The sequence below is a fragment of the Cibotium barometz genome, chromosome 3 (genome assembly GCF_041138505.1).
Source record: "Cibotium barometz isolate CiBa-2024 chromosome 3, ASM4113850v1, whole genome shotgun sequence".
Taxonomy (NCBI): domain Eukaryota; kingdom Viridiplantae; phylum Streptophyta; class Polypodiopsida; order Cyatheales; family Cibotiaceae; genus Cibotium; species Cibotium barometz.
Genome location: NC_141048.1, coordinates 52,307,967 through 52,452,145, shown reverse-complemented (window position 1 = coordinate 52,452,145; position 144,179 = coordinate 52,307,967). Strand labels below are relative to the sequence as shown.

Below are 144,179 nucleotides of genomic sequence, written 5' to 3'. Positions count from 1 at the left end.
TTTTCAGCCTATGCAGGTTTTAAATGATGGCACAGATCAGCCTATATCTGATGCAGATGTGCATAATGCACTTGAGGATGAGAGACAAGAGATTGAGGGCTCTAGGAATATGCCTAGATGGCTGGTGCAGACTTTGCGTGACAGCAAGTTGGATGCCCCTTTGTCTAGTCGCACTCGTTCTGGCTCTCATGGTGCCTCTTATGCGTCAGATTGTTATGCATTGGCTGTTTCTAGTATGTGCGATGAAAGTGAGCCTGTTTCATTTGATGAGGCACAAAGTTCAGAAAATTGGATGGCTGCTATGCAAGCAGAATACGATGCTATTATGAAGAATGGTACATGGTCTTTATGTGACTTGCCCCCTGGCAAGAAGGCCATTGGCACTAAGTGGGTATACAAATTGAAGCGTAAGCCTGATGGCACAGTGGATCGCCATAAGGCTAGGCTTGTTGCAAAAGGTTATGCTCAAGAGAAGGGCATTGATTTTGATGAGACCTTTGCTCCCACATGTCGTATGACCACTGTTCGTAGCATCTGTGCATTAGCAGCTCATAATGGTTGGAATGTACATCAGCTGGACATAAAGACTGCGTTCTTAAATGGAGATTTGCATGAGGAGGTGTATGTATCGCAGCCTCGTGGTTTTGTTCAAAGAGGGCAGGAAAACAAAGTGTGCAGGTTAAAAAAGGCTTTATATGGTTTAAAGCAAGCTCCACGAGCTTGGTATGAAAAAATACATGCATATTTGACTGCACATGGGTTTCAGAATAGTCCAACAGAAAGCACTTTGTATGCTAAACGTGTGGATGGTGTACATCTAATCATTGCTCTCTATGTCGATGACATGCTGCTCACAGGACCAAATGAGAGTCATATTGCTGATTTTAAGGCTGATTTGAATGCCTCTTTTGAGATGTCAGATTTGGGGCATTTGCATCATTATTTGGGGATACAATTTAAGCAGTGTGATGGAGGTATTGCTTTGTGTCAGACAAAGTATATTGAAACATTGTTGCGGAGATTTGGCCTTGAAGACTGCAAGCCTATTGCTACTCCAATGGAGACAGGTTTGAAGTTGAGTCTTCATGATGCTGGAAATCACTTTGATGTCACACTCTATCAGACAGCTGTTGGTTGCCTCATTTATGTATGCATTACGAGGCCAGACATTCAGTTTGCAGTCTCACAGGTGAGCAGATTTATGCATAGCCCAGGCATTAAGCATTGGCAGGCAGTGAAGCGTATCTTTCGCTATTTGAGTGGTACTCGGCATCTTGGGTTGTTTTATCCCAAGGGGGGATCATTGCCGCCAGATTTACATGCTTTTTCAGATTCTGACTGGGCTGGTTGTTATGACACACGCGTGTCCACGAGTGGTTTTTGCTTCATGCTTGGAAGCTCATGCATATCATGGTTGAGCAAGAAGCAGCCTACTGTGGCCACTTCTAGTTGTGAAGCTGAGTACAGGGCAGCTTTCACAGCTACGGTTGAGTGTGTGTGGCTCAGACGCCTTATGGCTGATTTGGGTGTTGGGCAGCCATCTGCCACCACCATCTTCACTGACAGTCAGAGCGCATTGGCAGTTGCGCGGAACCCAGTGTTCCATGCTCGTACGAAGCACATTGAGGTGCACTACCATTATGTCAGGGAGAGACTCTCTGCAGGAGAGATCAGTTTGGCTTATGTGCCAACACAGGATAACCTTGCAGACCTTTTCACAAAGGCTCTGCCTCGTGAGAAGTTCGAAGCTTTTCGCAAAGCTTTGGGCTTACTCCCTTTTGTGGATTCGTCCACATAGCTAGACACTTCCCTATACATGAGTGCTAGCTCTTGTTCACCGCATCACTCCAGGGGGGATTTGTTACCATATTATAGTAGTGATGTGTGTGAACACACTTAGGACCGCCGGGGCACTTTTTCCCTCACTAGGAGGTTTTTTCCCCCGTGCATTGTATATACGCCCATTATCTTCTAGGGCTTGTAATCTTTCTTTTTGGCACTCATAATACACTACTGTGTTGTGCTCAAGCTTCCTCATCTTCTTGAAGTTGTGTGTGCATTCCTGCAACCCTAATTCCAACAGAATAGTGACTCTTTCAGGTTCAATGTCAAGGTCATCATCTTCCATGGATGATAGTGTAGTCATGTTGGTGGTTGATAATGTTTTTCCCATCCTCTATTTTGATTTGTTAATCTCGATTACATCCTCTTCTTGGGTGAGTCTTTTTACCCATGTCATCATCTTCCATGGATGATAGTATAACCATGTTGGTTGATAATGTTTTTCCCATCCTTTGTTTTGCATTGTTGATCATGGCCTCAACCTCTTCTTGGGCAAGACTTTTTACCTTGTCCTATTCTTTATTTTCCTCCTCCTTTTTATGTGTTTGTGTAAGCATTTCTTGAGTAAGGGGTTTGTAATAATTTTTTTAGTTTTCTCTCGGTTATGTATATACACCCATGGGTTTTAATACCATCAAGGGTCTCGTGTTTGAGTGACCCTTGTGAAGTAATCTTTGTGATCTAAAGGGTCCCAATCCCCCTAAGTTTTATCTTTTTTTGCTTATTACTCCTTGTTGCAACAAATAATAGTACTAGGTTACCCTCCTTAAGCTCTTTGTCCTTAATGTTTTGGTCAACCTTTCTAGATTGAGAAGCCTTTTAGCCATTGCATTCTCAGTCAATCTTTTGTTGATTGTGATTCTCAAGTTGGAAACTATGTATTAAATGGACATCACAATGTCAACCCTATAGGTTAATTGAAACGGGGTATAACTAGCCCATAATGCAACTGTAAGCTTGTGTTTCTAGTCACAATGTGAATCCCGTAGGTTAACCAAAATGGGGTATAACTAGACAATGCAACTATAAGCTTGTGTTCCCAATCTATTCTACTTGCCTAAATCTTTTTATTAGAGTGCCACATAAGACCTTGTTCATGCATTCAACCTAGCCATTGGCTTGTGGATAGTAGGGTGAAGAATTTGTGTGGACTATCATAAAGCCTTTCATGAGATGATTAATCACCTCATTGACAAAGTGTGACCCTTGTGGATAGTAGGGTGAAGACTTTATGTGCACTATCATAAAGCCTTTCATCATGAGGTGATCAATCATCTCATTGACAGAGTGTGACCCTTGGTCACTCACAATCTCCAAAGGGCATATAAATCTAGAAATGACGTGCTTGTATATAAATTTAGTACTGGTATGAGCATCAATCTTCTCTTAGTAGCCCTAGCTTCTACCGACTTTGTGAAGTATTACAAAAAATGCATGCTCTGAACTCTCCGTTGAAGACCATTGTATTACAAAAATGCATGCTCTGAACTCTCCGTTGAAGACCAGCTGGCCAACCAATGAGAACCAGTATCAAATTTTTGTTCCCAAAAACCTTTCCTTTTTGTCCATCACATATCTTCCTCGACATACGCATAGGTGTCCTAGCAACCGCGAGCCCATGCATCGCCTGGTCAGAACTCTCTAGGATCCTCCTTAGGTGTCCTAGCACTTCACTCAGGGACCGCTTCGTCGGTCCTTGCCCATCGTACCGGAAGCACACCATTTTAACTGTACCGAGGCTGGTCAAGACCTTGGCAAGCTTTGCCGCCCGCGACGGGCGACATCCCTTGACGACTCCCTGCCAGCTGTTCCAACGAACCTCCTCTTAGAAAAACATAAGCCAAATGCTTCCTCCAGCATTCTGGAGTAAAATAGTCCTTTGAATGAAAAATAGAGTTTCCAATGCAAGTGAGATTCGAGTTTGAGATCGGTTCCAAAGACCCTTTTTCCAATAATTTCCAGTTCCATAATGAGGATCCTTGATCTCTCATGAGGGTAATCTACCCATCATTTTATCCATTTATCCAACTAGATTCTTGGTGAGATTGGTCAGGGAAAAACTAGATTAGTTTTGGTAGTCTATTCTTTGGATTTAGTAACTAGAATTGGTCACTCACGAAGTTTTTGTCAGTTCGAGAGAAGGACAATTAGGTTTATTGTCTGACCTCATGTAGTCTAACTAAATTCATTCAGTTTAGTTCTACCAAGATTCCTTTCAACTAAACATCTAGTTTTTGGGTAAATATCCATTTCGTGATTTTACCAATTCAAATATCCAAGATATTCTTTTTCCCACATAAATTCTCAACCTTAATTCATTAGGTAGAATTATGATGGAAATTCATCTTTTGACATTAGAATTTAATTCAAATCCATCTTTTCTCAAATATCATAGAAATTCATCTTTTAACTAAAATATTAATACCTATTTTTTTGAATAAACTTGAAATTCTTCTTGTTCTCATTTCAATGAGTGCAATCCAATTATCATGGGGATTCCTCTTTTCCATAAATTAAATCTATTAAAATTCTTCATAAAAATAACCATTAATTCCTTTAAGCTAAAAATTCCACTTTTCTCATCTAAACATTTGAATTCCAATATAGTGGGAATTCCTCTTTTATCATTTAAACTTATCTATACAAAAAGATAAATTTAACTAAATTTTTTCTCTTAAAATTGAAATAAAAATCTCCATTAATTCTTTTGCACTAGGAATTACACTTTCTTCATTTAATTAATTGGATTCCAATACGGTGGGAATTCCTCTTTCATCATAAAAATTTATCTATACAAAAGATAAATTTAACTATATTTTCTCTTAAAAATTAAATAAAATCTTCATTAATTCCTTTGCACTAGGAATTATATTTTCCTTATTTAAATATTTGAACTTCAATATGGTGGGAATTCCTCTTTCATCATAAAAATTTATCTACACAAAAAGATAAATTTAACTAAAATCTTTCATAAAATATACATTATTTTAGCATTCTAATTTTTTTTCTCTAAATCATTGGAATACATGGATTTCCAATGTCATGGGGATTACTCTTTTAACATAAAAATAAATTACTAGAAATTTCTCTTTTTTCTAATTTACTAATTATGCATAAACATAAAAATCAATTTCTCCATGATTACAATGAGAATCATTCAATTAGTCTAGGATGATAACTCCTAGAATATGGTAGGAAGTCCTCTTTTCATATTATGAATGAAAATATTTTATGTGTTTATTTTACAGAAATTTTACCATAGCTCCGCTGCTATTACTGATAATTCTCAATTTAATTGAAAGAATAAAGTTTAATATCATTGATATGATTAGAAAAACCACTAATTGGATCATTATCCAATTATGGATTGATTCATAATTTCTCTATGACATAAAAGCATTAAAAAGTTATTATTTTGGACTCCAATTAGACAAGCATAGAAATAACTTTTGGATTAGAGAAATGTTTTATGAGAAGCTTCATTTGGATTGAGAATAGGTCATAGGAATGACCTTTCTTTGGGGGGGGAGAGAGAGAGAAATGCTTAAAAATCATTAAAATTAAGCATAAATAGAAATTTATGTGTTTCTTTATTACAGTTCATAAAAGAACTTCGATAGTAATCAAAAGCCATTCAAATTAAAGCTTCTCAAGCTTGAGAGGGGTTGAGAAGAGAAGCATTTGGAGTTTTAATAAGAAAAAGACAATAATCCACACTTTACCTTCTAATTTACTTGATTCTTTGATCATAGTAGAGGCCCGAACCAATCAATTGGTTTGGTATGTTGTAGGAGTCACCAAGGAAGATTGAAGAGAAAGAGAAGCTCCAATCTCTTCAATTTTGTAGAGGTTTTTAGAGGATAATAGAAATTAAGCTTAGTTTAGAGTAATACCAGCATAGTTTAGTTCACATATAATAATACAAAGGAATGAGGGTCTATTTATAGGAGAGGGAGGCCACTAACTGAGTCTAACTAAGTTCTAGAATTTTCCAGCTTCAGTTTGGCTGAATTTGGACAAGATTTGGACCAATTTGGCTCCCTTTTTTTATTTGGTTTGATCCAAGAGAGAGGAGAGATAAAAATATCCTATTATTTTTTAGTTTTAAACTCATCCAAGCATGTGAAGTAGGTGCCTCCTTGAAGGTCTCCCTTTTCCTTACACATGTGTCAAAAATGAATGATTGCTCTGAAATGTCTCATTTTTTTATTAATACTTCATAATTTTTAACTAATAAACCTAGTACTTGGTCAACTCTTCATCTTATGTGGGCATTTACTTATTTTTTGGTATTTTCTTTATTCTTTGGATTTATCTTGTCCCAACACTTGGATTAATCTTATTGGTCCATAGGAACCTTAATTGGACACCATAATCAAAAAAATTTCGAAAATCTGGACCCTTAGGCGCTAAGGTCTTCTGAATCAATTTTAATTAATTCCAATTGCACCTTGGAAAATCTATTTTGATTTTCTATTTCAAGAAAATATTTTTTTGATATTTGTAGAATTTATTTATCCAAAAATATCCCAATTTTTATTTACCACTCTCTATAAATTTTTATCTCACTAGGCAAAACAAGCCTCGAAATGGCGTGCGAGTCTTGCTCAGCTTGTTCGAGTTGAAGCGAAAGAGATGAGATGCTCAAAGGCGAATGCAGTCATGTCTTGTGACTGGGTGAGGTCGGGAATACCAGATAAATAGGGAACTTCCATCTATAAAAATAATTTATTTGATTAAAAATTCTTCATTAAAGAAGCTTACGGAATTAAAATACATTACGAAAAATGCTTTTTCTGAGTTTATTATTATCAATTTCTGATAAGAATTTGTTTATCCTTATTAGCTTTCAACAACCGCTCTGATACCAGCCGTGAGGTCCCCACCCGCCCGCTCCGGGGCTCTTGCCCTGGCGGCGGAAGCGACGTCGGCCTCCCGCGCGGGGCGGGGATCCTGCACACTCGGGGCCTCGTCCGCGGATGTCCAGGATGAGAGGCTAGCCCGAGGGGCGGTCCCTCCGAGACCGGGGCCCGGAAGACTCCCCTTGCCCCCGGAAGGCACGGGCGATTTCTCCAATTGGGAAAAATCTTCTAACTAGGAGATTACTCTAATGAGTCAAGTCTTGACTAAATTAAACTGATCTGACCAAACCTGAAGTCACATGGTCAAATCAAGAAGAGACTTGCACTTGGTCCATGGAATCACTGCTTTTTTCCTTATTTTCGAGGCACAGCCGATGATCTCTTCCCACAAAACAAGGTCTTCTCAGGATTTAAACTGATTAACGTAGCTAATCGTATCTAGTTGTTTCTCATAGGAATCCTCCATTCTAGCCATCCGGCCCATGAGTTAGCCAACCACCCGACCACTGAATTAGTGGGATTCCTTTATAAAGATTTGATTGGGTTTTTGCCCGGGTACCGAGGAAAAGAGTTTCTAGGCCCCCTAGCCAGCGATTCATGCAAAAATCAAATAGGGATACCACGTACACTTCCAATATGAAATTGCCATTTATAACAGATTCGACTAGCTTTAAGATAATCCTTGAATAAAATCATAATATTTCCGATCATAATTTTCCAAAATTCCAAGTCCATTGTATTACAAAAATGCATCCTCTGAACTCTCCGTTTGAAGACCAGCTGGCCAACCAACGAGATCCAGTATCAAATTTTTGTTCCCAAAAACCTTTCCTTTTTGTCCATCACATATCTTCCTCGACATATACCTAGGTGTCCTAGCAACTGAGAGCCCGTGCATCGCCTAGTCAGAACCCTCTAGGATCCTCCTTAGGTGTCCTAGCACTTCACTCAGGGACCGCTTCGTCGGTCCTTGCCCATCATACCGAAAGCACACCATTTTAACCGTACCGAGGCTGGTCAAGACCTTGGCAAGCTTTGTCGCCGCAGGCGACATCCCTTGACGACTCCCTGCCAGCTGTTCCAACGAATCTCCTCTTAGAAAAACATAAGCCAAATGCTTCCTCCAGCATTCTGGCGTAAAACAGTCCTTTGAATGAAAAATAGAGTTTCCAATGCAAGTGAGATTCGAGTTTGAGATCGGTTCCAAAGACCCTTTTTCTAATAATTCCCAGTTTCATAATGAGGATCCTTGATCTCTCATGAGGGTAATCTACCCATCATTTTATCCATTTATCCAACTAGATTCTTGGTGAGATTGGTCAGAAAAAAACTAGATTAGTTCAAGTAGGCTATTCTTTGGATTTAGTAACTGGAATTGGTCACTCACGAAGTTTTTGTCAGTTCGAGAGAAGGATAATTAGGTTTACTGTCTGACCTCACGTAGTCTAACTAAATTCATTCAGTTTAGTTCTACCAAGATTTCTTTCAACTAAACATCTAGTTTTTGGGTAAATATCCATTTCGTGATTTTACCAATTCAAATATCCAAGATATTCTTTTTCCCACATAAATTCTCAACCTTAATTCATTAGGATGGAAATTCATCTTTTGACATTATAATTTAATTCAAATCCATCTTTTCTCAAATATCATGGAAATTCATATTTAACTAAAATATCAATACTTTTTTTTTGAATAAACTTGAAATCCTTCTTTTTCTCGTTTCAATGAGTACAATCCAATTATCATGGGGATTCCTCTTTTCCATAAATTAAATCTATTAAAATCCTTCATAAAAACAACCATTAATTCCTTTAAGCTAAAAATTTCACTTTTCTCATCTAAACATTTGAATTCCAACATAGTGGGAATTCCTCTTTTATCATTTAAACTTATCTATACAAAAAGATAAATTTAACTAAATTTTTTCTCTTAAAATTGAAATAAAAATCTCCATTAATTTCTTTGCACTAGGAATTACACTTTCTTCATTTAATTAATTGGATTCCAATATGGTGGGAATTCCTCTTTCATCATAAAAATTTATCTATACAAAAGATAAATTTAACTATATTTTCTCTTAAAAATTAAATAAAAATCTTCATTAATTCCTTTGAACTAGGAATTATACTTTTCTTATTTAAATATTTGAATTTCAATATGGTGGGAATTCCTCTTTCATCATAAAAGTTTATTTATACAAAAAGATAAATTTAACTAAAATCTTTCATAAAATATACATTATTTTAGCATTCCATTTTTTTTTCCTAAATCATTGGAATACATGGATTTCCAATGTCATGGGGGTTACTCTTTTAACATAAAAATAAATTACTAGAAATTCTTCTTTTTTCTAATTTATTAACTATGCATAAACATAAAAATCAAATTTTCCATGATTACAATGAGAATCATTCAATTAGTCTAGGATGATAATTCCTAGAATATGGTAGGAAGTCCTCTTTTCATATTATGAATGAAAATGTTTTATGTGTTTATTTTACAGAAATTTTACCATAGCTCCGCTGCTATTACTGATAGTTCTCAATTTAATTGAAAGAATGAAGTTTAATATCATTGATATGATTAGAATAACCACTAATTACATCATTATGGATATGATTAGAATAACCACTAATTACATCATTATCCAATTATGGATTGATTCATAATTTCTCTATGAAATAAATATCATAAAAGCATTAAAAAGCTATTATTTTGGCCTCCAATTAGACAAGCATGGAAATTACTTTTGGATTAGAGAAATGCTTCATGAGAAGCTTCATTTGGATTGAGAATAGGTCATAGGAATGACCTTTCTTTGGGGGGAGCGAGAGAAATGCTTAAAAATCATTAAAATTAAGCATAAATAGAAATTTATGTGTTTCTTTATTACAATTCATAAAAGAACTTCAATAGTAATCAAAAGCCATTCAAATCAAAGCTTCTCAAGCTTGAGAGGGGTTGAGAAGAGAAGCATTTGGAGTTTTAATAAGAAAAAGACAATAATCCACACTTTACCTTTTAATTTACTTGATTCTTTGATCACAGTAGAGGCCCCCAACCAATCAATTGGTTTGGTATGTTGTAGGAGTCATCAAGGAAGATTGAAGAGAGAGAGAGAGAAGCTCCAATCTCTTCAATTTTGTAGAGGTTTTTAGAGAATAATAGAAATTAAGCTTAGTTTAGAGTAATACCGGCATAGTTTAGTTCACAGATAATAATACAAAGGAATGAGGGTCTTTTTATAGGAGAGGGAGGCCACTAACTGAGTTCAACTGAGTTCTAGAATTTTCCAACTTCAGTTTGGATGAATTTGGACAAGATTTTGACGAGTTTGGCTCCCTTTTTTGATTTGGTTTGATCCAGGAGAGAGAAGAGATAAAAATATCCTATTATTTTTGAGTTTTAAACTCATCCAAGCATGTGAAGTAGGCACCTCCTTGAAGGTCTCCCTTTTCCTTACACATGTGTCAAAAATGAATGATTACTCCAAAATATCTCATTTTTTTAATTTAATACTTCATAATTTTTAACTAATAAACCTAGTACTTGGTCAACTCTTCATCTTATGTGGGCATTTACTCATTTTTGGGTATTTTCTTTATTCTTTGGATTTATCTTGTCCCAACACTTGGATTAATCTTATTGGTCAACATCTACAATGTTCGTATATCAGGACCATCCCATACCCGCCTCTACCAAACTCTAAGGAAGCCATAGATTGTCTCCACATACCAATGCATGCACTAACGACCTTCTAGCTCCCCCAAGAACGTCAAAAATCAACACTCACCGATGGGTTGAGCTTATCAAGTCACCTTGGTAGCCTACGAGCTCATTCTCAAGCTTGTATTCTTCTCTTTTAACCTTCTGAGCTTGGTTTTCTAACTTGGCAAACTTCTCATTTGTAGTATGAAGTTGTTGTTGGGAATGGTTGGGCTTCTTGAAACTCCTCTTGGATAAACTCATCCTGGCACTTGAGTTCATGTTGTTTCCAAATTATGTGCCTCTTGGATGTCTCAGCCCAAAGGCAACTCATGCAAGGAGCTCACCAACTCTCACAAAGCATAGGACATGGATGCCCTCTGGCTAGAATACCAAGAACTAGAAGCACCCAAACAAGAATGTGATAGCCCTAACGAATGCAAAAGTGAAGTATGTGCCTCTTGAATATCTTAGCCAGAGGCGAGTCATGAGGATCTCACTGACTCTCACAAAGCACGGGACATGGATGCCCTCTAGCTAGAATACCAAGAACTAGAAGCACCCAAACAAGAATGTGACAGCCCTAATGAATACACATGAAAACAGCCAAATAAGAATGAGCCTGCCCTAGCAAAGTGGTGAAGAAAGCTAAAGTAGAATAAGCCCAAGTTGTCCATGTTGCTAACCAAGAACTAGAAGTAGCCAAACAAGAATGCAGTAGCCCTCGCACATGAAGCCCCATAAGGAACAACTCCTAGAAGAGGTCAAGAAAGCTAAAATAAAAGAAGCCCAAGCCATCCATGTTAAATAGTTTACAAAAGAGTGTGAAGACACACTCATGGTGGCAACAACAATCGAGAGGCAACAAAAGCCCTGATTAAATTACATGAGAAGTATAACCAAGTGGACGACACAAAATTTCAACGTGGAAATCATTGCCTTGGATAATTTCCCTTAGTAGGAGAGCGCAACTAAAAGAAGTTAATATACTTCAACTTACCTCAAAACCTTATAAACAAATAGTGGTCCCTCATGGATACCCTCACCCTCATATTGCACCCTTTCCCTGTACTTGCTTCAACACCCGGCCCAATCAATCCCACCTTTTCACCATCTCACCTGCATCAACACCTTGCAGGAAACAACAACCAACCCTCGCCAACCTCTTCTTCGATAATCCATTTCCTTCATAGACATTCCTTCTTGGACACCACCCTTCTGTACTCCATCAAATCTTAACCAATTGTGTCTAGCCTCTCATGTGGTACCACACTGTTTATCGAGGAGAACACCATTTCCTCAAACTCATGGCACCCCTTGACCTCAACTACCCCATAAATTAACATTTTCTTCACTCTGCCATGGTAGCCATCATAACCCTTGTTCCACTTTGAAGTTAACCCATTGCCTTTTGTCACACTCCCAACAACTAATGCAACCACACATACCTCAAGCAATCCTTTGACTATATCAAATAGTCAACCTACTGCCAACTTTGTCACCTTCCCAACAACTAATACAACCCATAAAGAATCCTTTGACTATATCTACACATACCTCAAGTAAGCCTCACAACTAGAATGAGATGAAGAGGATAACCAGAAGGCAAATAAGGCAAGGCCCAGCCTTCAATAGAAAAAGTTCCACAAGCTGATGAGGCACACAACCCATGAGCAATCCCAAAGTTGCCCACCAACCATGCCACCCTATCCAAACCAATACCCCACCCAAAACCGTCCTGTCAATCCTCATAATACATCATCTATGAGATTACCAACCTCCTCTACATTTTAATCCCACATTCTTGATCTTTTTCCTCAACTTAACCACCTCATCACTTGATGACCTCCCAATCATCAAACCATTTCGTGAGGGGCTCAACCTCAATAAGGCACCACTACCAAACACACAAGAAGAGGGTAGTAAAGATGATAAGAAGGACCTAGGGGTATCCTTACCCATTCATGAGGATAAACTCACTTTTCCACCCACCAATGTGTGGGACCTTGTCTTCCATGACATCCTTAACACACCCTTTAATGTGGCCGAAATCTAACTTGTGTGAATCAACACATGGACAACCTATTTTCCCATGATGGAAGAGATCATCCACTCATGAAACATGCGATGAGGTTTGAAATTTATTGATCCAAGGGACTACACAACCACAAATCTGAGTGGTGAGCCCCTATCTCCTAAATGATCACCAAATGATGAAGCCCTTTCTCCTAAATGATCACCAAATGTGGAGAGAGTACATGGTCATGCAGCAAGTGAAGTTTGCATTGACCCAAGGTTCATGCCAATCAAATGAATGTGATCTTGGTGCAAGTTCTTACACATGGAGGGAAAAGGACCCATCTACAACTTTCCTTACTTTTACTACCTCACACTACTCACCACCATAGAGATGTGGCTCTAAATGAAAAATTTTAATGATCTCTACCACATGTCATTACTTTTAGCTCACCTCATCCTCAAGGAGGTGCCCAAGGACCAATGGCAAGTAAATAATGTCTAGTCTTTGACCTTAATGAAGGCCCAAATTTTTGCTAGCAAATAGACCTCTATGCCATTGTCGAATACTTTCATGGTCCTACCTCCAATAGGCCCAAAGCATGAGGACAAATAGACCTCTATGCCATTGTCAAATACTTTCATGGTCCTATCTCCAATAGACCCAAAGCACGAGGACAAATAGAAAAAAGAGTAGTTTTCTTGTATGGCACATCTTTATAACAAAAATTATGTGTTTTTACTTGATTGAATGATCCAAGGATAGATAATCATGAGAACAGTGTAACCATATGGTCAAATTTTATTCTTAAAGGTCAAATTTTCCAAGATCTCTATTGAAAATTTACTTCAAAGTCTTAGAGCAATTGAACATAATTAGTAAACTAATTATAAAAATTCATTTTATGTGATTATGTAATAATTTTATATGAGAAAGTAATGCTAATCATGGTGAATCTATGAAGAAAATTTGGTTTAATTTAAGTAAAAAAAGATATATTTTCATCCATTTTATGTGAAAATAGCTCTACTTAAGTAGTTTCTTCCCTTCCAAGCCTTAACCCAAGTCTAACTAGGCTTGGTAACCTAGGTAAGGTAACGCACTAAACCTAGGTGGACACCCCTAAGGTGGCCATGCATGTGGCCACGTGTCTTGCATGTCACCTACACATGGCATGCATTCCACCTCAATGTGCCACCTCATCATTGATGACATGGCATGCCATCTCAATATGCCACCTCATCATTGATGACATGGCATCCCTATTTTAAAAATCTAGCCAAAGATATCATGTATATTTAATTAAAAAGATATATCTATTAATCCATAATCATCCAATTGAATAAGGAAAATCTTATTTTATGAATTAGAATATCCAATACAATGTAAGATACGAGAGTGTTATTTTCTACAAATGCACACTTTTATGCTCATTTCATTCAATCATAGCCCGATGTCTAGTCTTCATAACATTGTAAAAAGAATGGGCTCACAAAATCGTAGGAGTAATAAGTCTGATAGAAATAGGAAACCCCCCACTCATGAGGCTCAAAAAGTGGAGAGAAAGAGGATAGTTTGTGAGTGGAAAAGAGAGTGGAGAGCATGCCAATGAGCAGCCTCTAACATTGGTTGGCCACCACCACCCTCACCTCCTCTACACAAGTCTCCTTCACCTGTCCTTACTATTTCCCCCCTTGGTTTGGATGAAGCATGTGAGCCTCCCTTTCCTCCTCCTCCTCATCCTCCTAGTGAGAGTGTGAATGCAAAAGTTACCATAGGCAAGCTAGCCATACATCGTCATGTGTCTAAGCTAGCCATACATCGTCATGTGTCCAAGATCATTCGCAACTTTTTTCAAGATCTCACTCCCTTGTCACAATCTGTTGTTCCCACATATCTTATTGACCATCCTAACCTAGTCAAGTGTAGGGCTATTGCTGGGATTGGTGAGCATCAAGAGAGGAGAGTAGGAGATGAGGTTCATATGCATCCATCAAGAAGAGGAATACTTTGGATGCATTGGTTGCTCATTGCGCTATTGTAGTGGTCATATGTAGACCCCACATGGTTGGCAAGATGAGAGCTGTCTCTCGCATTCGTCCCATAGCATCAGCCACTCTTAGAGGTGGTAGCTCCTTGAGGATACAGAGTCTAGATGCAAATAATGATAGAATATTGTGGGCTTCTAGTGGTCGTGCTCCTAGGTGTAATCGTTTGATTAACAATTAGCACCAAGGCACTTTTAGAGAAATTTTGGGAGGAGAATTTTAGACCTTCACCGGTGTTCAAGAAAGCATTGTGAAAAAGAGTCTCAAAGGGTGTGTTCATCAAATTCATCAAACATGGGGCTTGCTTTCTTGAGGTGAGTCAAACTAAGTTATATACTCAGATTGTGGAGGCACACCCTCACCTCAACATTGGCCAAAGATCTTTTGAATGATGTAAGCCATGGTTTGTGCGCTACTTCCATTAACATGACACATGTTGATACCATGTGAAGTTTCAACTCTACTATGATGCATTTCGTTCCCTTAGTGGGAACAATGGGAGGTCTACTAGCCCATGCGATTTCATACACTCTCTTTTGTGTCCACACGAGCCAAATGCCTTATACCATCACCTTTCGTGTGTCAAGGGGATGTGCGGTGCATATGGGGAGTTGGCAGTGCTACCTATGCTTGAGGAGAATGTTAGTAATAGTGAGGTAGTGCATTAGCAGCAATATGAGTATGTAGTGCATCGCCAACTCGCTGGTGGGGGGCAATCTCGGAGATTGCAACTCGTGGAGAAACATACTCCACATGCATTGTTCACTACTTCTTTTAGAGAGCACATCTACCCTTGTATACGACACTCATCGTGCCACAAGTGGCAGGATCGTTAGTTTCATTCATGCTTGGAGTAGTTTCCCATTGGTGTGGTTATCTCAGTGGTGGGCTTTCTTGAGAACTATACATTCTCACCCTACCAAAAGATACAATCTCGGGGGGGTCACTATATGTAAATCCTCTATATCACGTGCGTTCAAGGCCTATTTAAAAAGTCCCTTATCTGTGAATTTTTTAGTGAATATAATGTATCCTTTCCTATTCAAATCTGTAAATTTTTTTTAAAATACAATAAATAAATCCCCTCTGTAAATATATTTCTGTAAGTTTTAAATATTTAAAATGTCCTTCTGTTGAACCCACGTGATACTTACATATTTATACGAGTGACCCCCCCAAGGATACAATATGAGTACTACTTTTCAGAGTAGGTATAATACCTTCCATTGCTTTGTGATGTAATAGGTTGCTTTTGACCATTGTATTAAGATAAAATTGTATTACACTTTAGGTGACTATTTTAGTGCATATTAGCTATCGCCATATAGAGATATATTTGGATGGAGTTGCCAACACCCTCGAGGCTCGTATCATTATTAAGGAGTATCATTTTTACATTAGTGATGAGATCGCTTGCATGATGTACATTTTGTACAGCATTGTTTCTCCCTTCATGGTGCATTTTATGATGGATTGTGGAGTCACATAGCATGAGTGATGGATTTGGTTTGCCGAGTGTGGTGGTGAGTTTAAGTCTTCAAGGCAATTCTATTAGCTATATAGGGGGCATTCAGAGACTGGTAGAGACAGGTCATTTGAAGCTTTTTAAGGCTGGCCATGCGAAGGGAGAGCATGACGGTGTTGGTGCGTGCATGAAGCACGCTTTATGGCATCACCAGCTTTAACACGATACAAAGAGGTTTAGAGATGCACAACAAGTGGTGGAGTGGTGTACATGGCACTTGAGTGTGGTAGCATGACCTCTTCTTATCCCTTACGTGATGCGAGAATGGTCAGGAGATAATTTTGGTGTGTGGATGGCAGCACTGTCGATCGCTCGGTGGCATTCGACTGCCAGACAATTTTAGGCACTTTGGGCTTCCACTCCATCTAGAGTACCTCTCGTAATGATCTCACTATCTTCACATGTTGGTTTGTATGCTTCTGTGAAGCATGCGGTGAGGGTGACTGGGGTGAGTGTGTCATGTGTGCATGGGTAGATTCTTGGAGTGAGTGAGTGATATGATAGATGCATGTTATACCTACGGCACATGATGGTAGTGCCATGTTTATAGTTGACTATGATGAACTTGCACATTTATTGACCATGGATAATGTCTTTGCTATCATTGCCCCTCCAATGGCAATGAGGAGCACGTGGACTACTATTTGTTGAGATGCTCTATGCCAAAGTGCACTCTCAACGAGGATACCATGTATGGTCATGGGGTTTAATTTGATGCACATAGTATGGTCATGGGGGCTACTATTTTTAGTAAGTTCACAAGCATGGGAGAAACATTCCGAGTTCCAGTAATACGAGGTTGATCGTGAGGCCTACATCTCTCATCTTGTGATTGCGATCAAGCTTCGTCTTCTTGATCGAGTTCAAAGCCACAAAAGCAGCACTCGACCTCTCTAGCAGCGTCATGTAGATGAGCATAAGAGCATATTAGATGTTTTGAGAGCTAGAGAGGGTGCTGATGATTAGTTTGATATCATCGATTTGTACTTTGCATTTTTATTAATATATTATTGGTGTCTCACTTTTTCTCATTGTAATTTTTATCTTTTGATGTCTATTTGTTGTATCTTTTAATGTCTATTTTTTTGGTGTTCGAATGTTGTCTGATGGTGACCAAACTTTGCAAGAGTGTATATGTGGCCCCTATCCTCGCTCTTGCAAAGTTTGGTCACCATTAGAGCACACTTGTTTGCAATGTGCATGCCAAAAGCCCAATTTTGATGGCCTTAGAGAGCCCCCTCGAAATTGGGCCTATGCACATTGCAACCAAATGTGGTTCGATGGTGACCAAACTTTGCAAAAGTGTATGTGTGGATCCCACCCTCTCTTGCAAAGTTTGGTCATCATCGAACCACATTTGGTTGCAATGTGCGTGCCAAAGGCCCAATTTTCGATGTCTTGTGAACTTAGAAAGCCCTTTCGAAATTAGGCCTTTGGAATGCACATTGCAACCAAAAGTGCTCCAATGGTGACTAAACTTTGTAAGAGTGTATATGTGAATCCTACCCTCACTCTTGAAAAGTTTGGTCACCATCGGACCACATTTGGTTACAATGTGCATGCCAAAGGTCCAATTTTGAGGAGACTCTCTAAGGCACAACACATTGAAAATTCGGCCTTTAGCATGCACATTGCAACCAAATTTGTTCCGATGGTGACCAATTGCCCTAGTATATATAGGACCCCACCCTCACTCTTACAAAGTTGGGTTACCATCGGAGCACACTTGGTTGCAATATGTGTGCCAAAGGCCCAATTTCGAGGGTAAAAATTGGGCCTTTGCATGCACATTGCAACCAAATGTGCTCTCTGATGGTGACCAAACTTTGCACGAGTGTATATGTGGACCCCACTCTTTGCAAAGAGTGTATATGTGGACCCCACCCTCATTCTGCAAAATGTGCTCCAATGGTGACCAAACTTTGCAAGAGTGTATATGTGGACCCCACTCTCACTCTTACAAAGTTTGGTCACCATCGGAGCACTTTTGGTTGGAATGTGCATGCCAAAGTCCCAATTTCAAGGGGGGTCTCTAAGGTTACAACATTGAAAATTGGGCCTTTGGCACGCACATTACAACCAAATGTGCTCCGATGGTGACCAAACTTTGCAAAAGTGTATATGTGGAACCCACCCTCACTCTTGCAAAGATAGGTGTGTTTGTGTGTGTGTGTGAGTGCATGTGTATTATATAGACGTATATACATGTCTGTGTATGAGTTTTATGTGTGAATGTTTGTGCGCATCGATGCCTTAGAGAGAGAGAGAGAGAGAGAGAGAGAGAGAGAAATGATACACTTCTATGTAACTAAAATGGGATGATGTATAAATATAAAAGAATAATACATGGGAAAAGTCATGAAACTATAATAAAATGGTGCTAGCCCAACTACTCTAGGCTTAGCCACCAAACAAGTCTCGAGAAGTGTCTATAACTCATTGTACAATAGTAGAATTTTGTTGTGCAACCTCCACCGTGGGTACACATGGTAGTACGCCTGTCCACACTACCTCGAGTCCTCTGTGCCTCTATCTCCCGTGATGCCCAAGTATGGCCTATCTCTCTAGCCAAAGAGTGAATTCACACTCCCACTCCACACACGTAAACTGCTCAACAGTTATGTCTGTGTGCCGATAAGTCTCAGTAGATGTGCCACTAAGTCCAGCACTGTCAATGCGCTCAAGTGTTGTGGGCCTACTCTCCTTTAGAACAACATGTAGCTGCTCGAACTCTATCTTAATTCAATCCAACTATGCTGGCTCCTCGAAGCTCTCTGGGAGTATCTCGATGCTTGACTCACGAGCAATGGCTAGCAAGTCCTCTTGCGTCATGTGAGAGACTTCCCCCTGTCTATGGATCAATCTTTGCTATCCCTGGAACGAAATTGTCAATATCAAAAACTCAATAGGTGGCTAGGTCGATATCATATCTACAGATTGGGCATCTAGCCCATCATACCATGGCTGGAGGGAGATACAAGAGATGTGGAAGAAGTGACCACGTCCTAGCGTGTATATGCACCGATTGCCATCGAGGGGTTGAAAACATACTAAGCACTCTCCCTCGAGTAGAATCTACGAGGCCTATACAACAAATGGTTAAGGATATAAGGCAAGATAATGGTCACTACAGACTCCGCGACTCTGGGCAATCTATCGAGACTGCTGGAAAAAGTGCTCTGCTCTATGCTCGGCTATGCGGCGCCTCATGACCTCCTCATATAGCCTCTACTTCTGCTCCCCCATCTGTGCTCTCATCTACTCCATATCTATCCTCATATACTTGACCTCTATAATCAGTCTCTGCACTGCCTCTAATGATGCTGGCTCCGTAGTAGAACATGCAAGTGTGTCTACACGAAAGAGAAAACATGAATAAGATACATAGAATATGTTATATGTACATTATGTGTGCTATGTTATAAACACATTATGTGTGCATATACTAGGAGGCTAACCCACATTAGGCTTGTGAGCATGGGAGCATGGGAACAAGCTCTAGTGGAGCATGGGTTAGGCCTAACCTTAAGGTTTAAGGTTAGGGTCAGGCATCCAAGGGTCACACATGAGAAATGGAAAGTCAAGAGTCACTTGAGGGCCCTCCTATATAATAGGGGCATGGGGCACACTCAAGGGGGCTTGGGGGCTTGGAGGCTAGGAAGCTTGAGGCTTATGCTATGGTCTCTTGTGTAGAGATCCATATCTACTCATCTACCATTTCACACTATAGCTACATGCTATTGGATTGGAGTTATACCTCTTGATGGTATGGGACATCAAGGTAGAGGTATGATGTATTTCATTATTATTCATGTGTGCATCCCTTGGGCTCGGGGATGGTTGGGTGGTTGAGTTTATGCCTGATTTATGCATGTTTATGCATAACAATTATCTAGAGAGATCTTAGGGTTTTAACAGTGGTATCAGAGCAATCTCTATTTAATTGTTGATTTTTTTAGTAAATTTTAATATTTACTAATGAAATGTTATTTTTTGTTGATTTGTGTTGATGAATTGCACGTGGATCATCGATTTGGTGATTGGAACGTGTGTAACTACAATTCAATGGACGAATCGACGTTGTGGGGAAATTCCGTGAGTTAATGCTATTTTCTCTATTTCTTATGGTTAAAATCGAGCATTAATGGAATTTTTTACAAAAACACCATAGAGTTTATGGTGGATATTTTTGTAGGATGGATTCCCTGAATTTCTAGAAATTTTAGAAAAATTTTTTCTAATTTTTTAGGAATTTTTTGAGCATTTTTATGATTAAAAATGTATTTTTATACATTTTTGCGGGTTTTTTCCGCGGGAATGCGATCAAATTTCTGTCAATTTGCTACTGAAATTCAGTAGGGGACAGCGTGTTGATGCATAAATTGCTCTCCCGTGGGCGTGGGGTCCTCTCCGCCTCTTAAATCTGATATTTCCTTCATTTTTCCGTGAAAGTTCTCTTAAAAAGGAAATTTTTAAATTAAACATTAATCATAATTAATGTTGATTATGATTAAGAGTTTAATTAAAAATCTTAAACAAAGATTAAGTTAATCTCTCTCTGATTAAGAGAGAGAGAGAGAGAGAAGAGATGGGAAGGATTCAATTGGTGAGGAAAGGAAGGAGAGAGGGCAGAAGAGAGAGTCTCTCTCTCTTTCATTCATCCACGCGCAGGCGACGGGAGGGGGGGCTGCGCTGCAGAGCCGGGTGAAAAAAATCGCCCCCCCTCCTAAAAAATCAAAACTATATAATAAGCCATAAAAAGCTTATTTTTATTTTTTTCATTTTTTAAAATTATGAGTTTTTTATTAAAAAAATAGCTTTTTTTCCAAAAAAAAGCTTGGAAAAAGCCTGGAAATTTCTGAAAATTACTGGATTTGAGTAAAAAAAAACTCTGAAAATTCTTGGAAATTTCTTAATGAAAATTTGTGGCTTTTCATCTTCCGGAAAACCTTTGGCTTTCCGTTTTCCCGAAACCTTTTGGCTTTCCGAATTCCGAAAAAACTTTTGACCTTCCGTATTCCGGAAACCTTTGACCTTTCACATTCCGATTTTTTTGTCTTTTCATTTTCCCAAAACTTTTGGCTTTCCGTATTTCGGGAAAACCGTTGGAATTCCGAAATTTTTTGACCGTTCGTATTCTAAATGCGTTCGGGGTAATTTAAAAATTTTAAAAATTTCTTGAAAATTAGTGGAAAATTAGACAAAGGTTATTTTAAATTTCGGAACAATGTGGGGTTGGTGTTTGGCATGTGATGTGTCCATTCGGGCGCCCATGACCATTCAAATTCCTTTAAAAATATATTTTTTGAACCAGAAAATTAGAAAAATCCATTAAAATTAAAAATTTTCATTGGATTTGAGAATTGTCGGGCGAAATTGGAAATTTCGTGAACGATGGGATTCTCAGGGAAAATTAGGAAATTTCTAGAAACTATTTTTAGAAATCCTAAAAATTGGTATTTTTTAAATATCAATGGTATTTTGGCAAATTTAATTGCTAAAATTTTTCTGGAAAAATATAGGTTTGGAATGCCATGAGATAGGTTTGGTGGAATTCAAAATTATTATATTTTGAGGCCCTATAAATTTGGAAAAATTAAAAAAAATCATGATAATTCTTTTTCTCGAGAATTTAATATTTTCGAGGGTTTTTTAATGTTGAAGTACGTTTTCTCGTGTTGACATTAGATAGATGCGGGTTATTCGCATATTTTTAATACGATTATATCTCGTATTAATGGATATTTATGTTTGGATTGATTCTAAACGATGTATTCATGATTTTTTACCATTGTTTAGCCATTCTTTTTGGACATGTTCCTTAATTTCTTTTGATGGCTATAATTTACGTTCAAAGTGTGTTTCACCTTTGACACTTTTCCATGATAATTTATTTTGCACTTATTTAAGTGTGGTTTGTGCTTAATTTCTTAAGCCTCTATCATGGGTTAGTTGATCGATTTGTTTTGGTGGATTTTATTGGTTTTCCAAGTTTTATATGGACTCATCAGGTGCTACCTAGATCACTTGTGTCTAGGGTTTTTTTTATTGAGTGTTACACACATGTGTTTCACTTTCTTACTTTGGAGTTTTATTTGAACAACACAATGTTCATATACTCCAGATTGATGAGTTGGCCACCAATTTTAATGCTTCTTTTGGCATGATTTATGTCCATTAGATGGTATGCATTGATTTTTATGATCAACTATGGTTTTCATGGATTCAAGGAGCTTCTATGCTTTTATCCATGGTTTTATAAGGATCTTTTGATCTTTTGAATAATTACATGTACTTTGAAGGTAGCATTTGCCTTCGTTTTTTGCACGTAATTTTGGAGTATATTTCTTGTACTCTTGTACATATTCCAACTCGGATACCTAGTTGCTTATGTATCTAGGTGAGTTATTTTTCTACCCTAACTTTATTGCGTTTTGGGTAGTTATCATTAGAAAGGCGCCAATAATTCAATTTCTTTTCTAATGATATACTCTCAGAAGGAGTTATTCCTTGATGTAGTCTCAAGTATATAGAGACACGTTTAGTATGTGAAAGTCTGGATAAGGCCATCTTATTCCTTTTACACAGGATTTTATTCATATTTTCCTAGACGGCATACTAGGGAGTTTCAAATTGTTAAGGTATGTATGGGTGGTATCATGGTGGTATGGGACGCTAGTGATCCCTCACATATATTATCTTATGGGGTTAATTTGGGCTCAAGATTGTTGCTTTGCTTACATCACTTAGCATGTTGACCTCAACATTCAAAGACAATCTTATTTTCTAAATTCACTAGAAGTTATAGTGTGGGCATTCTCTAGATAAACTTCTTTTATCTATAACCTACATGTTGTGATGAGGACAATCTCATCGGCATTTTCACTTGTTGAAATCTCTTTCTTTAGAGTTCAAACAAGTTTATCTTGTTGTGTTCGGATAAGGAAATTTGGATTCTTCCTTGCTGGCATTTCTTTCTCTAGTTCCGTACTTTAGGTGATTTACACAATCAACCTGATAGGTTTACGGATGGACATATGTGACTCATCGAGACGTTGATGACTCTCTATGTTGATATGGGTAACTCGAGACGTCGATTATTCCATATGCAGATGTGGGTATGTCGGGGCACCGATGAATCCCTGGTTTCTGCTGTTATAATGCCATGCTTTCCTACTTTATTCCGAAAGGTTTACAACGAAAAAGTTACTTTGAATGTGAATTGTTCTGATCATCCGCAGTAGTCTGATAGAGTGTATGAATCAGATTGTAGAGGATATGCTTCGTGCATGTCTCTAGAAAATCATCATATTGGGAAATATCTTCCAATGATGGAATTTGCCTATAACAGTTCTAAATTTACGGCTATTATTTTTTAGTCCGTGCATACTTATGTATGGGTATTAACCCAGGGCACCTATTGATGTCAGTCTTAAGAACATCGAGCTTGATGCATCGAGGGATTTCTTGCATGAAATGTAGGAAATGCTGACCGAAGCTCGGGATTCTATCAGGAGTGCTCATGATAGGGCACGGTTTTATGCTGATAGGAGACGCTTATCTCGGTCTTTTGAACCAGGAGCGTTGGTTTATTTTAATGTTTCTAAAGATTCTCAGACTTTGTCAATGGGAAAATGCTCGAATTTATCTCCTAGATATTGTGGTCCATTTTGAGTTATATATCGGATTGGCACGGTTGCGTATGAACTAAAACTACCTCCAATTGTTAGAGTTCATCCAGTCTTTCATATCGATAGATTGAAAGGGAAACTGGGAGGTGAGGATGACACAGTTACTCCTCAAGAACTCGTTGAAGTCGATGAATTATCCTATGTTCCACATGAACCTGATAAGGTACTTGAATTCAGGGAAAGGAAACTTTGTAGTTGACTAATCCCTGAGGTTAAAATTAGGTGGAAAGATAGGGAAATTGAGAATTCGACTTGGGAGTCGGTTGAGATTGTTCAACGCAGTTCTCCTTCTTTTCCTTGCAAGAGTGCAATGTTTTGAGAGAGGGGAAGTATGTTATATGTACATTATGTGTGCTATGTTATATACACATTATGTGTGCATATACTAGGAGGCTAACCCACATTAGGCTTGTGAGCATGGGAGCATGGGAACAAGCTCTAGTGGAGCATGGGTTAGGCCTAACCTTAAGGTTTAAGGTTAGGGTCAGGCATCCAAGGGTCACACATGAGAAATGGAAAGTCAAGAGTCACTTGAGGGCCCTCCTATATAATAGGGGCATGGGGCACACTCAAGGGGGCTTGGGGGCTTGGAGGCTAGGAAGCTTGAGGCTTATGCTACGGTCTCTTGTGTAGAGATCCATATCTACTCATCTACCATTTCACACTATAGCTACATGCTATTGGATTGGAGTTATACCTCTTGATGGTATGGGACATCAAGGTAGAGGTATGATGTATTTCATTATTATTCATGTGTGCATCCCTTGGGCTCGGGGCTGGTTGGGTGGTTGAGTTTATGCCTGATTTATGCATGTTTATGCATAACAATTATCTAGAGATATCTTAGGGTTTTAACAGAAAAACTACACGAGACATTAGCATATATGTAAGTAAACAAATCAAAAATAGGTCATTTTTCTATAGTTGCATATCACCACTAAGTATAGGACCTACTTGTAGCTTTACTCATTCAAAATAAGCACGATAGTGGCACACACGCTTGTGCATATTCAAACGGTCCACCATCTCAAATACTTAAATAGTCACTACTCTAGGGTAACCCACTCATCATCAAAACCCCCCATTGCTAAGCACAATGACTTCTCAACCTTAAGAATTTGAATGTCAATTTGCTTATGCTTCTTTTGGATTGAATCAAGTAAAAGTTCACTATGACAACAACACGTGGCATCCCACACTACTTTTTCATCCTAAGAACTAAAGGTGTATTTAATTAACTAAGAGTTCACTATGACAACAACACATGGCATCCCACATTACTTTTTCCTCTTGAGAACTAAAGCTGTATTGAAAATCATGTCCTTACTTGCGACAAGGATAGCTTGCAACCCTTTAAGGAGTCCATAGTCTCTTGAGAGCTTAACTTATCATATTTTTCTTCTTTGATGGATGAAGGTAACGAGAAGCTCTACTTCAACTCTTTGCAAGATTTTCAATAATTCCTTGTGATTTATTTAGTTTTTGCACTACCACTTTGGTAACAATATTATACCTCCTCCTTCCCCAATGTTTTATGGAGAATTCCTAAAATCGTGTATATATTGGTGGTTTTATTTGCTTAATTATTTCTTAGCTTGCTGATAGCTATGTTCTTTTAACATCCATCCCTACATGCACATGCGTAGGTATGCACTCTTGATACACCATTTAGTTGGCACATTAAAGAAAAACAACGTGATTATGCTAGTTTTTTGAAACCTAAATTCATCATACTTGCACTTAAATGTAGCACTTACACTACCTTGCTTTTAACTTGATGTGGCTAACATACACATACATACACATTCGACTATTTGCATTTAAAGGTTTGCTTTGCAACACGATGAATGGAGCACAATACTTAATGATGTTTCAACTTAACTTATATAAATTGCATTTTATTGAAGTGAAGTTGAGCTCATATATTCTTTTTATCTACTTTTCCATTTTTGTTAATGCAAGGGGAGGGTTTGAACTAGTGGTTTAAGGATATCCATAACCTTAAAGGTTTTTCCTAGTCTTTGTATATGTGGAGAAGCATAACAACAAAAGAATACATATGAATGGGATGGTATGAAGAAATTGTCTTCTTCTACTTTTGTTCAATCTCTGTACTTCTATGAATACCATCAAGAAAATGCAATTACAACTTTGCTTAACAACTCCATCCCTATAATTTCACACACACACACACACACACACATATAAGTATCAAAGTGTGTTTTTAGCTTTTCATGTGACCCTTTCTAGTTTAGGTGTAAGCTAACCCTTGTCCCCTTGATGGAAAATAGAAGTTGTTAATGAGCCACTCCCGAAAGAATTCAGTTTTAGTTCTAATGATTCGAAACTATTAAGCTTTCCCTTCATTTTCTCGACTTCTAAGAGATGTGCTCACATGAGATGAAGACCCCAAAGGGAGTGCCTCGCTTCCTCATAGGTGAGATCTCCAAAGAGCTATTTGGGCACTACATGGTATAACTAAATCTCCAGCGTTCCTCATCTTTCAAAATATTTACATGATTTAAGCTATTGCATTTGTGATGCAAATTAAGATACTCTTAATTACTAAGATTGTTTTGCCATTGAGCTATTGCATTTGTGATGTAAATTAAGATACTCTTAATTACTAAGACTATTTTGTCATTGAGCTATGTGAGTTCACGTTCACCATTTCAATTTGTTGTGGTTGAACACAGTACATCAAAGAAGCTTAGTTCATGCATGTACAGTTTCAATGCCCACATATTTGTTTTCATTCACTTGCATCAAAGCATCATAATAGAAGTGTGTTTATATTGCCCAATAGCTCAAACTTTTCAATGCCCACATATTTGTTTTCATTCACTTGCATCAAAGCATCATAATAGAAGTGTGTTTATATTGCCCAATAGCTCAAACTCGTAAATTAATTGTGATGACTACACGTTTTGAACAAAGAAAATGTTTTTTTTTTCCAATTAACGAAGGAGACTAGAACACCATCTTATGCTAATAAATTTGAAGGATTATGGCCTACCATAGCACTATATTTTTGATGGTCACTGCAAAATGTATAAGTTTTAACCCCACGACTTGTGGTGTCTTACCTCTTTCTAAGTGGAGGAGCAAACTAGGGGGGAAGAAATTGATAGCCAAAGATATTTAATTGACGATAATGGCAAGTGCTTGAGGAGACTACTTGTGATACTATTATGGGTATACATGACATGAAACTCAGGTGATGTGCTATAACAAAACATATGGCTACATGCTTTGCAAATTTCATGAATGTACATGTGCCCTCAAGTGCACGAATGTGAAGTGTAGTTCTACTTCATTAATGAGCAAGTAAGAAGCTCGTGGAAGTGCTATCTATTACATATATTTGGCTCCAAGTGATGTATGTATATATATATATATATATATATATATAGAGAGAGAGAGAGAGAGAGAGAGAGAGAGAGAGAGAGAGAGAGAGAGAGAGAGAGAGAGAGGGGGGGGGGGGGGGGAGCCTCTGTGGCTTATCAACACTTTCCCATGGTGTAGTTGGGGCATAGTTAATTGATCAATGGGTAGGTGAAACTATTAAAGTATGTAATTTTCTTCACATTTCTTCACTGTAACTCACCCCACCCCTCTCACCCCACCATAAGAGGTGAAACAATCCTCCTCTCAATTAAAAGACTACTTGGTGCATGCCTGGTTTTCGTTGCAAATCCTAATTGTGAGACACTTGAGATTTGAGAAGGCCAACTATATTAACACTAGCCTATATTTAACACTCTACTTTCACGACCTCATGGGAAAGAAACCCAATGGAGTGCTACGTCCTTTAGTGTATAATTTGGTTGGCCTTGAAATTAACGGCTAAGATTTTTTTATAGAGTTTAGTTCTATAATATCATTTGTAGATTTTTCAATAGACCTTTCAAAAAATTGGTTAGGAAGAAGGTTATTTTTTCCCCATTTACAATGACCCCTCTCTCTCTTTCTTGAATTTGGGTTTGTTTTCTCTCTCTAAAGGTTTTCGTCAGATTGTTCTCCCTCTTCCTGAAGACCAAAGTTTTATTATTTTCCTGCAACTCATCTTCAACCCGCGCTGTGGATCATCTCTCCATCTCTCTGCAAACATAGCTAGGGTTTGGCTCCTCGTCTCTACATCGCTTGTATACGAGCTGCGAGCTTGGACACTTATGGTGAAGAAAGCTAGGGCAAACTGTGCGCAACAGTCTACATTGGGGTAAACTAAGTAAACAGGGTGCCACAGAGTCCATTCTAAGGTAAATTAAGCTATCAGTCCATCAGACAGACCTTACCGAGGTTTCTTCCAATCTACCAATTTCTGCAGAGGTTGCAAACTGAAGAAGCAAAAATCTATCTGCACAGAGGAGTTTCTGAAGAAGATAATTCTTAGAGAGGGGACTGCGAGAAGAAGAAGAAAGCCCTTCCTGCACCTCCTGCTGAGACTTGCCCTCCGATTGATGCCAGGGGGCAGCGATGAGTTGCAGCTTCACCGGAACCTTGGACAAGTTTATGTTCGCAGTTAGTTATGAGCTGCAATTCTTCTGGTTGGTCCGCATGGTGCCTTTTTTCTGTCTGTTTTTCTGCTTTTTTTGATGTCCTTGGATGTTAATGATGTGATCAACATGGCGCCTTTCTTGCTTACAAAGCGTGAAATCGCAAGGGAGTTTTATGCCTTTTTCCCTATTGTGCTTTACTGTTCAGTCCACCTATTTGAGAATTCAGAGTTGTTACTGCTTCAATGGGCAAGGGGGGAGCCTCCTTGATTTCTGTGAGCCTCCTTGATTTCTTATAAGAGGGTTGCCTGTAGCACCAAGCTGTTCTGATGTTTTCCTCTAGTGTTGATGCCCAAAAGGAGGAAGGGGCCCTGGGACGCCTAGGAAAAGGGCATGCTGGTGTGCTGCAGGGAGCTGTAGGGGATACTGAACCATGACCCTCTTGGGGATGGAAAGCGGGCAAGGTGTTCCAGCCTTAGGGCAAGTTCTATTAGGTGAGGTGGGGGGGAGAAGCGAAGGTGGCGTGGGAAGGGCTGCCCATGGCAAGCCCGTTTGTACAGAAATCAGGGTTTGAATCCAAGGAAAGAGAGTTCTTGGCAAATCAAATTGGTGCGAAATTTGAGTTTCAAGGGAATTTCATGTCTGCCATTGCGAGAGTCATGCCGTTTAGGCCTTTTTTGAGCACTATCAAATTCAATATTGTTTTTGAACTCCCATCCTATAGTTCACCGCTATTGTTATCTCCTATTGGTCACACTGATCACTTTTCTATTGGGAAGAAGTGCCATTTCAAAGCCTGCCTGTATACAATAAGGAATGGTCCCTCTTGTTGTATATGAGCAAGCAGGGGCATGCCGAAACCAACCTCCTTTTAGGTTTAGGTAATGTGGATCAGGCAAGCCACCCGACTTTGGAGTGCAGACCTGCCAAACGTTTACACTCCTTCAAATTTTACGAGTTCCTTTCGGGACATGATCAGGTCTGTATCAAAATCTAGTAAGTTTTTGACATGATGAACCTTTTTAGAAGTTACCACTGAAAAAAAAAGACTTTGATTTGGACAGGAAGGGAGAAATTAGGGCTTGGGGAGGTGACGGGCAGCACACGAGCTGATACGAAAGAAAAAATTAGAATGGAGGAGGTGCAGGAAAAGTGAGAGAAGGACAAAAAGTGAAGTGGCAAGTAGTGTTTTTTGTTTTTTGTTTTTTTTTTTGGGGGGGGGGCGGGTGGGATAAAACTGTGCTCTGGTGGGTTGGGGCAGCTTGCACCTCTAGTGTACAGGTTACGAGCAGTGGGCAGGGTTAGGCAGCAGCGCAGGTAGGTTTAGGGCTACAGGCTGCATTTTAGGGTTAGGGGGGTGTGTGTGTGTGTGTGTGAGAGAGAGAGAGAGAGAGAGAGAGAGAGAGAGAGAGAGAGAGAAAGAGTTACATTAACGTCTACAAAAGGGCAAAATGACCTATGAGACCAAAAGATTACATCATGTCCACGGAATACATCATCATGGGTACTAAAATTAAAAGAAGGGAACAAGAGCTGAAATGCCAAAGCTGATCCCAATACAAAGAGCGTCAAGCTCTCACATTACCCTAAAATATCCCGCATAGGGCATTGCATCATGGTACCCAATGTAGTAAAGCTGAGCCGGCGGGAGAAAGTCTTGTGGTGGTGGCTCTGATTCTCCTGTGGGTGACGCGAGTGTGGGCGGAGGCCACGGGGTTGGGGACATCAGGCTCTGCATAGCTCGATGGCTCTGTCTAGTGTCACTCCTCTCGGTCAGGCTCTTGCATCAACCTGGAGGTCGAGTGTAGTGGGTGGATCTGCTCTCAGAGCTCTAGTCTGGAAGAAGTCAATGAGAGCTCTTTGTGTTGGTCCTTGGGCAGGTGCAGTTGGTTTAGGCCGCAATAAGGACTCCTTGTGTCTATGGAGCTCCAGAAGGAAGAGCCCCAGGCATCTCTGATTTGGGAAATCCATGATCTTGGAAAGTGGTCACTGGTCCAAATCTGTCTTGGAAGAGGCAGTGGAACCTCCCCCCTGATCTCATACAAAAGGTGAGATAGAGGCCTACTATATATGCCGATGCCTAGTATACTAAGTTGGCATATCCTGTCCTCTGGTGCAGTCGCCCCCGCCCCATATCTGGCTGTCTCCACTCTCAACCGATGGGATGAGGTGCAGATCTTTCCAATCACACATCACACCCCAAACGACATGTGTGTCCATGTAGGGCGGGCTAATGATGAAACCGTCCTCTGTCAAGTGAAGAAGATGATCTCTGTAGAAGGCCATCTTTGTCCCCAGGGGCTGAACGGGTGAACGCGAGGTCCTCTGAGTATCCAGCCTCATAATGCCCTTCCTGATGATCCTGCTCAGCTCTATGCGGCTGAGAGAAAAGGAGGGGGCATCTATGCTCTATTGAAACGGGGGTAGTGCCCCCATTTGCATGCCATGTATACCGAACCAATTGCTCACATGTGCATACCAGCATAGCAAACATGCGTGCCAAAAGTTTGGTTGGCTGCTTCTATAAGTGCTACTGAGCTGGTTGACTTTCTCTTGTGCTTGCCTATGGCTGGTCGGTTCTGCTCATAGATTCTCCCAGAGCTGGTCGACAGGTTCTGTTAATCTTTTTGGGGCTGGCTGAGTGCTCAGGAGGTTGACATAGAGCTGGTCGACACTCTCTCCTCCTTCTCTACAGGTGGGCTGAACTGTTTTCAGCATAATACCGGGGAAGATATCGAGGATTTCACTGGCTGAACAGATACAGGATTTGCCTGGCAACTACACTACTCACAGGTTGCTAAACGAATTGGCCATCTTTGTCTAGTGCCAGTTGTCTCGAGGACTCTAGGGCGAGCTGGGGGTATCTATCTGGTGGGAGCTCCCATGATCTATGCCAGTACGTCACTGTCTGGAATAGAGCCTCTGTCCACGATCGGTGTAGCTCCCATCTCTGCTTGCACAATCTCACGTGGCACTGATGGCTTACTCCTAATCCTATGCGAGATCATCATCACTAGGGGACTCTCCATCGGCTTCCACCCATCATATACCTCTTCCGTATTTGTCTCAGCTGGCTCCCCCCTCCGTCTCCTCCTGTGGTACAAATTGGGACCCTAGATGGGAGCTCCATACAATAGTGCAGGTGTGACTAGTGTTCCAGAGCTTCGTCCTCGGCTCATGAAGCTGTATGTGTGAGCACTGCCTCTCGTGTGAGCCCAGGGCTGCATAGCCACGCATCAATCTGGTTTCGGCCCCCTTCCACAGAGAACTGCGGTCTAGCAAAAGTGATCCCAAGATATACATAAGAGGTCACATGCTCCATGGGCTCCCCACTATATGTAAAGTGTGTTGCAGATCTACCTATCCACTGTGGGGAGGTATTAAAGATCATAACCTTGGTCTTCCCAAGGTTCAAAGTGAGGTCCTGGTCCTCGCAAAAGGCCCGTAATGCATCCAAATGCTTATGTAGCCCCTCTAGTGAGTCAGAGATAAGGACAATGGCGTCTACATATAGTAGGATAGGTATCAAGACTCTTGCCAATTGTGCTCCTGGTCCTCCCTGTTTGTTTATGGAGTCAGATATCTCATCAATGTACACAGCCACAGAATAAAGTAGGAGGCAGGGGGCAGCCTGTTTAACCTCGATAGTGATATGTATGACCTCTTGAGTCATTGCCTAGGGGCCTGTACTTGTGGCTAGTGATGATAGACTCGTAAAGTGTGAGGATCCCCCAAAGCATATCTGTTGGTACTCCCAAATCTTGAAGTCTCCTCATCAATTTGGCCAGTGGGATAGTGTCAAAAGCCTTGTGGAAATCCACAAAGCGACAGTATATCTGACGCCTGTGAACTCTCCCCTCAATGATTCCGCATAACGTGAAGATGTGATCAAGAGTGTCCCCTTTGGAAACTTGCCTGCCCTGGTGCTCTAAGTCTTTGCTGCTCAACCCATCTGCTGAGCTCATGTTGCAAGATTGATCCATAAATCTTGGTCAACGTGTGACCAATCATAATAGTCTTGTAGTCACCAGGGTCCATGGGGTCACCTGCCTTCAAAATGGGCACATTGGTATTAGAAGACCAACTGGCGTGGAAACCTGGGGAGCTACGTTTTTCCATTGAGGAGCTACGTTTTTCCACTGAGGAGCTGCGTTTTCTGTTGAGGACCTGCGTTTTCGACAGAGGTGCTGTGTTTTCAGCCTGAGATCTGCGTTTTCAGATCTCAGCCCCGTATTTTGGTTTAACCCAGGGGAGTCATTTCTTACCTCTCCTTTTGATTTCCCACCCTTCCCTGTGAGGATTCTGTTGCGTTATCGGAGATATGGCTTCTGGTCATAGTCATTCTTCTCACTCGGGGATTCTCTTTTCTTCTCCCCGATCCCAAGCCCCAAATTCACAGGGATCTTCTTCCCCGCTTCTTGTTTCTCTACCTTATTCCGAGATTGTTGCTTCTTTTCCTTCCATATTCCCCACCACCACCACTTCTCTTGTTTCTCCCCTCCCACAAACCCTCATCCCAACCCCTTCCCATGTGCCATCCTATTCACCCCCTCAAGTGAGTAATTCCATGAAGCTGATTGCTACCAACTACCATACTTGGTCGTTTTATACGCAATTGCTTCTTGAAGGAGCAGGTGTGTGGCCCTCTGTCACCACTCCTCACTTGGTGGATCTCGCGTTTCGTGGAGTTCTGGAATCTGGATGCACGGGCCCATCTCATCATCATCCATTGTATGACACCATCTATCCAGGCACAATTCATATCTTCCCGGAGTGATGCCAGTCAGATGTGGAATGAGATTCAGAGGAGGTTCGGGAGAGTATCTTCCGTGAAGATTTCTAAGTTGGAGGCGGATCTTGAGAAGATTACTGTGAGTCTCCCTGTGGAATGATTTTAGGTGTCCTAAGTATTTGGTTTGCAACAAGATTCCAGGCATCTGTCTAGAAGCATGTAGAAGGGGGCCAGCCCTTGGGGCTACCCCAGAGAGGGGATAGAATCCCTTGCATTGGGCATGGGGTAGGCCTTAGGCCACCCCAAGGGGCCAACAAGGCCCATGGCTTTGCTCACCAGCCAAGGATGGGTTGTGGCAGGGTGTCGGCCAGTCCATGGGGCTTGGCCAACCAGCCGACAGGCCCTGGAGGCCAGGCTAGCCAGGCAGCCAAGGCTTAGGGGTTGTCAAGCAGTCAGGCGCAGGCCTGGACAGCCAACAGCATGCGCAAAGGGCGAGCGAGCCATAGTGTGAAAGCCCATATATTAAAGAGGCTGACCCCTGTAAGAGCCAGCCAACTAGCATTTTAGGGGCATTTCAGAGCAGGCTGACCCTTCCTTGTAAGAGCCAGCCAACCAGCATTTTAGGGGGTATAAATAAGAACATCTGCTACTGGGTTATGCTGATCAGGGATGTACTTGATCATTCCTCCTATGTGGTGGAAGAGTTGACCCTGTCTAGTGTGCTGATCACTACACTGGGCACTTGGCATCGTCGGGAGCCACTTAAGTGCTTGGTGGTCTGTGGTAAGTGTGAAAATGTGTCCATAAGGAACATGTTTCAAATGTTTGAGAACTGACTGCTATTCTAGCTTGCCCTTGAAAGTCTTGGAAAGACAAGAGGGAAACTGGCTAGGAGGTTCTGCTAACTGTGGGATACTGTGTGGGAGATCATCCTTAAAAATGTCTGAATGAGAAAGGAGATCTGCCAACTGAGGGACTGAAGATGATGAGACAGTGGTTATTGATGAGATAGAAGCCGTCTGAGCATAAATCAATGCTCCTTCTGCTCCCTTGCACAAAGGTCGTAGGGCCTAGAGATGAGAAATCATAGGAATGCCAAGAATGCTCGTATCCCCCCGAATCATGGCAGGTTCAGGAAAACCTTTAGAGATAATAAAGGTGTCCTGCCCCCAATTGGGAATAGGCTCATACTGACGAAACCACTGGATTCCTAAGATCATGTCACACCCCAAAAGAAGAGAGACAATGAAATCTCGTTGGAATGGGCCTTTTGAACTTGAAAAGAAAACTGCTGTGCCTGTTGAGATATGTGGGTGCGGAGACCAGGTGTAAACCCGTCTACCTCCAAATGATAGGGCACTAAGGTACAGCTCATGTTGGTAGCCAACTGGGGAGAGATGGCATCCTCAGAATTGCCCATGTCAAAAAGGATTATGAACTGGCGGCCCTTGGCAGAGCCATAAGCTCGGATCAGGCTTTTTTGTGTCGTCGTTGCCTCACCCTCCTGCTTAGCATCAAGTACCACGGATGGCATGGGATGCATAAAAGGTAAGATCTGAACCGTATTGGTGGTAGCAGGCGGGTCTGGAGGAGCGGGGGATATTGCGGCAACTGTGGCAGAAGGCTCTTTGGAGGCTTTCTCCGCATGCCTTTTTGGACAATTCTTCTTACCATGCCCAATGGTATGACAGAAAAAACATCGGTTTTCTGTGACTGATACTATCTTTGCTCCTCTGGAGGAAGATAGCCTCCAGTGATGCCTGCATGAGCCTTTTCCTCTGGGGTTTTCTTAGGCTTGGATTCCTTATCCCCTGAACTAGAGCTGGGACTGTTGTCTGTCTTAGTGTCTTTAGAAGACGAATTATCCTTCTCTGTAGATGTAGAGATTAGGATTTGAATCCGATATCTGAAAACCAGTCTGAATGAAAAAGCTATCAATACGCTGGTACCATGCTCTGGGTGCTTGCTTGAGACCATATAAGGCCTTCCGTAAACGGTAGACCATATCCTCTGCGCCTGGAATAAGGAATCGTGGGGGTTGCTCAACATAGACCTCCTCTTGTAGAGTTCCGTTGAGGAAGGCAGACTTTATGTCCATCTGATAAATGTGCCAATGATGATGAGTTGCGAGAGCAATCACTGTCCTGATGGTGGTCATCTTGGCCGTAGGTGCAAAGGTTTCCTGAAAATGCACGCCAGACTTCTAGGCATAACCCTTGGCAACAAGACGAGCTTTGTGCTTATCCAATTTGCCATCTGAACGATACTTGGTCTTATAGACCCATCGGACTCCAATCACCTTCCGCCGTGTAGGCCGAGGGACCAACTCCCATGTCTGATTCCGCTCAATGGAATCCAACTTTGCCTCCATAGAATGCCTCCAAACCTCCTGTGATAGAGCGTGCTCAATGCTAGTCGGCTCACTATCCTGTAAAACTCGCGACATGAGTGCATAGTTCACACTCAAATTCCCCACATGTGTCTGACCCTGCTCCTGAAGTCTCTAGGATCTCCTCAAGCCATCTTGGCTGGTCTCCGGAAGCTCGGTAACTCCAAAATCCCGGCCTGTCTGAAAGAACCATCTAGGTACACGCCATGCCCTAGTAGGGCGGTCCTGAGTGACCTCTGCATCCTGATGCTCCTCATGGGCCAGCCCCCCCAGAGGAGGGTATAGGCGCTATCTCTGGTATGGGTGCGGGAGGAGGAATGCGTGGCAACATGGCTGGAATGGACGGAGACTGAGAAGCAAAAGGTTGAGCTGCCTCGTCAATGTCTCCGGACGGCAAAGAAGAAGTAGAAGAATCCCCCTCTAAGGGACTAGGGGTAGTCTCGACAAAGACCACATCTCGACTGATCTCCACCTTCCGAGTATTGGGGTCATAGAGCCTGTATCCTTTGGTTGTGGTGCTATATCCAACGAACACTAGGCGATTGGATTTGACGTTCAACTTCGTCCTGTTTGTCTTAGGCACATGTACAAAAGCATCAGATCCAAAAACTCGAAAATGAGAGATGGAAGGACGCGTACTATAATAAGCCTCATAAGGAGTCTTGCCACGAACAGCAACTGTAAGAGACCGATTGCGAATATGAACCGCAGTAGCAACCGCTTCGGCCCAAAGAGGCTTTGGAAGCCCCTTATGCTCCAGCATGGTCCTTGCCATCTCCACAATGGTCCGGTTCTTTCTCTCCACAACATTCTCTGACGGTGTCCCTGAATTGGCAAACTCCATCTGAATGCCATGGGTAGCACAGTAGTTCTTGAACTGATTTGAAGTGAACTCGCCACCAAGATCGGCTCTCAAAGTCTTGACAGAATGTCCAAACTGCATCTCCACCAATGTCCTCCAATCACAAAATTTGCCAAATGTCTCATCCTTGGTCTTCAAGAAATAGACCCATGTGTACCTGGTACAATCATCAACAAATAGCAGCATGTAATTGGCATTGCCCACCGACGGTGTGCGCATGGGGCCGCACAAATCCGAATGAACAAGCTCCAGCGGGGTAGTGGCTCTCCTGGTGGCCTTCTTTGGAAAGGCCTCTCGATGCTGCTTGCCCTTAAGGCAACTCTCACATACACCGGGCCGTGCCCCAACATTTGGCAACCCCTCTACCAGATTTTCACGAAATGCCTGGCGTAAAGCATCATAATGTAGATGTCCATAACGTGCATGCCACAAAACTCCTGTCTCGGCTACTGATTTGGCCATAAGAGCGGTGAGTTTGTATAGGCCACGTTCCTGCACTCCTTGCCATAGAGGTTGCCCTGTATCACGATCCTCAACAATGATGGAATGCTCATCAAAGATGATTCGGGTACCTAGCCTGGTAAGAGCACTCACAGACAAAAGGTTAAATCCCAAATCAGGAACATAAAGGACCTCAGCATCTGACCTGTGTCCTTTGCCATCTGGAACGAGAGGAATAGTGCCGGATCCTTGTACTCGAAGAGTGGACCTATCTCCAATAGTGACATTACCGGACTTGTCATGAAGGTTCTGAAGCCAATCGTGCCGATAGGTCATGTGGCTGGAAGCGCCGCTATCCACATACCAAGGTCGAGAATCAGAAGAGGCCAATGCAGTCTCGTTGGACTCCAACTCTCTAATCGAGAGGAATACCCCATCTTCCACGGTTGCGGCTGTAGAAGAACCTGTATCTTTGGCTTTGGTCTTCTCTCTCCACCATGTAAGTCTAAGGTTGGGGTGCTTTTTGAAGCATTGATCCATAGTATGCCCTGTCTTCTTGCAATGGGCACACTCCACCTCAGACTCGGTCTTCTCCTTGTTACACTTTTTCTCCTTTTTGGATGAATCCTGCTTCCCTTTCCCTTTGGATTGCCCCCTCTGAGCGGTAAACGCCCTGGAGCCTTTGCTGCTACCACCATCTCTTTGTAGGAACGGGGCCTCTTGCTCCAAGATCATAGGAACAAGATCCTCCCAGGTGATGTTCTGTCAAATCCCCACCGGATCTCCTCGTGATCGTTCCTGGTATGAGACTCGAAACCTGCAAACAAACGAATAAACCACAAGGGGGTGCAGGCTTGACTCACCTCCCAACCATGACAGCCGTGGGCAAGTCCACAGTCTTGGCTGTCCCCACCTAGCCACGAGCCGAGCTAACTAGGTTGACGTACCGACCAATCTCCTCCTCGCGACGTCCCATACCGCCACGAAGCTGCCCTCGCGGGCCTCGAGATTGCTGCCGGCCTCGGCTACGTAAAGCAGGTGCACGTCTGCACTAGATCCAGGCTCCAAGACCATAGAGCTCTCACAAACTCGCGAGACTCTCTATATCCCAATAACTAACCTTGGCCACCCTCCTATAGGCTCTTGGCCGGTCATCGGGCGTCCACACTTGGGCGCCCGCCCGTCCATACTTGGGTGCCCGCCCGTCAGTCTATCCCTAACTCAGCTCGTCAATCAGCCTGCCTAGCTCCAAGCTTCCCCAAACCTCGAAGCTAGTCTTGCGTGCGTGTAGCACACGGTAGATACACACTGTGCACATGACATACTCCCCTTCCTCTAAGAGCTCACTCCTGAGCTCACTAAAAAGCCAGGGTAATCTCTCTGAAGAGTAGTCAATGTCTCCCATGTAGCGTCCTCCTCAACACGATCCTTCCACTTGATCTTGTATTCCGTGATAAGCGTATTACGCAATCTTCTTTCACGAAATCCAAGAATCTTTTCAGGTTGGTGCGGAACAAGTGTCATGTCCTCGACATCTATGATTTCTTGATTGAGGAGTAACTAACTGATTTGTTCCACCCAGTACTTCCTTAAGTCTACTGACATGAAATACAGGGTGAACTTTCACATGAGAAGGCAAATCCAATTCATATGCAACTGAACCAATCCTTCGTGTAATACAAAATGGTCCACAGTATCTAGGGAATAATTTCGGAGATCAATCTGTCCGTAAAGTCTCGGAATCTTTCGGAACTCGCAAATACACCATCGTTCCTTTAGAGAACTCTCTGGGTGAACGATGTCTATTAGAATAAAATCTGTCTCGGTCTTGAGCACTTCTAATAGATTCCTTCGCAACTTGTAACATTTCTTGCATATCGTGCAAAAAATTACGTGCTGCATCATGCGCTGAAGTCCTGAGAATCCCACTGTAATAACAGGTGATCTAGGTTGAAAACCATACATAAGCATGAAAGGACTAAAACCTGTACTCGTATGCTTAGTACTGTTATATGCAAATTCTAACATAGGAAGATAATCCTCCCATGAACTCTGTCTTTTGGATACATATGCTCGAAGCATATCCTTCAAAATCTGATTCACTCTTTCAGTCTGGCCATCAGATTGAGGATGATTAGAGGAACTCAAATTCAAAGTTGTTTCCAACTTCTCAAAAACAAGTTTCCAAAAATCACTCGTAAACTTAGAGTCCCTATCATTGACTATGTCCTGCGGTAACCCGTACAGTGTAAACAATTGCTCGATAAATTGCCGTGCTAATTGCAATAGTCTTCCGGGTCGGTAAAAATCTAGCCATTTTTGTCAAGCGATCTACCACAACCCAAATAGAATCGTGGCCTTGATGTGTTCTTGGCAATCCGATAATAAAATCCATGGAAATACTTTCCCATTTATTACCTGGGATTTGCAAAGGATGCAACAACCCAGCCTGTCTAAGGCGTTCAGCTTTATTTGCCTAACAAATTTGACACTTGAGAACATAATCTTCTACATACCCTTTCATCTTTGGCCAATAAAAAGTGTGTTTCACTAACGATAGTGTCCTGTGTACCCCAGGGTGTCCAGCAGAAGGGACGTCGTGACACTCCTTAAGAATCCTGGACCTAATGTCTGGGATCTGTGGTACACAAATTTTGTCATTACGGAATAGTAAACCATTCCGAATCATCCACTGGCCTCCTGCAGCCTGAATGGTAGACTGCTCAGTCATTGAGTCTTGGTTAATCAATGAGCTCCCGTCCTGGATCTTCTGCCAAAATGGACCAAAATAACTATCGGTCCTGCAAAGCCCTCTCAATGACTGAAATAAGTCAGTAGAAATTTCGGTGAACGACAAAGAATTCAATTCGACTAAGCGCATCTACAACACTATTCATGGACCCTTTCCGATAACGGATCTCAAAATCAAAATCTTGCATTAACTCAGCCCAATGAGCTTTCCTTCCTCTCAAATCATCCGCATCACACACATACTTGATTGACTGATGATCAGTCAATACCACAAACTTGGAGCCATATAAATAATGTCTCCAAACCTTGAGAGCATGAATCACAGCATAAAGCTCCTTCTCAAGGGTTGGCCAACGAGATTGAGTGTCGTCTAGCTTTTTACTTTCAAAAGCAACCGGTCTACCATCTTGAAATAGAGCAGCCCCGATAGCATAGTCACTGGCATCAGTTTCAAGAACGTAAGGCCAACTAGGATCAGGTAATGCTAAGATAGGTGCTTGCTTGACTTTATCTTTCAAAATCCTGAAGGCCATATCCAAATCGTTATTCCAAGTGATAGGCTGATTTGACTTACGTCCACGACCTTTCAATAAGTCGGTCATCGGTAGTGTGAGCTGAGAGTACTCCCGCACAGATTTTCGAAGAAAAACTACAAAACCGAGAAAAGAACGAAGTTGTTTCACTGTTCGCGGTATAGGCCAGTTCAGAACCTCCTGAACTTGGTCATAGTCAATGCTCAATCCATCTCGAGTGATCTTGTGTCCCAAGTAAATGATGTCGGTCATAAAGAACTCACATTTACCTAACTTAGCATATAGTTGATTCTGTCTTAAAACAGATAAGACAATCGTGAGGTGTCTAAGATGATCCTCAAGAGTACGACTATATATCAAAATATCATCCAGGAATACCACCACAAATTTCCCCAAATGTTCACGAAAAAGATCGTTCATCATTTGCTGGAAAGTAGTTGGAGCGTTGGTTAACCCAAAAGGTAATACGAGAAACTCGTAATGGCCATACCTAGTCCGAAAGGTGGTTCTTTCGACATGCCTTTCATGAATACATATCTGGTGATAGCCAGTACGTAAATCTATCTTCGTGAAATATTTCGCTCCTACTAACCGGTCAATCAGGTTATCTGATCTAGGGAGAGGATAACGGTTCTCAATGGTCAGCTTGTTCAATCTCTTGTAATCTATACACATTCTCTAGGTATTGTCCTTCTTTCTCCTAAGCAACACAGGTGCACCCCAAGGTGATTTACTTGGACGGATCTGGCCCATCCTTAAATAATCTTCGAGTTGTTTAGCCAACTCATCTTCCTCGGCTTGGCTCATCCTGTAAGGTGGAATACTGACAGGATGAGCACCAGGGATCAAGTCAATACGATGATCTATTGTCCGTTCAGGTGGTAAACCCGATGGCAGTTCCTTAGGAAATACGTCTTGAAACGAATCAAGTATCTTCTGTAATTCTTTGCTTTCAAACACACTTAATTCATTTACATCCAAGGAAGGGATGAGAAAGGAAGAAAGTGGAATCAATACACAATGGAAAGCGGTATACAATGGAAAGCGGTATACAAAGAAGAATCTATTATACAATCACCTAAAATACTATACTTGGTGTTCCTATGCTGAAAAGAAAAAATATGACTAGACCAATCTATCTGGACTTGAAGAGACTTGAAGAGTCTTAAACCACTCAATCCCTAATAACAAGTCTACATTTTCTAGATGCATTACAAAGCATTCCAGAGTATCTTTGTAGTTCTGAATCTGGATTGGAAGCATCTCCACCTTTCGATCCCAAGCTTGTCTTCCCGCAGGTCATAGGTATGATCGCTGGGTGTCGTATCAAGACTCAATTTTTGCACAAGTTTGTAGTTAACAAAGTTGTGTGAGCTGCCAGGGTCTAAAAGAATGTGAATCTTATGGCCATTCACTTCTCCATAAACGCGGAGAAGATCATGCAAGCCAAATACTTTAGAATTGAACAGACAATCAGAACAAGTACTAGGGCGAGAAAGTACAGTAATTGACGTACCTGTCAAAGACAATTGGTTAGCTGCCTTTGGCTTGGGTCCTGCGTTTGTCTTGGCACCCTTTTGCTTTGGGCACTTATTACGCATGTGTCCTTTTTCTTCGCAGATAAACAATGTCCTTCCTTCTTGAGCTTTAAAACCCTAAAGAGTCGTTTCTTCTTCGCTGGTGTCGAACTGAAATTCTTCGAAGGTTGGTCGGAAGACTTTCCTTTTGTCGTGTTAGCCATAGGTGCGGAGAACTTTCTTTTATGCTTGTTCCCTTGCTCGGTAACGGGTTTCGACTTGGAAGAGACCAATTGTATCATCATAGATTCGAGCTGAATGAATGGCCTCGTCCAATGTTTTACATTGGTTATTTTTAACCTGTAAACGGTATGAATCTTTTAAACCAGCTACGAAGAACCCCAAAAGAGTAGTGGGATCCATCTTTGTAGCTTTCATCTGCAAGTCTTGAAACTTCTGGAGGTAGACCTCATAAGTGAAGTGCTGCGAGGTCATGGTCAAAGCTGAAAACCGGGCAACAACATCATAATCATCCTCTTTCTTGAGGAATTCTTTTTTGAAAACGTCTTCGAATTGTGCCCAAGTTGTTGGCTTAGGGTTGAGTTCCTTCCACCAAAGCAAAGCTTTGCCGGACAGGAAACCTGCTGCTAACTGGATCTTCTTTCCATCATCATATGGATGAAACTGAAAGTGAACTTGCCACTTATGTAGCCAAGTGTCCACGATCTCCTTGGTGCGCTGCTTTTGCTCGCTCCCGAACGGTTCCGGAGTAATGTTGGGGCCCAAAGCATAAGCCAAGGTATCCATACTCGATAGAGTAGAGAGGGTAGTGGTCAAGAGAGCGATGGGGTTTTGCAAAGCTTGCATCTGGGCTGCGATTTGTGCCTGACGTTCCGACGAAGAAGCTTCGAGAGCTACTTTGAACTCTTGGAAATCTGATTTTGACACATAATCGTCAAAAAGATCGGCATCGGTATCTTCCGTAGCCGGCAAGCCTTCGCGTTCAACAAGGGGCTCCAACTCTGATTCTTGGGTCGACATCGTGAAGAGGGCAAGTGGAGAGAAAATTCGATCTTTGCACAATGAAAGTGCAAGGGAACTTGAGAGCTCGAGAGCCTGAAAACTTGAGAGATGTGTGGCAAGAAGCCCACTTAAGGGGGTTTATAAAGGTTTCCCCAAAAGCTATCTTTAGCTTTTGCTTTTGTGTTTAAATATATATATATATATATATATATATTCTATTTTCTTTAAACAAAATAAAACACCTTTAAACCTTGGAGGGGGGGTTTTAAAACTTTTAAAAAAATTTAAACTAAAAAAAACGAAAGCCCAAAACAACGAGTGCTTTCCTTGTTTTTTTTTTCTCTTCCCTCCTGGATTTACGCCACTGGCGTACTGCGTTGCTGACGTCAACCTTCGGCTGCCTGCGCCAGTCTTCCTGTCGGCGCCACGCCAACCCGTCGTCGACTGCTGTCGTCACCTGCGCTTCTGCCGGTGCCTTCGCGCCAGCCTTGCGTAGGCCTAGCCACAAGGCCGCGTGGGCGCCTGTCTTGCTTGGCCTGGGCGCCTGTGCTAGGCTGCGTAGGCCCAGGTGCCCGCCAGCTTGCTGGCCGCCTGGCTAGATAGCCCTAGGCGCCTGCTCGCCTGTAGCTGCCAGTAGCCTAACTCTAACACCCGCCAGCGTGCCGACCTCTCACACGCATGCTCTCTCTCACGCGCGTTCAACCAAAAAGCATCGTGCTTTTCGTTTCTGTTTTCTCTCTGCAGTTCGTGCGACTGCACAAACATCATGCCTCTGCTTTGCAAAGCAAAACGACCCTACTTAGACCACCATCTCCATCAACATGGGTTTCTTTGATGAAAAAAAACACATACTGAATTTGAAAAACAACAGTATGCACAGAAAAAACAGCAAGCTTTTTTAACACATACCTTTCTTCGACCTCCTCTTCTCTACCTACCGACTTGCTCGTTCACGAGGCCTGCTCTGATACCACTGTCAAATCCCCACCGGATCTCCTCGTGATCGTTCTTGGTACGAGACTCGAAACCTGCAAACAAACGAATAAACAACAAGGGGGTGTAGGCCTGACTCACCTCCCAACCATGATAGCCGTGGGCAAGCCCACAATCTTGGCTGTCCCCACCGAGCCACGAGCTGAGCTAACTAGGTTGACGTACCGACCAATCTCCTCGCGACGTCCCATACCGCCACGAAGCTGCCCTTGGGGGCCTCGAGATTGTTGCCGGCCTCGGCTACGTAAAGCAGGTGCACGTCTGCACTGGATCCAGGCTCCAAGACCATAGAGCTCTCAAAAACTCGCGAGACTCTCTATATCCCAATAACTAACCTTGGCCACCCTTTTATAGGCTCTTGGCCGGTCATCGGGCGTCCACACTTGGGCGCCCGTCCGTCCATACTTGGGTGCCCGCCCGTTAGTCTATCCCTAACTCAGCTCGTCAATCAGCCTGCCTAGCTCCAAGCTTCCCCAAACCTCGAAGCTAGTCTTGCGTGCGTGTAGCACACGGTAGATACACACTGTGCATATGACATGTCCTTTGTCCGGTTGGAGGCAAGAAGTGAAGAGTACAGGTTGTCAAACTTGGGAGGCAACTGAGCAAGTAGCTTGATTGCCATATCCGTTGAGGCAATGTTCTTGCCACAAGATGCTATCTGACTCCGCAACAACTCCATTTGGTTGATGTGATCTCGCATGGAAGACGAATCAGTACATGTTATCTTCGCAAGTTGCACCTCCAAAGACATGCGCTTGGTAGAGGTCTTGACCTCATAGAGGTCCTCGAGCTTCTTCCATATCTGATAAGCCATGGTATAAGACTTGACATGGGTGAGAACTGCATCCTGGCAGTTTATGAAGATGAAGGATCTAGCTCGAGCATTGAATCAGTCCCATAAAGCCGCCTCCTGCAAGGTACGAGATGAAGCCATCTCTGCTGAGGTATCTGGCCGAAGTATAGGGGTGGTGACGAGCTTCCAAAGGTCATATGTCTTGAGAATAGACATGGCCTTGACCTTCCATAGGTCAAAATTGGTGCCATCCAGCTTTGAAGATTCGGGAATATTGGGAAGAATGGGTATATGCACTGAAGGTGCTTGAAGCAAGGGCTGTTCCACGATGTCATCAGCCATGAGCCCACAATAGAATGCTGTAAAGAGTACTTACTGCTTCAGAAAACGCAGCCAAGAAGAGGACTGCAGATCAGCCACAAAAACGCAGCTATATGGAGTGTTCTCTCTCTCAAGGGAGCACCAAACAGAAAACGCAATGCCTGGATGATGAGGGAAAGCAAAGAGGAGGAGGAAGATGAGGCTGAAGTGTAGAGGAAGGGCTGTCAGAAAGGGGAGGGTGGGAGGCTGTAAAACACAGCCAATATCTGCCGGCTGATCATCAAGGAAAAGAAGGGCCTCTGAAAGAGGAGGGAAGAGGGGCTGAAGCGCAACCCCTAGGGCTGTAGAGAGGAGGCGGAGCAGAAACGCAGCCACCTACTCAGTCCAACAGCCGGGAAGCAAAAAAAAATGCACCTCTCCAACCGGATGATGATGCCCGATGCCTGGAAAAACAGGCCGCCTTGATGAAACACCTTGATGAAACGTTATCTTCGTCGCGAAAGATTGCTGAATTCTAAACATTGAAGTTATTGATTCTATCCACTGAGCTTTCGCATGTTACATTGGTATTAGAGCCTTCTTCAAGTGTGAAGATTCAGCCAAAAAAACCCCAAAAAAAGAAAGAATTTTTTTTCCACCTTTGTGGTTGGTTTGTAGACTTTGGAGCCTGGAGGACCACCCCTTTCGGTGCGACTCCTGTCCCTAGAAGGACGGTTGGTTTTTAGCGTCCGGAAGCCTCCATAAAGTTTCCCACATGCAAAGTGGATGGTTTTATTGCGTTCTGGAAAGGAAGTGCATATTCCCACTATGGCGAGCTTCGACGAAGAGAGAGAACAAAGAACTTCGGAACAAGGAGCACCAGGCAGTCCTTCAAGGGCGGTAGACATGAGTGTGCACGACAATCGCAAACTAGAGCACCAAATTGGAAGAGCAGACGGCGCAGATCTTGGCCTTGGAAGAAAGAACCCGTTTTCCAACCCTTTCTTCTCAGTCTCCTCCTCTCTCTCCTTCTCTTTCCCACAGCAAAACGGTGTTGCTGAAAGACGTAATCGTACTCTTATGCGATGGCCAGATGCATGCTTAAAAGGTGGAGCGTGGGTACGGGTGGTGGGCTTTGATGTCGTAGTAGAGGAATTGTTGTGGGCAGTGGATTCTTATGTGGATGTGTACCATGAAGAAATCTGTTATTGCTCTCTGTGAGGTGTCCTGTTGGAGCCGGGGCTGTCTCTCGGCATGCTGCCTCGACACTACATCACTGTGTCGTCTGAGCTCCATCAAGTACATGCCCAAGCACCTCTGATCCTCAAATTATATCACTTGTGTGAGTGGTCTGAATCCCCCTCGGAAGAGGTGGTGGAATCTCCCCCGTATGTCATAGTAAGCCGGCCAATTGAACATATAATGGGACTCATCCTCTACTGCTCCTGTGATGCATACTGTGCATGTCCTCTATGCCAGTCTCTACACTGAGGCAGTGGGAGGATACCTTGAGCTGGCCGATCGTGACATGCATAGCATGTGACATGTGTATCTGTATGTATCCCGGCATCTCAAAGAATCCATCCTCGCAGAGTCTCAAGAAGTGATCTCTATAGAACTCACACTTCTTACCAATCTCTGACGGAGACACCCATGTTTGGTGTATGTGTAGCCCGAGTAGTGTTAGCACATTCATCCCTAGATTCTGCTCATCATTGGAGTCCCCTTTTTGGTCCTTTTTTCATGGCCCTTGGTTGTGGGCTGGCCACCCTATTTTTGTACATTTTTCTGGGATTTTTCCCATGTCGGGTACCTTTTTCCTAGTCAGCCAGCAGTCCCATGTCCAGTGGGCCAGGTTCTCATGTCCAGTCGGCCAGCCCCTCTTACCTATAAATAGGTGGGCTTGTCTCCCACTTTTCTCATAGTCTAGTCTTTCTTTTTGCTCCCTCACTTATGAGATTGTATCACTTCAGTATATTCAGCATAGTTGTTGCTTCATATCTCTCTCTCTCCTGCACACTCTGCTCAGCACACTCTAGTGCTCGTTTGCTTCCGCTCTATGCACTCATTCATGGTATCATCGCTCCCAGTTCAACGTTAATCTGCTGCCTTAGTCAGCGGTAACTTTCTGCCCTAGATCTGCCTCAGTTTTCAGCACCTTAACATCTGCGTTTTCTTCTGAGTTCTGCTACTGGTCGGCTGGCTTCTTCCAGCGCCTCTCCACTGCAGATTTAGGTCTTCCCTCAGTGGTTTGATCTCTGCGATTCCCTTCTTCAGTTGTCGGCTGCTCCTTTTCAGGGCTACAACATCTATCTTGCTGCGTTTGCTTCCCTACAGGTGGCTCTTGCAGTTTTTGGTGTTCTGAGTTGAGGATTGGTGGCTTCTGGTACCTGTGGTGGACACTCCTTCCGAGATTGTGCATTTTTCTGAGATTGAGCCCAAGCTCTTGTGATGGCTGCCCCAACTACACTTCATATGTTCTTTGAGTTTGCAAAGTTGGATGGCTTCAACTACACTTTGTGGAAGTAAGTTGAAATCAGCCTTACGTGGCGTGGATCTCTGGGATTGGCTTGTACCCCTCCCACCCTTGCTTCCGGTGGTGTGACACAAGCACAAATTGATATTTGGCAGGCAAATGATCGTCGTGTTTTCTCTTTTTTGATGTTGAATTGTCAGGATTCTATTCTCTCTCATGTGCGTACAGTAGATGTTGCACATGAAGTTTGGAAGGCATTTGCAGATCTTTACGAGATTAAGTCTTCGGGACGGATTTTGGCGTTGGAAAAGCAGCTTATGAACTTGTCAGTTTGTGCCGTTCCATCTTTATCGGCTTTCATCTCGAAGATGAAAGATCTCCGGGACGAGCTTGCTGTTTGTGGCAAGGATATCTCTACAGAGGATATGCCTATTCGGCTTCTCTCCAAGCTTCCAGAGAGGTTTGATGCTTATTTTCAGTCTCTTGTTTCTTCTCCTCGTCCTGTTCTAGTTACTTGGGAGGATGTTCTTCCCTCCATTATGCAGATTGAGTCTCGCTTTGAGGAGCGGACTTTCATCTCTGGTGGTTCTGATGGAGCCTTGGCTGCACGAGATAAAGGAAAGAATCAATAGAAGAAAGAGAAAGGGGGTTCTGACAAGAACTCCAAGGATAAAGACAAAGACAAAAGCAGATCTTCTAAAAACAAGGACCATGAGTGTCATTATTGTGGCAAAAAGGGTCATAAATCGCCCCAATGTCACAAGAAGAAGCTGGATGAAGAAGCAAATAACTCTTCCTCTATAGCGGTGTCTGAGACCAAGAAGGATGATGGTGTTCTTCTATTAGCAGCAGGTACTCATCGTGTACTTGCTCTTGTGACTTCTCAGTCGCCGTTGTGGATTGTGGATAGCGGTGCTACTGCTCACATGACACCCCGTCGAGATTGGCTCGAGGACTTCAGTGCCAGGACAGGCGAGATCACTTTGGGTGATTCTTCTTCCGTGCCAATACATGGACATGGCACCATTCCCATCTTCCGCTTCTCCGAGGACAAGAGGTACTTCTTTGACGTTATGTACATTTTAGATTTGGCATTTAACCTTTTGTTAGTGAGTGCTCTTACAGTTCAGGGTGCGGAGGTGATCTTCTCTCGTTATGAGATTACCATTCGTGATAAGGAGACTGGTAGCATCTTGGCTCCAGGAATCCAAGATAGTGGTTTGTACAAGTTGACCGCTTTACTTTCTTTTGGTTCTTCTTTAGCTCTTTGGCATGGTCGGTTTGGCCATTTGAGCTATCAGCTTCTAGAGCGAGCTTCGAAGGATGGGTTGGTTGAGGGTTTACCGACCATCAAGGCTCCATCTTTTGTTTGTTCCTCTTGTTTACAAGGGAAGCAACATCGAGCCACCTTTCCAAAGAAGGCAACACACAGATCTTCGACATCACTTGCTCTTGTTCATGTAGACTTATGTGGTCCTATGAGTACCGCGTCTTTGAGTAAGGTGTTGTACATGCTCGTGATGGTGGATGACTTCTCGAGATATACTTGGGTCTTCTTTTTGAAGTCCAAGGATGAGGCTTTTCAGCACTTTTGTGATTGGAGGGTTGAGGTGGAAAAAGAGACCGGTTTCTCGGTCAAGGCTCTCAGGACTGACAGAGGGGGTGAGTTTACATCCCAGGAGTTTCAGCAATATTGCAAGGCTCATGGCATTCGGAGATAGCTTACTACAGCATATACTCCATCACAGAATGGAGTGTAGAGAGGAAGAAATAGGACCATTATAGAGATGGCCCGTGCTATGCTTGAGCATTCTTCATTACCTCGACGTTTCTGGGCTGAGGCGGCTTCTACTGCTGGCTACATTCAAAACAGGTCTCCTACTGCTGCGCTTCCAGATAAAACTCCATATGAGGCTTTCCATGGTGAGAAGCCCTCTGTTGTTCATTTCTGGGTATTTGGTTGTTCGACGTATGTACATGTGCCTAAGGAGCACCGCTCCAAAGTTGGACTCGAAGTCTCATCGCATGACTTCTCTGGGATACAACACTGTCCAAGGCATATCGTCTATATGATCAGCAGGCCGGCAAAGTTGTTGTGAGCCGTGATGTGGTGTTCGACGAGACTCCTACATCTTCAGAGGGGGGTGGTGAGCTTCTTCCTCCTCCTCCTCCGCCTCCTGCTCCTCCTCCTCCTCCTCCTCCGCCTCCGCCTCTTGCTTCTCCTCCTCCTCCTCCTCCTCCTCCTCCCTCTGCTTCTGTTACACCTCCAATTGTGGATTCTCAATCAGATGATGATGACTTTGGCTCCTCCTCCAGCAGCGAGTTCAAGTAGATCTGTGCCTGGATGATATTTTCAGACAGTTTGTGATTCTGGGTTACGTGAGCTTTCTTCTGCTCCTCTGCCTGGTTCTCTCAGGTGATCTTCCAGAGTTTCGGGGAAACAAATTCATGAGGGCAACATGTTTGCTAACTATGCTCTTATGTCCTCTATTATTCATGGTCCTTCTAAGTTATGATCTCACTTCTGTGGACGAGGCTCTTTCACACGAGCCTTGGCATGTGCTATGCAGGCAGAGCTGGATGCTATTGAACGGAATGGCACTTGGATTTTGGTGCCTAGGCCACTACAGCGTAAGGTGATTGGTGTGCGCTGGATCTTCAAATCGAAGTTCCGAGCTGATGGCAGCTTGGACAAGCACAAGGCGAGGTTGGTTGCCAAGGTTATGAGATATAGGCGGTCGGCCTTTTCACAATCCTCCACGACCTTTTGGTAGGCACTTTTCACACCAATAACTTGGCTGCCTCTTGTGCTGTTTTCCAGGCTGTTGTCAGAATGCACAACGGTAATAAGAGACAATTGCGGTAGAGAGCAAAACGTAGAAGAGAGGGAGAGAGAAGCTGTATAAACTCTGCTCTATACACAAGATCCGGTACAAAAAAGTGTGGGGAACCATGTGTGGTATTTATACCACCCATCTTTGTTGGTCGGCCAAGAAAAAGACAGCCGACAGGCTGCTGGACATACCCACGACTTCAATCATGCAGTCGGCCAGCAAAAAAAGAGTCGGCCAGGTACACCCCAATTCGGCCAACAAACAACAGTCCCACGACAGTAAAAAATGGAAAAAATACATGGAAAAATGGGAGAAAATAAGAAAATACTTTGGGCAGGCACACCCACAACAAAGGCCCTCTGTGAGCTCTATGGTACAGACAGGCGATGACTGCTAACACCCCCTCTCAGCTTTTGGATGTGGAACCAACCCCAGTGAGCTGGAGTGCTACCGGAGCATAGCTTGAGGTAGAGACTTCGTGAAGAGGTCCGCTGCATTGTCCTCCGTTGAACAATAAACAATAAAGATGTCACCAGCTAAAATCTTCTCACAAACAAAGTGATATTGTATCTCTATGTGCTTGGTCCGAGCATGGAAGATTGGGTTCCGAGCAATACCTATACAGCTCTGGTTATTGCACTGGATGACCGGGGGTACCTTGTGTGGAAACCCAATCTCGCCAAGCAACCTCCACAGCCACACAACCTCGCAAGCAGCACCACAAGCAGCTTGGTACTCTGCCTCTGTAGACGACAAGGCAAAAGTTGGTTGCCTCTTGCTGCTCCATGAAATAACTCCTGAGCCAAGGATAAATCTGTAGGCTGATGTAGATCTCCTCGTGTTTGGATCTCCTCCCCAATTTGATTCACTCCAACCTTGGAGTTTGACTTCATCCGTCGTTCCCCCTCTAGTGTCATAAAGGAGTCCAAGATCCTTCGTACCCTGCAGATACCGCAAGATCCGCAATACTGCGTCCCAATGAGTCTTCAAAGTTATCTGCATGAATAAGCTCAACAGCCCCACGGGAAAGCTTAAGTCCAATCTGGTGTTCAACAACCAAATCAATGAACCAACGAGCTTCTGATAGAGAGAGGCATCAACCTGCTCACAAGGATCATTCACTGTAAGCTTGGTGTTCGGGTCCACGGGTGAAGTAATAGGCTTGTAGTTCTCCATCCCAAAGGCCTCAAGCAACTCATGAACATACCGTTGCTGAGAGACAAAGAACCCCCTTTGGGTCTGCCAAATCTCCAATCCCAAGAAGAAATGGAGTAAGCCTAAGTTGGTCATCTCAAACTCCTTTGACAAGGTAGCCTTCGTCACTGCTATGTGCTCCACATGACGGCTAGTGAGAATGAGATCATCCACATAAAGGATAGTCAACGTGATCAAACCGCGTTCCCGAAAGAGATACAAGTTATGATTTGCAACTGATCTTTGAAATCTTGTCCGTAGAAAGAAGGAATCAATCTTTTGATTCCAAGCCCTGGAAGCTTGCTTAGGATCGTACAAGGCCTTCCGCAACGTGTAAACCATCCTCTTTGATCTCGGAACCTCAAAGCTTGGAGGCTGCTCAACATACACCTCCTCTTGCAAGTCACCGTTGAGAAGAGACAAGGGCAAGAACGGTCTGAATCGTGGTCATCCTCGTTGTTGGTGCAAAGGTATCCTCATAGTTGATGCCAGGTGGCTGAGCATAATCCTTAGCTACAAGTCTGGCTTTGTGTTTGTCCACCGACCCATTAGACGTATACTTGGTCTTAAAGACCCACTTGACACCAATGACTGACCGTTTTGACGGCCTCAGAACCAATTCCCAAGTTTTATTCTTCTCTATGGCATCCAGTTCCACTTGCATGGCTTTTCTCCAAGTCTCCTGAGAGAGAGCTTCATTCACGGAAGTAGGCTCTTTGTCCTAAATGATACGAGACATCAAAGCATAGTTTACCTGTAAGAGCTCCGCGGAATGACTTTTGTCACGAACTCTGTGCGATCTTCGAGGTCCGTCCTCTGTGGTCCACTCGGAGGGAAACTCTATAACACCTGACTCCCAAAGAGTGTCTAACAACCACTTTGGTAATCAAACAGAACGTGGAGCCTCCTGCTGTTGTTGGGGCTCATCTCTAGCCTCGAGCTCAACCTCTAGAACTGACTGAGGCTGTCGAGCTGGAACAATAGACTAGGAATCATCCTCAGACTCATCTGGTTCACCAAGAAGTGGCGGATCATCAACAGTGGAAGTTGGAACATGCTCATCAAAGACAACATCTTTGCTGGTGACAACAATCTCGTTCCGCTCTGGGTCATACAACCTGTATCCTTTAGAAAGAGAGTTATATTCCACAAATACAAGCTTCTGGGACTTCGAGTCAAGCTTCCCCCTCTGCTTCTTTGGAATGTGAACATAGGCATCACTCCCAAACACACAGAAATGGGAGACATCTGGTTTCCTGCCAAAATAAGCCTCAAATGGAGTCATCTTTGGTACTGAAGTTGTTGGAGATCGGTTGAGGATATGGACAGTCGTAGCTACAACCTCTCCCCAAAGTGGACGAGGAAGATCACGATGCTCTAGCATCGTCCTCGCCATCTCCACCATAGTCCGGTTCTTTCGCTTAACCACTCCATTCTCTGAAGGCGAACCTGTATTGGCCAGCTCTCGCTTGATGACGTGTTCTGCACAAAACCGCACAAACGCATTAGAAGAGAACTCTCCTCTTTTGTTAGCCCGAAGAATCTTTATCTGCAATCCAGACTCCTTCTCCACCATAACATGCCACTCCTTGAACCAAGCAAAAGCTTAGTTCTTCTCGGAAAGGAAATAAACCCATGTAAATCTGCTACAATCATCAACAAGTAGCATAAAGTACAAAGAACCTGTCACCAGCCTGGACATTTCCCAGGGGTCTGGTGGACTTCAGGATGTTTAAATATTTGGAAAGTACAAGCTTTGGGAATGGGGGATTATCCTAGAATACAAAGGACCACACTCCTAAAATTTAGGAGAGTTGCTATTTTTGGCCCGACTCCGATGGAAATTCTGTTCGTGTCATTACATCTGGAATTGAGGAGATACCAAGAGTTGGCAAATTGGAGCCCTCTCTCTTCATTAATAGAGGCTCTCTTGCTGCACACTAGCCTCTACCACCGTTACAGGCTGCCCTAATGATGGCTACTCTCTTTCTCTCTCTCTTGAAGGGTGCCCATGAAGAATACTGGCTGTTGGGGACTGTTTTGGAGGCTTCCATCGCGAAGAAATACTGAAGGCAAGGGTACTTAATCATTTATTATGATTTCTAGCCATTGTACTTGTTGTACCAGCATTTGTACTTGCTGTACCAGTCCTTGTACTGGTTGTACCAGCTTCTGTACTTGTTGTACCACCCATTGTACTGGCTATACCAGCTTCTATACTTGTTGTACCAGCCACCGTACCGGCTGTACCAGCCACTGTACCTGCTGTACCAGCCCTTGTACTGGCTATACGAGCTTCTGTACTTGCTGTACCACCCATTGTACCGGCTGTACCAGCTTTTGTACTTGCTGTACCTGCTGTACCAGCCACCATACCAGCTGTACCAGCCACTGTACCGGCTGTACCAGCCATTGTACCTGCTGTACCAGCTGAATGGAGAGTTGTACTTGCTGTACCCTTTCTATTGCATGAAGACCCGTGGTTTTTGGGGAAGAATCAGTACCCACACAGAGGTATATGGATTATATTGTTGGCTCGGCATTTCTACAGCCTATGTTCCGGTTTGGTTGCCTCGTGTTGGGCTGTGTTATGGCATTTGTATATGGATAATCCGGCATCTCCCGTGGGGAGAGTAAGGCCCTCAAAGCTTGTACATGATATTTATTCTCCTTGGGTAATAAAATACTCCAAGGGAGGGGTCGGCCCATTCCGGCCTCTATGTGGTGTCACGTGTGCAAGCTCCATTTTCAGCAGTTGTGGATGTTTTGTCCAGCTTTTATGTTTTATGCAAAGTGATGATGGATATGTGTTAAGGCTGTGGCCATGTTTGAGTGTTTTGATATGCATTGATGGTATCAACAAGTGTGTCAAAGGTCCTAGTCCCCCGAGCACCCGCCGCGAGTTTCATTGGTATGAGAGCATAGGCTTTTTTGGAAGCGGAGGCTTCGTTCTATCAATAAGGAAGAGAAAAGATCTCGAGTGGGGACCACACTTAACATCATTGCTATTAAGCATGGCCAGCCACTTCAGAGCCTATGAAGCAAGAGCATGAGCAATAGACAGCTTGGTCTAAGGATTTATGAATTCACAAAATTTATCTTGGAAGTATGGAGTTGGCTTTATGTGCACACGTTTAGCATTCTTTCCATATGGATATTGTGGATTATATTATCAAGCTTACATGCAAGCTATATGGAGATCTATCTCAGGATATCTTAAGGATATGGTGACGAGATATTTCTTTTGGCTTTCATGACCAACCTGGCAAAGAAAAGCTAAGTATACTTTGAGTTTGCAAAGTTAGTACTTTTGCTATGAAGTGTTTTTGATGTTCACTAACCCTTGTATAGCCATGCAAGGAGAAAGGTGTTATTGTTTGCCTTGAGATGGTTTCAGGGAAACATTGTTGATGGCTCCCTTTATTAGGATGGATTATATCTATGGAGATTTCTTTCTTGGATGAGATTTATATAGATATTGGGCTTTACAAGCAATTTCTATGGACGAATCTGTCCAGTTTATAGAGAAGAAATCTTTGGATATCTCATGGATATGATGCTTTTATGGATAAAGTCCACCTCTACTCCAAGGTGTGTGGTTAGCACAGAGTATGTGGTAAGAGTTATGGTATACAAGGATTATGGTATACAGGTGTATGGATTCCTGGACTTCTTTTCTAGGAATTTGGATCCATCCTTAGATTTATGGATTATGTTTATGGCTCTCTTTTACTGGGATGGATTATTCTTTTTGGCTCCCTTTATTTGGGATGCATTGGACTTATGGAACTCATGATACCCTGTGTAGTGTTCTCTTGTCCTACGTGCTCTCTTGAAGATTGTTTCTACCATGTGAGGGTGGATCAATAGAGAGCAGATGGAAGGGAACATGGGCACTTCAAAGGGTAGTGACAAGCACAACATACCCTGTGTAGTGTTCCCTTGTCCTACGTGCTCTCTTGAAGATTGTTTCTACCATGTGTGGGTGGAACAATAGAGAGCAGATGGAAGGGAACATGGGCACTTGAGAGGGTAGTGTGAGTTGGTGGCCGAAATGCCTATAAACTATGTGTAGCAGAAATGCTTATGGAACACCAGGTTATCTATGCCTGCGAGTGATTGTTTTATCTTGTTACTTGAGCCCACCTCTCATCCAAGGTGTGTGGTCAGAGTACCAACACGGAGTGCAAGTGGTAAAGTGGACATGACGGTACTTATGTCTATGCCAACGGTCATGTGGACCGATGTCTTGTTGGCAGGAGACTTATTTTGTCTTGCCCATTTACTTGGGACATGGATTATGATATCTGGACTTATGGGACTGTTTTGTCTCGCCCATTTACTTGGGACATGGATTATGATATCTGGACTTATGGGACTGTTTTGTCTCGCCCATTTACTTGGGACATGGATTATGATTTCTGGACTTATGGGACTGATTTGTCTCGCCCATTTATCTTGGGACATGATTATGATATCTGGACTTATGGGACTGTTTTTGTCTCACCCATTTATCTTGGGACATGATTTTGATATTAGTATTATGGAGACTTATTTAGTCTCTCCCATTTCTTTGGGACATGGATTTTTCAGTTATATTGGATTTTTGAGACTGTCTCGTCTCGCCCAATCGATGGGACATGATTATATCTTGAATATATGGCTTGAAGCTTAAAGTTGTGGACAACTTTTAAGAAGTTGGGGAGGAAATACTGAAGGCAAGGGTATTTAATCATTTATTATGATTTCTAGCCATTGTACTTGTTGTACCAGCATTTGTACTTGCTGTACTTGCTATATCAGTCCTTGTATTGGCTGTACCAGCTTCTGTACTTGTTGTACCACCCATTGTACTGGCTATACCAGCTTCTATACTTGATGTGCCAGCCACTGTACGGGCTGTACCAGCCACTGTACCTGCTGTACCAACCCTTGTACTGGCTGTACGAGCTTCTATACTTGCTGTACCACCCATTGTACCGGTTGTACCAGCTTTTGTACTTGTTGTACCTGCTGTGTCAGCCACCGTACCGGCTGTACCAGCCACTGTACTTGTTGTACCAGCCACTGTACCGACTGTACCAGCCATTATACTGATGGGGAGAAAACAGAAATTAGGGTTAGGTCATGTGGGAGACATACACAGAGAAGCACAAGGGAGAGAGAGAGAGAGAGAGTTGTGGGGATAAGTCAACTCATCAATAGCATGAGTGTGTGACTCCCCTATCACACATGTATATTGCACTAGTACAGATAGTGCACTTAGTACATTAAAAGTACTAAGTGTACTATGTACTATAACTTATGGGCTTGTACACACTATAAGGGTGGGCATAACGCCTTTACCCCAACAACCTCCCACTTAAAGGCAAAGTGCCCTTAAGTAAAGGAAAAGAAAAATCAGCATGTACATGATAATATACAAGGCCAAATCAAGGCTGAAACTGGCCTCATCCAATGCCCATCAAGTGTCTGCAATGAGCAAACCGCTCCGGAGGCAAACTCTTTGTCAACAGATCAGCCGGGTTGTCATCCGTATGAATCTTAACAAGCTGAATTTGCTTGTTCTCTATCACCTCTCTGATGAAGTGATACTTCACATCCACATGCTTCGTCTTTGCATGAAAGACAGGGTTCTTTGCCAACTGGATGGCACTCTGACTGTCACAATGCAACAATGGAATATCCCCTGTATAGCCCAAATCAACCACTAACCGAGATAGCCATAATGCCTCCTTGCAAGCCTCTGTGGCTGCAATATACTCGGCCTCTGTATAGTAGATAAGGCTGTGCACTTCTGCATCCTGGATATCCATGACACAGCACCTCCTGTGAATGTAAATACATAACCGGTAGTAGACTTCCGGTTATCTGGATGACCGGCATAATCCGAATCCGTGTAACCATGCACTAATGCATCCTGTTTGCCAAAGCAAATGCACAAATCCTGTGCCCTTCAGGTATCTCATGACACCTTTCACTGCTTCCCAATGCTTCTTGCCAGGGCCATGTATCTAGAAACCACTCCCACTGCAAATGCAATGTCCGGCCTAGTAGCAACCATGGCATACATGAGACTGCCACAAGCTGAAGCATACGGAATCTTGGCCATATCAGCCCTGTCTCTATCTGACTGTGGGCTGTCCATAGCACTGAGTTTCACATATGGAGGCAAAGGAGTACTAGTCTTCTTCCCCCCATCCATATTGAACCTCTGCAAGACTTTGCCAATGTATTCCTTCTGAGACAAATACAACACATGCTGATTTCTGTCCCGAAGTATCCGCATACCCAAGATGTGATTTGCATCACCCAAATCCTTCATATCAAAGGTTTGATGCAGCCTCTGCTTCAAGGCATCCATCTCTTTACGAGATTTCCCGGCAATCAACATATCATCAACATACAAAATGAGAATCAATAGACTGCCATCCAAAGCTTTCTTGGTGTACAAGCAGTGATCTATGTCACTTCTCTTGAATTTCTGTGATTTCATGAATGTATCAAATTTATGATACCATTCTCTTGGTGCCTGTTTGAGTCCATAAAGACTCTTTTTCAGCTTGCATACAAGCTTCTCCTTTCCACTCACTGCATAACCCTCTGGCTGCTGCATATATATCTCCTCATGGAGATCACCGTGAAGAAAAGCAGTCTTCACATCCATCTGAATCAAGTCCAGATCATCATGTGCAACCAAAGCTAACACAGCTCTAAGTGTGGTCATTTTGACCACTGGAGAGAAGATCTCCTCAAAGTCCACACCATATTCTTGCTTGAAGCCCTTAGCCACTAACCTGGCTTTGTATCTTGGCTTTGCATCTGGTGCAACTTTGAGCCTGTAAACCCACTTGCATGGCAAAACCTTCTTGCCTGCAGGCAAATGCACCAACTTCCATGTTCCATTTTTGTGCAGAGAATCCATCTCTGACTTCATGGCACGCTCCCATAGAGCTTTGTCTGCCCTCTGTAAAGCCTCTTTATAACATGAGGGCTCCCCACAGTCAGTGAGCATCAAGTAGTCAACCCCTGGAACAAACCTGTCAGGGACTCTGGAGGGTCTAGTGGACCTCCGTACCCAATGACCATCATTTGCAGGTTGCTGTCCAGCCTGCATATCACCCATTGGTGGCTCCTGTTCCATGCCATAAGGCTGAAATATCATGCCCGGTATCTCCTCCAACTGTGGTATATCCATAGGGATATCTTCTGCCATCTCTGGCTGTCCATTTGGACCATTTTCAGCACCATTTAAGGGCTGGTTTTCCTGCTGTAATGGCTGATTTACAGCCCTTTGTTGTTGTCCATGATGTCCATCATCATCAAAGATGACTCTGCCAGGCTCCTGTTGCCTTGCAGGCTCCTTATACATGCATGTTTCATCAAAAATGACATCATTGCTGCGTATGATCTTTCTATTCATGGGATCCCAAAGTCTATACCCCATTTCACCTCTGTCACCATATCCTAGGAATATGCATTTGTGAGACTTAGGATCAAGTTTGGTGCGCATTTCCCTGCGTATGTGCACGTACGCAACGCAACCAAACACTCTCAAGTGCTTGTATGACGGAGGCTTCCCTGTCCATACTTCTTCTGGCACTTTCCCACCAAGCCTCGTGTTAGGTGACCTGTTTATAAGGTGAACGGCTGTCATAACAGCTTCAGCCCAAAAACCATGAGGTAATGCAGCATGTGACAACATAGAACGGACCTTCTCCTGAATGGTCTTGTTCATCCTCTCTGCTGTCTCGTTTTGTGGAGGATCATAAGGAGTAGAGAGCTCCCTCTTGATGCCTTTAGCATCACAAAAGTCCTGAAACTGTTTGGACATGTACTCTCCACCATTGTCGGAACGCAAAGCTTTCAGTGTTTTACCAGTTTGATTCTCAACAAGAGCAACAAACTTCTCAAACACTGAGAATGTATCACTCTTCAAACGAAGAGGATAAACCCACACCTTGCGTGTGGCATCATCAATAAAAGACACAAAATATTTTGCCCCTCCCAAAGAAAGCTGAGGCATCTCACATACATCTGTATGCACAAGCTCTAACTGAGCATCTTTCTGTCCAAGAGCTTTCTTGTGGGGGCACTGTAGTTGCCTACCATATATACAATGCTCACAAAACTGAAAACTTGAAAACTTTAGAGAAGGCAAGTAACCCAAACGAGACAATTGCTCCATTCCCTTGACACTCATGTGTCCCAACCGGCTATGCCACACAGAAATTTCCGGCAGCTCGGTTGCATTTACATTAGCATGGTGACAAACACCTGCATGCATGAAATAAAGAGTGTCCACCTTAGAGCCTCTGGCAACAACCAGTGAGCCCTTACTAATCTTCCACTTTCCACGACCAAATGTGGTAACATAATCAGCATCATCAAGCTGTCCAGAAGAAAGCAGATTCTTCTTGATCTCAGGCACATGCCTGACATCATGGAGCATAAGCTGTGAGCCATCTGAAAATACAAGCCTCACATCACCTCTGCCAAGAATTTTGCATGCATGGTTATCACCCAAATAAACCACTCCTTCATTGCCAGCAGTATACCTGACAAACAAGTCTCTGCAACCTGTGACATGAAAGGAGGCACCTGAATCAATGATCCATGAGTGCATACCATGGCCACCTGTAAGAAGTGAATGGGCATCAAGTGAAGACGTAAAGAGGACCTCATCCTCACTGCCACCTGCATGTGACACATTGATTTCTTCGATCTTGACTCCACTTTTGCCCTTTGGCTTTACATCTTTGGCTTCATCTTTCTCTTTGTCTTTGCCTTTTCCCTTTTCTTTTTGATCATTTTTCCATTTGTAGCATTTCTTTTTAATGTGTCCCTTCTTGCCACAATAATGGCATTCCAAATCCTTTTTGGAGCGAGACTTGCTCCTTCCCCTTTCTTGGCTTTTCCCCCTTTGCTGGGATCTCCCACGTGCATTCATTGCATTGGACTTGCCAACAGAGTTGTTTTTCCTGTTCATCTCTTCTTGAAGAAGAGCACCCTCAACATCTGCATATGACAGCATAGCATTCGAATTGCTAGTGGCTGTCCTGAATGTGTCCCAACTCTCTGGCAAAGTGCATAACAGAAAAGTGGCTTTGAACTCATCGTCCATTGCCAACTTTTGATTAATGACCTGGCTGACAATACCATTAAACTCATTTAGATGGGCTGTCATAGACGCCCCTTCCTTCATCTGAAGACCTATGAGTTTCTTCAACCAATACACTTTGCTTGAGGCACTTTGTTGGGCATACAAGTCCTGCAATCTCTGCCACATTCCCCAAGCTGTCTTCTCTTCACGAATGCTGAAAAGTAATGAGTCTGACACAGACAACATGATAGTAGATCTTGCCAGCTCATCCATATCTTCCCACTCTTCAGCAGTAAGAGAAGCGGGCATTATACCCCTTTCTTTGATAGGCTTGTGCTGCTTTTTCTGGAGCAACACATTGTAGCACTGGGTTTGCCAAATATCATAATTATGCGAGCCTTCAAGCTTCTTGATGTGAAGCAATGAAGAGCTCTCACCTGTGGTTGCCATAGCAAAATGCAACCTGTCAATGCCTGACTCCCTGCAAAATGTGCAAACACTGCACCAAAAGCACACAAAGTGCTCACTGTTGTTCTCCCAAGCTTTATCTCCCACTGCGGAAGCAAGAATGCAACTTTTCTCCCACTTTATGTGATGAAATCACCAAAATCTGGTTGCTGCAGATTTTGGACAGCACCTTAAATGTGCTCTTTTGCCCTTCCAAAGTACTGTACAGCAGTACCAAGTGATCACCAATGATGTACCAAACCTGTACCGGCAAGTACAGCAGCTGAAATTGAACCTTTTGGTCACTCAAAACAGTGTACAGCCATGCCAAAACTTGCACAAAGCTGTGCCAAATCTGTACCAGCAAGTACAGTAGCAATAAATGCTCTCCTGGCTGTCCAAATGAGTGAAAATCAGACTTTTACAGTCCTGTACACTGCATACAACAGTTCCGAACAGAAATTGGGCAAAAGCCCCTTGACTGCAAGCTGATTTTTGAGGATTCAAGGCATAAATGTCTTGCCTGCTGCTTTGCCAAGCTCAACAAGCATACAAACTTGAAAAGCCCCTTGATTTAAGATCAATTGCTGATCATACATGGTACATTGACGCACATGAAGGCATCCAGAGTGTTCACGATGCTTCCCCCTGGCCACATATACATCCAATACATGAAAGCCCCTTGATTTACAGGCACATTGAGTGCTTGTAAGGCATCAACACATTATCCACAGCATCAAACGCGATTGCCTGCATGCAAATCAACCAAATCGGCACAAAAGCCCCTTGATTTGCACTGCAATTTGCAGCAATTTTGCCCAAATGTGCGATTTCTCACATCATACAGCATGTATGAGTGCTTAATTGCACAATTACATCAAAAGCCCCAAATTTCGACATCCAATTTCCTGCAAATTGATCCTGATTGTGACCAATGTCACCCAATTTTGCCAATTTCGCTCAAAATTGAGCGATTCGGCACTTGTACCTGCTCAATTGATGATTGTACCTGCTCAATTGCAAATCCCAAGAAAAATTGAAGCAAAATACCTTGTAATTTCTGAATTTTGTTGCAGGAAAGGGGGGGTGTGCTGAATTTGGTGCTGCTTTGCGGAAATCTGATGCTGTTGGAGGGCTCTTCAGGCATGTAGTAAAGATTGCACTTGCTTCGGCTTTCCCACTTCGCAATACGCACAGTAAATTTTGCGAAGAACTCTGCCAAAGGCCGGGGGGTGACGTCCAATCCACTTCCTGCAGCGCACCCACAAGCTCCCCCACAGTCACATTACCGCAAGCTTACACTGTGCACCAACGGGTTCTGCCTCTCGATAAGAAAACAGGGACGATTGAAGCCTTGGACTTGTCCACTGCGCTGTAGATCCGTAAGCGCGTACGAGCACCTTCGCTTCGCTCGCCTAGCGCTAGAACTCCACGTCACTCCTTTTACGTGGACCACTACCCCACTTACGTATTGCTGCCTTCGCAATGTTCGCTCGCTTATGAGCGCCACCCGCCTAGGTGGCCAGCCGACTCCTTCACGTGTTCACGTAGAACACCTCCACCTGCGCCTTGATACCAGTACCAGTTGATAGTTGGGCAGCCTGGGCAGCCACGTGGGCTGGCTGCGTGGGCAGCTGGTTGGCCAGCGCCTTTTGTGCTGCAAGGAGCAGGGCGACCAGGAATCAGCAGGGCGACCAGGAATCAAAAGGGGGGGGGGGCGGCCAGCAGAGCAGAAGAGGGAGGAGAACCTGGTGACCAAAGCTCTGATACCAATTGATGGGGAGAAAACAGAAATTAGGGTTAGGTCATGTGGGAGACATACACAGAGAAGCACAAGGGAGAGAGAGAGAGAGAGAGTTGTGGGGATAAGTCAACTCATCAATAGCATGAGTGTGTGACTCCCCTATCACACATGTATATTGCACTAGTACACATAGTGCACTTAGTACATTAAAAGTACTAAGTGTACTATGTACTATAACTTATGGGCTTGTACACACTATAAGGGTGGGCATAACGCCTTTACCCCAACATATACCTGCTGTACCAGCTGAATGGAGAGTGGTACTTGCTGTACCCTTTCTATTGCATGAAGACCCGTGGTTTTTGGGGAAGAATCAGTACCCACACGGAGGTATATGGATTATATTGTTGGCTCGGCATTTCTATAGCTTATGTTTCGGCTTGGTTGCCTCGTGTTGGGCTGTGTTATGGCATTTGTATATGGATAATCCGGCATCCCCCGTGGGGAGAGTAAGGCCCTCAAAGCTTGTACATGATATTATTCTCCTTGGGTAATAAAATACTCCAAGGGGGGGGTCGGCCCATTCCGGTCTCTATGCGGTGTCACGTGTGCAAGCTCCATTTTCAGCATTTATGGATGTTTTGTCCAGCTTTTATGTTTTATGCAAAGTGATGATGGATATGTGTTAAGGCTGTGGCCATGTTTAAGTGTTTTAATATGCATTGATGGTATCAACAAGTGTGTCAAAGGTCCTAGTCCCCCGGGCACCCGCCGCGAGTTTCAGAACCTCCCAAGGATGGGGTCTGCATAGGTCCACACAAGTCAGTGTGTACCAACTCCAAAGCTTTCGAAGCCCACCTCGTAGCCTGCTTCGAAAAAGATTCCCTATGCTGCTTACCACGGATGCAAGAACTACAACGTCCCTGCCTGCTACCAACATTTGGCAAGCCATCCACCAGTTGGTCTCGAAAAGCCCGCCGCAGCGCATCCACATTCAAGTGGCCAAAACGGAAGTGCCACAAGTCACCGATTTGAGTGCTTGTCAGAGAAGAGAGTGCTAAGAGTTTGTAGATACCATTGTGCACTCCGCCTTCCTATACAACCTGGCCTGTTTCTTTGTCCCCTAGAGCAACAAAATGCTTCTCAAACTCCACTCGAAAGCTAGTCTTGCAAACCTCATGCATGGACAATAGATGAAAACCAAGTGCTGGGATGTAAAGAACACGAGAGGAATCCTTCCCTCCTTTGCCATCGAGAATAATCTCCATCTTTCCCTCACTATGAATCGGTATAGTGGAGTTGTTGCCAATGAAATGCGACTTGAATGCTGTTTAAGATCTTGTAAAAACTCTCGGGAAGGAGTCATGTGCTTGGAAGCACCACTATCGAGAATCTACTCCCGAGTATCCCTGGCGGTGAAACCAATTGCCTCCCTGCTCGAAGAAGATGAAGCTTCTATGTCCAAAATCTCCAAGTGCACAAGAGCTGGAGTCTTGGCAGTTGAAGCTGAAGAATCAACATTCGTCTCAGTACTCGGCTTAGGACATTTCCTCCAATAGTGGCCTTTCTTGCCACAATTGTTACAGGTCCGCTCGGCCTTCAAATGATCACGCTCGGAATCGGGCTTCTTCTCAGAAGACTTCTCTGATGAAGACTTCCCTTTGCCCTTATTGTTGTTGTTGTTACGGCCTTTCGACCGCTGGCGAGTCAAGGCCTAAGAACCTCCGCCCTGTGGAGGGTTCGTAAAACGCTCTTCCTGGTCCAAGACCATAGGCACAAGCTCTTCCCATGTGATGGTGCTGAGCCTGCCACTGGTGATCAAAGAGGAGTAGAAAGCTGAGTATTGAGAGGTCAGATGAGACAGCAAAGTGATGGCCATGTCCTTTGAAGATATCTCCTTCCCAGCTTGAAGAACCTCCTGCTGAAGAGCCTACAACTTGTTGATGTGCTCCTGCATTGTCGAAGACTTTGCAGGATTCATCACCCACATTTGTACTTCCATAGTTGGTCCCGTCCAACTCTCGATCCACCGGGAATGTGGGGAAAGCAGGGATCTTCACGTGCTTCTGAGCCATCTCAAGCAAGTCTGCCATCTCAAGGGTTCACAAGGTCTTGCGAAGGGAGGGTGGGTGGGAAAAAAAAATGAAGAAGAGGTTGCAAATAATATGCAAGCTGGCTATCCAATGGTGATGGCCGCCTTCTACTTGATCTCCAAGTCCTGAACAGCCCAAGCAATCTCCAATCAGCACCACAAATCAGCAAACCCTCAAGCTCCCACTGTCTCTCCAAGCTTCAAGCCACCTGGGGCTCTGATACCATGTCAAAATGCACAACGGAAATAAGAGACAACTGCAGTAGAGAACAAAACGCAGAAGAGAGAGGGGAAGAGAAGTTGTATAAACTCTGCTCTATACACAAGATCTAGTACAAAAAAGTGTGGGGGACCATGGGTGTATTTATACCACCTATCTATGCCGGTCGGCTAGGAAAACGACAGCCGACAAGCTGCTGGACATGCCCACGACTGCAATCATGCAGTCGGCCAGCAAAAGAACAGTCGGCCAGGTACAGCCCAAGTCAGCGAGCAAACAGCATCCCCACGAAGGGAAAAATGAGAAAATACTATGGGCAGGCACACCCACAACAAAGTCCCTCTGTGAGCACTATGGTACAGACAGGAGATGACTGCTAACAGCTGTTGCCTAGGACTGTGCGCTGGCTTGCCCCTTTCCTCCTTGTCCAACCTGGTTGCTGGTAGCCATTATGCTCTGGCCGCCTACCAGTCTGGCTGACCATGGGCTAGCTGACTGGCTGCCCAGTCCATAGGGCTGGTTGACTGGTTGGCCAAGCCCATATGGCTGGCGGATAGGCTGCCCAATCCCCAAGGGTTGGCCGGCCAAGGCCTAGACCGGTAGGCATTGGCCATGGGCCTCCATGGCCCCACAAGGGATCCCCATTGATAGGCAAGGGTTACCATAGCCCAAAGAGTTGCCCCTTTTCTTCTACATGCGTTGTATCTGGCTACAAGCTGAACACCTGGAACACCTAGCATCATTCCAGAGGGAGACGCAGTACGGAGCGGCACTGCTTCATGTGCGGGACTTGCACATCTGACCAAGACTATGTATGGGACTTGTACACTTGACCTTGGACGGTAAGAGTGGAACCCTGGTTGACTTGTCCCAGATTGGGGCTCACATGGGACTAGTTTCTACTCCAAGTCCATGTGGCATCCAAGTGCGGGATGCATGTGACATCCCCTTTTGCCTAACTTGATGGAAGTTGCATAGCCTCTAGATAGTCCGTCAATAAAGCCGGATAGTCGTTGAAAAATTCTCTGCCGCTTCATGAGTCTCTCGGTCTTGAAACTTTGTGAGGAACTATCAGCTGTCAACTATCTTCGGCTGGAACCATGCTTGAAGCGGTTAGAAGGATCTGCTCGGGAACTAGCACTTCAGCTTTGTCAATAATGTCTAGTTCTGCTTTGTCTTCAATCTTTGAAGGGATTGGACCTGCATATGGTTTGAGCCAACAGACATGAAACAGATTGTGCATAGTCCACCTCGGAGGTAACTTCGACTTCATTGACACCTTGTTGATCTTTCTCTGGTTAGAAAAAGGTCCGAAGCTCCTGAAAGATTAGTTTGGGCATTCGCTTGCCCACCTGTTTCAGCCGGTGCTTCATAATCCGAAGATACATAATCCCCTTTCGAGAATTTCACGTCCCTTCTGTCTTTATTGGCCTATTGAGTGTAGGTCTCGTGCACTTTAGCCAATTGTCTGCAACTGGCGACACACTAGCGCGTATGAAGCCAGCATGCAACAGTTCTTGGAGTTGGGGTCCAACTTTGATTCCATTGCCTTGGACAGGCTGAATGAAAACATGCTCGGGGGATCCGAGCCTAGGAGGAGGTCTATCTTGTAGTCCTCCAGTCTAGACAGGGGGGATCTAGGGAAGAGGGAGGTTGTCCTAAACAAAAATCTTCTGGAACTTTGTCATGGAGAACTTGGTACTTCTCAGAAGCACTGGCCACCCATCTGGGCAGTTTGGATATAAATCATTGCACATTGTGCGCCTTTTCGTATTTCTCGTTTATCCTGCACGTGGCTTATGTGAGGAAAGTTAGGGATCCGTGGCTCACACTTAATGATTACTGGAGCTTTGGACACATTTCGAGTAATCCCAAAAGTGTGCTGTAGAACCCAATCAATGTTTGGTTGGAACTTGTGAAACCATTGAATTCCCAAGATAATGTCCACTCCTACAAGATGGGCAACCATAAAGTCTCACACAAACTCGATGCTCTGAATCACTAGTTTAGCACCTTGAGCTTTAAACTTGATGCTCGTCGTCATGCTTGTGCTAAATCCCTCAATCTTCTTGTCTACCGAAGTCAACAGGAACCGAGCAGCTTGTTCTGTTACCACATCCTCCTTGCTGCTGTCGTCAAACAAGACCAGTACTTTCTAACCGCCTATATATCCAAATGTGTTGAGCAATTCATTGTGCTTGTACTCCTGATCAGAGCAGGATTTCTCTTGAAGAAACTTTCTTGGGGTGACAGAGCCATGTCGAGAGTAGAGGGAGACCGAGGGCCTAATGAAGGGAAAAACTATGAGGCCAATACATGACTTCAAAATGGGACCCAAGACCGTCAATCTATTTATCATGAAACCACGGCCATGACATCAGAAGAGTACCGTGACTTTCAGCAACTCAGACGACCTCTCAAAGACGAAGAATTTCTTTCTTGGAGAACCAAGAGAGAACATGACCAAAGAAGGGCTCAAATGTTTGCAGATTTCATCAAGGATCGAGCCACTAAAGCCAAAGGAGTTGAAACTACTAAAGCCTATCTTCGGGCCAAAGGAGTCACCATTGCAGAAGGATGTAGAGCTACCTGTTCTATTTCTTATGGAGGAGCTACTCCTAGGCCTGCTCTCTTAGATGGAGTTTCCTCATGACAGGTAAGAGAAAGGAAGGCAAAGAAGCCAGAGAGATTAGAAGATCATTAGATTGACATCATGCTAGGAAGTTCGACGAATGGTTTGCAGTGGTGCTTAGCCCATTGCATGTTTTGAGAAATAAAGCTATGGAATCTTTGTGGACCAAAGCTAAAACAGAACCCTTTTGAAGCATTGAGACTTTATGCTAGCAAAGGACTGGTGTTGGTTATTTTGGACCTTTTTGTGGTTGAACATGATGAGATTGCATTGGAGCAGTCTTGAACCAAGCAGGCCATGTTGTGGCCTACGAATGTCAACGACAACGAAAGCAGATACTCTATCTCAGAGATCCATGACTTATGCAGTTTCTATGGGTCACCATATGAATTTCACTTTAATGAAGGATCCTTATGCTACCAAAGAGGATTTCAAAGATGTCTTGGAACAGATTGTAGAATAGAGATTTGGTGACTTTTTATGCCATCAAGTAGGGTTTTCTTATGATGCAAACCCAAGTTATGTGTGACACAAGGAATTGAGGCCAAGGTAATGGAAGAGTGCCATGCTCCTTCCTACATGGGGCATAGAGACACCTTGACTACACTCTAATAAGCTTTGGAGAGCTACTTCTATTGGCCTACTATGAGAAAGGACATTGAACTATATGATTCAAGAATGTTTGGTTTGTCAGAAGGTCAAGTTCGATCGACAAACACCAGTAGGACTATTGCACCCATTGAATGCTCTATGGGAGAATATTGCTATGGATTTTTATCTTTAGATTACCAAAGCCAGGGAATGATGGTATATGGACCTCTTCAAGAAACCAAGAAGATCTACCTGTTGGAGAATGCACAGGCGGAAGCATAAACAAGATGAGAGAGAGTAGAGAGAGCTTGTGGACAAGATCACCTTTTATATTAGCCTGAAGCTTTACAATGGCAATAGGCAAGCAAGAGATGTTGAACTTGTGAAAGGAAAGTGGATGAAATAGTGAATAATGGGGGAACTCCTTATATAGTCCATGTGTGAGTTGGTTGACTGCCTCTAGGGTTGGCCGACTGGCACAAGACAAATAAATAGGAGAAAAATGCATAAAATGCCCAAAAAAAGGTACAACCCCAAAAAACATTGAGATTCATAAATTCTAACACCCCCTTTGCAGCTCATAGCGTGGAAGAAGATAAGTCAATGAAGATGCAACCATGGACCCTCACCACTGCAAATACTGGAATCACCTCATAGAGAGCACCCACCAATGTGTTTTCTCGAACAAAATGCCACCACGAATAGCAAGAAACTCTGCTTGGCCACGAATTCCCACACAAGTGTGCAGTGAACTCCAAGAATAGATGATGAGCTATTGGACACACCGTGCCCATAATCCCCAATAGTGGACGGAACACATCATGTCCCAAAAGCCTCGAACAATGAACTTGGAACAGATCCAGTTGGAAGAGTCTCTCTCGTGGCACCGTGTCGAATGCTTTGCGGAAATCTCCAAAGCAGCAGTATAATCTCTTCTCCCGCGCCCTAGCCTGGTCAATCAGACATCTCAGAGTGAATATATGGTCAATTGTGGAGAAAGCTCATCGGAATCCAGCCTGCCCTGGTGCTCGCAGTCCCTCCTTCTCTGCATATGAGCTCAGCTCTGCCTCGAGCACTGCGCCATAAAGTTTGGCCAATGTATGACCAATCATGATAGTCCTGTAGTTGCTGGGGTCTAGCATGTCTCCCGCTTTGTGGAGAGGCACGATGGTGTGCATAGTCCACTCAGCTGGTAGGCCCTCCACTAGTGCTCTATTAAAGAGGTGAGCAACAAAGGGTCCCAGTGTGTCAGCTGCATAAATAAGATGCTCACTTTATATACCTGTGTGGTCAGTCGATCTCCCATACTGTAACCGGCGGATAGCTCTCTCTACCATCGATGCGGTAAAGAAAGTAGAGGTGATAGGGTGGGACTCTTGTGGCTGTGGTATGGGCGACTGAGGGATATGGTAGAGGCTCTTTGCATATGTGTGCCATGTGTGTGGATCCTCAATCGCGCAGATGGAGGATCTTGTCACACAAAGTCTCACACCGCCTTCTTTATCCCGAGTTTCGTGAGTCTTTAGCAATCCACTTTATCACTCCAAACTTTAAGAGATGAGAGAGAGAGAGAGAGAGAGAGAGAAAGAAAGAAAGAAAGAAAGAAAGAAAACTGTATTAACATCTACTAGAGGCCAAACTCGACCTATGAGACAAATCAATGTACAACTGTCAATGTCTTCTGGATGTCCACATGAAATAAACTATGAAAGTACTGAGCTAGTGGGGGGGTGTGATGGATGGAGCACTATTGCTAGAGGCTCAGTATGCAACCTATATACGCAGGGTATACAAGAATGCAATGCACATCTGTCTAGCTCCAACCAGTACCATAATGGGGGTGTAATATGTGATACATAAGCGATGGCGAGGCAAAAATACCTCGGAGCATGATCTTCGGGTGTGAGTGTAAGTGAGCTAGCCGCTCCTGGATATGGTGCTGATGTCGAGCCCGTATCTGTGTGATCTCCCTCTGATGTAGTCTGGGAGTTTGGTAGCCTGGTGCTCTCCGTCTGTGTCTGGCTCGGAGGTCTGTAGCGCGTTGAAGTGTAACCCCCTCTTGTGTCAGAATAGGCACTGGGATAGATCTCTGGAAGAAATCAGTGAGCTGGAGCTGTCGCCCACCTCTCCCTGTGGTATGAGTCCGTATCAGTGTTTCTCTATGGCGCTGTCTCTAGCAAGAACTGGCCAAATTTGCGCTGGTCTACAGACTCCATGATCTGGCGGAGTGAGGGATTTACACTGAAGATGGTGGTGTATCTCTCTCTAATGACACTATATGCTGTGCATCTGCATACATAATGTTCCTCACTCTCAACCTCCTCCTGGCATAGTTTGCATATCCTCTCTGCTCTGGGGATCCGTACTGCCCTACCTGCCTCAATCTCAAGTTGGTGTGATGACACTCTGAGCTGGCCAATCACCACTCGGGCACTGTGAGGCATGTACACATCCATGTATCCAGGTCTCTGTATGAATCCATCCGCTGAGATACGCATAAACTGATCTCTTAGAGAGAGAGAGAGAGAGAGAGATGTACACGTTATTGGGTCCCAAATTACCCACTGAAGGGCCCCCTCCTATTGCTAGGAGTATTTGCTTTATTATCTTTGAAGAGAATGAATGAAGGACTGACTTCGGACTGTAGATAAGCCAAACGCAAGACCTTTGAAAGACCAAGATTCGGGCTGAACTGTACACGGCTATAGAAGCACCAATGATGATTGATCTCAATGCCTATGCACTCTTCCAGTGGAATGTAGGAAGGCTGCAACTCTGAGGCTGAGAGAAGGGGCTGATTGGCATTGTTCTAGACTGTGTTTATTTGCTGATTGGGACTGTTCTGGACTGTGTTTATTTGCTGCATGAATGCGTTTTACCTTCATCGATAGGGCTGTAGCAAAACGATGATGAGATGATATGCTGAATTCTGTTTGTATGCTGAAAACGCAAGGTATTGAAGAACCTTCCTTGGCTTAATGCTGACGATGAAGCGTTTTGCTATGCTTATGTGCTCAAGTGTTGATGCTCCCAAGGCTGAGGGACTGAATCGCTTGCTTGAATGATGATGATATGTGATATGAGATGCAATTTATATGAGCAAGAGGGCTGGTCTGCTGGCTGTAAAGCTGGCCGACTGTAGCATTAAATGCTACACGACTTGCTACAATGGATAAATGCTGAAATAAATGGTTAAAAATGCCAGAATAAATGTTGTGAAATATGGTAAAAATACTAGATGATATTCCAAGGCTTCTGCCATGGTCTATGTGCAAATGAGATGAATGATATGCAATATGCAATGATGATCTGATGCAAACCCTAAGGCTTCTACTGACTCTATATGCATGAATGATTCTCTCCAAGTGGTTTAAGGGACTTGATTGACTGACCGACTCTCTAAGGTTGAGGAATAACCTACGTAGCTCGTGCCTGACATATCCCAGATTGAGGATTACAATGGGGCCACGGCGAACGACAATTATCGAATCCTAAAGGGTTCTACTGCTGTACAATGAAGCACTGATGATGAGCTATCTTGTCACCATGCACTATAGTGCAAAGTGCATGTGACATATGGGCTGAAAGTACCACCTTTTCTTTGACCTTATTAAATGAGGTGTGACATCACTGCTTACCTCAAGGGAAGATTCCTAGGCTAAGAGACTGTTCCCACACTTAACTCCGATTTCCCAATAGTCGGCCTGTTTATAATCCTCCACGACCTATTTAATCCTCTTTTGGTGGTCGCTTTTCACACCAATAACCTGGCTGCCTTTTGCACTCTTGTCGAGGCTACTACCCAGAACTGTGCGTTGGCCTGCCCCTTTCCTTGTTGTCCGGCTTGGCTGCTGGCAGCCATTATACTCTGGCTGCCTACTAGTCTGGCTGGCCAGTCCACAGGGCTGGCCGACAGGTTGCCCAATCCCCAAGGGTTGGTCGACCAAGGCCTAGACCCTCTCTTGGGCGCATAGTTATTTTTGTACGGTGTACGACACCATACTGTATGGTGCGATACTTTACGGATTTTTCTAGATTTTTTCCCCCAAAAAAATTACCGTTTTGGGGAGGTAACGGTTTTTTTTTTGCTTGTCTATGGCTGTTTGAGCTTCCTCAATACTGTGATGCTTTCCTCCTTTTAAAATACTCCATCTCGAATTGGAAATACCTAAGTTTGTAAGTATTTTTTTAAAACACCGTATTTTATCGTACGATAAGGGAAAAAAATTTATATCATACCGTATTTTCCCGTACGGTATCGTATTTTCCCCCTTGATAGGCAAGGGTTACAACCCTTTTCAGGGGTAGCCCAAAGGGATGCCCCTTTTCTTCTACATGCAGCTACACAGATGCCTGGTATCTGGTTACAAGCCGAACACCCGGAACACTTGACATCATTCTAGAGGGAGACTCAAGAGTACGGACTGGCACTACTTCATGTATGGGACTTGCACACTTAACCAAGACCATGTACGGGACTTGTACACGTGACCTTGGATGCTTAGAGTGGAACCCTAGCTGGCTCATCCCAGATTGGGGCTCACATGGGACCAGTTTCCACTCCAGGTCTTGCACCTGCTGTACATATATGTCCATGTGGCATCCAAGTGCGGGATGCATGTGACAAGTACTCCATAATGTCCTGATAAAGGTGCATATATGGTGATTGCCCATTGGGTTGTGCATATCTGGTGGGCAGTAGCATGCTTGGATATGCTCTAATCTGCCCCTTGGTAGGCATAGCCTCATCTAGATGTAACGGGCCTCCTCATTTCTCATCACCAGTGTAAGAATCCTGCAAAGGTGTGGCCGGATTAGGATGGCAACTCCACTTGACCCGCGCACTCCTCCACATGCTCTAGGCTCCTCTTTGTATACTGATTCCCATTCATATCCAGATATTTGTGGCAATCCTCCCTTGGGGCTCTCATTTGTCTCCTTGTAAAAGATGATGTCTCTCCCCATGAATGTCTTTGCAAAGCTTCAAGGTCCAACCATAATGTGCCATTGTAGTTCCAGGTGTTTATCCTCAATCCTGACGTGGTCTCATAGACCCATGCCCCTAGTTGGGACGGTGTCCTGTAATGATCACCGGATTTTCTATAATGTCATCACCAATGTAGACCTTCATGCCCATACGGCAGCCCTTTTGTGTAGGAAGGCCTGGCGGGACTGGGCATCCTGAGAAGGGGCCACTCCCTACTCATATCTTTGCGTGCTCTCCATGCATCAATGAAGGGTGAAGGGTGTTCCCTCTATACCCTGTCGGCATAGCTGTGCTCCGTCTCCTTTACGAGAGGTCGCCACAGGAAGCCCTGTGATGCGCACATTAAGTGCTCTGCCCTGCCTACGCTTCTCTTCCTCAAGTGTAGTGGTCGTCATGGTATGTGTTCAGAGGTCTTCTGCTTCTTGACCACCTCCACCCATTGGGAGAGAGCTATTTTCTTGCAACTGGCACCGGCCTCTTTAATCTGAATTACCTCCAACAAGAGGGCTGTGTGCTGTGATTCCTTGTCGTCTTTATTCTTCGTATTTGCCTTATGTTCTGCCATTTCAGCCTTAGGGTGGCCATGTCCCGTTCATGTTGTTCTTTCACCTATGCAAGCTCTTGGTCACGGGCTTCCCTCAACTCAGTTACTTCCCGGTCATGCTGTTCCTCTTGGGACATCAAAATATCCCTGAGGATGACCTGTGCACAGGATCCCATGGGCCTCTTATTTTTTTCTATCTGCGTGGGCTTGCATTTTGTCGATGATATCCTTTAGTTTGCCTCACAGGCCCTTCCATTTCATCGAGCAAGTCAGAAATGGCGAGGATTAAATGCCTGATTGCCTGATTTTCTGTGATTTGGGGCAAAATTCAAATTTCGGTCCAAAGTTGATTTGAGAGAGAGAGAGAGAGAGAGAGAGAGAGAGTAAAATCTTCTGGGAAAATTTTGAAGGTGTGGCACAGCCCTCTGGCCTTACTGAGGAGGCGTCTTTGTATGCTGCAAAAATCTCTTCTTTACCACAACATGATGTTCGGTGGGCTGCTGCAGAACTGAGAACTGCAGAACTTCTTTCTCGTATTCAACCAAATGGACACTCTGAAATACGAAGGAAAGCTGTAGCTGATTATGTTAAAGGGGTTATCCACAAATGTTTTGAATGCCAGGTGAGGTTCTGAAAATTATTAGATAATTAAAGTGCTTCTATCTCATTTGCCTTTACTATCCTTTGTTTGACGTTGATTTTTGATATAGCTTATTAAAAAAATCTTATTGACCAAAAACTGTAAACAGTAGAGTAAACTTAAGCACACATTTGTTAACTTGTTAGCTTTAGTATTTGAATGGTGCATGAGCTGCCACTTTTTGGCTTGCCTTTTACAAACTTGAAGACCAAGCAATATGTATTACTTGCCTAGCAAGAAAAATCAAACTCTTGGAAAGTAAAAAATTACTATAGTTTTTTCTTTTCTTTTCTCTCTCTCCCGCTGCCTGCCTGCACCCCTCCCGCTTCGCTCGGCGCCCCCCATCTCTCTCCACCACACCTGTTCGCCTGCATTCGCCCCCTCTGTGCTCGCCCGTGTCTCCACCACAGCTGTCCGCGCCTGCACCCCTCCCACTTCGCTCTGTGCCCCCCATCTCTCTCCACCACACCTGTTCGCCTGCATTCGCCCCCTCTGTGCTCGCCTGTGTCTGTCCGTTTCGCTCTGCACCCACCCCTCCTGCTGCCTGCCTGCACCCCTCCCGCTTCACTCTGCACCCCCCATCTCTCTCCACCACACCTGTTGCCTGCATTCGCCCCCTCTGTGCTCGCCCGTGTCTCCACCACAGCTGTCCGCGCCCTTTGCCCACCCACCCTTGCTCAGGCCCCCAAGGCAACAACATAATGGGGACTTGAATTTCATCCATTTCTTCTCTTTCTCTCCCACATATTTACCTGCTCCTTTCAAACATTCCCTCCCTCTATAATGGGAGGGTCTGTAGATGACAAAATCAGCCAGCTTGATCATATCCTTAGGGATCTTATCAAGGACCAGAAGAAGACATTGGACAGCACCATCACCGCCATCAAGAAGGACTTATTGACACGCATGGGGAAGCTGGAGGCCGAAGCAGAAATATGGAAGGAAGAGAAGCTTACCATGCAAGAGGAGTGGAAGAAGGAAAAGCTCGCCATGCAGGAGGAAATCAACCTTTTGAAGGGCGAAGTGGCATCCTTACGTGATCGTCCACGGGAGGAAGGAGAGACTCTTGAGGTGGACACAGAGGCAATCAAAGAAGAGATCACCAAAACCCTCACCCACACAATCGAGGGGAAAATGGAGGCGGCCCGCGAAGGATGGGTAGAAGTGATGAAGAAGAACATCAAAAAGGAGGTGCAAGAAGATGTACAAGTGATGAAGAAAAACATCAAGAAGGAGGTACAAGAAGATGTACACATGATGCAGTCTACTCTTGATGAAGAGAAGATGCGACGGATCCGGCGCCTCAACATCCGAGTCACAGGGATACCAGAGAGCACTACCTCCACGCCCGAGATTGACGGGCGGAACCTATGCACCAAGCTAGGACTAAAGGAGGATGAGCCGCTCCCATTCACTAGAGTATGGAGGACAACCCCAAAGGACTCCACCAAAGGCAAGGCCTTAGTGCTACAGTTCCCAGACGAGGAGAGTAGGATGAGCTTTATGAGAAGACGGGCTATCTTGAGGAGCTTGCCAGGGGACCCCATCTACTTCGATGATGATCTCACATGGATGCAACTGGAGCACAGAAGATTATGCATGCCGAAGATCAAGGCGGCACGCAAAGAAGGGAAGAAGGCACATTATAGGGATGGTCACATCTACATTGATGGGAAGAGGGTCGAATAGTGCCATCTGGCCTATGAGACACGGAGGAAACAACATGAAGACAAAGAGATACACAGCAAAATCTGGAACTGTAATGGAGTCCTATGGACACATCCGGGGAGACTTGAGGAGGTGATGGAGGACCAGGATATCATCTTGATGACAGAGACACATGAGAGCCCGGAGAGGGGCTTACCACGCTCCCACTAGGGGTGGGAGACAGTCCCAGCTCACAGATTTCTTCCAGAGAGCTATGCCAGTGCCAGCTGATGTACCACGTGGGGTGACTGCACAGAGAGCAGAGGAATTGAGAGCCAGGAGGAGACCTAGACAGACTGGACATAGAGCATCCTGACTCCGTCACCGAGAGATAGCAGCTATCCGAATGAGACACCAGATGGAGACACAGGAGAGGCTAGCTCGCTTTCATTCAGACTCAGGATACATGTTCATGCCATTCACAGCCTCAGCATCGGCGATGTATGATATCTTATATCCCTCTTATGGCACTGGATGGAGTTAGACATAGATCTGCATAGCATGCTTGTACTACCCCTTCAGCATATAGAGATGCATCTTGCCTCAGCACTCCATCCACATCCCACCCCCCTTATATTGTTTGTATATGGGCTCCACCGATCCATGATGATTCACAGTTGTATCCAGACACATGCACACTTTTTCTTTTGTTTCTTTTCTTCCGAGGACCGGAAGAACACAGTTGTATTATTTTTTGTCTCATAGGCCGACTTTGGCCTCTCGTAGACGTTAATATATCTTTCTTTCTTTCGTTCTCTCTCTCTCTCTCTCTCTCTCTCTCTCTCTCTCTCTCCCCCCATTCCACGCCTCTCTCTCTTTCTTTCTTATGTATATTATGTATCATTTTTGACCTCAAAGTCTGAGTCTTTTGTAGATGTTAATACTCTCTTTCTCTCTTTCCACCCCCATGTTTCGTTTGAGTTGCTCACTCTTTACTGGTTGCAGCCCTCCACCTAGCTTGGGGTGGGTTTAGCCTCAGTTGCAGGTACTCCAACCAACCTGACAGCACAGTGGCACCAACATCTCAACTCTGTGCTAGCTTAGGTCCACCAGGCCAGCACTGTGCAGCTCCAGTCCACAACAGCTCTGCTTCCAGCTCTGCTCTAGCACCACTTCCATGTATTCTCTAGCTTCGCTTCCACCTCTGCTCTAGCTTGCCCACCTCTGTGCCAGCTCGGTCTCACCTTTGGCACTTGCCTTCAAGTCACAGCCAATGTTACCAGCTTGAGGTGTCCCCCGTCTTCCATGTGTTTTGGCACTAGGTCTTCCCCAAGGTCGTCATCGTCCATGGCATGACTCTCCAGCAACCAGATCAACTCAACAAGGTTAGGCTTAAAAAACCTTATCCCCAAAGTTAGGATGAATCCACACGCTGAATAGGGTGAGAGAAGATGCCAAGGAAGCTCACCGTCACATCGCTTTGGCAAAGACGCGGAAGCCCCTGCCACTCAATTCAATGAGTGGACGTATTTGATGGAGCAGATTGTGTTGTTCAGAGGATAGGTTCGTGAGCTTGAAGGCCATCTCACAACCTTGGATACTTTAACCCTTGAGGCCCAACCTACAGAGGAAATCATTGCCAAGGTAAAGGAAGAGGCGAAGGATCTACAAGCAAGTAACATAAGAATGGTTAACAAACGAAGGATGCTGGTGGCCCTCAAAACCTGAGTTGGAGGCTTTACTAGAAGGATGGTAGAATTATGGGCTTGATTTGTGGGAGAGATTGGTTAACGCAACTGCAGCAATCCAGTGGAAAGGGTCTGCAACAGTAAAGACTGAAGCAATTGGCAATCCTGTAGTTCTCACCCATGACACTACAAGATGGTTATACTATTTAAGTAATCAAGGAAATTGAAGGGTACCAAAGTGTGGATTGCGGATGCCCCAGCATACTGAAGCATAAAAGCATGGAACTTGATAAAATTCAAGCAACATGTAAAAGCTCTTATCCAAAAATTTTGCAATCCAAAACCAGCTGCTTCTCAGGGTGCACCTATTATGTACGTGGAGCTAATCCTCGGATTAGGAGGTGTCATGTGCATGCACATGGACATGCTTAATCCCAGGCTAATCCCTGATTTGGAAAACAGATAAACACAGTTTTTGACATGATTAGGGTCTTGTCAGGCAGTGGAACAGATCCCAGAGGACATGTATCAGGTCGGCCAGGTGTGGAGAGCTTTCTAAATTCTACCGATGGTCGGCAGCTTTTTAGCATTTATTGTCCAAAGGACCTATAAAAAGGTAAGGCTAAGATCAGTCCATTTGTCTGCCCCCAAGGTGGGGCAGGTCTAGATTTAGGCTTTTTGTTATCCTTTTTGGGAAGGCCAGAGGCCACAGAAGATTTACCTTATTGTACTATATGAATATACTGAATATACAACCATCTTTCTCTCTCTATTCTCTGATTAATTGATTAAGTTGAGATTAACTTTATTTGTCTCTAAACATTATTAGCTAGATTTTAAAAAAAAGAGTTAGAATTTATTCCCTCTATACAAAAATAAAGGCAACATTTAGTGAAATTTCTACTTTTTTCATTGCTAGAAATTTCACCATTACATGTCTATCCCCTGCTAATTGTATGCACAGATGTACTACTAATATGTAGGCACACTTCACATTACAGGTCTTCGAATTTGGTTCGGTACCTTTAAAAACCTATCTACCTGATGGAGACATTGACTTGACAGCCTTCAGTAGACATCAAAATCTTGGAGACACATGGGCAATTGATGTGCAAACTGTCCTCAAGCATGAAGAGCAAAAAAAGGATGCAGAGTTTTGTGTGAGGGATGTGCAATGCATTCATGCAGAGGTGATGAAATTTTTTGCTTTCATCAACCACTTCAGCAATCTGTATACTCTTTGTACTAATTTGACTAGCTCTTTCTGTTAGATGCCTTATAATCTTCTATAAAGGGTCCTTCCAAGTAACATTAATGTGTTTTATTGTTTAAGTTGCTACCCCTCTAGGATTTTTGAAAACCTTGAAACATCTTTTAATATCACTAACTGAGCCTATTTGTAAGAGTATTGAGTGGAAAACTGAAGGTGCAAATGGAATAGAAAGTAGTACTGAGACAAATGGTTATAGAACAGGGGGGCCAGCTGCCAGCATAGGTCCCATCATGACGACCATCATAAATGGATGCTCCCTCCCTGTCCCCCACGGGTGAGGAGTGTTCTGTATCTAGCCTCCGTTAATTGATGAGTGCACATGACTAGGTAAGTGGAGTCAGCATATTTGATAAAATAAAAGAAATGATAGTGAGACTGCAAATCTGATCTACACCACTATGATTATAGAGGATGGCTGGTCTATACCTAGGAGGTTATTTGAGGATAAAGAAGGCCATGAAGGCTTACTGAGAACAGGCATGTGACAACATAGACCATGCTAACTTATAATTTCTTGAGAGATTGAAACCCTTGGTTTATGCACATTGCTTCAGGATGGGCCTTTTAAAAGCTTTGATTTGGCTAATCAACATGCCCTCTGCTGCTTTGCATTGGGTACTGGTTCACAAAAGAACTTTGAGATATTTATTGTTTTTCAGCTAGGGTATATGTCTGTATGCACACACAAATATACTCACACGCACGCAGGCACGAATGTGCATACATACATACATATGTACATACCTATGCATAAACGTACATACATAGATGCATACATACAAACATACAATGGATGCACGAATATATGTCTTGTTTCTGAATGCAGGAGCTCCTTCAAGGAGCTACATACATACATATGTAGCTCACTCGTGCAATGTGGATTATGAAGTTCCATCAATGTAATTGTTTTGCGCTTATGTAATCATTTCAAATGCAGGTAAAAATTGTCAAATGTCTGGTTGACAACATTGTAGTGGACATCTCCTTCAATCAGCTTGGGGGATTATGCACACTCTGTTTTCTCGAAGAGGCAAGTTTCCTCCTGCACCACCTTTGTAAAGAACTTGATTTTGGAACTTCAGTTGGTGGTTCTTCTTTCATCTAGAAGTTATCATCGTAAACAAGAATTTTGTCGGTGGTTCTTCTCTCATCTAGGAACGTCTTCCAGGTGGATCGTCTGATTCAGAAGAATCACTTGTTCAAGCGAAGTATAATACTTGTTAAAGCCTGGTGTTATTACGAGAGCAGGCTACTTGGTGCCCATCATGGTCTCATCTCCACCTATGCTTTGGAGACCCTTGTGTTATACATCTTTAATGTTTTTCATACTACTTTACGAGGTCCTTTAGAGGTAATGAAGCTTTCTAAACTTTGTCTTGCTACAATATAAAAATGCGGTCTTGATGCTGCTGAGCTTTCATCCTTTGTATCAGAATGTTTTGTCCTGAAAAATGAGCCATGGGCATGCAGGTTTTGTTCACATTCTTGGACTACTTCAGTAACTTTGACTGGGAAAAGTATTGTGTTAGTCTATGGGGCCCTGTTCCTTTGGCATCCATACCCAATCTTACAGGTAAGCTTCTATGGATTATCCTGATGATTACCATCAAGTTATTGATAATAGTTTAGTCCTTTATTTCTCTAACAGCTCTTCAATTAAGTGCTTACAGCAGAACCACCCCTCAGAGATGGAGGCAAGTTGCCCCTGAGCAAGGAATTGGAAGCTTGCAGTGCTCTGTATGATGTGTTTCCCAAGGGCCAAGATACACAAGCTCGGACATTTAGTGAAAAGTTTTTAAATGTAGTTGATCCATTACGAACCAACAATAACTTAGGACGCAGTGTCAGTAAAGGTTAGTCTCAGATGGTCTGCCTCATATAAGGTGTAGCTTGGAAAGTCCTGCTTGCTAATTATTGAGATTTACTTGGTATTCAAAATCTTTTCTGTATCTAAGCTAGCAGGCTCTTTTGGACAATTCCTTACAGTGCTTTGTTTCATGGAGCTTGTCTTTTTAAGCTTTTTGCTTGTATTAAGTACAGTTGGTAGGGTTCAACCTGTTGGAGTAAGGAGGGAGTAAGGTTCCTTAGAAGGTAAATTGAGGGCTGGTCTTCAGACCCGGCCAACCAGCTTGGCCACTTCAGGATCTAAAATTCCATCTGCAAAATATACCCGAAACCCCCACTATTCATCCAGCTTTGAGCCAGGGGCATGGGCTGCCCATGTGCCAAGGCCTTAGGATGCCATAAGGCTAGCCTATGCCTATGCCATCTATGCTTACTAAATGCATGTTATATGTACCTATGCTAGAATGACCTATATGGACTGTTGTCCAAGTGGGTTAAGTGACAGACTCTTAACACCTAAGGCTTAAAAAGACCTACGTAGCACAATGGGGTCATAGTCCCTTAGAAGGTTCTAATTTTGTACAAGTATAGCACTGATGATGAGCTAGTGTGTCACACAGTGCATGGCTGCATGGAACATATGTGTGTGTGTGCATGTGATATATATATATATATATATATATATGTATTTTTGTGTGGGCCTTTTTGATCTCACATTCAAAAACTGGAGTCTAAAGTTCAGAGTCCAGACATTGTTACATTTGTGATGCTTTATTCTCTGTTATGCAAGTGAATGAAGCAGCATGCCTTGGCATTTGCTATGGGTCTTGGATGATGAACCATATTTCATTTTTCATGCAGCTGTATGGTGTTTTACTTTGAATTCAATTTTCCTGCAGCACTTTAAATCTATTTACATGTTGATATGCACTTTTTTTTTTTGGGTACTTAGCAATCTAAAACATGCATTTGTTGACCCGTTTTTTGTATAAAACGTTCTGGAAACGTTTCTGAAAAATTAAAAATGTATGAAACATTTCTGAAACCTGTTCCATATGAGGTGTTTCTGAAAAGCCTGGCAACACTGTCCAATGGGATGGCTGTAATTCGGAAGTGTGAGAGCTGGAGGGCAAGGCCAGTGCCATCCTCTTCAGAGTGCAACGCCTTCCCTGCCTTAGTCACCCAGTCATTGTTTCCCACGCGACGAAGTGGGAGGGTGTTAGCCTTAGAAGTGAATAGACAGAGGATCCGCCACCAAATCTGTTGTGCCTGTGGACAGTCCCAAAGGCAGTGCTTTTGAGTCTTTTGCAAGGTCCTGCAGTGATTGCACCGTACGGGCCCCCTTGCAATAGCCAATCATGTACCGATTGCGATGCTATGGTGGGCTAGGAGCCACAAGAAGAGAGTAATCATTCGTAGCCGGATGCTCTCTCACAATCACTGGGAGAAGTCTGAGTGCCACAAGAGGAGGCTGCAGGAGTGCTCCTAGAGAAGAATGTGACGGCCTAGTCTCCCCGTGTACATAAAAAAAAGGCCACGAAGGGTTGTCTCCAACTTTGACAGGATAGGGATCTTTATGCCATCGACGATTGTGGAAGCCTACTACCCTCACCTGCTGTGGGGGGGAGGGGTAGTCCTTGTCAAAGGTGGCGCGGCTAGGTAGCAGGTGGCCAAAGTCCCCAACTGAGTAGGCCTTCCATGGTAGTCCCCTTTGCATGGCAAGGAGTCCATGTGTCTCCTCATCATCCGAGGACTCCTCATCAAGCAATATAAACTTCTCTAGTTTGGGAGAAGCCATATCACCAAGCAAGTGCAAATTAGCACTTACAAAAATCAAGTCATTGACTTGTTTTGTCCCAAATTTGTTCCTCTTCTTGGATGCAACATGGCCGAACACACTCCATAGCTGCTCAATCGGAGAGGAGCTTGCACCTTGAGACAAGATCCTTACTGCCAATGATTGAAGCTGTGGTGTACGAGCCCCATAATCCTCCCACCATAAAGCAGCCCGTATCTTAAACCTATCTCTCTGTGCATGAGCCGATCCAAACCTTCCCAACTTGCTGCGATAAAATCCAAGTTGGTCTTTCACCAACCTTTGTTTATCTGCATCACGAACCTGCCTAGAAAGCACTGTCTCCCAACCATCCATCACCTCATCATCGGCCTCTTGTCCACATCCTTGGAACTCAAGATCCAAGACATACGCAGCAGCATGCATAGGAGAATGATAACCATTCCATCGTGCTTCACATAATTCTCGAAGCTCTGCATATTTCTCATCAGACAAGCCCATTTCCCCTATTTTCTCGATCATTCGGTTAGCCCCCTCATAAACCTTGCCAATGCATGGCTCCCGTCCATCTGCAATCCGCATCAAGCGCATGATCGGCTTCATCATAGCATTGATAGTGTTGACTTCATCCCAAAATGTGAAGTCTTGTATGGTTCTTGCAACCTCTATGCCGGCTCTTGACCGAGAAAGAGCCCATCCCATCCACTCATTGCATACAACCAACTGCTTCAAAGGCAATTGCACTTTGGATAACCTCTTCATCATGAGAAAGTTATAACCAAAGCGTGTCTCTGAGTACTTCAAGAGATCCTTTTTGGCCGATCTCTTGCGGAATTCATTCAAAATAAACTGATGGTTCTGAATGAAGCTTATTATCTCCTTGCCTTTTTGAATGTGTGGATCAACCCATGGCAAGCTGCCAAAATTCTTCAATAAGTTGCTCAAACAATGAGCAAAGCATGGACTAAATGTGATATGTGGATACCTGTCTTCAAGCTTAAGACCAGCTGCTCTATTTGTTGCCTCACCATCAGCTAAGAACTGAATAACATTCTGTCAAATCCCCATGGATCTCCTCGTGATCGATCTTGGTTTGGACTGGAATCCTGCAAACAAACGAACAAACAAACAAGCAAGGGGGTGCAGGCCTGACTCACCTCCCAACCATCACAGCCGTGGGCGAGCCCACAGTCTTGGTTGTCCCCACCGAGCCACGAGCTGAGCTAACTAGGATGACGTACCGACCAATCTCCTCCTCGCGACGTCCCATACCGTCACGAAGCTGCCTTCGCGGGCCTCAAGATCGCTGCCGGCCTCGGCTACGCAAAGCAGGTGCACGTCTGCACTAGATCCAGGCTCCAAGACCATAGAGCTCTCACAAACTCGTGAGACTCTCTATATCCCAATAACTAACCTTGGCCACCCTTTTATAGGCTCTTGGCCGGTCATCGGGCGTCCACACTTGGGCGCCCGCCCGTCCATACTTGGGTGCCCGCCCCTTAGTTTATCCCTAACTCAGCTCGTCAAATCAGCCTGCCTAGTTCCAAGCTTCTCCAAGCCTCGAAACTAGTCTTGCGTGCATGTAGCACACTGTAGATACATTGTGCACATGACATACTCCCCTTCCTCTAAGAGCTCACTCTGCTCACTAAAAAGCCAAGGTAATCTCTCTGAAAAGTATTCAATGTCTCCCATGTAGCGTCCTCCTTAACACGATTCTTCCACTTGATCTTGTATTCCGTGATAAGCGTATTATGCAATCTTCGTTCACGAAATCCAAGAATCTTTTCAGGTTCGTGCGGAACAAATGTCATGTCCTCGACATCTATAATTTCTTGAGGAGTAACTAACTGATCTGCTCCACCCAGTACTTCCTTAAGTCTACTGACATGAAATACAGGATGAACTTTCACATGAGAAGGCAAATCCAATTCATATGCAACTGAACTAATCCGTCGTGTAATACGAAATGGTCCACAGTATCTAGGGGATAATTGCGGAGATCGACCTGTCCGTAAAGTCTCGGAATCTTTCGGAACTCGCAAATACACCATCGTTCCTTCAGAGAACTCTCTAGGTGCACGATGTCTATTAAAATAAAACTTGTCTCGGTCTTGAGCACTTCTAATAGATTCCTTCGCAACTTGTAACATTTCCTGCATATCTTGCAAAAAATTACGTGCTGCATCATGCTGAAGTCTTGAGAATCCTACTGTAACAGGTGATCTTGGTTGAAAACCATACATAAGCATGAAAGGACTAAACCCTGTACTCGTATGCTTAGTACTATTATATGCAAATTCTAACATAGGGAGATAATCCTCCCATGAACTCTGTCTTTTGGATACATATGCTCGAAGCATATCCTCCAAAATCTGATTCACTCTTTCAGTCTGGCCATCAGATTGAGGATAATCAGAGGAACTCAAATTCAAAGTTGTTTCCAACTTCTCAAAAACAAGTTTCCAAAAATCACTCGTAAACTTAGAGTCCCTATCACTGACTATGTCTTGCGGTAACCCGTACAGTCTAAACAATTGCTCGATAAACTGCCGTGCTAATTGTGTAGCTGTAATAGTCTTCCGGGTCGGTAAAAATCTAGCCATTTTTGTCAAGCGATCTATCACAACCCAAATAGAATCGTGGCCTTGATGTGTTCTTGGCAATCCGGTAATAAAATCCATGGAAAGACTTTCCCATTTATTATCTGGGATTTGCAAAGGATGCAACAACCCAGCCTGTCTAAAGCGTTCAGCTTTATTTGCCTGACAAATCTGACACTTGAGAACATAATCTTCTATATACCCTTTCATCTTTGGCCAATAAAAAGTGTGTTACACTAACGATAGTGTCCTGTGTACCCCAGGGTGTCCAGCAGAAGGGGCATCGTGACACTCCTCAAGAATCTTGGACCTAATGTCCGAGATCTGTGGTACACAAATTTTGTCATTACGGAATAGTAAACCATTCCGAATCATCCACTGGCCTCCTGCAGCCTGAATAGTAGACTGCTCAGTCATCGAGTCTTGGTCAATCAATGAGCTCCCGTCTTGGATCTTCTGCCAAAATGGACCAAAATAACTATCAGTCCTGCAAAGCCCTCTCAATGACTGAAATAAGTCAGTAGAAATCTCGGTGAACGACAAAGTATTCACCTCTCTAATCCGACTAAGCGCATCTGCAATACTATTCATGGACCCTTTCCGATAACGGATCTCAAAATCAAAATCTTGCATTAACTCTGTCCAACGAGCTTTCCTTCCTCTCTCAAATCATCCGCATCACACACATACTTGATTGACTGATGATCAGTCAATACCACAAACTTGGAGCCATATAAATAATGTCTCCAAACCTTGAGAGCATGAATCACAGCATAAAGCTCCTTCTCAAGGGTTGGCCAACGAGATTGAGTGTCGTCTAGCTTTTTACTTTCAAAAGCAACCGGTCTACCATCTTGAAATAAAGCTGCCCCGATAGCATAGTCACTGGCATCAGTTGCAAGATGTAATATGCGGAAGCTTCGGAGAAGGATCGGTACTTCAAAACTCAGAAATCAGCACTCTTTTCGCGACGGAATTAACGCACAAACTGACTGGAGATGTGCAGAAAATAGAGAGAGAAGGGGGAGATGGAGAGGACACAGTATTGGGTCCCAATTACCCTCTGTAGGGCCCCCACCACGGATGGTGTATTTGCTTTATTAGAATGATGTAAATCTAAAAACAAATACAGAAAACTTGACCTTTTCTTGGCTGGAAAATCCTGCCCTTGACCTTCAGAAGTCCACCCCTTTTCTTGTCAATCTCCTTGGCTTGACTGGTCCTTGATTGGCTTGAGCACTTGGTGAAAATTGAGATGAATGATGGAATTATGGCTCTCTTCTATTTATACTACCCTTCAGGGGCAGTTGGCCAGCATAAGGGCAGGCGGCCAGCATCAGTTATGTCCCACGACTGGATGTTCAAAATCCCATTAAATGCTGGAAAAATTCCCATATTTCCATCGCATCACGTCCTAGGTGGCTGGACATCAAGCGCCTGCTTCTTAAGGGCTGGGCACATCTTTTGCCCATAATCCCAAAGCTGGGCAGCCTGTATGGGCTGCCCCATACCTGCCCTACAGCCATTTAAAGGCTGTATGCTCCTGAAAATAGCCTTATCTTTGCCCAAGGGCTCTGTCCTAAACATAATCTACTCAGTGATTTGGCATCCATTACCATACCACATACACAGAACCACTGACATCATTCTAGAGGGAGACTCATAGCGTGGACTGGCATTGTTTCATGTGCAGGACAATGCACACCTGACCTCGGACATCTGAGATGGATCCCTGGCTGACTCGTCCCGGACTAGGCTCACATGGGACCAGTTCACCATCCCAGGTCCTGCACGTTCTGTACAGAAATGTCTACGTGGCATCCAAGTGCGGGATGCACGTGACACAAGAACATAAGGCCGACTAGGATCAGGCAATGCTAAGATAGGTGCTTCCTTGACTTTATCTTTCAAAAGTATGAAGGCCATATCCAAATCGTTATTCCAAGTGATAGGCTGATTTGACTTACGTCCACGACCTTTCAATAAGTCGGTCATCGTCAGTAGTGTGAGCTGAGAGTACTCCCGTACAGATTTCCGAAGAAAAACAACAAAACCGAGAAAAGAACGAAGTTGTTTCACTGTTCGTGGTATAGGCCAGTCCAGAACCTTCTGAACTCGGTCATAGTCAACGCTCAATCCATCTCTAGTGATCTTGTGTCCCAAGTAAATGATGTCGGTCATAAAGAACTCACATTTACTTAACTTAGCATCATGTCGATTCTGTCTTAAAATAGATAAGACAATTGTGAGGTGTCTAACATGATCCTCAAGAGTACGACTATATATCAAAATATCATCCAGGAACACCACCACAAATTTTCCCACATGTTCACGAAAAAGATCGTTCATCATTTGCTGGAAAGTGGCTGGAGCATTGGTTAACCCAAAAGGTAATACGAGAAACTCGTAATGGCCATACCTAGTCCGAAAGGCGGTTCTTTCGACATGCCTTTCATGAATACGTATCTAGTGATAGCCAGTACGTAAATCTATCTTCGTGAAATATTTCGCTCCTGCTAACCGGTCAATCAGGTCATCTGATCTAGGGAGAGGATAACGGTTCTTAATGGTCAACTTGTTCAATCTCTTGTAATCTATACACATTCTCCAGGTATTCTCCTTCTTTCTCCTAAGCAACACAGGTGCACCCCAAGGTGATTTACTTGGACGAATCTGGCCCATCCTTAAATAATCTTCGAGTTGTTTAGCCAACTCATCTTCCTCAGCTTGGATGATCCTGTAAGGTGGAATACTGACAAGATGAGCACCAGGGATCAAGTCAATACGATGATCTACTGCCCGTTCAGGTGGTAAACCCGATGGTAGTTCCTTAGGAAATACATCTTGAAACGAATCAAGTATCTTCTGTAATTCTTTGCTTTCAAACACACTCAATTCATTAACATCCATGGAAGGGATGAGAAAAGAAGAAAGTGGAATCAATACACAATGGAAAGCGGTATACAAAGAAGAATCCATTATATGTCCAAAATCAATTGTATTTACAAGAGGTCCCTGAGAGGGATGAATACAATCACCTAAAATACTATACTTGGTGTCCCTATGCTGAAAAGAAAAAATATGACTAGACCAATCTATCTGGACGTCAAGAGTCTTAAACCACTCAATCCCTAATAACAAGTCTACATTTTCCAGATGCATAACGTAGCATTCCAGAGTATCTTTGTAGTCCTGAATTTGGATTGGAATATCTCCACCTTGCGATTCACAACTTACCTTCCCGCAGGTAGGCGTACTTCATAGGTATGGTCGCTAAGTGTCGTATCAAGACTCAATTTCTGCACAAGTTTGGAGTTAACAAAGTTATGCGAACTGCCAGGGTCTAAAAGAATGTAAATCTTATGGCCATTCACTTCTCCATAAACTCGGAGAAGATCATGCAAGCCAAATACTTTAGAATTGAACAAACAATCAGAACAAGTACTAGGGCGAGAAAGTACAGTAATTGACGTACCTGTCAAAGAGAACTGGTTAGCTGCCTTTGGCTTGGGTCCTGCGTTTGACTTGGTATCCTTTTGCTTCGGGCACTCATTACGCATGTGTCTTTTTTCTTCGCAGATAAAACAACGTCCTTCCTTCTTGAGCTTCAAAGCCCTAAGGAGTCGTTTCTTCTTTGCTGGTGTCAAACTTGAATTCTTCGAAGATTGGTCCGAAGACTTGCCTTCAGTCGTGTTAGCCATAGGTACGGAGAACTTTTGTTTATGCTTGTTCCCCTGCTCGGTAACGGGTTTCGACTTGGAAGAGACCATCGCATCATCATAGATACGAGCTGAATGAATGGCCTCGTCCAAAGTTTTACATTTGTTATTTTTAACCTGTAATCGATACGAATCTGGTAAACCAGCTATGAAAAACCCCAAAAGAGTAGTGGGATCCATCTTTGTAGCTTTCATCTGCAAGTCACGAAACTTCTGGAGGTAGACCTCATAAGTGAGGTGCTGCGAGGTCATAGTTAAAGCTGAAAACCGGGCAACAAAATCATAATCATCCTCTTTCTTAGGAATTCTTTCTTGAAAACGTCTTCGAATTGTGCCCAAGTCGTTGGCTTAGGATTGAGTTCCTTCCACCAAAGCAAAGCTTTGCCGGACAGGAAACCTGCTGCTAACTGGATCTTCTTTCCGTCATCATATGGATGAAACTGAAAGTGAACTTGCCACTAATGTAGCCACGTGTCCACGATCTCCTTGGTGCGCTGCTTTTGCTCGCCCCCGAACGGTTCTGGAGTAATGTTGGGGCCTAAAGCTGAAGCCAATGTATCCATACCCGAGACAGTAGAGAGGGTAGTGGTCAATAGAGCGATGGAGTTCTGCAAAGCTTGCATCTGGGCTGCGATTTGTGCCTGACGTTCCGTCGAGAGCTACTTTGAACTCTTGGAAATCTGATTTTGACACAAAATCGTCAAAAAGATCGGCATCGGTACCTTCTGTAGCCGGCAAGCCTTCGCGTTCCACAAGGGGCTCCAACTCTGATTCTTGGGTCGACATCGTGAAGAGGGTACGTGGAGAGAAAATTCGATCTTTGCACAATAAAAGTGCGAGGGAACTTGAGAGCTTGAGAGCTTGAAAACTTGAGAGATGTGAGACAAGAAGCCCACTTGAGGGGGTTTATAAAGGTTTCCCAAAAAAACTAGAAGCCCCCAAAAGCGTTGCTTGGCTTTTTCTTTGCTTTTGTGTTTTTTTTTTCTTGAATAAATAAATAAATATATATATATATATATATATATATATATATATTCTAAGTTTAAAAAAACCACTTTTAAACCTTGGAGGAGATGACTTTTAAACTTTTTAAAAAAAAATTAACCTCAAAAAAAAAAACGTAAGCTTTCCTTGGTTTTTTTTTCCTCCTCCTGGATTAGCCGGCGTGCTGACTGCTGACGTCGAGTGCTGCCAGCGCGAGCTTTCCTGCCGGCGCTTGCTCGACTGCCGACGGCTGCCTCTACCGGTGCTTTCTCGCCAACCGTCGCCTGCGACCGCCCCATGTAGGCGTGGCCATAAACATGGGTTTCTTTGATGAAGGAAAACACATACTATTCTAAAATGTGCAGTATGCACAGAAAAAACAGCAAGCTTTTTAACACATACCTTTCTTCGACCTCTTCTTCTCTACCTACCGACTTGCTCGTTCACGAGGTATGCTCTGATACCACTGTCAAATCCCCACGGATCTCCTCGTGATCGGTCTTGGTTTGGACTCGAATCCTGCAAACAAACGAACAAACAAACAAGCAAGGGGGTGCAGGCTTGACTCACCTCCCAACCATGACAGCCGTGGGCGAGCCCACAGTCTTGGTTGTCCCCACCGAGCCACGAGCTAAGCTAACTAGGATGATGTACCGACCAATCTCCTCCTCGCGACGTCCCATACCGCCACGAAGCTGCCCTCGCGGGCCTCGAGATTGCTGTCGGCCTCGGCTGCGCAAAGCAGGTGCACGTCTGCACTAGATCCAGGCTCCAAGACCATAGAGCTCTCACAAACTCGCGAGACTCTCTATATCCCAATAACTAACCTTGGCCACCCTTTTATAGGCTCTTGGCCGGTCATCGGGCGTCCACACTTGGACACCCACCCGTCCATACTTGGGTGCCCACCCGTTAGTTTATCCCTAACTCAGCTCGTCAATCAGCCTGCCTAGTTCCAAGCTTCCCCAAGCCTCGAAACTAGTCTTGCGTGCATGTAGCACACGGTAGATACACACTGTGCACATGACACATTCTCTGGTCCAACTTTCTCAATACTTTCGGCCCACTCTTCCACAAGATGATCTGCAGTTTTTCCAGTCCCAGAAGCATCATGTGAGGAAATGAATTGCATTCTTCCTCGAGAATAAGCAACCATGCCATGAATGGACCTTTTTCGAGTGTCACTCCAACCATCTGCAATAAGTGACACACCATTCTTTGCCCAACTTTCATGCACAGACTCTAAAGCACATTCAATTGCAGCTCTCTCCTTTTGCATTAAGGTGGTGCGTAGTGTCTCATACGAAGGAGGCTTGTATGTTGGGCCATACCGTGCAATCTCCTGGACCATTTCAATGAAATATGGAGACCTGGCAACATTGAATGCTACATGATCATGATAAAAGAACCTTGCAACAGCTGCATCTACCCTCTCTTTCTTGCGGGGATCCCAAGCTGCTCCCAAGGTTTGCTGCTTGCCGGAACTTGCACCCATAGACTGCGAATCTTGGGAAAATGCAAAGCTCCCAAGTCCTCCATACTGTTGTCCATCTCCCAAGTGTACATCTTCCCCATGTCTATTGAAGTAAGATGCATCAATTGCCGGTTTCTTTCGTGCACATGCTTTCTCCTCTTCACTTGGGTACTTTACCAAAAGCTCTCTACGCATTTCAGGTGTTGTCCCTGGTCATTTGTTCACTTGTGCTTTTTCATTGTTTACATGTCATAGATGTGCTCTCACACGGTTTGCTCCTCCTGACTTCTCTTTGCTACATTGCTTGCATTTCCATCGTGTTGCACCTCCCTTAGATGAATACCTTTCTAGCCTTTCAACCTCGTCCCACCAAGTAGCATTCGAAGCCGATCGCTTTGAACCCGAGTAAGCCATGATTTCTGCAAATTCGGGCAAAAAGTTGAATAGACTCTCAAAGTTAACCATTACAGAGAAATGAGTCTTTTTTTTTTCTTTTGTTTAATGGGGAGAGACTGTGCAGTCCAGATTGTGACATAGGTAATTTTTAAAACACCAAAAGTTCAAACAAAGAAAGAGAGAGAGAAGAAAGAGAAAAGCTTGCTGCCTTGCCTTCTAAAGATGTAAACTGTTGAACTTGAGTCTTGATCACTCGGGCCTAGGCAGATTGTACTGTTGCTGCTTGCAAGTTGGTACCAGGCACAGTGTTGAGAACTTGAGTGTACTATTGTAGTCTGTTGTGGACTTGTACTATGTAGTATGTAGACTGTAGTAGAATGTAGTCACTAGTGTGTACACTCAGCACTGTAGTATGTACACGGAAAGGGCTGGGGGCTTGGACTCTGGAGGCTGGGGCGACTGTAGTGCCTGGTACAGAACAATACGGGCAGGCAGAACAGTACGGGCAGGGCCTGCAGCAGGCGACAGCAGTACAGCCTACACGGCCACGGCCCACAGGTGACGGGCAGGCTGTAGGTGACTAACGTCGGGCAGGCTGCAGGTCGGCCGACGATGACTACAGTACGGGCGTGAACTTCCGAAAAGCGACGGGCGAAAGGCGTACGGGCGTGAACTTCCGAAAAGCGATGGGCGAAAGGCGTACGGGCGTCGGGCTTCTATTTTTTTTTAAAAAAATCCACGTCATCATTCCCACATGGGGGAACGGCAGCCTAGCGCTCCATCTCCCATTCCACCAGCGTTCCACGGTCGTTCCCTGGCGTTCCACGTACGTTTCACCACCTCAACGTTCCTCATCCCGTTTCCATCGTTCCCTTCGTTCAGGCCATGGGGGAACGCGTTCCACCGTTCCCAATGGGGGGAAACGGGGTTCCCCTGCTACTATGGCCAGGTCACTTCTACTCAGTTGGATTTTGATGATCATAGTTGCCTACTTTTGGAGGAGTCGTCCGTTCTCATCTCACAGGGTAAGTTGAAGGTGTCAGTCAACAGTTCTGATCAGGCACTTTCCTCAGTTCAGAAGAAAGGTCGGAGTCGCTGCTTTACTTGTGGAAAAAGAGGCCATTTGTCCAAAGATTGTTTGTCCAAGAAGAAGAAGGACAAGACCAAGGGCAAGGCTTCATCTCAGAGAAAAGACAAAGACACGACACATGATAGTGATACAGATTCTAGTACCACTTCTAGGGTTCCCAGGGCGCTTTCGGATCAGGAGACCTCAGATGGTGTGCTTCTCTAGTACACATGCAGTTTCCCCCCATGTGCTTCCAGCCAGAAGAGGCTTGTGGGCGGGAGAGGGGGCTGATTACAGCTCCACCTACTACTGGTGCATGGGGACTGTGATTCGGAGTTCCAAGCATTAGACATCTGGCAGGACACAGTTATCTGTGGTACAGTAGAGATTATGAACTGGATTTTTCCCAAGTTCATTGTTCGAGGCTTTTGGGACGTGATGTGTTCCGTCCACTGTTGGGGATTATGGGCGCGGTGTGTCGAGTAGCTCATCATCTATTTTTGGAGTTCACTGAACACTTGTATAGGAATTCGTGGCCAAGCAAAGTTCCTTGCTGTTCGTGGTGGCGTCTTATTTCGAGGAAACAGGTTGGTGGGTGCTCTCTCCGAGGTGATTCCAGTATTCGCGGTGTTGGAGGGTCCATGGTTGCATCTTCATCAACTTATCTTCTTCCGACTCTTGCACACACTGAGCTGTAGAGGGGGTGTTAGAATTGTGCATCTCAGTGTTCTGGGGCTTTACCATTTATCTTTGGTATTTTATTGTATTTCTCCTATTTATTTGTCTTGTGAGCAGTCAGCCAGCTCACTCATGCACTATATAAGGAGTTCCCCATTATTCACTCCTTCATCCATTTCCCGTGCACATAGTTCAACACTCAGTTGCTGGCCATTGCCATTGTAAAGCTTTACTACTGTTATAAAAGGTGATCTTGTCCAACTCTCTGATTCTCCTTTGCACTCTCTCACATGTTTACTGTTTATGCTTCCGCCTGTGCTATCTCCTTCACTAAGTGCTATTCGTGCGAGCGCCTGCTTCCTATTGTTCATGCCAGCACTTTCTCCGTGTTGTTCAGCTCCAGCTGCGCTGCCCTGTTCCTCCACCCATTAGCTAGTGCTGCCCCTTTTTGCCACCCGTTGGCGGACTTCATGATAGCATGCCGACGGAGCTGAGCTGACAGCTCCACTGGTTGGGTGGACTAGGAGGGAGGACCCTGGCTATATGCCCAGCGGGGCGTGCAGTGAGAGACTCAACCATGTGTACAAGAGAGAAAAATATAAAGAGAGAGAGGGGAGAGAGAAAAGGGAATGGGGATCTTGCACAGTACACCACATTGAGCGGGGAACAAGCCTCGTCCCCTTTCAGGAATTTATTCAAGAACAATCCACGGGCACGCTGGCCAAGATCAATACAATCAATGAATACAAAACAAACAAATATGCCGATGTGGGATATCCAAGTCGATGTCGATGTCGACGTACAAGATCTTTGATGTCAAGCACACCACAGGGATGACCCACAAGTATCTCTCACTGGGCTAGTACCAAATCCAAGTATCCAAATCTAAATCCAAATCATCCAAATCCAAGTCCAAGTCCAAGTCCAAGTCCAAGTCCAAGTCCAAATCCAAGTCCAAGTTCCATGTTCATGTCCAAGCTTCATGCCCAACCTATATGTCCAAGTTCCATGTTTATGTCCAAGCTTCATGATCCATGTCCAAGCTCTATGCCCAAGTTCTCCATGTCCAAGCTATATGTCCAAGTCCAAGAAACACTCGCTCATCCCATGAGTAATATCCACAACTCCTATAGCCTTGTCCATGCAGAAAACCATGGAAAAGCTTTTTCTCGCAAGAAAACTGATATAAAACCTGTTTTAATGGTTTTTGGGCGATAAAAACATCCAAAAAGCAGTTTTTAGGGTTTTTGGAGCAGTTTCAGGGTTTTTGAAATTTATGGCCGTACAGCTCTGCACATGTCCGTACAGCTCCGTACAGCTTTGCACGTGTCCGTACAGCTCCGTACATGCATCCGTATTGCCCATGCATATGCCCATACAAGAAAAGGGTTGACCGTACATCTGAGAAGGCATGTTGGAGAAGGTGTTGATGGCGAAGAAGAAGCTCTTCATGATCATAATGATGTCCCCACATACTCCACGATCTCCTTCAATCTTCAATGATCTTGTTCATGGCACTACAAGAGAAGTCCAATCCTTTTTACACTTGTAAGAGACCGTGCTTTTTGCCAAAAAGCCTTCAGTTTCTGTGCATACTTCTCCTTGCTAGGATGATATCTCTGGTAATGTTTTTGAGGAAGACAATGGGCTATCTTTGCTCACAGCTTCTGAGGGGGATTTGTCTCCTATTGCTTTGCCTCTGACTCTTTCTTCGTCATCCAGTGACCAGGATGTCTTGCTGGTCCCTTTGCCTTCTATGGAGGAGCCTGCTTCTACGCTGTGTGATGCTATTGAGGAGGCTACTACTACTTCAATTACCACTATTGTGAATGTTCCTGTTTTCCTTACTCTGTGTGAGAATTCTGGATTGTGGTCAGGTGTGTCCATGATCGTGCCTGGGGCACAGTGGTACTTCCAGGGCTTGAAGGATTTGGATTTGGATTTGGTTGGGCTTGTGGAGCCCCGACATCAGTTTTCAGAGGGGGCAGTTGAGTTCTTACATCTGGCGATGCCGACCTTCGAGGAGGATGCTATTGTACAGCATTTGGCTACTCTTGGTAGAGAGTTGGAGCAGATGGACTCTATTTCTTTTGAGGGTATTATCTTCTTGCAGCTACAGGCTTCTAGGGATTTCTGTGGCACACACCGATATTTGGAGCAGCACGATGCAGCCTACATGGTTGTTTTCTTCTAGAAGAGCAGTGTACCTGGCAGCTTGTTCTGTTGCTTTTGTAGCTGAGTTGCTGTGGAGATTGCTTGTGGAGCTTTCCTGGTACCTGTTGTTGCTGCATTCTTTTGTCTTTGACAGAGGACGACTTCTTCGGCTTCTCGGCGTATGTTCAGTAGCTGGTGCTGAGAGGGGTGGTTAGCACATTCATCCCCAGTTTTTGCCCATGTTTGGTGTCCTTTTGGTCCCTTTTGCATGGCCCTTGATTGTGGGCTGACCACCCCTATTTTATATATTTTTCTGGGATTTTTCCCAATCGGCCAGCTTATGTAACTCCAGTCGGCCAGCTCTCCCCCAGCATAGTTGCTCCATATCTCTCTCTCTCTTGCACTCTCTATTCAGCACACTCTAGTGCTCTTTTGCTTCCACTATGTGCACTCTTTCACATCCATGGTGAGGGGGGGAGTCTAGGGCCCACTGGAGCCCATTTGTCATGACTAGGCTGGGTATATCGCCAATCCAGCTCGCATGCTTGATTGTGGGGCGAGGTTGTGCATCAGAAGATAAGTTTTTTGTAGAAGTCCCAGGTAGTGGTGTGGACCTAGGATGGCTCTGAAGTTACCATGGTGTTCGGCCCGCAGGGGTTTCAAAACTCCATCTATATGGTGGTGGGGGCATATTAGAGTGAACGTTGTTGGAAAAAGCATCCGACAGGTCTCACTAGACCAATCTTGCCACCATAGACTAGCATCTCCATTGAGGTAAGCATGACCTTTTCTTGATCTCACCTACGTACAACCTTAAAATAAGCAGAAAACTGATGCAACCAAGAATGTAAAACTTTAGCATCCAGCTTACCATCATACTTGCTGAATTTGCTCTTTTTGGGAAGAGTGCTTGATGATGATGATGGTGTTGATGGCGGCCAAGATTGTTTAAGGATGGCTGCAAGCCTTTGCCATCGGCCACTGCTTGATGATGAGCCTTCCATGAGTGGAGGCACTCTTCTTCAAGCCACCGTTGTGCTTCCATTCATGTCTTCAACTTCCATTGCCCTTTGATGCTTAGCTTCCTTTGATTTTCCACGGATGTTGCTTGTGAGCTTGGGTATACTTAGCTTGTTGAGCTAAGAGTTCCTGAGTGTGCTGAAATTGTTGCACAAGAGAGTGCAAGATTGCCGTTGGGATCCATTGTAGGAGTGCTAGGGGTAGAAGTACTTGCAGCAGGGACGTGTAGAATTTTTACTTGGGGAATTTGGGGTTCTGTCCGTGGTGGAGTGTTCTTCCAAGGTGGGTTGCTCTTCCAAGGAGGCTTAATGAGTCTAGTGGAAGACTATCCACTATGCTTCAAGTGGGCTGTGCTTTTGGGTTCTTGGCTGCAGCATGATAAACCATCCACAAGAAAAAAGAACCAGCACCTCCTTTGTGGGTTGCTCCTACGGGTTGTTGCCCAGAGCAAAGTAAACCATCCATAAAGAGAAGTTCAGCACTGCCTTTGGTCAAAGCGTAAGCTCTCATACCAATGTTACATGAGGCGTAGTGGAAGCTTTTAATAATGATTAATTGAACATTTCCCGGTCCTCAAAGTCTTCTGACTCATCGTGATCAGTTGGAACATCTTCTTGGGCCTCTGTAGGCTCACCGTCAACATCCTCTGCCACCTCCAAAACCTCCTGAACTATACGAGCATGTTCAGACTAACCTTGGCCACCCTTTTATAGGCTCTTGGCCGGTCATCGGGTGTCCACACTTGGGCGCCCGTCCGTCCATACTTAGGTGCCCGACCGTTAGTCTTTCCCTAACTCAGCTCGCCAATCAGCCTGCCTAGCTCCAAGCTTCCCCAAACCTCGAAGCTAGTCTTGTGTGCGTGTAGCACACGGTAGATACACACTGTGCACATGACAAGGGGCTCCAACTCCGATTCTTGGGTCGACATCGTGAAGAGGACAAGTGGAGAGAAAATTCGATCTTTGTACAATAAAAGTGCAAGGGAACTTGAGAGCTTGAGAGCTTGAAACTTGAGAGATGTGTGGCAAGAAGCCCACTTAAGGGGTTTATATAACTATCCCCAAAAGCTACTTGACCTTTTGCTTTTGTGTTTATATATATATATATATATATATAACTATCCCCAAAAGCTACTTGACCTTTTGCTTTTGTGTTTATATATATATATATATATATATATATATAAACACAAAAGCAAAAGGTCAAGTAGCTTTTGGGGATAGTTATATAAACCCCTTAAGTGGATATATATATTCTGTTTTCTTTTTTTTAAAAACACCTTTGAACGTTGGAGGGGCTTTTTAAAAAAAAGTTTAATCTATAAAAAAAAATCAAAAGCGCCGAATGCTTTTGTGTTTTTTTTTTCTCCTTCCCTCCCAGATTAGCGCCGCCGGTTGAATGCTGCGGTCGCCAACTTTGTTGCCGGTGCTTTCGCTTCAGCATGCGTCTGCGCCAGCCTCGCGGCCTGGCCACAAGGCGGCGTGGGCATGGGCGCCTGCTTAGGCCTGGCCTGGGCGCCTGCCCGCCTGGCCTAGGCGCTTGCCTACGTAGGCTTGGCCGACTGCCTACGTAGGCCTAGCCTACTGCATGCATGCGCCTCCAACAAGCACACAACCAGCATGCACTTGCGACCCTGCAACAGCCAATCCATCGCTTCTCTCGGTCTCTCTCTTCCGAGCCAAAAGCAACCATGCCTTTTTTTTTCTGTTTTCTCTCTGCTGAAACTGTTTATACAATTCAAAACCATCTTTCCTCTTCTTTGCAAAGCAAACAACCCTTTCTAGACAACAATCGCTATCATGATGGGTTCTTATGATGAAAAAACAACATACTGAATCTGAAAACAGCAATATGCACAGAAAAAACAGCAAGCTTTTTTGAACACATACCTTTCTTCGACCTCATCTTCTCTACCTACCGACTTGCTCATTCACGAGGCATGCTCTGATACCACTGTCAAATCCCCACCGGATCTCCTCGTGATCGTTCCTGGTACGAGACTCGAATCGTGCAAACAAACAAACAAACAACAAGGGGGTGCAGGCCTGACTCACCTCCCAACCATGACAGCCGTGGGCAAGCCCACAGTCTTGGCTGTCCCCACCAAGCCACGAGGTGAGCCAACTAGGTTGACGTACCGACCAATCTCCTCCTCGCGACGTCCCATACCGCCACGAAGCTACCCTCGCGGGCCTCGAGATTGCTGTCGGCCTCGGCTGCATAAAGCAGGTGCACGTCTGCACTAGATCCAGGCTCCAAGTCCATAGAGCTCTCACAAATCTCGCGAGACTTTATATGACTAATGACTAACCTTGGCCACCCTTTTATAGGCTCTTGGCCAGTCATCAGGCGTCCACACTTGGGCGCCCGTTAGTCTTTCCCTAACTCAGCTCGCCAATCACCTTGCCTAGCTCCAAGCTTCCCCAAACCTCAAAGCTAGTCTTGTGTGCGTGTAGCACACGGTAGAGACACACTGTGCACATGACAAGGGAGGCGACAATCGATGCAAGGAGTTGGAGGTCCTCTTCTAAAAAAGATGGGCAAGAGGCGGTGGCCTCAGTCAAGACTCCGGGGTGACGGAGCAACTGCCATGGAGTCCTAAAGGGGTAGGACTGAGAAGCGATGCATGCCGATAGGAGAACAACACGCGAGATTGTCGGTGCATGGGTGGTGATTTCAACATGTTAGAGACGGCAAAGGATAGACTTGGAGGTGGCATGGTTACAATTTCAGGCATGGAGTACTTGGCTTGATAGAGTAGAGTCCCCTTTGGAGGATTTTAGTGGATCACCTTGTAGAGGGTGAGGGTGATTGATTTCCATGAGCATAGGTGGCACATAGACCCTCCACCAGCCAAGGTGGCCAGAGATGGATTTTGGTGGTTATGGAATTGGGTGGGTCACCCTCTCCGGTGATTCGAGTGGGATCTAGGGGAGTGGACATGGCTTGATCCCTACGACAGTGAGGAGGCTCCCGACACCCCTTTTTTTGCTTACACCGCATGGTAGGGTTGTTGGATTCAGATTCGTGCAACCGAGGGCACTCCAGCAGTAGCAGGGCATTGGCGGTCTAAGGGCCTCCCTCCTTAGTTTCTCTCAGATCTTTGGAAGAGGTTGTGGGGCAGTTTTTGACTGCGAAAGATCAATCTCTTTCTATGACAGCTTGCACATTGGAGCCTAGCGGTTGGCACTTGGCTGGCCATCGGAGGTAGGCCAACAATTTGTTCCGAGTGTGACCATCTCCAGGAGTCCCAGCATCCTTGCCTTTGGGATTGCCCGAAGGCTCAACAAGTTTGGCAGAGGATTTTCCGCAGTTTTCACTACAGACTAGCCCCCCTCCTGCTATGGCATATGAGGAGGATGGTAGGAGACTTGCCTTGGAGGTCTCTCATTTGCGTATTTTTGTAATTCCAGCTCCCTCCACTTATCATTGGACTCCCAGTTCCAACCAAAGATGGGAGATTTGCAACAGTGTTGCTGTGTGGCATATTTATGAGAGCAGTTGTAGCGAGGCCATTGAGGGCAACGGACTGCATCCGAGCATCTAGTCTTTTTCTCACTGACAGTGGGGTGCGTACACTTGGCACTACACACCACTTGTGTGGGTCTCCCCCTCCAATTATATGAGATGGCCTTCTCCTCCCAGAGTGGCTATGTATTGATTCAACGCAAAATGAAAGAAATAATTCTTTGTATTCTTCGTAATAATTTTACTTTTTTCTATCTTTTTCATGTTTTCCTTTGAATTTAGATATTTTTGAATAAGCAAGAAAATCCATTCTTTGGATAGATTCGTGCGTAGGAGTTGGCTACTAGTGAGTGGCCATAGGTCATGGTGGGTCCACACAATGGACTAGAACATGGATAGTGCACACTTCCACCTATATGACCTGATTGGGTACCTATGGCCGGAACTCAAGCATACCAGGGTCAAGCTCGCACATAGAAAGGATTGATGCCTTGGAGTGTGGGCTAGATCCGCGAGAATAGACAGTTACAGTCGATAAGATGGCATGACCAATTAAAGTCTCTGTTAGAGTGATTGCTTGATTTTCATTTTACACGAGTTAGATGCATCGGATTGAAAACCATTATTGTTTTGTGAATGTGGATGGAAAGAGCTTTCATTTAACTCCCATATTGGGGGTACCTAAAATCTAGGGATGGGCCCTAAAAAACTAGGAACCTCGGTTTGCCCTAAAAAGGCTAACCCTAAAAAATAGGGATTTCCTAAAATTTAGGAATCACTTACTATATTTAGTATTTTTTGCATCCTAATTATGCATGCTAAATTTGGAGGTTTCTATTTTTGGTGGTTGACACCTCACCACAAGAAGTTCTAGAAGAATGGACAAGTGTCCCAACACTCGTCACTTTGAGTTTCCAAGTGTCCCTCCACTTGTCCCACTTTTTAACATGTGGCTGGACTCGGAAGGCACTTGTCTTTTTTAGCTTTGCTTTCCCTCTTAAGCTTTGAAGGTCTCTTTTCCTATAAATACAGCCCTTTCCCTCTCATTTTACACACAATTCCCTTGAACCCTTACCCCTCCATCAACGCTTCCACATGATGTAACTACTCCATCTTCCACCCTTCCCCATGCTGTCCATAATTACAACAAGTCTGTAAATGAGTTTTCAGCTCTCTTACAAGTCCAATTTCAGCTTTATTATCTCTCTTTTTCCTTTATCTTTGGACGAAGTACAAAGTTACAGCCATTGTACAACTCTACATCAACAAGAAGGCTGATTACTCCCTTCCGTTTGTGCTTCTCATGTCACCTATGTATTGTAAGAAAATGCATTTACAAACTTGCTAGTTTTTGTGTGTTCATTAGCATAGACTTTTGTATGGTGTGTGAGTGTGAAGATTATTTCTTCTTCATCTTAGGTTGATTGTAACTAAGCTCAATCCTAAGGTACTTGGGTTGAGCATAAATATATTCCCAATTTGGGGGGGGGGGGGGGGGTTGCCCATCTTCAACCCTCAATCTGGCTCCATCATATTTCTCTCTTATCTCATGCACATGTGTTGTAATTAATCTCAGCATTGAGTTTATTTGAAGTTAGCTCTTTATTCATCTATTTTACATGTAAAATAACCATCGAAAATAAACGAAAATATTAGTTGATAAGCATACCACGTTGTTCGGGGCGTTACAGGCTAGCTAGGTGAGAAGAGGTCCTTCCCCTTTTGAGTTTTCTCGATTCTTGTTTCCCTCTATGGAGCTGAGTTTGTACTTAGCCATTATGGTTGTTTTGTTCGGTAATTAATAGAAGGATCTCTTTCCCTGGGGGAAAAAAAGAACGTGGTGGGTGAACACCTATGTTGAGAAGACAAGGGCAATGAGGCTATGGCTGAGGGAGGGGCAGCAGAGGAGGCGACGTGAAGGAGAGGATTGGTGGCGAGGAGGGCGAAGGAGGCAGGTGACAGCAAGGTGAGGTGGGGATAGCCATTGGTGGCAAGAGGGGGAGTAGTAGTTGGCGATACAGGGGCGGGAGAGACGGCGCTTGAGACAGAGCTAAGGCGGGCAAAATGGGGGCAAAAAGATGAGGCAGTGGTGGCGCAAAGGCGGGAGATGCAATTGTGGGTAGCATGCGAGCCCGTTGGAGGGGTGTTGGTGGAGCTCCAGCTGTCAACTAGTCTTGCACTCCTCATTCATTTTCTCTTGCAATTTGCTGTGCTCTTCAAGCATTATATGAAGGAAATGTGCCTAACAACAGCAAAACCAACACTTCGGCAAACCATCACCCAAGCCCTGGCCTAATCACGAGAGCTAACCCAATCCATGTGGTCTTCTAAACCTAAGGGCACCCCACATAGCGTATTAGTGTAAAGGTGAGCTTAGAAGAATTGATCCAAGACATAGTCACATGAAAACCTGTTTTGTCTCTTTGAAACACGAAAGGATCGAAACAGACAAAACATTTCAAAATGAAACGAAACACTCACGACCAAAATACCATTTCATGCAAATTTGGTTTAAAAAAGAATTCTTATTCTTCTCCTATTCTTTTGCTTGCACTTCACTTTCTTCTCCTTTCCATCTCAATTTTCTTTAAAAACCTGTAAAGATCGATGAAATAGACGAAATTTTCTGGTGACTATATGTAACAATCCTTAAACTTATTTCTTGGTCAATTTCAACTAATTTCACATCCAATTGTTAAAATGTCTTACAAGTGTTCCACTAGCTCTTCTATTTCTCACTTTCCCAAGTTCGTGCAACTTTCCACTTTTGGTATCATTTTGCTTTTTACAGAGTAGACCTTTGCCATGTGCCCTAGTTTGCCACAGTAATAGCACTCTATGCTATTTACACTTTGATTTCTTTGCCAACCACCTCGGCCTCTTTGGCTCCCTGTGTCTCTAGAGTAGCCTCTTCCATCTATTTGCACATTTGATTCTTGCTGTTGTATTGCTGCCATGATTTTAGTTTCCAAAATGGCCTCCACCTCGGCCTCTAGATAATGATTTGCCTTTGCCTCTACATGACATGTAGATGGTCTTGCACACATGACATAATTTCTCACTTTCCCCAAATATGAATCCCAATTTCTTTCTTTAAACCTCAATGGCATCTAATTTCACACACCCAATTGTTGAAATTTCCAATGTTACCTTAAATTCTCAATTTGATTTGACAAGTGTCATTTTGAAACCTCTCCGTCTCTTCCATAGAGACTAAACGAAAACGAAATGAAACGGACAAAATGTTTCTTGTGACTACGATACAAGGCCATGTAGTCTCGCATATGCAAATTATGTAATGACTTTCAGGAGACAGCACACAACATGTATGTTTTCTTCTCAAATACCCACACGACATGTATCTTTTCTTCTCAAATACTGTAGGTGTGTGGCAGTATTGTAGGTTGTTTGTCCTCACAGGTGATACCACCTTCGCGACCTCTACACTGGGTATTTGTTCTCAATGGACCTGATAGTAGGGCTGTGCTCATGTGTATTGAAAATATCAGTTTAGTGTCCTGGGTTTCAAGAAGCAGGAAGGTTTTCCATTCTGGCTGCAAAGAAAAGAGCTTACAGGATCATAATGACTGTTTTTTAAGTGGTTTTTCTTTTCAATGGGAAATTGCATTTGTTTAGTGATTGATAGTATTCCATTTCTAAGTTGCATGGGCTCATGTCTGTGTCTGCGTGTCTTGTGCATTTGTATCTGTTTTTGCCAAGCTGAAAGTATGCCGTCTCTAAATGATTGCAGCAAGTTATTTTAGAATACGCAGTGCATTCAATCTGGGTGCACGTAAGTTGTCAAAAGTATTTGAGGCTTCTGAGGATGAATTTCCCAAGTATCTGCATGATTTCTTCGTAAACACTTGGAAAAGGCATCAAAGTGGTGCGCGGCCTGATGCTCCTGCTTCAACCTTTCCACCTTATAAGATATTTGTTTGTAAAGCTGGAGGCTTGGACGTGCTCCATGAGGATTCAGCAGATGATACAACTGGGTTGGTAGAGCAGGAAAACTCTGATGTGCCTACTTCCTCAGGTAACTCAAACTCTTGCAGTCAGAAGACTTTCAAAGAAGGCAGAGCTTTAACATTGCAGTCACCTTCAAATAACATCATAGAAGATATTGTTAGTGAGATTGCAGGCCAGCAGTCTGATAGGGAGGTGTGCTTGCTAGATTCCAGCTCTGTTGTCACTTTCTCAGAAAGCTTTTTGAGTCGTGAGAACCAAAGGCACGATCATAAAGAAGACGCATTCACAAGTGACATTCTATCGAGGATTTATGTAGACCTGCAAAACAAAACTTCTCCCATGAGGACCAACAGCTTGGGAGACGGTTTAAGCATGGTACAAAAGTTGAGACATGATGCCCAGCCCTGTATAAGAAGGACTACATCGGAAGGTAAGCTTGAGAAGCTTTCTGACGTAGAAATAGTGAAGGATTGCAGGCTTATAGGGGATGCACAAGATCTTGCCATCAAAAATCTGACATTAGAAAGTGATACAGTTGAAGTTTATGGAAATGGTTCTGGGCCGCCAACAGAAGCCCCCAAAGGTTTAGGAAAGTCAGAAGCTGGAAAGCTGAATAGTGGTCATTCCAATGCTACTGTCATGGGAAAACTTGCTGATGCATCAGTAACAGTGCATGTGCAAGGCAGGGGCAATAGTGGCTTTAATAGGGACGAGAAGGGCAAAGATATGCCGAAGTCTGAAAGGTCTGGAACTAGGCTTGTGCATGAAAGTGGGGTAGAAGCTCGACAATCTACAGTTGGTCCGGTTACTTCAAATGACTTGAGATCCGTGTCTACTCGTAAAAACAAGAACTTGACAACAAGCAATCCTGTCTTGCAAGCGCCACTTGATTTGGTGTTTCCAGAGCCACGTGACCAGTTACATGCACCTTACACTCATCCTTTTGGTTTGCCTCCCTATGTGTCTTTACCAGGCACCTCTATGTGCAGCCGTTCTTCTCCATTTGTTACTTCATTATCTCCTCTAGAGTTGGACACAATGAAGGCTAATACTTCACTAGCTGATTCCAGAACAGATGTACCAGTTGTTCCACTTTCACCTCCAGTGATGGCCATCCAGATTCCTCGAGGTCCAGTGCCACCACCACTACCTTCTTATGTGGGTGTACAAAGTATGGCAGTTCCCTCACCCTTAATTAATGGTATGGATGCTCTGCAAACACCGTTTCATCCTCAGAGTTTTAAGGAAATGGAGCAACAGTTTCACTTCTGGCAACAACATGAGCAGGAGCAGCTGCAACCGCTTGGGCCTGTCCAGCCTTGGCCTTATGCAAATGCCAGTACAAGTAAAGTGCTGCCCCTGTCTCAGGTATGGAACTTGAAAGTTTACGATGATACAAGTCTCTGAAGTTTGATGTGGATCAGTTTGCTTGCTTGCCAATTAACCTTTCCCTTTTTTTGTGGTTTTGGCTTTTTATGACTCCTTTGTAAACGGTAAGGTGATGGACTTGGAGCTCAATCATGTTGATCTTGCTTCAACAAATGGAAGACAAGGGCCACATGCTGTTGCAAAGGGAAGCAGTGGTGTGAACAGTTTTAAGGGGAAAGGCAGCATCAAAGAGCACAGGACCCTCAACAATAAAGAGGCCATATCTTCCCGTGTTCAGGATAAGTTGTCAGAGCCTGCAAGAGCTGATAATGGGATTTGGCTAGCAAGAAATGAATCTGCAGATGCTGGGATTCTTTTAAGAAGGAAAGGTGACTTCTATGAGGGATCTGAAGGTGCTGCTCACCCTTTTCCTGCCTTGGCATCAGGCTTTGAAGCTTATACAGATATTCAATCTGACTTCTCACATCCATCTGCCAAGACAGCTTTGAAGTCATCTGGTTCTGATATGTACAACTTGCCTGGCCATGCACCATCCTTGGTTCAGCCCTTGGACAGACCTACAGGTTTGGCAGAAGCTTCTATCCCCTCTGCTAATGAAGTTGTGAATCCTGTGATTGGTGCTGCACAGCAACCTGTTGGTCATCTCCATACTTTCCAGTCTCCTTTACTTGAGACTTCTTCACCAACAGAGAGTCGTGCACAGGAGGGAGATTTTGGCTATCAAGGTGTTCAAGGCACGCCGTCGATGTACTTTCCTGCAGATCCTTTTCCAACAGTTTCCTACTACAATCCATTTTACTCGGCCATTCCTAATTCAGATCATGGGTTTGGAATTGGTGCAGTCAACGACTTGGGTTCATACATTCCACATGAGGATAATGCTGGTCCTCTGCCTCATGGTGATTCTGAGGGGAACCTAGTACCTCAAGTTTACTATGGTATTGGAGAAAAGATGAAGGCTTCTGATGCTGCTTTGAGTGCAAGATTTTCCACTTCGTCTGCAGAAGAAGGTACAATGGAACCACCAAGAGACTTGCTAAGTAGCGACCTTGCTAATCATCGGCAGAACTTGGAGTTTGGGAGATGGTGTCAAGAACCAGTTATGCAGCCTTTTATGTTCTCACCCTCTATGTACCACTCACTGAATTATATTCGCCCCCCCTTTTTTTTGGAGGGTCCTCCGCATAGATCTCTTCAGGGAAGTACAGGCACATTCAGTCATGTTCTTGGTAGCTTGCAAGTTCCAATCCCAATGGCTTCCTCAGTGCAAAGTTTCAGTTGCATGCCCAACATGTTACCCGGGCAAGGTGCTTTTGGTATCAGTGACTTACGCAAGCAGCAAACGGGAACGGGAACCTTTTTACCTTCGGTACGATGCATTGCTACGTTTTCTTGTGTGTTTTCAATGTGGCTTGCCTCTGTTGTTTAAGTACAATGGTATGGATTATGTATGATTGCAGAGACATGGTTTGTACAGAGATACGCAGTCTTTGGGAGGAAGATACCCACAGGTAGCAGCACATCATGATCAAGGACGTGCAGGAAACACGGGAAGTTTAAGGCAACGAAGCATGGGCTATGGGCCAAATAATGCTGAGGGTAACTCTCAGATTCCTGGAACTGGTGCAGGCACACACACTACTGGTGAAGGGAAACATGGAGACAGGAATACATGGAGAAAGTCCCATCATCCTACTTCAAGCTACTCACCCATTTTGGTTGCACCATCCTCACATTATGGGCCTTTTACCGGAATTCCAGGTATTAATGTATCTGGCAGCCCTACATATGAACATGGTGGTGTAGTTACTCTTCCGCCTCACCACTTGCCAGGTAGGGTTTTACCTCTTGTACCAGGACAACTAGAGTTTGGTTCGCTTGGACCTATTGAGGTCACGACTGCTCCTGGTGAACTTAACCTGGGACATGAGGTTGGTACTGTACAGCCCAGCAGGTTTAGCACTGGTGTGACAAGCTCAGATGCTTTCTCATCGTTTTCTGATAGAGACCTAAAACAGACACTACTCAATACTCAACAAAGGTAACAAAATGTGGGTTATTCACATGTGGAGGGAGTGAAGTTAGGATCGTGTATAGCCTCGTATTCATTGTGGGATGATATGGCAAGCTGGATTTCTTCTAATTTGTCATGTTTTTTACTGTCGGGTGAACTTGAAAGCTAGGTTTCGCTTTTTGTCAACTATGCCAACTTCAGAGCTTTTGTGGTAATTAAGTATTGCTCAGATTTCCATGTATTTTGACAGAACAACACAAGGCACTTACCAGCTGAGGGAGGATGACTTTCCACCACTTCCATTACAAAGCCAGCAGGGATCGACTGGTAATAACAGGGTGTCCCATCATTAACCCATGAAACTGTCTGTCGCTTAATATATTTCTGACATCATGCCCAGCCTCTCTATTGACAAGAGTCTGGGGTAACTGTAAAATTATTCCATTCCATTTATCATGACTTTTTTTGAGCTGTAAAATGTTGCTGGCATTTGTAGTTGTTCAGTTCATTCAATTGGTCCACTCGGCCTCCCTTTTTTGAAAGGGCCAGAGATGTGAAGGACACATCACAAAAAATGTACGTAGCATACCACTGTTTAGAAAGGAGCATCAAAACATCTCACCTTTCGTGCAAGTCTTTGTGATGGAAAATGCAAATGCCTCTATCTAGAACGTTCTTTTTGGGTGCCAATTTCCTTTACCTATTTAGAGGAGCAGTGTCTGATGAGTACTTGGACACACATTACATCTCTTTTCCATTTTGTGTTTTATGAAGCATTAAAATCCCTTTGTAGCCACCAAAATAGTACTTAAAGAGTATGATAGCACTGCCTCATGCGTTGTTTGAATCCTTGCCTCTCGTATCTCTAATGAATCTTATGAGGGCCTCCTATTCAAAATTTGAGTGATGAGTAAACATAAGCGCTCATTAGCTAATGAATTTTTGTCTTTACTGTAATTTCAGTATTGTAAGGTAGATGTGAACTCGGTGGGAGATAAGTTTTCGGTTTGGAGTGGTGGAGGTCTGGGTACGGAATCTTCATGCAGGATACTAGAGGCCGTGGAGATATTGCAGCTGAGAATACGCCAAACTATAATACTATTATGGCTTTGCTTGTAGAAAACCTTCTCACAAGCCTTGGAACGAGCCACAATGGCTTTAGATTACTTGTTGGTGGCTAAATTGACGGCATAAATTGCACAACTCAAGGAATGAGAGAAAAGATAAGGATATTTGCTTGGTTGAGAACAAATGCATCATAACAGTTTAAAATACATCAGTTTATGCATCCAATTATTTATTTGTCTTGTGTGGTTGGCATGCATTTAGCAAGCTACATTTTCCCCTAGTAATAATTGCTCAGACTTTCACACTACAAGATTTCACGAGTATCGCTAATTAAGCACTAACCAATGAAGGATAACCACTCATAACCTGCAGGCATGCTAGACATGGGAGTTAGGTCCTCTGAATGCTTCAGCCTGCATGAATGGAGTAGCCTTACCGTTACCTATCTCATTCATGCAAAGTACATGGGAGTTTCATCGTTTTGTATGCTCCTTGTCTCTTGCAATATCCCTATTGTTGCACCTTTTACTTAATATCCTTGTGAAGGCACTTGTAATTTTAGAGTGGCCATGAGCACCAACTTTTCCTATGCAAGAGTCTTTGCACTTTATCGTTCTTAAATTGACCATTCATTTGCTTGTTATCTCTCCTAGTGACGTGTTTGTGACTTTTGGAGAGTTTTGCAATGCTGCCTTGCCTTTTCAAAAGAAGAAGAAGAAGAAGAAGAGGAACCTCAAGAAATTTGTTCCTCTTGCATCTCTTCAAGAATCATTGCATGCCATGTTAGATTTCTATATGGTGTATGTATGCCTAGAATACATTGATAACCATTTTTGGAAACAATAGTCGTGGGCAGCAACAACATGAATCTAATGCACCAACAAGAGGAACCAGCCACTCTAGAGGCGGGGGAGAGACAAAGAGGCCAAGTTAGGTGGCAAATAAATTAGAGTGGAAATAGCATGGAGTGCTATTTCACTAGAGGCAATTGGACTATGTATCTTCAAGCAAGCAAGCCAAATATATAAGTGAGCAGTTTCTTATGATGCAGCATATACTTAGTTCCATGTGATTGTAATACTTAGTTCCATGTGATTGTTGATACAAGGAACCCTCAAGATTTATGGTATGTTGATTATGGTTCTTCTAATCACATGAGCAGCCACATACAGCTCTTAGATTCCTTGCATCATCAATCACATGGAACTACACATATGCTGCATTACAAGAAACTACTAATATTAAAAGTCGGAAGTTCCAACAAGGGAATTATGCATCTTTAATCAAGCAAGCCGAAGATACAAATCAGTAGCATCTTGAAGAAGCAAGCAAGTTGAAGATAGAAGTGAGTAGATTCTTGTGATGCACTATATGCTTAGTTTCATGTGACTGTACATTCAAAGAACCCTAGGGATGTATGATATGTTGATTCGGGTTCTTCTAACCACATGACCAATCGTGGAGAGTGGTTTAGAGATATGCAAAAAATGAAAAAACCAAGGCATGTGGAAACAAGTGATGATATTGCGCATCCTATTACACATGTTGGAGATATAACGTATGCTTAGTTCTATGATTGGAGATGCAAGGAATCCTAGAGATGTATGGTATGTTGATTCAGGTTCCTCTATCCACATGACCAGTCATGGAGAGTGGTTTAGAGATATGCAAAAAATGAAAAAACCAAAGTATGTGAAAACGTGTGATGATACTATGCATCCTATTACACATGTTGATAAGTTGCCATTGTCTATATAGGATTAAGAAAATTGGAGTAGCTGGCTAATGTACTTTATGTTCCAAACATTACAAAGAACCTGGTGTTTGTTGGACAAATGGTTGAGTAGGGTCTGTATAAGTGAGGTTTACTCCTTATAGTTCTATAGAAGATTTTAATAACTAGTGCCACATGGTTACAAAGGGTAACATAATTGATAGAATGTTTACATTAGATGTAAACGTGTCTGAAGTGAAGGTTGTATTGTTCATACATGGTACATGTGTGATTGCAAACATTGACATTTGGCATAAGCATATTGGTCATGTTAATATTCAGTGAGCTAAAAATTCTACATGCCCAAGACATTGTTACAAGTTTATCGAAGTTTAAAGTAGATGGAATCTGCAAAGTATATAAAGCATACCAATTAGGAAAACAATCTAAGGCATGTGTTTCCACATAATAGGAATGTGATTCAAAACACCTCTAGATGTGCATTCTGATATTTAGAGACTAACAAAGACTCAATCGAAGGATGCCGCTATTATGTATCTTTCATCAATGGTGACCACACTAAGAAGGTTTTGGGCATACTTCATGAAGGAGAAAAGTGAAGTGTTTATTCACTTTCTGAGCTTCAGGGCTATGGTTAAGAAAGACAAAGGCATATACAGAAAATGCCTAAGGTCAGATGGTGGGGAAGAATATTTCATGAATTCAATGATTATCTAAGAGAGTATGGGATAAAGAGGCATCTTACATGTAGGTATATGTTGTTGCAGCAAAATGGGGTTGTAGAAAGAAACAATAAGCATATTGGAAAAGTTGATGAATGAGAAAGGAATACCTTAGCTTACTTTATGGGAATAGAAACTCCAGCACTTCATGGCATGACTCTTAAACAAAAGTTTACAAGAAGAAAACCAAATTTGGCATACTTAAAAGTGTTTGGCTACATTGCTTATGTACATGTGCCAAATGAAGTGAGAAGCAAACTAGATCCTAAGGTAGAAAAATGTATCTTTATTGGATGCTCCCTTGAGAAGAAAGGTTATAGATACTCTTACCTCACTCCTCATGACATGCGAGTGAGCAGGGATGTTGTTTTTTATGAGATGAGTAGCTGGTATACTCCCGTGAAAGATTCTATAGAGGCTAATATCGGCTACAAACAAATGGAAAGTAGAAATCACATTTGCTTAGTAGACCTAGAGAGATATCTAGCAATGGGTCTATTATTAGACCTTGGTTTGAAATATTGAGGCAGAATGTTAGGAATTATGACACATCACTTAGTGGTACTACAAGTGCTAAAAATTCACCAAATTCACTTGTATCACGAAAGGTAAAAGAGTAAGATGAATCAGCCTTTCATTATACTTGATGTTTCAGTGGGTTATTCATTTTCTGATGGAGATAGTGGCACAGAATAGAGCCTTGCTGAGGAGTTTGGGATCCTAGCTATTGTTATGTTAGGTGTACAAAGAGCTAAGCAAGTGTTGAGAACACCTGGTAGTGATCCACGTGTATGTAGATCTACGAGGGCCAGATATTTAGTGGTAAACAGGTTGAGAAATGATGTGTATACAACCCATCATTATGTTTATATGGCCAAATCAATACAAGAGATAGATCCTACATGTTTTAAGGAGCCACTTGGATATAAACATTGGAAAGATGTTATCATGGATGAAGAGATGCATTGGATGCAAATGAGACGTGGAAGTTAGTGCCTTTGCTTGAGGAGAAGACAATTAGATGTAAATGGGTTTATAAAGCAAAGCAAAGAATTCATATGGATCTATAAAGTATAGTGGCATTCATATGGATCTATGAGTAGGTACAAGGTAAGATTGGTAGCCAAGGGATATGCACATACCTATGTCATTGATTATGAGGAAACTAATCACGTTACTAGTAGGATGGCAACATCGAGAGTAGTCATTACTATGGCTACAATCGGGAAATAGTCTTTACGTCAAATGGATGTAAAGAATGTATTTCTACATGGTGATATACAGGAGGAGATCTATATGATGTAGCCACCAGGATATTAGGACCATGCACATCCAAATTTTGTTTGCAGGTTGCATAAAGCCTTGTATGGCTTGAAGCAAGCACCTAGAGCATGGTCAAATAAGATAGAAGAGTATCTTTTCACAATTAAATTTCATATATTTACAATAAAAATTTCACTTTATGCAAAAAAGGCTAATATGGACATTATTCTAGTTGTCATCTATGATGATGACTTGATTATCATAACGATAATGACATTGACATTCATGAGGTGACCATTCTCCTTAAAAGGAAGTTTGAAATGAGACGATACTTCCTTGATATAGAGATAATTAGATCACATGATTGGATTTGCTATTATTGTAGAGGTATTATTTGGACATATTGTCCAAGTATGGGGTAACAACTAAACTAATCTTATTGTCATTGGAGCAAAAGATAAAATTGGCTACAAATACATGTGATCTTTTGGAGGACCCTACTATGTACATGCACATTGTAAGGAGTTTGATTTACATAACTTTCACCATGCTAGATTTGAGCTATGTTGTTAGGTTGGTGAGACAGTTTATGTAGGCCCTTGCACTTGGATACGGCTAGGAGGATACTTATGTATATAAAGTCCAAAGTGCACTATGGACTTTTCTATGAGGGTGGAGTACATGTATAGGTAGATGGATATATGCAGATTTAGCTGATAGTATCTCACACATGAGATCTACTAGGCAACTTTATGTTTTCTTTTACGAGTGTTGCTATTAGTTGGAGCAGCAAGAAGCAATCAACGAATTCTTTGTCAAGTATAGAGGAGACTAAGTATAGGGGTATTGCTAAGCATGCGAGGTAGGGTAGTTGCAAAAGCTATTGATAGATATGGGTGAGCCCACGAATAGGGTGGTTGTCATATTGTGACAACCTGAGCATCATACATTTTGGTGAGTAACCAAGTGTATCATGCTAGCACGAAATACATTGAGATGTATTATCACTTTGTGAGGAAGAAGATTCTAGCACAAGTGTATCATGCTAGCACGAAATACATTGAGGTCCATTGTCACTTGGTGAGGAAGAAGATTCTAGCACAAGTGATGTGGATTTGGTGTATGTTAACACACAAAGCATCATGCAGCTAATATCTTCACAAAGGCATTAGGTAAAGAGAAGCTATGCATAGGTTCAAGAGTTTACTTAAAGTAGTGCATGGTATAGAGTTGGGGGAGTATTGAGATATCGAGCTCAACTAGTGCAAATATGGGTGACACGCCAGGATGATAGCCCCACACTTACATCATTGGCATGGTTGTTGAGATTATGGGTAATATTTGACCACTGGTTTACAAGGTTGTGTGATAACCACTTTCATGTACTAGAGTTATAACATAGTTATAGCACCATCGCATATAGTTGGGTTCACACTATGGAGCGTTATATATTATAGTAGGAGAGTATGTACTCGTATCTTTATATTATGGTTATTATAGAGAAGAGTTAAAGTAGGAGAGTACTTTCTATATACTATTATCTTTATATCATGGTTATAGAGAAGAGAAGATAATAGAAGAAAATTTAGCCATCCATCTCTCTTGTGTGCTTGTCTACTTGTGTGTGTGCGCTTGCAAGGAGCTTAAGCTCACCCTCTCCCCTGCATTCTTCTTAAGACATAGGTCATTCCCTTATATGTATTTGAGGGAAGGCATGTTGTGTCTTAGATTAGTTGATTGAGGGGAGGCATGTGGACTCTCATTAGGACCCAAATGTGTGGTATCATTGTATGGTTCATTAAGCATGATTTCATCATGTCTTTCTAGAGGACATTGTTTTGTTTTAACCAAAGTTCACAACCAACCATATCTAGATGGCCAACTTTTCTATCTATGTATTTAGCCAATAATTTATTTCTATGTAAAATCTCGTACGACTATAGCACACAAACACTCTCATCTAATCCTTGTATGCTTCAAAACATTGTAGAAGTGACTTCCGTTTTACCCTTAGCTTTTTCGATATTGTGTTGCTTCATATTGCATAGAGTTAAACACATCAATCATGTTGGGCAAAGTTCCTTTGGTGTTATTGTCATCTAGTTGTAGATATCACTAGAGCACGTGGTTTTGCATATTTTTCTTTGCAAAGTTCTCCCTGAAGGTTAAAGTGCCAATCTTAATGCATTACTAGGAGAGTTGAAGGGGGGGGGATGGGGGGGAGGAGCTAGAATCACATCTTTCTAGAAAAATAAGAACTTAAAAAATGCATTATAATTTCTACACTAGTTAAAACACTATAGTTAAAAATCAAGGTATAGTTAAAACACTATACCTTGATTTTTTCTAGAGCTTAATGGGTTTTTAAAACTTAAGTAGCTTTAGGGTTTTACTCTTGGAGTGAGTGATAAGAGAGCTATAAATCCCTTATTTATAGAGACAAGGAGTAGATCTTTCTTTGGTCATGGGTCGAAGGTATGCATCCACCGATATCCCTACATTTGGTCTTGAACTAAAGATAGGGATCCAAGTGCTAGGTTATTTTGTGTTTAGGCTAAAGTCTTAGAGACAAGGATTATACATTTCTTTGGTCATGGGTCGAAGGCATGCATACAATATCCTTTAGGTTAAGGACCAAGTACAAGATCTAAGAAGTGGAACTCTATTTAGTCATTGATCCCAATACCTTAATACCTTAAACTCTTTAAGGGTTAGGGCTCAAGTCTAAGACCTCTCTTTGGTCTTGGATTTAAGGCATGAAACTCACCATCCTAGTCTTTTAAGTGTTTAGGACTCACATTTAAAAGCCAAGGAATAAATCTCTCATTAGTCATGTATCACACTACCTAGTCTCTTTAGGGTTTAGGATTCAAGCCTAAGAGCTAAGGATTGAAACTCTCTCTATGCATGGTTCCACTATCCTAGTCTCCTTCTAGTTTTAGATTATTTAAGTCAAGGCATGGATTACACTATGCATGGATCCCATTTTCCCAATCTCTTATAGGTTTAGGTTTCAAGTCCAAGAGTCAAATCTTGAGCTAAAGGTAGGGATCCAATCGCTAGGTTATTTTGTGTTTAGGATTAAAGTCTTCATGACTAAATAAAGCTCTAGTCTTTGGTAGACTTAGGTCCTAAGCCACAAAGAAACTAATACAATAGATTTATGCCTTTTGTTCAAGACTAAAGACTACTTGGTCCTAGATTGTGAGAGGAGACTAGGATAATGGGATCCATGCCTTTAGTAGACCAAAGGAAGTTCCACTCCTTGGCTCTTTGACTTGGGTCTTGAACTTGGAAGAGATTGGAAAAATGGGATCGATGGGTAGTGGAATCCATGCCTTGACATGTCCCAAACCTAGAGGAGACTAGGATAGTGGGATCCATGCATTGAGAGAGATCCATGCCTTAGCTCTTGAACTTGAATCCTAAACAATGAAGGGACTAGGATATTGTAATACATGATTAAAGAGGGCTCCACTCCTTGAACTTGAGTCCTAAATAATTATTAGGATAATGTAATACATGATTAACCTTGGCTCTTAAACTTGCGTCCTAAATAGTTAATAGACTGGGACAATAAGTTCTATGTATTGAGTCCAAGGCCAAAGAAAGATAACACTTCATGGCTCTTGGACTTGATTTTTAAACCATAAAGGGATTAAGGTAGTGGGATCTATGACTAAATAGAACTTCACTCCTTAGCTCTTGGGGACTGAGATCCTAAACCTAGAGGAGACTTGGATGTATGACTTCAACCCCAAAACCAAAAACAAGAAGCTAGCACAATGGATCACCACTTGGATCTTAGGCTTCAAGAGACTAGAATACTTGAATCCATACCTTTAGTTGAATCCACACCTTTAGTTTAAGACCAAAGATAGATCCACTCAAGAGAGATCCATTATTTTTGTCTCTTGGAATTCAATACTAATGCTAGAGAAGATTGGGATAGTGGGAACCTTGCCTTGAGCTCAATAGCAAAGGCAAATCCATTCCTTGGATTTGAGTCCTAGAAGAGACTAGCTCAAGACCAAAAATAGATCCATTCTTTTGGCTCTTTGACTTGAGTCCTAGAAGAGACTAGCAACATGGGATCCATGCATAGTGGAATCCATGAGCCTTTTGGCTCTTGGAATTGAGTCTTAGAAGATACTAGCAACATGGGATCCATGCATAGTGGAATCCATGAGACTTTTGGCTCTTGGACTTGAGTCCTAGAAGAGACTAGCATCATGGGATCCATGCATAGTGGAATACATATGCCTTCAAAGAGAAAGACACTCCATGGCTCTTTGCTTGAGTCCTAAACCATGAAATAGCTTAAGGTAGTGGGATCCATGACTAAAAAGAACTCTACTATGCCCATGGACTTAGGTCCTAAGGGTAGAGGAGGCCAAGATGCATGCCTTCAACCCAAGACCAAACAAAGATACAATCCTTGGCTAAATAGAGCTCTATTATGCCCATGGACTTAGGTCCTAAGCCTAGAGGAGGCCAAGATGCATGCCTTCAACCCAAGACCAAAGAAAGATACACTCCTTCGCTCTAAGACGTTAGTGCTAGACATAAAAGAAACTAGCACAATTTATCTACAAATTTAGTTTAACAAGACTATCAAGACACCATGGCTCTTAGACTTGAGTCCTAATCCTTGAGGAGACTGGATAGTGGTATCCAAGATGAATTGAGACCTAAACCCTCAAGAGACTTTGATAGTGAGATCCATGACCTAAGTCTAACACTAAAGATAACTCCACACTACTTGGCTCTTACTCCACACTACTTGGCTCTTGCACTTGAGGCCTAAACCTTGAAGGGAGCTTATAGTGGGATCCATGTCTTGGGTCTAATAATAAAGAGATATCCACTACCTTACTCTTGGAGCCAAGTCCTAAACCCCTAACTGAATGGGCTATTGGGATCCAATTCCAAGAGGTGGTATGGGATAAGTTTGGGTCTATAGTCCATCATGGTTTATGAGATTGAAGAAACCACTAGATAGCATCTTTGGATATTTTACTGAGTTTTCTATTCCAAGAACTAGAGAATTGGAGATAAGAACCATTAAATTCATTTTCTTAGTCTACACAAGGTTTATAACTTAATCTAAAAACACATGATGTCGTTTAAGCCTTGAGTCTGACAAAAAAAATTGTCTTCCTTTGAATCTTTAACAAATTTATAAAATATATATATATATAAATAATATTTAGAGCCACATTTCTCAAAACTATATTATCTCACTGATATAGTTGTAGAGTGTACACATGGATTGCCAGTTTTGTCACTTGCTTTAACTATCATCTTGGTCACTAAACTTACTCTGCAAAAAGTAGGATCCTATGGTTTCTGGAGAAACAAGTTTAACTCCTTCATAGCCTCTCTGTTTGAATGATAGACATCACCATACCACAACCATGGTGTACCTTCAATGCCATCATAGACCTCTTCATGTCTACAATTTTGATGCATTGTTTGCCTTTAATTTAAATTATATCTTTAACATTTTAACATGTAGTAAAAATTTAAATCTTAAATAGTCACCACAAATCATCAAAAATTAAACTTTCTTATAACTGAGTTTTAAAAAATTACACTAATAGTATCAATGGCAAACATGCTCTCCATGTAAAATTAGTATTACGGCATGATTCTCACTATTTCAATTAGGATTCAAGTCAAAGAAAAAAGGAGTGGATTGGGAAATAGGATTAGATCTCACTATCCAAGTCAATTCATGGTTTAAGGCCTTAGTCCAAGAGCCAAGTAGAGGATTTATCTCTAGTCATGAATCTCACTATCCTAGTCTTAGTGAGGTGGAGGACTCAAGTTCGAGAGCCAAGTAGTGGGTAGCGTTAGCCTCAATGCATGGTTACTACTTTTCTAGTCTCTTCTAGATTTAGGACTCAATTCCAAAAGACAAGGAGTTGATCTCTTTTTGTTCTTGATATAGAGTCATGGATCCTACTATGTAAGTCACTTCGGGGTTTAGGACTCAAGTCCAAAAAAGCCGAGGAGTGGTGGATCCCTGCATGACTGTTTATATTCTTTATTAATCTTTGTATACAATTACATAGCGTTGCATGTCTTTCAATACTCTTGCAGGCACTTCCATGTCCTTTGCATTTGCATGACATTGCTTGCCCTTTATTATCCTTTGCATTGCATTGCATGGTGTTTCTCACCCTCTATTATCCCTTGGATATTTTTGTGTGTCCTTACATGACCTTTATTTATCTTTACATATACTTACATAGTCTGAGTGGGTCCATAGGAGGCTGCTACCCCTCTATTCACAAAGTTTCACCACCCTTAGATGCCGGATGGGTGGGATAGTGTGTTTCCATTTAATGCCTTTATATGTCCCTTAATACTCTTTGCATACACTTGCATGGTGTTGCATGCACTTACATAGTGTTGCATGTCATTGCATAAACTTGCATAGTGTTGTATATCCTTTAATACTCTTTGCATGCACTTGTATAGTGTTTCATGCCATTGCATGCCTTTGCATGTGATTGCATGAACTTTAATACTCTTTGTAACATTTACATAGTGTTTCATGTCATTGCATGCCCTTATAAGTGATTCCAGGCCTTTTCATGTGATTGCATGCCCTTGTTAGTGGTTGCATACCTTTTCATATGATTGTATACCCTTTTTGCTCTTTGCATATGCTTACATATTGCATGTGCCTACATGTCATTAAAGATCCATGAAAGTTAAAATTAAAGATTCCACTCTCCTAAAGATAATGAACAATGTACAATTGACAAGGTGAATAATATACACAATTATAGGTTAAAGATAAATTTATTCCAAAAAAGATATTACATCAGTCTTGCATATTGTTTTCTTAAAATGATAAATAATATAAAATTGATAAGGTTAATAACATAGACAGTTATAGGTAAAATGATAAATAATATAAAATTGATAAGGTTAATAACATAGACAGTTATAGGTAAAAGATATTTTTATTCCAAAAAAGATATTACATCAGCCTTCCATACTATTTCCTAAAAACAATGAACAATGTAAAATTGACAAGGTAAATAACGTACATAATTATAGGTAAAAAGATAATTTTATTCTAGAAAGATATTACATCAGCCTTGTAGACTGTTTTCTAAAAACAATGAACAATGTGAAATTAACAAGGTGGAAAATATACATAATTACAGGTAAAAGATAATTTGATTCTAGAAAAGATATTACATCAGCCTCATAGATTATTTGTACATTACATAACTACATGCAAACTGGTTAGCAAGAGAGGGTTTTAAGCATCCCTAAACCTAAGTGCTTTTAAGGGCTACTCTATTCTTTAGCTCCTCACATAGGGGCTTCTGCTTGTCTTCGCCAATGTAGCCGTAACTCTATTAAAGTACTCATGGTGGCTCCAATCTTCATGTTCCCACACATATAGATCTCTTGAGTTAATGGGCTCATCTGCTAAAACATTGTCCTAAAGATTACGAACCTCTATTGTAATTCTAAGATACTCTTTCATATCTCTATCCAACTTCTTGCACAAATCCTTGCACACAAATTCAAGGGTATCCTTGAGAGTAGAGTTGCAGGTGTTTGATGAAGACGATGAGTGAGAGAAAGGAAGATGAGAGTGAGAGAAAGATAAAGAATAAGAGATAGGGTAAGAATGATAGTGAGAGAGAGGAAAGAAAAGAGGGAGAATGAGGGCGGGAGAGAATTAGGGTGATGAGGGAGAGTATGATGGTGAGGGTAAGATAGAGGGAGATTATGATGGTGAGGAAGAGAATGATTGTGTGTGTGTGTGTGTGTGTGTGTGTGTGTGTGTGTGTGTGTGTGTGTGTGTGTGTGTGTGAGAGAGAGAGAGAGAGAGAGAGAGAGAGAGGGAGGGTGACAATGAGAGCTAGGGGGGTCATATGTATAGATAGAATATGCTAAAAGCACAAAGGGATTTATATGGATAATTGCTATAATTAGCTAAAGTAATTACATAAATAAATGCTATATTTAGGTAAAGTAATTACATGGATAAATTTTATACTTAAATAAACGTAGAAAGATATTTTAACCATTGATGATATATAAAATGATAATGTTGACATCAACAAAAAATGATAATGTATAAAATGATGATATTCTAACCATTGACATTAATAGAAAAAAATATTTTTGTCATTTCCATTTGAAGCATTACAATACAACCATGTCGATTATCCTAGAAAGATTTTAAAAAGTGAAAAGTATATAAACCTTCATAGAGATAATTGAATAATGATGTAGATATCATTAGAGAAAGAAACGTATTTTGTTATTTCCATTTGAAGCATTGCATTACAACCATGTAGATTGTCCTAAAAAGAGATAAAAAGCAAAAAGTATATAAACCTTCATAGAGAAAGTTGATAGTGACATGACATCAAGGACATTATATATTGGCAATTTCAGTTATAACATATATGTGAGTTCAACTCATGTGCATATTCTCATGCAAATTTGCCAAAGTAAACATTAATTTAAATGCAAGGGAGATAAGATTAAACACAAGTATTTTTGTTTGTCTACTCAAATGAGAGTCAAGTAGAGGGGAACAAATAGGTGTCATTCTAAAAAATAGTCTTCTCTCATCATTACTATTATTTAACTTAGATACCAACTAAAAGAGCTCATTTTCAAATTGTTTGCCTAGTGCTAAACATTCTAACTATGTTCTCCTTTTTTAAAGTGGGTTGATGTATAAACATATTATGGTTCGCATCTAGCCTAAAAATATGCAAATATACAAAATATAGGTGCTTTCAAGCATAGTATGATCTACATGTCCTAACCTTAATTTGAAAATTCGGACATGTGCATGATGGGCTCTTTCCTATAGTCACCCTGTACTTTTCACTATTGTTACAGGGATCTTTTCTCCAAGTATTTATGTAGCTTGCAATTCAAATAAACAAAGTGTACATATTGAATTAACACACCATAGCATAGCATATGAAGAAAAAAATACTTATCAATACATGAACAAGAGCATTGGGTGCAATCTCTCCCCCTACCCTCCCCCCCAACGTGTGTGGCTCCTTTTCCCACATGCAATATTTATGTCATATTTATATTTTTAACCCTTGATAGCACCTTTTTCACTTTTGTGAATTTTCTTTATGTATAAATGACCTTGTCTAAAGTTTCTAAGGTTTATACATGACAAAACCTTTGCCCAATGATAAATATAAATGGGCCTATACATACACAATAATCTTGTGCACATACACACATAAAATAATCTTATGTACATATGCACATAAAATCTAGCCACATGATGGGCTACAAATGATCAATTAAATGTTAATATAAACATATCATGATTAGTACATGATCTTTTTCACACCACCGCTCAGTCCACCATCTGTAGTACGATACCTCAATCGATACCCTCATACAATATGGCATCTCAATCGGTACCCTCGCACATATCACTACCTATACTCATAGACATAATCTGCATTAGTTAAACAATCAATTAAAGACATCAATCAATCCTAATGCTATCATGAGTAATAGATAACCATAATATCAAATCACCCATACCCCACTAGCATCCCCAATATAAACTAAGAAATATAATTCCTAATAACTCAAGAATGATTCTCATAACATTCCCTCTTGCTTGGGTTACAACTGTCCTCAGTTGCATAAATCTACAAGAGGATGGCTTCATGATTGGTGTGGAAAACTTGATTAACACATAATGCAAATATGCAACAATCCAATAAAATGACCATATGTGAAATAAGTCTAGGTGTCCCATACCACAAAGGCACATTCCACATACAGACATAAGATGATACAAGATAGAAGACCCTAGTGTATCTATCAGAAATGAATTTGATGTCCCATACCACCAAATTAACTCCACATATCACTCCTTCGGAATAGAAGTTTGAGATGGAGTGGCCAGCTCCCTCTAAAACTTAAATCTCAACACAAATTTTCTTTGTCTCGAAGACAAAGGAATAACTAAATTCGTATTTCTTTATTAAAAACTTTTAATAAGTTGAGGAATTATTATGGTTACTCATCAATATTAAGATACTAAAGAAAATCTATTTTTATTTAATTAGGTTAAATCTTAGACTTGAAGAAATTCAGTAGTTAAGAAACTAACTTCAATGTCTACCCATCTTTTGAGAATTGAGAATCTATCTAAGACTATAAAGTTGATATATGTCTTGAGGTAATCTTAAAATCTTAATAGTATCACTTGAATTAGATTTATCTATCTTGGTTTTATTTATCAAATAATACTTATCGAGTGGTATTGGGATTTTTATTCTTAATGAATCGCACTTGTTTGGATTAAATTGAAATTGATTGAGTTTGACTAAGCTATAAATTTCTAGTGATAAGAGTCTAAAGATGCTAAATGTTTATTGATTTGTTGAATTTGACTAAGTTTTAATCTTGGAACTATGGTTTGCTAAGGTTTACTATCTAGGTCTTTATGATCTAGAAATGATAAAATAAATGCAAAGATAAGATAAATGTGAACTATTTGCAAATAGAAGTGAATACCTACCTCCACCGTTGTTTAACAGTATATTGGTAATGATACTCTCTTGCTTAAGATGTTTGCCATCAGCTGTGTATATAGGAAAGAATTTGTTCTTCTTTTTCGTCGAATAGCCTTTAGCATAATGTCCTTCTTAACAACATATGTAACATATAATAATGACACATTTCTTGGACTTTTTGTTATTAGATTTGTTAACTTTTCTTATTTGATTCTTATCACTCTTGCTTGATCATTTTAAAACTTCCTTTTGAAATTCCTCTCAAAGTTCCTGTTCTTTATATAAGTACTCGTGAAGAGAGTCGATTTGTTCTTGGATTATGGGATGTTGTAATGAATCTTCCATAGTTAAAAATTAAGAAATATCAAATATTTTGATGAGAAAAGCGTCAAAAAATACATATCTCATTTGTGTTGTTGACATCATTGAAATATTCTAGCAAAAACAATTTGATACTCCAAAAAAATATTTGTTAAGCATGAGTCTATATACTTTCTATGAGTTCGATGTTAACAATCTAATATTTATGAAAAAGAGAAAAACAACATCTAGATTTTATTCTAAAGTTGTAATTGCAATGGATTTGAGAAACGATTATTCAAATAAAACTTAACATCATAAAATAGATTATTAATATTAAAGTAGGAGAGTCTTACCTTAAATTGATGAGTTGCTTGCTACAAAAATGAAATTTGAAATTGATAATAATGTTAACAATAGCAAATTCAAATATAAATTTTATAATCTTCTAGAAATACGAGTATGATCGAATACAAATACTTTTTCAGGTGGTGGTAACTTAGATTTAAGGTAGTAGAAACAAGTACGTAATTCTTCATCAGATATTGTCGAATCATCTTCTACGTTGTACCCCCGAATGATATTTAGATCCTCCATGATTAGACAAAAGCAAATGTTAGGAGCAAAAACTCTAGTGTTGTCGATAGATATCATGACGAAGCATTCTTTGTGAACGCGTGTCCAAATTTTTAACCATTCATCGTGTTCTTTATTGTTAAAGATTCATAGTGGCTGTTGGAATAAATTGGCATGTTGTTCTGATAAACTAGCTAGTCAGGTACACTCTGACATGTCATAGAAGTTTTGAGGGTGGATAAGGATCATTAGGAGATGTCTGAGTCATAGTGCTTCATATAAAAAATTATGGCAATTAAAAACTTTTAGATTTTTAGGATAAAGTGTCAATAATGAGTTTGGTCTAATAGGAAGCTCTTTTAAATTTTGCTCTCTTAATCGAATATACAATAAATCTGATAATTAAATACAAACTTCTAATGATACTTTTACTAAAACAAAATAATTTTAGATCCTATAACGTAATGGCAAAAACGTTACTCTGGTCGAGTCTTAGAACGAGCTTGCTCGCTTGTGACCCCGGCTCGAAAAGCAAAAAAGAGAGAGCTCTCTTGTGTGCTTAGGTTGGTGCTATTGGGCTCATGGGCAAGGGTGCCATTCCATGAAAGAGAGAAGGAGGCTAGTCATATTATTATTGCTCTCTCTTTTGTCCAAGTCTATTTGTACTATGCACTGTTGAAAAGCATTCCAAGCTTTGGAGCTTCAAGAGTGGCTTTTATAAATTCAACTTAACAAAACTCATTTAAAAGAAAGAAGAGGCTTACCTTTCCTTGGTAAAAGTAATTCCAAAAATTTTGATCTTCTTTTCCAAAAAATATCAAAATCTCTTGTACTTGACCTTGCGCTCATACCACTATTACATGAATCTTTTCTCTAAGTATTTACATAGCTTGCAATTCAAATAAACAAAGTGTATACATTGAGTTGACACACCATAGCATAGCATATGAAGAAGAAAATACTTATCAACATATGAACAAGAACAACATGTGTGGCCCCTTCTCTCATAAGCGGTATTTATGTCATATTTATATTTTTTACCCTTGGAGCTATTAATAGCACATTTTTCACTTTTGGACTCTTGCTTTACATATAAATAAGCTTGTCCAAAGTTTCTAAGGTTTACACATGACAAAACCTTTTCCCAATGATAAATACAAATGGGCCTATACATACGCAATAATCTTGTGCACATACATAAAATCTAGCCACATGATAGGCTGTAAATGATCAATCAAATGCTAATATAAAAATATCATAATTAGCACATAATCTATGTCTTCACACCACCGCTCAGTCCACCATATGTATGACACCTCAACTGGTACCTTGTATAGTGTGACACCTCAATCGATACCCTCATAAATCTCACTACCTATACTCATAGACATTAGTTAAACAATCAGTTGAACACATCAAACAATCCCAACACTGTCATAACAAATAGGCTACCATAATATCAAATAACACGTACCCACCACACTGGCATGGCACATACAGGTATCCCCAATATAAAATAAGAAATATAATTCCCAATAACTCAAGAGTCATAACAACTGCATAGTAGTGATTCCTCGGTCTCAATTATAAACACTTCCATCAGTCTAGTCTTTTGTCGAAGACAATAGTTGTCTTCAAATTTACTGAATCTATCCTCGTAGTTGCCATATTTAATATACCACTTCTATTCCTTGTTGAACTGATGGACTACGTCATTTGCTTCTTAGTGTAATCCCTTTTGCAACACAAATCCTCCAGCCTCTAGTGCTCGGATCTCATCCAAAGTAAGATTTTTACCTCTCCCAATTGGCCGCATAAATGGGGGTATTGTAGGTGATTTTGATAGATAGTATTACATACTCTCCAAGTGTGATCCATGTTGTTGTTGCAAAACCACATAAACTGACAACTTTGTCCTCCTGATGACCACTCTTTTATACCATAAAAAGAAGGAGGTGGAACACCTCGCTCACCATAGTTTTTGATGTTCATCTTACACTTGTCATCTTACCTCTACCTAACCATCCTTAACAAGTAACTTGCTATTTAGAGGTGTTTGACGTATAGCCCACATTGCGTCGTGAATATCATTCTTAATAATTTCCTATACCTTATCTTCAATTACAAATCCTTCTTCATTGTGTTGACCACCTTTTGTGGCTATAGGAATAGGGGGTGGAAAGTTTAACCTCCTACCCTTTTTCTTGTGTGGTTGTTTCTCCGCCGTGACATACTCGGGGTGATGTCTTTCTACTAACAATTGCATCCAATACTACTTATTTTGTGATATCCATTTGAATCTTCCTTGGACTAGTTATAGCAACCTCCAACACTACTTGTTGCACAAGTATTCTTATCTTTTGCAGTGCTTGCCTTAATGTGCATCTTTACACCTCATGAAAATGTTTCCCTTGCTGCATCATCGATCTGCTCATATAATACAGGTCATCGGAAGATGTACAATAGTACATTGTGGTGTCACACATGCTCCTATATACAAGTCTAGTCTTACAGTAAATGCAAGCTAGAGAGACATATCCATTCGATGTTTAGCCAAGCAAGGAGAGATTTTATGTGAGCTTTCCTATTATTTTAAAAAATATAAAGTGAAACTGAACCAAGGCATAAAGCTTACCAATCCATGAGATTCTATTGAGTGTGTCGTTCATAGTCTTGCTTCCACACAAAGCATGAGTGCACTCAAACAAACCTCCACAACAACTCTTTTTTGGACTATTCTGGGAAAGTTTACATGACTATCCGCAAGTTTCAGCCAACAATGCCCATTGTGTGCTTGCTCCATCCCCAATTTTCCTTGGAATTTATAGGTGGTATGTATTATATGACAAGAAAGTCCTTAAGGACTTACAAGTCTGTATTTAAGGCAATAATAATTAGTTGACTCACATCTGGTTGATGATTCATGGCTCACGCCTCACATCTCTAGCTCACCTGTGTTGACTCATGTATTTGACTCCCGTCTTTTTTCGTATGAATATGAAATCTTATTTTTTTATTGATTTTACATGCTTCTAAGCTACCAATTCAAACAATGCATGGAAAAATATGAAATACATAAACAAAAATTAACTATCCCACTCTAATCCACACCTAATAGAACTTAATGCTTGGATTCTACTGCTAATCGTAATTGCTAAGCTATTCCTTGGCTCAATGTAATGAAATCTAAGACTTGCGGACTTCAAAATCATGTAAATCACCAAGAAACCAAGGTTTTTCCCTTCCAAAATATGAAGATAGAATACCCTAACGCAAATAAACTTCGTAGCAAAATCAAAAATAACAAACTAAACACATCGAAGTCTTCAAAACCATATCATTTCCTGATCATTTCCCACCGTGAGAGCTAATTGTGGGCTCATCTCTCACCCCAAGAACTGGTTTAGCCTAATATTTGGAGTTTTTTAGACTTGATGGATGGTGATTAAGGATCCTAATCCTAGTTATTCATGGTAGTTATGCAATAATAAATTTTTTTAAAACTTGATGGAGGGTGATTAAGGATCCTAATCCTAGTTATTAATGGTAGTTATGCAAGGAATAAATATTTTTTTGTTGATTTTGCATGCTTCTACCAATGCATGGAAAAATATGAAATTCATGAACAAAAATTAACTATCCCACTCTAATCCACACCTAATAGAGCTTAATACTTATGTTTTTAGAGTGGATTTAACTCCTAATCATAATTATTAAGCTATTCCTTGGCTCGATGCAATGAAATCTAAGCCTTGTGGACTTTAAAATGATGTAAATCACCAAGAAACCAAGGTTTTTCCCTTCTAAAATATGAAGATAGAATGTCCTAATACAAATAACCTTCGCAAACAAAAGTGAAAAAAACAAACTAAACACATCGAAGTCTGCAAGTCCATATATTTTTCAGAGTGTGACCTCCTAATCAAGACTAGGCAATATTGAATGATCCTAATAGCTTGGAATGGACGAATAACAAAGCTAAGCCCATGCTAGTCCTCGTCCACAACGCCTAATATGTTCAAGAGCTTACCTTAGCCTTGCCCAATCATGTGTCGTTGGGCCTTGCCTTAGAGCCGCAATTGCAACTTCCTAATGTAGGTACGCTATCTTGTTTCATCACATCCTTACTCCATTATCACACCGGAATGCTCCTTTGCTAAAGGAAGAGCTCCCTATGCCTAGATGGAGATAAAAAGAGATAGCCTTCATGATGGTTCTCTCTTTCAAAGGGTAGGGGGAAAAGAAGAAGCTAATGCAAGAGCAAAACCTGCAAACAAACCTATCTAGCAAGCATCTATCAAGTATGCAAGATTCAATAGAGGACAAGCAAGTAAGAGTAGGGAAGAAGGAGAGCTCATAGGTGTTCTATTGCAAGGGAGTGATTGTCCATTGCCTAGAGTCAAAAATGACTTATATACAAGTGCCTAGTTTTCACCCTAGGCCAACCAAACTTAAAAATGGTATGGCTCTATTAGTAGTCTTAAGCAAGTATGTACATGAAGTCTTGAGACTTTCCCTATTTGACATTAAGCTCAGGGTAGGGTTGCTTTATATGTTCGAGTGCCATTTTACAAAAGATAATTGCCCATTCGGGTGGTCAACAGGGGCGGGTGAATCCATGTTAACGCACATCATCACTTAATATTGAGTTACATGTCATGAAAGTGTGTGGAAAGTGTGTCATCATCACACTGACACATATTCCACACACACCTTTCCCTATGTTTAAGATTGCACCCACACACGCATCACCCAAGTTGTAAGGTAAGAGTAAGAAAGCCTATGGAATTGAACACTCGGATTCCTTTAAGATTGTGAGCACTTGTTCATGAGATCTTCAAGGATGGACTAGCCACATTCAATTAGAGTAGGTAGAATGGGAATGGAAGAGAGAGAGAGATCGTAGGCATGGAGTAAGTAGAATCTTAGTGTTTATATACCCCTCAAATCTGGTGGTAGTGTGATGGATAGAAGAGAGAGGAACGAGTAGATCTAATGAGTCACCTTAGGCCTTACCTAGCCCACCTCAATAGAGTTAACACTCATGAGCCTACTGACTACAAACCTTAGGAAAACATTTGAGTGCCCACAATGATCAAATTAACAATATTTTTTTTAGTGATTGTGAACAACATTATACATTTCGAGCGGATTTAGTTGGAATGGATGCTTTGAGGCCATTACGCTTGAGCTTGCAAAGATTTTTTCTTGCATTCTTGCTTGAGTTATCTAGCTTGGCCAAGTCTCAAGTACCTTGTTTTAGAACTTTTTGTAATTTGGATGGTTAAATTTATTTTCATATTAGAATAGTGCAACTTTGTTTGAATGTGTCTTCTTTTGATTCATCAGGAGCCTCAGGTGCCTCCAGACATTGAGTGGAGTGCACACGAGTTCTCGATGGATACCAAAGAGTCCTTCAAGCCTTGCCAACCACCAGGAACAAGTTAGCCTTTGGATATTCCATCTTATGTCTAGTACTGTGTTCATGGACCCTCAAATTCTGACTTAAAAACCTTCAAATTTTGACATGACAGGAGGCTTCAATGGTTGTACCTACATAATTTCTAATAATTGCTGAAATGCAAAGTTCAACTGCACTTATATAAGACAGATTCTCAACCTGATGGAGAGAATATTTTTATCACTGCGAAGGATAAGATTTTATTCTTCTCTTAGCATCCAATCATGGTTGACAAGTAGCAAGATGACAAGCCTCATTTCTAGGTTTTTTTGGTTGTGCATGGTTATTGCTTAACATAATCAAAGTATGCTGCTTGTGGGAAGTCTAGAGCACTGGGAATACTAATGTTTTTCTTTCAGAAGGTTTCCCTTGTTGGTATTGATGTGACATATGTAATGCATAAATGTATTGCTAGTCTATATGTAATTTGAATAGGTTGAGAGGAGATGGACTAGAGCAACTCCTACTGAATCTGCGAAGGAGCATTACCCGATTTATGCCTTACTCTAGGGGAGACCTCAAACATACTAAGTAAGGGGTTCCTAACCCTCGCTTTATATTTGGAGAGAGATTTTGTGAAGGCTGGAAATGCAAACTGCCCAGATTTGGGCCCAGAACCAGATGATGATACCTCAAAGAAAAACAGATTGACTATACCTTTATTGCATTTATAGAGAACCCAGTGGGAACCAGGCCCACAGTAAAAATTTGGTCAAAGAAAAGGGGCAGATTGGAAAAAAATCCCCAAGGGATTGCACCACTGAGGCAATGATGGAGGCTTGCATTATGTTGGGTTATCAAATTTCTTGGGAGCAATCTAGCTTTATGTTGGAAGAGGACAGATGGGTCTTCACTTTGTAAACTCTTAAATAAAGTCCAATGTGAAAAATAGAGGATTGTAATGAGGAAACTTTAGATGTATTGACTTAAAAGTGTACTCTACTTCTTCAGCACATATATATAAATATATTCTATTGATCCCAAAAAAAGAACAATCACTATTTTGTCATTTTAAAAGCTATCTATGATTCTGAAAGATGACCCAACTCATTAAAAATTTTCCTTCCACCAGTCACAAAGGCAATCAAGTTTATGTTCACACAAGTTGTAGCAATAATATTCAAAAAGTAATTGAAGTACATGTTTGCAAGAACAGTTAATCAGGATCTACAGCATAACGTCACAAGAGAGACAACCAAACCTTAATTAAGATCGTGACCATATTTTCGTATAGATCTCACATACATCAAGGCTATAAAGCATACGAGAGTATTGACCTTTTCTTAAGACATTATGATCTCTGTCCACTCATCACGAGAGCTCAAACAATACTTTCAAATCCAAGGACAGTATCAATAAGGAGAACAATTGGTGCCAACTGTTCTAATTTCTCCGACCAACCCATGATATGCAATGGCCATAAGCAAGCAGTCTTGCATTTCACGAAGCAAGAAGCTTTATGCTGGCTGCTTGTATGGTAAACTGCATTCCATGAAGCAACAAATTTTATACTAGCTGCTTATATGCTAAAAAGACAATAGTGTAACTTTACACCAAGTTTATGTTCACAGGTTGTCAGAATAGTATTCATAAAGCAATTGACATACTTCAATTGAAGTACATACTTCAATTGAAGTACATACTTCAATTGAAGCTTCTTGTGAAGCCATCCTAACATGCTTGAATAGTTAGGAGCTATAACATACAATATCACGAGAGAGAAACTATAACCTAGAACTGTTAATTAGGATATAAACCATACAACATCACGGGAGAGACTATAACCTAACCTTTGTTAAGAGAGATCAACAATCAAACATACATCAATTCAGAAGACTTTGGCAATAATAATCAAGACACGAAATTGCATAATACCACAATCAAAATGGATGTACCATCACCTCAAAATCAATTATGATCAAAAAATAGCATTGTACGTTAACAATCAGGTTAACAATCAAGTACATACTTCAATTGAAGCTTCTTGTGAAGCCATCCTAACATGCTTGAATAGCTAGGAGCTATAACATACAATATCACGAGAGAGAAACTATAACCTAGAACTGTTAATTAGGATATAAACCATACAACATCACGGGAGAGACTATAACCTAACCTTTGTTAAGAGAGATCAACAATCAAACATACATCAATTCAGAAGACTTTGGCAATAATAATCAAGACACGAAATTGCATAATACCACAATCAAAATGGATGTACCATCACCTCAAAATCAATTATGATCAAAAAATAGCATTGTACGTTAACAATCAGGTTAACAATCAAGTACATACTTCAATTGAAGCTTCTTGTGAAGCCATCCTAACATGCTTGAATAGCTAGGAGCTATAACATACAATATCACGAGAGAGAAACTATAACCTAGAACTGTTAATTAGGATATAAACCATACAACATCACGGGAGAGACTATAACCTAACCTTTGTTAAGAGAGATCAACAATCAAACATACATCAATTCAGAAGACTTTGACAATAATAATCAAGACACGAAATTGCATAATACCACAATCAAAATGGATGTACCATCAACTCAAAATCAATTATGATCAAAAAATAGCATTGTACGTTGTTAACAATCAGGTTAGAAAACCTTACATTGACCTCTTACTTCAGCTACAAATCTAAATATTCCCTTTAAAAACCAACAGCCAAGCAAAAACCTTCAAAGAAGGCACCTACTCTTAATCAACTTCTTCCATCTTACTACCCTCAGCATCAGCATCCTCAGCAGGACCGGCCATATCCTCGTCAGCTTCTGTAGAGGGCCCAACATCATCATCAATGCTGAGACCAAGTTTCAGCATGCGATGGATCCTGTTGCCAAAAGTGTTGGGGTCATCTAGACTGAAGCCAGAGGTGAGCAGTGACGTCTCAAATAGGAGTAGCACAAGGTCCTTTACAGACTTGTCATTTTTGTCAGCTTCAGCCCTCTTCCTTAGCTCTTCCATGATGGGGTTTTCAGGATTTATCTCCATTGTCTTCTTAGATGACATGTAACTAGACATGCTACTGTCTCGTAAGGCCTGTGCCTTCATGATTCTCTCCATGTTTGCAGTCCACCCATACTCACCGGTAACCAAACAGCATGGAGAATCTACAACACGATCAGACACCACAACCTTCTCCACCTTATCACCCAAAATGTCCTTCACAACCTTGCATAGGGGCTCAAACTTACTCTTCAACTCTTCCTTTTTCTTTTTCTCATCTTCAGAATCCTCTAACTTAAGACCTTCTTTGGTTGCAGAGAGCAGCTTCTTGCCATCAAACTCCTTCAGCTGGCCAATAGCATACTCATCAATGGCATCTACCATGAACAACACCTCATAACCCTTCTTCTTCAGCTTCTCCAGGAAGGGAGAGTTTTCCACAGCTTTCTTACTCTCACCAGTTATGTAGAAGATGTCACTCTGTCCATCCTTCATCCTGATCACATAATCTTTAAGACTGGTCATTTCATCTCCACTCTTGGTAGAGTGATACCTAAGAAGCTCAGCCAGCTTAGCTCTGTTCTGGCTATCTTCATGGATGCCCAGTTTAATGTTCTTGGCAAAAGATTCATAAAACTTGTCATAATCTTCCTTGTTCTCTGCAATTTCAAAGAAAAGCTCCACACATTTCTTAACAAGGTTCTTTCTGATGACCTTGAGGATCTTGTTCTGCTGAAGCATCTCGCGAGAAATGTTAAGAGGCAGGTCTTCAGAATCCACAACTCCCTTGACAAAGCTTAAATACTCAGGAATAATTTCCTCACAGTTGTCCATGATGAACACTCTGCGTACATATAACTTGATGTTGTTCAGCTTCTTTCTAGTGTCGAAAAGATCAAATGGAGCCCGCTTTGGAACATATAGCACAGCCTTGAACTCCAGTTGCCCTTCCACAGAAAAATGCTTCACAGCAAGATGCTCTTCCCAATCATTGGTAAGACTCTTGTAGAAAGCAGCGTACTCATCTTTCGTAATCTCCTCAGGCTTCCTCATCCAGATGGGCTTCTGCTTGTTGACAACAGCCCATTCATGGGACACTTCCTTCACCTTCTTTTTTTTCTTCTCCTTCTCCTTGTCTTCATCAATCTCCTCAGCCTTTCCTTCCTCTTCATCTTTGTCTTCCTTCTCCTCTTCTTCCTCATCATCTGACACTTCCTTAGTAGTTGTCTTCTCAACCCACACGGAGATGGGGTAGCTGATGAACTCAGAATGCTTCTTGATCAGGTCCTTCAACCTTCTCTCCTCAAGATACTCGAGCTGCACAACATGTACAGCAGGATTAAAAATACTGACATAAATAAACAAGTTCAGCAGCGTTAGATATACTGACATAAGTAAACAAGTTCAGCAGCGTTAGATATGCAGGCACAAAGCTACATCAGGAACAACAGAGCTTGATAGAAGCCAGTAGAAATACTCCAAGAACACAGTAAAAAGACAGACCCAAGTCTGAAAGCATGTACATACCTGGTCCTCCTTGAGGTGAAGAGTAATCTTGGTTCCCCTACCAAGAGGCTCAGAAGCATCCCTGGTGACAGTGAATGAACCACCGGCTTGCGATTCCCAGATGTACTGTTCATCATCATTGTGCTTTGAGACGACCACCACCTTCTCAGCCACCAAGTAAGCTGAGTAGAAACCAACACCAAACTGCCCAATCATGCTCACGTCAGCACCAGCAGCCAAGGCTTCCATGAACTCCTTCGTGCCAGAGCGTGCAATGGTACCAAGATTGTTAACTAGATCTGGAAAAATCAAACACAATTCATAGGGATTAAGAAACTCAGACGTTCAAACAGGGACATAACATTAAAAAGAGCTAGAGAGACAATAGTAGTAGTCAGGGCTGGTATGAGACTGTCCTCTGTTTAATACACAAATCAAACATACAAAGAGAAATGCCATAGCATGGAATGCATGGTGGACTGGTATATCCCATCCCAACAACGTACAAACAATGTCAACATACACAAGGAAGCAAAAACAGTTCCAAGAAGGCTATGGGTGCATAGCAAAGACAAAGAAGGAAAGCCACAAATCCAACCCGGTGACAAGTAAATGGCATAAACCCCTGTTACAGCACCAAACCATACGGAAGACCAGGCCATAGATTTTCTCCGTGGAACAAATATAACCACATGCAAAGAGGGACAAGTGAAGTAAAAGGCGTGCACGCACATGGCAAGACCAGACATGCATAGCACACCCCAATTGCAACCGGCACATGCACAGGGACATAACACGAACAGTGTACTGGCACATGCACAGGTACAGGGCATAGCGTGCAGCAGACACGGAACATACCGCGCCGCTTACACAGGAGCATATCACGTACAGCAGGCAAAGAACATGACACGCATAGCAAGCAGAAGAAAGCCTTGAAACTCAAAAACATGTAGGAGCGGACCATTCTTAGACTCTAGATACGAGTCAAAACTGTACGTACCCGCTTTGGTCATGCCAATACCGCTGTCGATGATGGTAAGCGTGTTGGTGGCCTTGTCAGGGATGATGTGGATAAAAAGATCCGGCTGCGCATCAAGCTTGCTCTTGTCTGTCAAACTTTCAAAGCGGATCTTGTCAAGAGCCTGCAAAACCAAACCCACACGCATAACCAAATTAGACTACCAAAACATCACCTATTGTGCATCTAATCGCAGAAACCCGCCGTGTAATGCACAAGATATCAACAGGAAGAGCACAAAGAAGCACGAGAAGTATGCGAAAAACCATGAAAACCGAAAACGAAACATACATCTGAAGAGTTGCTGATGAGCTCCCGCAGAAAGATCTCCTTGTTGCTGTAGAAGGTGTTGATGATGAGACTCAGAAGCTGGTTGATCTCGGCCTGGAAGGCAAAGGTTTCAGTCTCGGCGGCCATGGTTAGGGTTTCAACTGCAGACAAGCTAAACCAAACGGGAACGAAGCCTAGGCTTTGGGCTATGACGAGGGAGAAGCTCGAAAGTTCGATCTGCGAGGAGTGGCAATATAGGGCAAAGCGAAGTTTTCCAGAATGTTCGATCCTTGCCCTAGACCTAATGCTTTTTTTTAATTCAAGAAAACTAGCTTAAAAGAAATTTCGACACTAATTTTTAATGGCCCCTTTTTCCTACTCAAAATCATCATTGCTGCCTATCCCATGCCAATAGAACAACTTCGTACAGGTTCCAAAAAAATGAAGTAAATTCCTATGGAGCTAGTTTTGAGCAAGGAGCACAACCATATCTACTTTCTTCTACTCAGAAAGGTGTTCGAGATACCACTAAAGCTCCCCAACTCGGACAAGCACAACCTTACCGTGGAGCTCAACTAGCATACACACTACAAATCCTCGCCTCTATCCTAGACTATAGAGAGCTCCTCTTGAAACCATCAAAGAGGGCAACCTTACCATGGAGCTTCAACTAGCATACACAATGTAAATCCTCACCTCTATGCCAAACTATAGGGACCTCCTCTGGAAACCATCGAAGAGGGCAACTAGGTGCATCCATCCAAGTTATAGATATGGACACCATTGCTTCGAAATTGTTCATGCATTCTTTGGGTGTGTTCACAAGTGGCCTATTGTTCACACACACTTAAAGTGTGGCCGACTATGGCTCATAAGTGGCCTATTAATTATGTGTTTTCATAATACATCCACAAAGTACATCATTATGAATTTTATCTTAGCTTGTTGTCGCTCTTAGAGTGGGAATCGTATATTTTACTGGACCATTACAGGTGCGTCCATCCAAGTTATAGATATGACGAAATTGTTCATGCATTCTTTTCGTGTGTCCATGTTAGTGGGTCCATGTCCATGTCCATGTTAGTGGGTCTATTAATCTCAAAAATGGGTTAAAATTTCCCCATTCCTAATGTCAATCATGTCCTCGTGGATCGCATGAAAGACTTTGTTTGTAGGGAGAAACAATATTGTTATTTAAGATATCCCATTGAATTTTCAATTAAAAGCTATGTTATTGATGTTCATGAATTGCAGTTGTTCCTCCAAAAAGGAATAGGGAAGGCTAGATAGTAGATGAGAAAGTTAGTAAATGGGAAAGTCAGTGATAGGTGGAAATATCTCAATGGGAAAGTTAGTGATAGGTGGAAATACCTAAATAGGGTGGAAGACCTATGCACAAGTGATTGCATTTTTCTTAATCTTTGTGAGTGTTTTTAAATGTCTCATATTACTTCTCACTTTCTTTTCTTTTTTTTGGGTAATCACAAACAGGGCTACAATGTTTTATTTTGGAGGTTAGTGGGAATCTAAGGCTTGTTAGTAATGGAGAAGGAGAGATGAGGGTCTGGAGGAATATAGACTCAATCATCAAAACGAAATTCTGAATCTCAATTTTCTTATTTGATACATTGAGACAATATTTGAAGAGATTAGCTTCTTGGTTGCATACTTTGATTGTTGTTAATAATGAACTTGAGGAGGACCTATCCTTGCATTTTTCTTCTTATGTGCTTCTTTGAGAGATTAGCTACTTGGTTGCATGCTTTACCTATTGTCATTAATGAGCTTGGGAGGACCTCCTAGAATTTTTCTTCTCATGTGCTTTTAAAAAAATATTTGTTAAGCACATTAAAGTGCTCTTACAAGCAAATGTACAATGAAGTGCATGAAAGTGAGTCAGACTTGATGTAGTTGTTATTATAGTCAAAATCGTTAGAGAGGCATGAAAGAATTAAGTCAACTTGTAAGGCTAACGAAAAACCACGTGCTTTTTTAAAAATCAGACTTTTGATGTAGCTGTTGTTATAGTCAAAACCATTAGAGAGGCATGAAACAATTAAGTCCACTTGCGAGCCTAACGAAAAACTTATTTACCTTCTTAAGAGAGGAAGGTGGGACTCATCACATAAAGATGTTATTGTGGAGTCTCATTACTAGAAAAAATTGGGTTGTCAAAAAGGTGTATCTTAGTGGTGATAATGAAAATAACCTATTGTCCTTACATCTTTCAAGACAATCCATGCAATGGGTTGTACCAGACCAAGCTTTCACCCACCATGCCCTCCCACCCCATCCCCCCAATCTAGAGATGTACTTGGAAGGACATCGATGGTGAGGCTTTAATAAACCTCAAGAGAGATCACCAATCAAAAGTGAGTGCCATAGAGCATTTGTCCAATCAAGGAGAATATGTCTCCATTTGAAAGTCTAGAGGTCAAAGCCCCGACCTCTACCATAGTTAAAACCAAAAAAAAGCTCAATGGTAGCTTTCAACCTTGCCCCAATCAAGAGCTCTGATGGATTATGAAAAAAGCTTCTTAAAGATAAAGGATGTTACCCCATGATTTGGGTTCCTGAATAGCAAGGATCCCCTTGTGCAAGAGGAGTTGTTACAGTGTTGCAAGAGGAGTTCTTGTGGTGTTGTTTCTTTTTTGGATGTAAGCTCTTGTGGTTCCACTCGTATAAGCAATCATGAGGTTTTCTTTTTTGGATGTAAGCTCTTGTGGTTCCACTCGTATAAGCAGTCGTGAGGTTTTCTTGAAGAGAGAGACTCCACTTTTAGGAGAAAAGGGAAAATTTAGCTTTTTCTTATCCATATCTTACACATTGCAAGCATGTTCTTGTGACTTCCCTATGTGCAAGGAGAGGCTCTTATGGTTTGCTTACACCTTCTTAGGCTGCCACACCAATCGGATCGATGAAGCACATTTTTTTGAGGCTTGTGTTGATGGGAACCCAAATGATAAAGTTGCCAGCATAGAAGCCTTGAGCCTCTAAGAGAAGTGTTTGAGTGACCATTGTCACTGCATGATGAGGTTCTTTGATGGTGAGGGCCTGGCCTTGCTTTGATTTTTCTTTGACTTCTTGGTGGTTCATTAGGTATGAGGTTGCGAGGGTGGCTTTGAAAGCCATAGAGTTCCCTTTGGGGAAGCTATGTGCTTCAAACAAACATTTGGGTACCCAATGGTGTCGTTGACTTTGTTGAGCTTGAAGTTATCTGATTTTTTTGTCTATGCTCGGTCTATGTGACCTCGAAGGGATATCCTTGGGATTTCGAGAAACCAGTTATATTGCATCATATAGGAGTATTGTCCCTCTTTGGTATTAAGCTTCAGGGTAGTCGTGTGTTTTGTTAATTTGTTTAGCCTTGTTGATGCAAGGGTCATTACGGGACTTATTGTGATGCCATTTGCTTAACCTCGTAGTGGTACACATTCCACTCCGTTGTCACACTGTAATGGTCTTAGATACATTGGGTATGGAGGGCACCTCTAGTCACCACATAACATGCTAGCCTCACACATTGTCGTGATAGAAAGGAGATAGAGAAATCTCTCTCACACATGCATTTTACCACATCTAGCACACACAAAGGGGCTGTCAATGAGGGATCTTGTTGGATAGAGCTTTTCTTGGCCACTCTCTCTCTAACTCTCCTCACCACCATCTCCCAACCCAACCTGGCTCCTCCCCTCCAACCTAGCTCATCCCTTTCTCTCTATCTATTACCGTCTCTCTCTCTCTCTCTCTCTCTCTCTCTCTCTCTCTCTCTCATCTCACTCCCCCCTTCTCTCTTTTCTCTCTCTCTCTCTCTCTCTCCCCCCCCTACCAACTCTCTCCCGTTATATCTCTCTCTTCTCTCTCTCTCTCTCTCTCATCTCAATCTCCCTTCTCTCTTTGCTCTCTCTCTCTCTCTCTCTCTCTCTCTCTCTCTCTCCCATTTCTATATCTCTCTTTCTCTCTCTCTCTCATCTCAGTCTCCCTTCTCTTTTTGCTCTCTCTCTCTCTCTCTCTCTCTCTCTCTCTCTCTCTCTCTCTCTCTCTCTCTCTCTCTCTCCCTTCTCTCTTTTCTCTCTCATCTCTCTATCTCTCCTACCATCTCTCTCATCTCTCTCTATCTCTCCTACCATCTCTCTCCCATTTCTATCTCTCTCTCTCTCTCTCTCTCTCTCTCTCTCTCTCTCTCTCTCTTATTATATTACGTTTGAGTGTGATTTTTGAGGGAGATTTGGAGGGAGCTTTTGCTGGCAACTCTTATCTCTTAAAAATGTGGACATTTGCTCTCCAGTCCCTCCACCATTACCTCCTCCCGTCTCCTCCTACTACCTCTTCCACCACCTCTCAGCCCAGTCCACTTTCTCCCCTCTAGCCCAACTTAGTTCTTCTTCTTCTTCTTCTTCTTCTTCTCTCTCTCTCTCTCTCTCTCTCTCTCTCTCTCTCTCTCTTCTTCTTAGTTCTTCTTCTTCTTCTTCTTCTTCTCTCTCTCTCTCTCTCTCTCTCTCTCTCTCTCTCTCTCTCTCTCTCTCCCCTCTCTTGCCTCTTGCTTTCTCACACCCTCTCCCACCCTCTTCCCTCTCTCCTTCCTTGCTCGCTTCCTCTCCCACCCTTCATATGCATAATCTCTCCTTCCCTCTCTCTCACTCTTTCTCCCTTTCCCACCCTCCCTCCCTCTCTCTCACTCTTTCTCCATTTCCCATCCTCTCTCTCTCTCTCTCTCTCTCTCTCTCTCTCTCTCTCTCTCTCTCTCTCTCTCTCTCTCTCTCTCTCTCTCTTACATCATTGTGTATGTCGCCATAGCCAAGGAGGGCTCCAAGCTCATAGTCACCACCCAACCATAGATGAATGTGGATAAGTGTCCACACTGTCAACTTTTATAATGGCCTCCCTGCCCACACTAGCCTGACTGCCCACGATCCTTTGATGACTTGGGCGCCTCCTGTCACAGCAGATTCCTTTTTTGCATAACATGGATGTGGGCCGCTTCCTCTACAGGAAACAATGGAAGGTCTCGATAGCCGGCTGCAATTGCCACTTTGCAGATTAGAAGGGCTAGCCTCTACAAGTGCTTCTATTTGGGAACAAGAACAAAGGGTTTGGCACGGTCATTTACATACCACTAACTTGCTACATGATAGAAATGCAACCCTATGGAAGCAAGTGTAAGAAGTGTTAAACCAAGTACAAATGCTCAAGGAACAAATAGTTGCAGCTGACACTACACACAACGATGTAATACTCATCCAGTGTTCTCTTCTATGGCAAGTAAGTACTACACCCCTTTCTGAGTGTTACTCCTATTAACAACACTAAGGCCGAGTGCATTTTCTCTCGACTACCTTCTATACCTTTAGATTTTCCCACTAACCCTCTCAACCCCGAGGAGATGCTGACACCCCACCCATCTCCACCAAGGCCGCATTAAGAGGTACATCCCATTCAACCAAGAGATAACATTAAGCCGTTTACTGACAGCACTCTTCTTGAGTCCTTGTCGTGTGTAGAATATGAAGGGCTTAACAAGGCAGCAATCCATTACTTCAAGGTGTTGATGCAAATCACACCGTTTAAACCCAACAAGAGAATCATGCCAGATGCCTTTTCTACTGCTTGATCTACACGCCAACCCTATGTGCCATATCCTCTTTGAGCACCAATGCCGAAATCGGAAGAATTATTGCCAATTGCCAATTGCAGGAGAAGGCAACCCTATGTGGCATATCCTCTTTGAGCACCAATGCCGGAATTGGAAGAATTATTGCCAATTGCCAATTGCAAGAGAAGGCACCTTATGGGCCAATGTGGTGAAACATACAAAGCTAGCCAACCCTCACTTGGCGGACCTGTTCGAGATCAGAATTGCTACATTTATGATTAGCACTGTTTTCACAGGTGGCAAAAAGAAAATCATGTTCACACAAGAGGGGGTTATACTACCAGATTTAGGATTTCAGTATACAGTCGGATTTCATTATACCAATCCCCAAATTGAGGATTTCAGTATATATCCAGATTGGCGTAAAGAGTACTTGACAATTCTAGAGTATAGCCAACAGTACAATGCTCACCATGAAACCAAAGGGTTGATTCGTTGTACATACCTATTAAGTGACGGCTCACTCCATTGTAGTTCCACGATGCCAAGCAATGGGACTCTCATTGTGCTATAATTTCCCGCAATTTGTCCCAGCAACATTTTCAAATATAGCACAACAAAGGCAACAAATGTTGACCTAGATACGAGCGTGGCGTCATATTCTAGATCCAGCTATCGTGGCAACAGTTAGGTTTTTGAATTTGATTGTGGTGTTTCTTGATCAACCAAAGGAGAGATATGATGGCTTTGATGCAGAGCAATTCCTCTTCAACATGAACACAGGCCCAAATGAAAGAGGCATGGTGCTATACTATCATTGCCTAAGGTGTCTTCCCCAGGTTACATAACACATTTGAAGATATGGTCGACACAGGGTTCTGGACCTCTCACTCTTCGCATTTTGAAGAACCTTAAAAAAGCTTCAGTCACGCCGTAACTTTTATAGGCATGAGTTCGGCAACCAAGTCTTTCGACCTCGGTAGTAGGTTCTGAGGATAGAACCTACATCAGGTAGGGGGGGTTTTAATCTCATTTTGGATTAACAAATATGCTCCTCCATTTGAGGACATTAATAAGTGTCATGCAAAGGCACTATAAAAGTTGTACATTATGAGATATTGGCCACCCAAGGCCTTAGTTTAGTAAGTTTTGGGCGCCCAAGTGTGAATACGGGCCAATTGTATATAAGGCATTTTCACATAATGAAAAGACACAATCCCTCTTGCTTGTCTTATGAGAGAGAGAGAGAGAGAGAGTGTACTCTAGGACATGTTCCTTTTCTATGCATGTATGTGTGGAAGAGTGATAGAGAGATTTCCTTGTGTTGTGGTGCGAGCGACTCTACAACGGTGACAGCGTGGAGGTGGAGTTTAGAGGAGTGGAGCTTCCGAAAACGAGCTTGGGGACCTCAAGGGACATGAGCTCAAAGCATTTGTAAATACCCAACGATGGTTGTTGTCTATTGCTTCTTCCAATTGTGAATGGTTAGAGTTATGTCTTGGGAGGTGCAGTAGCCCATAACAATGGCTAAGGAGTGCATGATTCCCACTATCCTTTCAAACAAATCTTTTGACCATTATGCATGAAGTGCAAAGAATGCATATCATCATCAATATGTGGATTGTAAATATAAAGCCACGGCATACCCAAAATCATATCGACCCCATGTAAAGGTGCAACAAGAAATGTTATTTCCTCATAATATAGTGAAATAGATACACACAACATTTGTATTTCCTTAGTGCAATTGTATTTCTAATTTAGAATTACAACTTTTAACTTTGTAATGTGAAGGTGTAGATTTAAGATTGAGTGCATTTACTAATCATTTTAAAATAAAATCATGTGTGCTTCCATCGTCTTGTGTAATATCATAATTTCTTTGTGGTGCACTTTACCTTGCATCTTCAAAAGTGTGTGAGGAGTAAACTTTACTTGTTTGCTGATCATTAGATTGCTTACCTTCTTGGTCAGATTATTCACCCTCATCATTGCCATAGTCATCTTCATCTTTAGGTAAGCAGTCTTTTTCATAGTTGTCTCCTTCATCTTCGTGGATCATGTTCATTCAAGCTACTTGTGACTTGTTCTTTTAAGGACAATTTGGTGAATATGTCCCAATTGATTACACTTGTAGCAAAGCTTCATTTTCTCTTTATTTATAGTGGTAGAGACATTAACCTCCTTAGGTAGATTATCACATTTAGATATTCGATTACCTTGATTCATGAAAAAGACTTTGAAAAAGAAGAGACATTCCTTTGAAACTTAGGCGGGTGCACATCAAGTGAAGGTTCAAAGTTATTTGGGATACCATTCTTTCATAGTTTAAAGCAAGAGATATGATAAAAGAGAGTGAATGTGAGTGAAAAAGAGGGCTCAAAGTATCTTCGGGTAGCTAAATGAGAGTATTTCCCTTGTATTTCCTTGTGTTTATAGCAATTTGTCGGATAGAGCCTACTATTTGGTTATCTCTTTGGCTTGAGTGTTGGACATTTCTTATAGTTCCTCTTCTTTTCTTACTTGTTAAGCTTTGAGGGTCTTCTAATGATCCAAAATTCAAATTTTCCTTTGAAGTAGCCTTGGCTAAGAGAACATTCTTTGGCACCCGCCATTATTTAATGTTATGATGGTACAAGGTCTGAGTGCACTTTGTGGTGGTGTTGGATGGAGAGGCCCGCCTTTCGAGGAGGGGTGTGGGAAGTAGAGGCATTGGAGGTTATTAATAAGGGAGGCGAGGCTTTGGGGCCCTCAAGATGTAGAGGCTCAATGATGGTGAAGAGGATGGGTCCTGAATGCAAAGGGTAGTCAATGATGACTCTTCTTTCTTCGAGAGTATGGTGAATTTAGTGGCATTGATATCAAGTCATGTTCAAGGATCATCATGTCTTAGAGTGCACTACCACCAAATATGAAAAATCTATGCTACCACGAGCTAGTTCCAATTTGAATTATTTGCTCAAACAACCCAATCGATACTTCATTTCATAGTACATGTCAATATAAGCATGTGTCACTTCTATTGTGGAGTTGATAGCTTCCTAGGCTTCCAAGATCATGATATTATGGTTTGGGTTGAGGTGGATGAGATTTCCTCATAGCCGTGTGTCTTTTTTGGTTGAAAACCCGATCATGATATTATGGTTTGGGTTGAGGTGGATAAGATTTCCTCACAGCCCTGTGTCTTTTTTGGTTGAAAACCCAAGCCACACTCTTGGGGGTGCAAAGTATTGCTTGCATAGAAATAAGGACATATATTGCTCTGCATGAATAGCAAGCAATTTTTGGCAAGAAGTTTTTAGAAGTGGCAAGTCATTTATAAATTTATCTTCCTTCTCCCTCTACATACATGGATACATACACAAACACACATGCACTCTCTCTCTCTCTCTCTCTCTCTCTCTCTCTTCATACATACACACCCTCTCTCTATCTCAAACTCTCTCTCATCTCACCCTATCTATGAAGAAATCCTATGTATCATGTGTGTTCAAGAGGTATTTAAAAAAGCCCTTACACTTCCATACTTTGGTGAATAAACCCCTTTTTCTTCATTTTTTTCCAAATTTGGTTTAAAAACCCCCTCCTATAAATGTAATTATGTAACTTTTTTAAATTAATATATCCCTCATGATTAACTCGTGCTACACTTACATATTTTTAGGTGAATCCCCCCGAGCACATGTGGTGGATATTGAGGACTTGCACTCAATGTCCACCACATGGAGAGGCATAGATGTGGGGCTTGCTTCAAAGACATAGAGAGGCATCACCAGATGTGGTGGATGTTGAGGACTTGTACTTGGTCTTTGGTCTATGAGAGGAGGGGGATACATCGTGAGTCAATACACATGAAGTTCTTGGGTTTCCTAATATATTGTACACATAGGGCAAACATGGTACGTTGGTCTTGTATATTACCTTTGTAATTAGTTTTCACATTTACTT

The 144,179-nt window shown here is 42.5% G+C and overlaps 2 protein-coding genes across 8 annotated transcripts; one reads left to right on the top strand and one right to left on the bottom strand.

Moving 5' to 3' along the window:
- Positions 1-27,597: 27,597 nt before the first annotated feature.
- LOC147640243 (uncharacterized) lies at positions 27,598-107,845 on the top strand. 7 transcript variants are annotated; one of them, XR_015262642.1, is made up of 11 exons: positions 27,598-28,240; positions 73,798-74,009; positions 78,364-78,552; positions 79,573-79,665; positions 79,804-79,986; positions 80,106-80,208; positions 80,309-80,488; positions 103,592-105,177; positions 105,308-106,567; positions 106,676-107,239; positions 107,463-107,845. XR_015262642.1 is itself a non-coding variant. In XM_086778396.1 (11 exons), exons 1-11 carry the CDS (start codon positions 28,222-28,224, stop codon positions 107,563-107,565), a joined length of 4,509 nt encoding a protein of 1,502 aa, XP_086634522.1. In that variant the 5' UTR covers positions 27,598-28,221; the 3' UTR covers positions 107,566-107,845. The 7 variants fall into 7 exon arrangements, 4 of the variants coding, with proteins under 4 accessions (XP_086634522.1, XP_086634516.1, XP_086634508.1 ...); XR_015262640.1 differs by having other exon boundaries at positions 80,306-80,488; XR_015262636.1 differs by having other exon boundaries at positions 80,297-80,488.
- A 23,589-nt stretch (positions 107,846-131,434) lies between these two features.
- On the bottom strand, positions 131,435-134,861 carry LOC147640242 (heat shock protein 81-1-like). Its single transcript, XM_086778370.1, has 4 exons — positions 134,660-134,861; positions 134,351-134,492; positions 133,372-133,649; positions 131,435-133,161 (listed from the first exon to the last, which is right to left on the bottom strand). The coding sequence occupies exons 1-4, from the start codon at positions 134,783-134,785 to the stop codon at positions 131,596-131,598; spliced, it is 2,112 nt and encodes a 703-aa protein (XP_086634496.1). The 5' UTR covers positions 134,786-134,861; the 3' UTR covers positions 131,435-131,595.
- Between the last annotated feature and the right edge of the window lie 9,318 nt (positions 134,862-144,179).

What these genes read in the sequence shown, in the direction of transcription:
- LOC147640242 (XM_086778370.1), bottom strand. Translation starts at nt 134,785, where the DNA reads ATGGCCGCCGAGACTGAAACCTTTGCCTTCCAGGCCGAGATCAACCAG. An exon ending in TCATCAGCAACTCTTCAGAT is followed by an intron (nt 134,493 to 134,659) that starts GTATGTTTCGTT and finishes TTGGTTTTGCAG; the next exon opens with GCTCTTGACAAGATCCGCTT. An exon ending in TATTGGCATGACCAAAGCGG is followed by an intron (nt 133,650 to 134,350) that starts GTACGTACAGTT and finishes TGATTTTTCCAG; the next exon opens with ATCTAGTTAACAATCTTGGT.
- LOC147640243 (XM_086778382.1), top strand. An exon ending in CTTTACGAGGTCCTTTAGAG is followed by an intron (nt 79,987 to 80,105) that starts GTAATGAAGCTT and finishes ATGGGCATGCAG; the next exon opens with GTTTTGTTCACATTCTTGGA. An exon ending in ATCCATACCCAATCTTACAG is followed by an intron (nt 80,209 to 80,296) that starts GTAAGCTTCTAT and finishes TCTTCAATTAAG; the next exon opens with TGCTTACAGCAGAACCACCC.